The sequence below is a fragment of the Haliotis cracherodii genome, unplaced genomic scaffold, assembly GCF_022045235.1.
Source record: "Haliotis cracherodii isolate W230 unplaced genomic scaffold, xgHalCrac1.p SCAF_11, whole genome shotgun sequence".
Lineage (NCBI taxonomy): Eukaryota > Metazoa > Mollusca > Gastropoda > Lepetellida > Haliotidae > Haliotis > Haliotis cracherodii.
The window spans coordinates 9,050,944-9,195,122 of NW_027266266.1; the positions used below are offsets into that span (position 1 = coordinate 9,050,944).

General features: G+C 39.8%; 8 protein-coding genes across 8 annotated transcripts; 4 read left to right on the forward strand and 4 right to left on the reverse strand.

The window, feature by feature from the left end:
• The first annotated feature begins 3,835 nt into the window (after positions 1-3,835).
• Positions 3,836-30,846, forward strand: LOC139454803 (zinc finger protein ZFP2-like). Its single transcript, XM_071236429.1, has 6 exons — positions 3,836-4,787; positions 6,380-6,591; positions 9,732-9,864; positions 13,016-13,217; positions 22,351-22,566; positions 30,569-30,846. Exons 1-6 carry the CDS (start codon positions 3,894-3,896, stop codon positions 30,844-30,846), a joined length of 1,935 nt encoding a protein of 644 aa, XP_071092530.1. The 5' UTR covers positions 3,836-3,893.
• Positions 29,364-35,769, reverse strand: LOC139456193 (oocyte zinc finger protein XlCOF6-like). Its single transcript, XM_071237749.1, has 2 exons — positions 35,697-35,769; positions 29,364-33,305 (listed from the first exon to the last, which is right to left on the reverse strand). The coding sequence occupies exon 2, from the start codon at positions 33,227-33,229 to the stop codon at positions 31,262-31,264; it is 1,968 nt and encodes a 655-aa protein (XP_071093850.1). The 5' UTR covers positions 33,230-33,305; positions 35,697-35,769; the 3' UTR covers positions 29,364-31,261.
• A 775-nt stretch (positions 35,770-36,544) lies between these two features.
• Positions 36,545-42,009, reverse strand: LOC139456192 (toll-like receptor 3). The gene has a single exon (XM_071237748.1). The coding sequence runs from the start codon at positions 40,046-40,048 to the stop codon at positions 37,982-37,984; it is 2,067 nt and encodes a 688-aa protein (XP_071093849.1). The 5' UTR covers positions 40,049-42,009; the 3' UTR covers positions 36,545-37,981.
• Positions 42,010-47,790: 5,781 nt separating this feature from the next.
• On the forward strand, positions 47,791-58,292 carry LOC139456191 (zinc finger protein 629-like). The gene is made up of 2 exons (XM_071237747.1): positions 47,791-47,872; positions 55,110-58,292. Exon 2 carries the CDS (start codon positions 55,132-55,134, stop codon positions 57,499-57,501), a length of 2,370 nt encoding a protein of 789 aa, XP_071093848.1. The 5' UTR covers positions 47,791-47,872; positions 55,110-55,131; the 3' UTR covers positions 57,502-58,292.
• Positions 58,293-69,817: 11,525 nt separating this feature from the next.
• On the reverse strand, positions 69,818-73,647 carry LOC139456196 (zinc finger imprinted 3-like). Its single transcript, XM_071237751.1, has 2 exons — positions 73,625-73,647; positions 69,818-71,501 (listed from the first exon to the last, which is right to left on the reverse strand). Exons 1-2 carry the CDS (start codon positions 73,645-73,647, stop codon positions 69,818-69,820), a joined length of 1,707 nt encoding a protein of 568 aa, XP_071093852.1.
• A 5,273-nt stretch (positions 73,648-78,920) lies between these two features.
• On the forward strand, positions 78,921-85,366 carry LOC139454804 (uncharacterized). Its single transcript, XM_071236430.1, has 2 exons — positions 78,921-79,289; positions 83,522-85,366. The coding sequence occupies exons 1-2, from the start codon at positions 78,921-78,923 to the stop codon at positions 85,364-85,366; spliced, it is 2,214 nt and encodes a 737-aa protein (XP_071092531.1).
• An 8,075-nt stretch (positions 85,367-93,441) lies between these two features.
• Positions 93,442-106,682, forward strand: LOC139456201 (uncharacterized). Its single transcript, XM_071237754.1, has 7 exons — positions 93,442-93,505; positions 98,253-98,373; positions 98,939-99,054; positions 99,574-99,654; positions 103,447-103,558; positions 104,128-104,243; positions 106,595-106,682. Exons 1-7 carry the CDS (start codon positions 93,466-93,468, stop codon positions 106,609-106,611), a joined length of 603 nt encoding a protein of 200 aa, XP_071093855.1. The 5' UTR covers positions 93,442-93,465; the 3' UTR covers positions 106,612-106,682.
• Positions 106,683-110,555: 3,873 nt separating this feature from the next.
• Positions 110,556-118,335, reverse strand: LOC139456200 (serine/arginine repetitive matrix protein 1-like). Its single transcript, XM_071237753.1, has 5 exons — positions 118,253-118,335; positions 113,540-113,791; positions 112,573-112,726; positions 110,784-111,112; positions 110,556-110,649 (listed from the first exon to the last, which is right to left on the reverse strand). Exons 1-5 carry the CDS (start codon positions 118,284-118,286, stop codon positions 110,600-110,602), a joined length of 819 nt encoding a protein of 272 aa, XP_071093854.1. The 5' UTR covers positions 118,287-118,335; the 3' UTR covers positions 110,556-110,599.
• Between the last annotated feature and the right edge of the window lie 25,844 nt (positions 118,336-144,179).

The following is a 144,179-nucleotide window of genomic DNA, read 5'->3' on the forward strand; positions in this document are numbered from 1 at the left end:
GGGGCGGTCGGGTAGCCTAGTGGTTAAAGCGTTCGCTCGTCACGCCGCAGACCCGGGTTCGAATCCCGACATGGGTACAATGTGTGAAGCCCATTTCTGGTGTTCCCCGCCGTGATATTGCTGGAATATTGCTAAAAGCGGCGTAAAACCAAACTCACTCACTCACTCACTCCAACCCCAGAGGAGACTATTCGAAAGCACTTAACGCAATATGACGATACAAATGAATTGCATTATGTTACGTACCAACTCAAACGTTTTCTTAACCCGAAAGCTAGGCCAACAAATCCACTTCCACTTGTAGCTTCCGACAATCAAGTTACTTCGACTGAACCTCACAGATCTAATACGGATATGTATATGACAACCCAGGCGTCACAGAATGTAACCCCCACGCAGGAACAGAATCTCACCTTTGATTTACAAGAGTATGACGTTTTTCATAGTTAAAACGAATTCTTGCTAAAAAATATATTCAATTGGGTGAAATACAAGATTCACAGGGGAAAATGCCAATTTACAAAAGGTTAATTAAGAACCGAATCTAATATCCCAAAGGGTTGATTCGTTACTACATGATACAGAAGTCATTAAAATAAATAGACGCGCAAGCGTTAGACATCTCAGTCTATTTTGACTACTGTTTCATGTTAATTGTTGTATTTCGTTTCCTTTTCAGTTACAACACTGCAGATGCCGTGTTGAAGCGGATCCCTTTAATATTGACTTTTGAATGTGTTTTATTTCAGGTTGATGATTACATGATGCTATATGCATGGAGGTAGCACATGCTATGGATCATTTACCACGATGTCAGATGATTCAATCACAACGTCATAGGAAAGCACAGTCGTGCATTTATGTTGATAATGTGTATTGTGGTCAACCCTGTTGTCATGTGTTGGTTCCCATTGGAAGAAAAACAATTTATGTTCATGGGTTACTGACTAAACTCTGCTAATGATTATGTCATATTGTGTATACTACTTCTACGAGAAGGTTCTGGTCGCACAGTCCATAGGGAATGTTGTATATATATTTCAGGGGCCACAACAATGCATGTTCGCGTTGCGTGTATGTACAAGAAAACAAATGAATTACAGTCAGGCTTGTTCCTTGTTGATTGGTTTGTTTGTTGTTTTACGCCGCACTCAGCAATATTCCAGCTATATGACGGCGATCTGTAAACAATCGAGTCTGGACCAGACAATCCAGTGATTAATATCATGAGCATCGATCCACGCAATTAGGATCGATGACTACATCAACCAAGTCAGCGAGCCTGACCACCCGATCCTGTTAGTCGCCTTTTACGACAAGTATAGTCACCTTTTACGGCAAGCATGAGTTGCTAAAGAACTATTCTACCCCGGATCTTTACGGGTCGCCTTGTTCCTTAAGGGAATTACGAATATACATGTAACTTAATGTTTGTAGTTGAATGCAAAACGCTCGTATGCGAGCTCAGCACAAAATATTTAATGACCCTAATATTAGAGAAACACGAAACTGTATTTCTGCAAAACATCTACAAATACGTCCATCATTGATGTTGCACCATTTCAGTCTGACGTTGACATGGCGAATCCTATATGTTCTTTTGGTTATTTTACCACTTTTTAACAAGTTCTATTCTGATGCTATTTATGTTTGTATGTTGTTTAACGCCGCGTTCGGCAGTATTCCAGCTATATGACGGCGATCTGTAAAAAATCGAGTCTGGACCAGAAAATCCAGTGATTGACATCATGAGCATCGATCCACGTAATTGGGATCGGTGACATGCTTCAATCAAGTTAGCGAGCCTGACTACCCGATCTCGTTAGTCGCCCCTTACGACAAGCATGGTCACCTTTTACGGCAAGCATAGGTTGCTGAAAACCTATTCTACCCGGGATCTTCACGGGTCTACTATTTATATATATATATAGTATATAAGTATATAATGTAATGTATGATAATTTGGTTTGATGTTTATAGGATTAATTGAAGCGGAATACTTCTTGGTTTATATTCTGCTAATCATGAATAGTTATGTCATTAGAAACCAAGACGTTTATGATCTGTAATAATATAAATTCTAATTCTAGTTTTTTATGTGATTAATTGAATTGAAATGTTTATTGTATGACACACTTTATCTGAAATAAATCTTGGAACGTAAGCAACTCTGATGTTATCATTTATCCTCAATTAATCTATTTTATTTTAAGGACAAATTACCGTGAGACATCACGTTCTCAACAAGTTCATGCCACTGGGCGTCTTCTTGTAATACTATTCCTAAATAATTCCTAATTTCTAAGAGTTCAGTGTCAGCTTAATGTGGGAGGAAAGCCTGAAGTGATGCAGGTCTCAGGCGTTTACTACTTCGGTGAAACCCACGAACACGGGCTGACAAACCTAGAAACATAATTGGGGGGAACAGGGATTCGAACCCACAATCATAGGTTTCTGGCGTTCAACTCTGCAAATCGCAGCGCCTTAGACCACTGGGCATCCGGCTTCTGTTGAAATGAAGAGCAGGATACCAACTTATTCTAAAAATAGCTACACTAACGCCCCTACGCCACCATCGATTGTAGCCCGCAGTGCCGGTAGTGTGTACTCACTGACAAAGAACGAAATGAAGCTATTTGACACATGTCTAAAATTATCTATTTACTATAGAACGACGCGGGACGGGTGGTTTGAAAATGTTGGCATATATATTGTACCCCGCAATGTCGGTAGGATATATACTCCAATGCCACACTCGAAAGAAAGTGACAAAGAAAGAAATGGAGGTATTTTACACGTCTAAAATTTCAATTACCTCAAATAAAACTTTTTCCTCATCCTTCAAAACGGGGTTTGTAAAATGCGTCAATCGGAAGGTGTGCACTTGTTATAACAGCACGCACGGAAAATGTCAAATACGTGTACTGGTGTAATTAAGAATTAAACCTCACAGGATCAGTGAGCCACGCATTACAGGACAATGACTGGTCCCTTGTTTCTGTTTAGGCCTATGGCAAGGTAACAGTCTATTCTAAAAATAGCTACACAAGCGCCTCAATCAGAAACTATGGTTGCAATATGTATGTAGACCCGGATGGTCACACACAACGGTGACACGCGAATGAAAGTGACTGCAACAGATACAGGGTTACATCGCTAATAACTTCGAAGGTACATCATTTGATAACGACTGCTTATACAGTTGTGTCTCGTTTGTTAATGGCGGTAATTATTGACCCATTTCACTGCACTGATAAGGTTGTGGTTGTCCGGGAAGGCTGAGCTTCAGGCTGGTTCCCTGTGTATGCTGCGCTTTCGCTACTCTGACCCAGGCAATGACCCCACAATATGGCGGCCTCCTCAAGACAAAGAAACATGGGCACTATCAGCTGTTTATGTACTTACTATAGAAATACGCGATACGGGTGGTTTGAAAATGTTGGCATTTTCATGTCGCAATGTATTCGTCACGCTCGTTGTTGATTTGAGTGAAGGAACACAGTTTGTGAGCTGTTTTGAGACACGAAAGTCCACGTTACATGGGCGAAATGTAAACAGTGACACCCACCATATTTTCAATTATTTCAACTATTCAAATATTGTCAACTGAAGACACTTCTATTTGAGTTTTTAGAAAGGACTATTTCAAATCCCTATGTTGGCATGCTACCCTTTGTTTTTGGAAATGGAAATACTGTGCTAAGATATTATCAGTGTGTTGAATGTGGACAAACATTTATTTCATCGTCATCAAATGGTGTATAGTCTCAGCTCTAATTGTTATAAGTTGTTGTTTTTATGGACAAATATCCAGGAAATGCCTTAACATGATAAAGGAAAGTGAGAACTCTATTATTCTTTCAGTGAACACCATAACATCCACAGTAACGGAAATGCAAAGCCAACCACAGAATCCTGACTTTGTTACTGAAACACATGTAGTCATGGACCATGAGAGAGAATTGTTGGGGAAAGGTGGCCGCAAGAAACACTCTGAAACTGACACGCAGGAGTCAGTAGACCTCAAGACACACGCTGTTGCCGACGCGCAGGAAACAGGCGATCTCAAGAAACACTCTGTCCCCGACACGGGTGAAACAGGTGATCTCAAGAAACTATCTGTTACTGACATGCATGAAACAGGTGATCGCAAGCAGCACAAGTATTGTGATGGCCCAGCGAAGCAGTCTCAGTGTAGTGAGTGTGAAAAAACATTTGCGAAATCATGTAGCATGAAAAGGCACATGCTTTGTCACAGTGAAGTCAAGCCTTATCAGTGTGTTGAATGTGGGAAAACATTTACACAATCAGGTAGCATGGAGAAACACATGAGGATTCACAGTGGAAACAAACCTTATAAGTGTAGTGTATGTGAGAAAACATTTAAAGAATCGGGTACTCTGAAGAGACACATGAAGACTCACAGTGGTATCAAGCCTTATCAGTGTATTGAATGTGGGAAAACATACGCTGAATCATATTCTCTGCGGACACACATGAGAATACACAGTGGAATCAAACCTCATCAGTGTAGTGTATGTGAGAAAACATTTACAGAATCGGGCACTCTGAAGACACACATGAGGATTCACAGTGGGATCAAGCCTTATCAGTGTGTTGAATGTGGGGAAACTTTTATACAATCACGTTGCCTGAAGTCACACATGAGTGGTCACAGTGGAATCAAGCCTTATCAGTGCATCGTGTGTGAGAAAACATTTAAAGACTCTTATTACTTGAAGTCACACATGAGGATTCACAGTGGAATCAAGCCTTATCAGTGCATCGTTTGTGAGAAAACATTTTCTCTCTCACGTAATCTGAAGACACACATGAGGATTCACACTGGAGTCACGCCGTATCATTGTGTTGAATGTGGGAAAGGATTTGCACAGTCAGGTAGCCTGAAGAGACACATGATGATTCACAGTTAAATCCGTTAATTTCATTAGTGAATGAGTGTACATTACAATTGATATATGCTAAGCCAAGCGACGTGTTTTCGGTTAATCCTTTAATCCATGCATGGGCTTTGGACACCTGGAGGTTGGTGTATTCCATCTGCTCTGCATAACGGCAGCTGGGCCCACATCAATCCACGCGATAGAACATTTGCTACAGTGTTACAAGGTTATTGGAAAATTCAATCGCTCATATAGGTTGAGAATGTTTTCTTGTCTTCTTGTTTTGACTACTACCCCTTACTCGGATAATTTTCAGTTACTCACTCACTCACTCACTCACTCACTCACTCACTCACTAGGTATCAATATGCATGGAAACATTTCCTGCCAAATATTGATGATAGCTCATCTTTGATTTCAAGTTAATATTTACGTTTATATACGTGTTTCTTTGGCCTTAATCCAGGAGACTACTTCAACCAGCATGAGTCGTATTGTTATAAGGTTAAACTGCATCGCCACAAGCTTAGAAAATAATAACAAAGTCAAGCTTTATATTGGTGGTTATTAGATACATATCCCATGTGCGACACACCTGTTGTTACACAGCCTAGGGATATATATACTGGAGTATATAGGATTACCACAGAGACCAAGGTATACATTGATTGTCATTCTGGAGCTTTAGCATGTTATTGTAAAATGTTATGATGTGACGAAAAGAAAGGCAGGCGGGAAATAATTCCTACCTGATTTCTAAGAGTTCAGTTATATCGCCGCGTGTCAGCTTAATGTGGGAGGAAAGCCTGAAGTGATGCAGGTGTCAGGCGTTTACTACTTCGGTGAAACCCACGAACACGGGCTGACAAACCTAGAAACATAATTGGGGGGAACCGGGATTCCAACCCACAATCATAGGTTTCTGGTGTGCCCAAGGGACGCAACTCTGTAAATCGCGGCGCCTTAGACCACTGGGCATCCGGCTGCTGTTGAAATGAAGAGCAGGATATCAACTTATTCTAAAAATAGCTACACTAACGCCCCTACGCCACCATATATTGTATCCCGCAATGTCGGTAGGATTTATACTCCAATGCCACACTCGAAAGAAAGTGACAAAGAAAGAAATGGAGGTATTTTACACGTCTAAAATTTCAATTACCTCAAAGAAAACGTTTCCCTCATCCTTCAAAACGGGGTTTGTAAAATGCGTCAATCGGAAGGTGTACACTTGTTATGACAGCACGCACGGAAAATGTCAAATACGTGTACAGGTGTCATTAAGAATTAAACGTCACTGGATCAGTGAGCCAAGCATTAGAGGACAATGACTGGTCCCTTGTTTCTGTTTAGGCCAATGGCAAGGTAACAGTCTGTTCTAAAAATAGCTACACAAGCGCCTCAATCAGAAACTATGGTTGCAATATGTATGTAGACCCGGATGGTCAGTAACAGAGTATTTTTGTTACTATCAGTGTGGTGAATGTGGGAAAGCATTTACAAAATCACGTAGCCTGAAGTCTCACATGAGGATTCACAGTGGACTCAAGCCTTATCAGTGCATCGTATGTGAGAAAACATTTGCCTTCTCGGGTAATCTGAAGAAACACATGAGGATTCACACTGGAGTCACGCCGTATCAGTGTGTTGAATGTGGGAAAGGATTTGCACAGTCAGGTAGTCTGAAGTCACACATGAGGATTCACAGTTAAATCCGTTAATTTCATTAGTGAATGAGTGTACATTACAACTGATATATGCTAAGCCAAACGACGTGTTTTCGGTTAATCCTTTAATCCATGCATGGGCTTTGGACACCTGGAGGTTGGTGTATTCCATCTGCTCTGCATAACGACAGATGTTGCAGGTTCCAGATTTGACTCCCTCCATATGTATACGTTTTATTATTATTTAAAAAAATATCTTCAAGGAGATGAGACAAGTGTGTGCTAACCCCCCATTTTTCAACAACATGTTAATTATTAATACTCAAAATCGTTGATTATGTACCCATGACAAAAGGTTGTGAAAGTAAATAATTCATTTCAATATATCAGTGTATTTATGTAAAGTAATGTCCATTTTCGGCAATCATTTGGGGCCGTTGCCCTTCACTAATAGGACGACGATGTCAGTTGTAGAAACAATTCACTAATGTTGGACCAGACTTTCCGATATTCCGTTTTCGTGATTTTATTTTCATATTGAAATTTACTTATTTCTTTGTCAATTCAAGAGGTTCAGGCTTTACATTTGGCAGCTTTTTGTGATCGAGGCAATATGCAAACTATATGCAGGTTACACTCGGAAGTGAAGGCTCCTATACACTGCAATGGAGGAATGTGCATAATAAATAAGATCCATTTCTGGGTTTTGATTCTATAAACTGATTTTGCTTTTCTTATCATTGATATTACCTGATTTTTAACTTGTCTAAGCTTGCGCCAATGACTTGGTATGTTACAACATTTAGCTACCTTATGCTGGCAGGTTCTCCCTCGCACAAAGGAGCGTATTGGCTATGCACAGTTCATCCTTGATCCTATAATTACCTCATTGGTACTGGTTGGTGTCGTCATATACACAGATATAGTTTTTTCCACATATAACCGCTCACAGTGGTACATGGACATATATGCAAGAAAGTCATTTGATCAACAGAGGACTCTCGCATGAGAATGAGAATATACACTAAAAGTTAGGAAGTATACAGGAGACAAATCTGCTGAGGTTTCTGAACACTGAGACTTTAGGAGTAGAAAATAGTTGTTGAAGTTTGGGAGAACAGGTAGTTTCATCAGTTGTTGATCCAGGCGCTGCTGTCAGTGTTTTGAGTCTTGAAGTTTTCAATGACACGGGTCTGGTGAAATAAATCCCTATTTAAAAGTCAGAGGTGAGATCTCTTCAAGGAATAAGTCATAATATGATACCAGTTTTAGGACAAGTTTTACGTCCCATCACTATTGGTGATTTTCAAATGGACCAATTATGTTAATACCGCTCTAGCAAAAAATAATAGAAGCAAAAGTATATTCATCAAGTAATATTGAGACATGTTGGTTATACATATATATACATTAAAACCGAATAAGCACGGGTTGTCAACAGTTAGGTGAAGTTGACGGAAAGTTGTTCAATTTCCAAGAAAAGAAAAGAAAGTCATTAACTATTTAATATTTAGACCAAATGATAGAGCAACTAACCCACTCCCTGTCTTGCTACAGACAATCCAATTACTCAATCTCAACTTGACAAAATGGGAGACGGGCATGACAATCCCAGTGTCACAGAAATGAACCACACGCGGGAACAAAATGGTACCTTTTATTCACAGGAGGATACGTTAGCACAGTAAACTGCAGTTTTCGTATTGGAGACGTCTAATATTGATTTGTGCATATGTATTATTTCAGGTTTGTCAATGGAGAAAATATTTCAAGGTTCTCTTTGAAAACTGCACTTTTGATGAGGAATCATTATTACATGATTGTAATGTACGGAGCTGGGCCCACATCAATCCACGCGATAGAACATTTGCTACAGTGTTACAAGGTTATTGGAAAATTTAATCGCTCATATAGGTTGAGAATGTCTTCTTGTCTTCTTGTTTTGACTACTACCCCTTACTCGGATTATTTTCAGTTACTCACTCACTCACTCACTCACTCACTAGGTATCAATATGCATGGAAACATTTCCTGCCAAATATTGATGATAGCTCATCTTTGATTTCAAGTTAATATTTACGTTTATATACGTGTTTCTTTGGCCTTAATCCAGGAGACTACTTCAACCAGCATGAGTCGTATTGTTATAAGGTTAAACTGCATCGCCACAAGCTTAGAAAATAATAACAAAGTCAAGCTTTATATTGGTGGTTATTAGATACATATCCCATGTGCGACACACCTGTTGTTACACAGCCTAGGGATATATATACTGGAGTATATAGGATTACCACAGAGACCAAGGTATACATTGATTGTCATTCTGGAGCTTTAGCATGTTATTGTAAAATGTTATGATATGACGAAAAGAAAGGCAGGCGGGAAATAATTCCTACCTGATTTCTAAGAGTTCAGTTATATCGCCGCGTGTCAGCTTAATGTGGGAGGAAAGCCTGAAGTGATGCAGGTGTCAGGCGTTTACTACTTCGGTGAAACCCACGAACACGGGCTGACAAACCTAGAAACATAATTGGGGCGAACCGGGATTCCAACCCACAATCATAGGTTTCTGGTGTGCCCAAGGGACGCAACTCTGTAAATCGCGGCGCCTTAGACCACTGGGCATCCGGCTGCTGTTGAAATGAAGAGCAGGATATCAACTTATTCTAAAAATAGCTACACTAACGCCCCTACGCCACCATATATTGTATCCCGCAATGTCGGTAGGATTTATACTCCAATGCCACACTCGAAAGAAAGTGACAAAGAAAGAAATGGAGGTATTTTACACGTCTAAAATTTCAATTACCTCAAAGAAAACGTTTCCCTCATCCTTCAAAACGGGGTTTGTAAAATGCGTCAATCGGAAGGTGTACACTTGTTATGACAGCACGCACGGAAAATGTCAAATACGTGTACAGGTGTCATTAAGAATTAAACGTCACTGGATCAGTGAGCCAAGCATTAGAGGACAATGACTGGTCCCTTGTTTCTGTTTAGGCCAATGGCAAGGTAACAGTCTGTTCTAAAAATAGCTACACAAGCGCCTCAATCAGAAACTATGGTTGCAATATGTATGTAGACCCGGATGGTCAGTAACAGAGTATTTTTGTTACTATCAGTGTGGTGAATGTGGGAAAGCATTTACAAAATCACGTAGCCTGAAGTCTCACATGAGGATTCACAGTGGACTCAAGCCTTATCAGTGCATCGTATGTGAGAAAACATTTGCCTTCTCGGGTAATCTGAAGAAACACATGAGGATTCACACTGGAGTCACGCCGTATCAGTGTGTTGAATGTGGGAAAGGATTTGCACAGTCAGGTAGCCTGAAGAGAAACATGATGATTCACAGTTAAATCCGTTAATTTCATTAGTGAATGAGTGTACATTACAACTGATATATGCTAAGCCAAACGACGTGTTTTCGGTTAATCCTTTAATCCATGCATGGGCTTTGGACACCTGGAGGTTGGTGTATTCCATCTGCTCTGCATAACGACAGATGTTGCAGGTTCCAGATTTGACTCCCTCCATATGTATACGTTTTATTATTATTTAAAAAAATATCTTCAAGGAGATGAGACAAGTGTGTGCTAACCCCCCATTTTTCAACAACATGTTAATTATTAATACTCAAAATCGTTGATTATGTACCCATGACAAAAGGTTGTGAAAGTAAATAATTCATTTCAATATATCAGTGTATTTATGTAAAGTAATGTCCATTTTCGGCAATCATTTGGGGCCGTTGCCCTTCACTAATAGGACGACGATGTCAGTTGTAGAAACAATTCACTAATGTTGGACCAGACTTTCCGATATTCCGTTTTCGTGATTTTATTTTCATATTGAAATTTACTTATTTCTTTGTCAATTCAAGAGGTTCAGGCTTTACATTTGGCAGCTTTTTGTGATCGAGGCAATATGCAAACTATATGCAGGTTACACTCGGAAGTGAAGGCTCCTATACACTGCAATGGAGGAATGTGCATAATAAATAAGATCCATTTCTGGGTTTTGATTCTATAAACTGATTTTGCTTTTCTTATCATCGATATTACCTGATTTTTAACTTGTCTAAGCTTGCGCCAATGACTTGGTATGTTACAACATTTAGCTACCTTATGCTGGAAGGTTCTCCCTCGCACAAAGGAGCGTATTGGCTATGCACAGTTCATCCTTGATCCTATAATTACCTCACTGGTACTGGTTGGTGTCGTCATATACACAGATATAGTTTTTTCCACATATAACCGCTCACAGTGGTACATGGACATATATGCAAGAAAGTCATTTGATCAACAGAGGACTCTCGCATGAGAATGAGAATATACACTAAAAGTTAGGAAGTATACAGGAGACAAATCTGCTGAGGTTTCTGAACACTGAGACTTTAGGAGTAGAAAATAGTTGTTGAAGTTTGGGAGAACAGGTAGTTTCATCAGTTGTTGATCCAGGCGCTGCTGTCAGTGTTTTGAGTCTTGAAGTTTTCAATGACACGGGTCTGGTGAAATAAATCCCTATTTAAAAGTCAGAGGTGAGATCTCTTCAAGGAATAAGTCATAATATGATACCAGTTTTAGGACAAGTTTTACGTCCCATCACTATTGGTGATTTTCAAATGGACCAATTATGTTAATACCGCTCTAGCAAAAAATAATAGAAGCAAAAGTATATTCATCAAGTAATATTGAGACATGTTGGTTATACATATATATACATTAAAACCGAATAAGCACGGGTTGTCAACAGTTAGGTGAAGTTGACGGAAAGTTGTTCAATTTCCAAGAAAAGAAAAGAAAGTCATTAACTATTTAATATTTAGACCAAATGATAGAGCAACTAACCCACTCCCTGTCTTGCTACAGACAATCCAATTACTCAATCTCAACTTGACAAAATGGGAGACGGGCATGACAATCCCAGTGTCACAGAAATGAACCACACGCGGGAACAAAATGGTACCTTTTATTCACAGGAGGATACGTTAGCACAGTAAACTGCAGTTTTCGTATTGGAGACGTCTAATATTGATTTGTGCATATGTATTATTTCAGGTTTGTCAATTGAGAAAATATTTCAAGGTTCTCTTTGAAAACTGCACTTTTGATGAGGAATCATTATTACATGATTGTAATGTACGGAGCTGGGCCCACATCAATCCACGCGATAGAACATTTGCTACAGTGTTACAAGGTTATTGGAAAATTTAATCGCTCATATAGGTTGAGAATGTCTTCTTGTCTTCTTGTTTTGACTACTACCCCTTACTCGGATTATTTTCAGTTACTCACTCACTCACTCACTCACTCACTCACTCACTAGGTATCAATATGCATGGAAACATTTCCTGCCAAATATTGATGATAGCTCATCTTTGATTTCAAGTTAATATTTACGTTTATATACGTGTTTCTTTGGCCTTAATCCAGGAGACTACTTCAACCAGCATGAGTCGTATTGTTATAAGGTTAAACTGCATCGCCACAAGCTTAGAAAATAATAACAAAGTCAAGCTTTATATTGGTGGTTATTAGATACACATCCCATGTGCGACACACCTGTTGTTACACAGCCTAGGGATATATATACTGGAGTATATAGGATTACCACAGAGACCAAGGTATACATTGATTGTCATTCTGGAGCTTTAGCATGTTATCGTAAAATGTTATGATGTGACGAAAAGAAAGGCAGGCGGGAAATAATTCCTACCTGATTTCTAAGAGTTCAGTTATATCGCCGCGTGTCAGCTTAATGTGGGAGGAAAGCCTGAAGTGATGCAGGTCTCAGGCGTTTACTACTTCGGTGAAACCCACGAACACGGGCTGACAAACCTAGAAACATAATTGGGGGGAACCGGGATTCCAAACCAAAATCATAGGTTTCTGGTGTTCCCAAGGGACGCAACTCTGCAAATCGCAGCGCCTTAGACCACTGGGCATCCGGCTTCTGTTGAAATGAAGAGCAGGATATCAACTTATTCTAAAAATAGCTACACTAACGCCCCTACGCCACCATATATTGTATCCCGCAATATCGGTAGGATATATACTCCAATGCCACACTCGAAAGAAAGTGACAAAGAAAGAAATGGAGGTATTTTACACGTCTAAAATTTCAATTACCTCAAAGAAAACTTTTCCCTCATCCTTCAAAACGGGGTTTGTAAAATGCGTCAATCGGAAGGTGTGCACTTGTTATAACAGCACGCACGGAAAATGTCAAATACGTGTACTGGTGTAATTAAGAATTAAACGTCACAGGATCAGTGAGCCACGCATTACAGGACAATGACTGGTCCCCTGCTTCTGTTTAGGCCAATGGCAAGGTAACAGTCTGTTCTTAAAATAGCTACACAAGCGCCTTAATCAGAAACTATGGTTGCAATATGTATGTAGACCCGGATGGTCAATAACAGAGTATTTTTGTTACTATCAGTGTGGTGAATGTGGGAAAGCATTTACACAATCACGTAGCCTGAAGTCTCACATGAGGATTCACAGTGGACTCAAGCCTTATCAGTGCATCGTATGTGAGAAAACATTTGCCTTCTCGGGTAATCTGAAGAAACACATGAGGATTCACACTGGAGTCACGCCGTATCAGTGTGTTGAATGTGGGAAAGGATTTGCACAGTCAGGTAGTCTGAAGTCACACATGATGATTCATAGTTAAATCCGTTAATTTCATTAGTGAATGAGTGTACATTACAACTGATATATGCTAAGCCAAGCGACGTGTTTTCGGTTAATCCTTTAATCCATGCATGGGCTTTGGACACCTGGAGGTTGGTGTATTCCATCTGCTCTGCATAACGGCAGATGTCACAGGGTCCAGATTAGACTCCCTCCATATGTATACGTTTTATTATTATTTAAAAAGATATCTTCAAGGAGATGAGACAAGTGTGTGCTAACCCCCCATTTTTCAACAACATGTTACTCTATCATTACTCAAATTTGTTGATTATGTACACATGAGAAAAGGTTGTGAAAGTAAATGATTTATTTCAATATATCAGTATATTTGTGTAAAATATGGGCCATTTTCGGCAATAATTTGGGGCCGTTGCCCTTCACTAATAGGACGACGATGTCAGTTGCAGAAACAATTCACTAATGTTGGACCAGACTTTCCGATATTCCGTTTTCATGATTTTACTTTCATATTGACGTTTGCTCATATCATTGTCAATTCAAGAGATTCACGCTTTACATTTGCCAGTTTTTTTGTGATCGAGGCAATATGCAAACTATATGCAGGTTACACTCGGAAGTGAAGGCTTCTATACACTGCAATGGAGGAATGTGCATAATAAATAAGATCCATTTCTGGGTTTTGATTCTATAAACTGTTTTTGCTTTTCTTACCATCGATATTACCTGATTTCTAACTTTCTAAGCTTGCGCCAATGACTTGGTATGTTACAACATTTAGCTACCTTATGCTGGCAGGTTCTCCCTCGCACAAAGGAGCGTATTGGCTATGCACAGTTCATCCTTGATCCTATAATTACCTCATTGGTAGTGGTTGGTGTCGTCATAGACACAGACATAGTTTTTTCCACATATAACCACTCACAGTGGTACATGGACATAGATGCATAGGTGCTTATTCGGTTTTAATGTATATATATGTATAACCAACATGTCTCAATATTACTTGATGAATATACTTTTGCTTCTATTATTTTTTGCTAGAGCGGTATTAACATAATTGGTCCATTTGAAAATCACCAATAGTGATTCCCCCCGAACCACATGATTTGATGAAGATTGTTTAACCCCAAGAAAGCGTTTACATGCTAGTATCTGGATTTGCTCTAATTCTTTGTAGGTATCTACACCCCAAATCTCGGCACCGTATAAAAGAATTGGAGATATTTTAGAATCAAAAATTTTGAAAAACAAGTCATAAGGAAGAGGTTGAAGCATTTTTAGAGATTTAATGACACCAAATAGGACCTTTTTAGCTTGTAAAGCAGCACTATTAACATGCAAAGACCAGGAGAGAGTTTTTGAAAGAATGGTACCGAGATATTTATAAGAACTTACACACTGAAGTTTTTTACCTTTGAAATACCACATTTCATATTTTGATAAAATACCCCCGTTTTTAAATACCACTACCTTAGTTTTATCCAAGTTGACTGTTAGATGATAGTTACTACAAAAACTTTCCAGAGCTTTTATGCGTCTTTGAAGGACATACACAGTATCAGCAATAAGTGCAACATCATCAGCAAACAACAATAGAAAAATCTGTACAGTGTCAGGGTGTAGCTGTACACCTGGAGTGCATGTTGATTCTATATACAAAGCTAAGTCGTTTATAAAAATAGAAAATAAGAATGGACTCATTACGCAGCCTTGCCGAAGTCCTAGAGGGCAATCAAAACATTCTGTAAAACAATTTCTGATCTTAACACAGCTTTTAACACAGGAATAGATGGATTCTAATGCAATTAACATTTTTGGGGACACACCTCTGGATTTAAGAACTAGCCAAAGTTTAGATCTATTTACAAAATCGAAAGCCTTTTTAAAGTCAACAAAAAGAACATATAATTTACCACCCTTCTTAGACAGATAATGCTGGATTACAGACTGCAGAATAAATATATTATCAATAGTACTATAACCTTTCCTAAAATTTTATCATACGCATCAGACCAGAACGTAAGTCTTGAATTAAGTACAGATACATAAAGTTTACAAAAAGTGCTGAGCAAGGAGATACCACGGTAGTTATTGGGGTTTGAGTAATCGCCCTTCTTATGCAGAGGTATAATAACACCAGTACACCACGACTCGGGAAACGAACCATTTTCAAATAAAATGTTAAACAAGGTTGTTAGGTATGGTACTATTAAAACACTTGATGCTTTGAAAAATTCAGAAATAAGAGAATCATTTCCTGGCGACTTGCAGTTTTTTAATTGATTGATAGCTTGCAACACCTCGTCTTCAGTTATACGGCTGTCAAGGATAGAACATGTGACATCATCAAAAGGATAATCTACACCATCTTTCGTAATATCACGAGAGAAATCGGTATGCATATCTTGGAATAAATTTTTAAAATGCGAAAACCAGTCACTAATGGGGATAGACGATTCCCTTTCTTCAACACCAGTGTATTTTCTTAACATTTCCCAGAATGTTTTGCAATTATTGATATTGGATGAAAGTCTGTCACGAATCAAATCATTAAAAGCTCTTTTCTTACTCCTTACGATATCCATATATGTTTTACGCTGCAGTGAATAGGCTTGTAACGAAACATTATCCTTTTTCCTATTAAAAACATCTAGTAGTCGGAAGGCTTCTCTTCTGTGATAACCACATTCTTTATCAAACCACGGCTTGTCGCGTCCATGACGCTGAACAATCATACGCTTTGTAAAATCTGCTGCCTTCAACAAAGCTTCCGTAAATTTACTAATTGCTGCATTTATGTCTGTTAATGCTAACGTAATACAATCATCAAACAATTGCTTACTTTCATCACATGAGACATTTTCTCTTAACCGATCACCAAAGTTATCACGCCAAGTATACTTAATACAAACTTCGGGCTTCACATTCTCACCCGACATAGCATTGTCAATTTCAGTGTTACGTGACTGAAAGGTACAATTGATTGGCGCGTGCGGAGACTCGATCCGAGATCCGATGTTAAAATTCTTACACAATGTAAACAAATCCCTTGTTGTGATAGCATAGTCAATAACGCTTGCGCCTGTAGGGGACACAAACGTAAAATTTCCCACACTGGCATCAGATCCACATCGACCATTAAGTATAGACAAGTTAAGAGAAGCACACATATTAAGCAAAATTCGCCCAAATTTGTTCACAGTCTTATCGGATGAAAATCGCTGTGTGCAAATACCCTCACAGAGAAAATGACACTTGTCAATGTGCAGAGCTCTCATTATATCGTCCTCAAAAAATCAAAATCTGTCCCAGTGCGGGCGTTGAAGTCGCCCCCGAGGAGGATAGAGACGTCCCCCACTTGTTGTAGTACATCTATTAACGCATCCTGGAGTATAGATACGCCGCACTTGTTGGCTTTATTGACATACCAATTTGAATTCTCTGGATTGATGTATACACAACCTATAAGAGTGTCCTTAGCATTATTAAATACAGATTTCTTTAGCAAAATGAAAACACAGTTGTCACATATTTTTGACCACAAAATGGATTTTGAAAGTGTGTTTTTTATTAACAATGTAATACCACCGGATAGCCTACCTTGTTTGGAGATTTGACAAGCATCAACATTAAAGTAAACATATTCAGGGAACTCCTCTGAAAAGTCGTAAGCTTTTAGCCAGGTTTCACACAATCCTATAATTGTAAATGTACGTATGTATTTAAGAAATTCATTGTCATTGAGTTTAGATAGCAATCCGTTGACATTCCAAAATAGTAAGTTGAGATCAATAACACAGTTGTTGCTTGGGCTGTCGTCGCACCCCTATGTTTTTTTACCCTTGTTGCCTCGTGAACGGAGAGTACGTCCCTGATTACCCACTCTGTCGTTGCCAATGTCGATGCTGCTACCTGTATTATCAGAGCCCACGTTTCCCTGGTTGCTGTCGTCACGAGGGGGACGTCGGTCTGTAACGAATAGCTTGCCATACTTGTAGTAGCCGAATTTGTTGGCGTCCTTCAGCTCCTGCAGATTCTCCCGCTGGCGTTTCGTCAAGTCACTGGATATGCCAAATTTCCTTGACTTAAGTTTTTCACGGAGACCAGGCGCCCATACTTTGTCTTCTGGATATAAAAACTTAACTATCATTGGTTTGGGCGATTTTCCACTCTTGCTACCCAATCTGTGTGCAGCAATAATACTATCGGCGCCGATAGGATTAGAGTTTTCATCTTCACTCGCACAGGCATTTAACACATCACACACATAATTCTTACATGCGTTGGTAGTTTCGCGGGGTTTTTCAGACAGACCATACAAGATAACATTATTGCGTCTGCTGTATTGTTCCTGTTTATCAATTGTATCTTCTATTACACCAATTTTTTCATCGATCACAGAGACAGTCTCAATATTCTCCTTCACCGAGGCAGTAGTGTATTCCAGAGCCTCAAGTCTATCTGCAATATCTGAAGTTCAGTTATATCGCCGCGAGTCAGCTTAATGTGGGAGGAAAGCCTGAAGTGATGCAGGTCTCAGGCGTTTACTACTTCGGTGAAACCCACGAACACGGGCTGACAAACCTAGAAACATAATTGGGGCGAACCGGGATTCCAAACCAAAATCATAGGTTTCTGGTGTTCCCAAGGGACGCAACTCTGCAAATCGCGGCGCCTTAGACCACTGGGCATCCGGCTCCTGTTGAAATGAAGAGCAGGATACCAACATATTCTAAAAATAGCTACACTAACGCCCCTACGCCACCATATATTGTACCCCGCAATGTCGGTAGGATATATACTCCAATGCCACACTCGAAAGAAAGTGACAAAGAAAGAAATGGAGGTATTTTACACGTCTAAAATTTCAATTACCTCAAATAAAACTTTTCCCTCATCCTTCAAAACGGGGTTTGTGAAATGCGTCAATCGGAAGGTGTGCACTTGTTATAACAGCACGCACGGAGGATTCACACTGGAGTCACGCCGTATCAGTGTGTTGAATGTGGGAAAGGATTTGCACAGTCAGGTAGTCTGAAGTCACACATGATGATTCATAGTTAAATCCGTTAATTTCATTAGTGAATGAGTGTACATTACAACTGATATATGCTAAGCCAAGCGACGTGTTTTCGGTTAATCCTTTAATCCATGCATGGGCTTTGGACACCTGGAGGTTGGTGTATTCCATCTGCTCTGCATAACGGCAGATGTTGCAGGGTCCAGATTTGACTCCCTCCATATGTATACCTTTTATTATTATTTAAAAAAATATCTTCAAAGAGATGAGACAAGTGTATGCTAACCCCCCATTTTTCAACAACATTTTAATTTTTATTACTCAAAATCGTTGATTATGTACCCATGACAAAAGGTTGTGACAGTAAATAATTCATTTCAATATATCAGTGTATTTATGTAAAGTATTGGCCATTTTCGGCAATCATTTGGGGCCGTTGCCTTTCACTAATAGGACGACGATGTCAGTTGTAGAAACAATTCACTAATGTTGGACCAGACTTTCCGATATTCCGTTTTCGTGATTTTATTTTCATATTGAAATTTACTTATTTCATTGTCAATTCAAGAGGTTCACGCATTACATTTGTCAGCTTTTTGTGCTCGAGGCAATCTGCAAACTATATGCAGGTTACACTCGGAAGTGAAGGCTTCTATACACTGCAATGGAGGAATGTGCATAATAAATAAGATCCATTTCTGGGTATTGATTCTATAAACTGTTTTTGCTTTTCTTACCATCGATATTACCTGATTTCTAACTTTCTAAGCTTGCGCCAATGACTTGGTATGTTACAACATTTAGCTACCTTATGCTGGCAGGTTCTCCTTCGCACAAAGGAGCGTATTGGCTATGCACGGTTCATCCTTGATCCTATAATTACCTCACTGGTACTGGTTGGTGTCGTCATATACACAGATATAGTTTTTTCCACATATAACCGCTCACAGTGGTACATGGACATATATGCAAGAAAGTCATTTGATCAACAGAGGACTCTCGCATGAGAATGAGAATATACACTAAAAGTTAGGAAGTATACAGGAGACAAATCTGCTGAGGTTTCTGAACACTGAGACTTTAGGAGTAGAAAATAGTTGTTGAAGTTTGGGAGAACAGGTAGTTTCATCAACTGTGGATCCAGGCGCTGCTGTCAGTGTTTTGAGTCTTGAAGTTTTCAATGACACGGGTCTGGTGAAATAAATCCCTATTTAAAAGTCAGAGGTGAGATCTCTTCAAGGAATAAGTCATAATATAATACCAGTTTTAGGACAAGTTTTACGTCCCATCACTATTGGTGATTTTCAAATGGACCAATTATGTTAATACCGCTCTAGCAAAAAATAATAGAAGCAAAAGTATATTCATCAAGTAATATTGAGACATGTTGGTTATACATATATATACATTAAAACCGAATAAGCACGGGTTGTCAACAGTTAGGTGAAGTTGACGGAAAGTTGTTCAATTTCCAAGAAAAGAAAAGAAAGTCATTAACTATTTAATATTTAGACCAAATGATAGAGCAACTAACCCACTCCCTTTCTTGCTACAGACAATCCAATTACTCAATCTCAACTTGACAAAATGGGAGACGGGCATGACAATCCCAGTGTCACAGAAATGAACCACACGCAGGAACAAAATGCTACCTTTTATTCACAGGAGGATACGTTAGCACAGTAAACTGCAGTTTTCGTTTTGGAGACGTCTAATATTGATTTGTGCATATGTATTATTTCAGGTTTGTCAATGGAGAAAATATTTCAAGGTTCTCTTTGAAGACTGCACTGTTGATGAGGAATCATTATTACATGATTGTAATGCACGGAGCTGGGCCCACATCAATCCACGCGATAGATCATTTGCTACTCGGTTACAAGGTTATTGGAAATACAATCGTGCATATAGGTTGAGAATGTGTCTTTTTGTCTTCTTACTTCGTGTTTTGAATACTACCCCATGCTCGGATTATTTGCAGTTACTCACTCACTAGGTATCATTATGTATGGAAACCTTTCCTACAAAATATTGATGATAGCTCATCTTTGATTTCAAGTTAATATTTACGTTTATATACGTATTTCTTTATCCTTAACTCTTTCAACACCGTAGGCCGGTATACCGGCCAAGGAGCATCGAGTCCCCGGACACCTTTGGCCAGTTTACTGGCCAAGCCGTAGTCACGTCAAAGTAGTATATATTATGGACCTACCTGTAATATCATTCATTTGTTAAATCTATCACATTTCACAATGTCTGAAATACGTATTCCATTTCAATTTATCATTTTCTATCCATAAATTAAAAAAAATATTCACTATTTCCCGCGATGTTATTGAAAATTGAAATTGAAATTATTGAAAAACACACATAATAAATAATGTGAAAAACATAACTTTCATATTTATAAACCATAGGATCAGACCTTTCAAATGGTGTATAACATTTAAAATATCGGGTGGTCAGGCTCGCTGACTTGGTTGATGCATGTCATCGATCCAATTGCGTGGATCGATGCTCATGATGTCAATCACTGGATTGGAGTGCAGCGTTAAACAACAAAATAACAAAAAACAAACACAAACACAAACAAAAAGTAAAAAAAAGAGTAAAAATAACGTAAGTTGGTGATAAAAGAAAAAGTGACTTTTGAAATTTCATATTAAATTTATTTTACATTTCAAATGTTCAGTGTTTGGATTTTAAATGAGTTCATAAAGGCTGCAACTGCCCGATATATATGTTGCCAAAGTGGTACAATGGACAATTCCCGATCATACCCATTTGTCAGACACTTCATGAGAATATAAGGCATTCAGTTTGTTTCATAGGCTTTAATAGTCAACATGTATAATTCAGCAAGGTATAACATCTACATCAAGTGGGGGCGGTCGGGTAGCCTAGTGGTTAAAGCGTTCGCTCGTCACATCGAAGACCCGGTTTCGATTCCCGACATGGGTACAATGTGTTAAGCCCATTTCTGGTGTTCCCCGCTGGATATTGCTGGAATATTGCTGTGTGTAACCACGAAAATATGAAAATGAAAATCCAGTCAACAATTCGTCACGTTTAAATATATAATGCGACTCCGAATTTTCATGCAGGACAAATGTATCTTTGGTGCATGTTTTGACACAAATCCAAACGATATTGTCAGTTTCTATGATCCTAACAGCTGTGACCTCATGACTCAAAGGACAATGAACAGTGTTTGAAATTGCCAATTTACTTGCTATCAAGAAAGCTGTCCATTGCCCTTTGTGTAAGTACTTTCAAATAGAACGGTGTATGCAGAAGGGATTTCTAAAGAATTTGTTTGAAAAAAAATGAAAATTAATTATTGAAACGATACCTGGTGAGGAACATTTTTTACCCAATTACTGACTGAGTTACCCATTGATATGTCTGAATGTTTTCAGCATGAAACACAGTGATTAAAATATATATTTTATTTTCATCGATATTGTTACGTCGTGATGTCAATTACTTCCAACACTCGCTCACTCACTCACTTTGTGAAACCTTATGTAAAACCCATCAGCGCTAGATATTGACTGTGTAGAGTAGATGCCAGTTAGTTACCAGTGTGGCTGATGACACTGGCTGTCAATTACTTCCAATACTCGCTCACTTTGTGAAACCTTATGTAAAACCTATCAGCGCTAGATACTGACTGTGTAGAGTAGATGCCAGTTAGTTACCAGTGTGGCTGATGACACTGGCTGTTAATTACTTCCAATACTCGCTCACTTTGTGAAACCTTATGTAAAACCTATCAGCGCTAGATACTGACTGTGTAGAGTAGATGCCAGTTAGTTACCAGTGTGGCTGATGACACTGGCTGTTAATTACTTCCAACACTCACTCACTCACTCATGCAAAATATGCCAACCTATATTATCTCTGATTGTGGCCAAGGGCTGGAAGTCTTCAGGTCACCAGTGAGTCAACATACTAACTGAGGCTTGGATCCAAATCAGAGTCTACTTCTACAATTCCGACAGTTTGCCTGCTGTCGACTTATCTGATTCGTGCTGAAGCGTAGTAGGGCCACGGTGAGATTATTTTTTGTCGAAGTATCTTCTACGTAGGATTTATTATCTCCTACGTAAGACTTATCATCTCCTACGTAGTAGATAGGAAGTCCTACGTAGGAGATACTAAGTCCTACGTAGGAGATAGTAAGTACTACGTAGGAGATATTAAGTCCTACGTAGGAGATTACAAGCCCTACGTAGGAGATATTAAGTCCAACGTAGGAGATGCTAAGTCCTACGTAGGAGATAGTAAGTCCTACGTAGGAGATAGTAAGTCCAACATAGGAGATACCAAGTCCTACATAGGAGATACCAAGTCCTACATAGGAGATACTTAGACAAAAAAAATTCACTGTAGATTTGCAGCTATCATTTGACTACAAACCAGAATACTCTTTCTCGGAGTTATTTGAGGAACTATGTTATCTCTAATCTCGGGGCTCAAGCTACCTTCTGAGGAGGCCGTTGTACCGCAGATGTTAGAGTATGGTTGGTGCCGTGGGCCCATCGCCACCAGATGGAAGCACCTGACTCTCCCATGGCCGATTTACAGGACACTGGTTGTCAACCAGGCTAACAATCGGATCGCGAAACCAGGGAGTGAGAATCTGCCCAAGTCCTCTTCAATAGTCTTTTTTTTAAAAAACAACAACAACCAACAAAGAAATCAATAAGCACAAAAATATAATGTATACCAACTTGCCTAAATGACATATATAATATGTATATACAGTAATCACAAGTCGAACACAAAAAGAGTCTACAGTGCAACTTTCCAATAACGAAACTGACAATAGAAACCAGACACCTACACAACTCCACTAAATCTCCTTGAAGGTGTGAAACATGACTTGGTCAAGTCTTCTTCAACATGTTAAACACAACTAGACCAAGTTGCCTTTAACATGTGAACTGACTTGACCAATTCTACCTCAACATTTTAAACAAACTTTGTTAAATCTCCTGCAACATGGGACACAAGACTGTTCCAAATTGTGAAACATAAAGAATGTATGTGAAACATGGATGGACCAAGTGTCCTGTCACATGTGAAACATGGCTTGACCAAGTGTCCTGTAACATGTGAAACATGATGGGTCAAAGTCTCCTTCAACATGTGAAACATAATTGAACCAAGTCGCCTTTGACACATGAAACATTATTATTTGTTTGTTTGTTGTTTAATGCCGCACTCAGCAATATTCCAGCTATATGACAGGGGTCTGTAAGTAATCGAGTCTGGACCAGACAATCCAGTGATTGACATCATGAGCATCGATCCATGCAAATGGGATCAATGACATGCGTCGGGAAGCCTGACCGCACGATCTCGTTAGTTGCCTCTTACGACAAGTGAAACTTGATTAGACCAAGTCGCCTTCGACATGTGAAACATGATTGGACCAAGTGTCCTTCAACATGTACGAACAGTGTTATTAGAATTTTAATATTTAGTGATCACAACAGTGTGACAATATTAAAATATGAATTTTTAAAAATTATTTTGATGTAATTGAGATTCATTTCATCAGATCCTATTTGAAGAATGAAAGAGAAGGACAAATCATAATAATCATTATCTAACTTATTTATCCCATGCATCACCAGCAATTTACAAAAAGATGTCATAATATTGGAAAGGGTTGCATTTGACACTGCTCACAACAGTATTTCATGGTATAAGAGTATTGAAAAGGTTCTCCAGTATAATACACATGCAAGACATGCTTAGCTCCAAACCTGTTAAAGATTTTGCTTAAATTTAGGATAAACAGTATAAAGGCTTTGCTTGTCTTATCTGAACACATTTAGGATCTGAACACAGTAAAGAGTAAAGGGGTTGGGATCGAACTACATCCCCACAATGATGTGCTTAGAGTCCTGATATGTTTAGAATGTTAAAACATTCTGATCATAAAGCGATAACTTTTTCATGTCTTCCAGTTACCAATCACATAATCATATTCTAAATCTTTTAAGAAAATCTTCCAGTCCAAATGGTAATACATTAAATACTGGATTCTCTAAATATTGTGAGTTTCTTCAAAATATTCCTGTGTTCACCCAGCAGTGTATGGGACCTGGTAGAATGAGTGAGTGAGTTGGGTTTGACGCAGCTTTAAACAGTATTCCAATTAATTCACGGTATGTCAGCTTAATGTGGAAGGAAAACCCATGCAGGTCTTAGATGTTTGACACTTTAGGGAAACCCACGAGCAACCGGGTATGGTGCTGACAAACCCAGCAACATAAACGGGCCCACAATCACAGGTGTCTGCCGTGCCCAAGGGAGGCAACTCTGCACTAAGAATTGCAGCACCTGGTTCCCAGATGGAGATGGTTATGTGACTGTTAACCTTCTCATGAGTGAGTGAGTATGGTTTTACGCCGCTTTTAGCAATATTCCAGCAATATCACGACAGGGGGATACCAGAAATGGGCTTCACACATTGAACCCTTGCGGGAATCAAACCCGGGGTCTTCGGCGTGATGAGCGAAGGCTTTAACCACTAGGCGACCACCAGTTATATCACGGCGTGTCAGCTTAATGTGGGCGGAAAGCCCCAAGTGATGCAGGTCTCAGACATTTACCACTTCGGTGAAGCCCATGAGAATGGGTATGGTGCTGACAAACCTAGAAACTTCATTGGGGCGAACCAGGATTCAAACCCATAATCAGAGGTTCCTGGCGTGCTGAAGGGACACAACTCTGCACAGTGAATTGCAGCGCCTTAGACGAGTGGGCCACCCATGACCCCTTAGGATAATGGGACAAGTAATGTGTTTAGGTTTGTGTTGAGAATCGAGATACATTATATACACCGCAGTGATGGAGGTTTTAAATGTTTTACTCGATCAATGATACAGTTCTGACAAAAAATGGATAATTATTAGCAGGAATCTGGGATCTGAAGCCTAAACATGTAAAAGATAACCCTCATATTCTTAATGTCACTCTCAGATAAAACATTTTGATTTTCAAAAAAAACGATGAATAGAACTTTCATTAAACAATACAAATTGATATATATATATTAGATATAGATGTAGATATAGATATATAAATCATTTGTACAAATTTGACAAAAACAAACATCTGCTCTAACAACCCTGTAGCTTCAGCTTGAAACATTAATCAGACCAAGCATAATAATTAACTTTCATCATACAAATTTCAGTGACCACTGACTTACATTCTAACAGATCTACAGGTGTTTTCTTTAACATCATAACACATATGATCTTGATGATATCACCAGGTGTTTATGAACATCAACAGTCCAAATATAATGATTCTTACTAGGAAATTCAGCCCTTGGCAACTGATAAATAATGATGTTCACAAACAGTCACAATACAGTTGTTTCATAGTTTTTACAAATAAACTGGTAAAAATCACTTTTCATGCACAAAGTGTATTAATGTATATTAATGAAGGATTTGGATGCAAAACAACAATTGGACATTCAAGGATGTAAAGCTAAAAATAATGGTCTTGGTTCTCAGGCATCACCCACAGCATCATAAAGTCTGCCCCACGTTTTGTTTTTATTTCCATTTTCAAAAAAATATGAAAATCCTAATACTTGAACACAATGTACAACAAAAAATTGAAAATGGAAACAAAAACAAAATGTGCAATGAACTTTATGATGATGTGGGCAGTGCCTGAGAACCAAGACTATTATTTTAGTCACCAAAGAAGGGACACAACTCTGTACAGCAAAATAATGCACCTACATGTAAGATGACAGGCCACTCATACCCTCCCTCCATCCCCCAATTGTATCATATAATGTTTCACAGGCTACTGGACCATTAAATAATAAGTTGATATTTGAATCATAAATAAAAAATGTTTCATATCATTGGCAGCCAAACATTTAATGGAGACATTGTCACCGATTTTCTACTCAATTATCAAACAATAACAACAAAAATTGTCAGATAAATGACTATTCTACCCTGAATTTGGGAAATAGTTGATTCTGATTGGTCACACAGTGGTATCAAATCACAATAATCCCCCTCTGACTGAAACATCCAATTTCATGTCCATATCACTGCTGAAGCTTATATTTTGAGAATAGCACATCTTTTACAGTCATTTTCGGATGGTAAATTATGGGCTACAAAATGTAAAGTTGTGGTTCCTGCAATATTCAAAGGATGGGTGACAAAACACATCGTGCAGAAAACATGATACAATCTACAAAAAGAATGTATTTCAAGGTTCAAGGAAAACAGAGAGCTTGCCATTTGGCGCTTTTCTACATACGACTGTGACGTCCTTTCTTTTACATCACAATGAGTGATGTGACATGATAATATTGATGTGTAGTATAGGATGAAAACTTGATTAGTTTTCTTTTTAAGTTGCCGAGCTACTTTTTTCAGCGCCGGTCATAAGTTCGAGTGAAGAATTACGGTGTAAACAAACTGCTTGAGCATATTTGGTTGAAAGCCTGTCGTCGGTGATTCCATAAATTCTCATCAGCAACCCACTCAGAACACCAGACTCAACCAATGCCGTTTCACTCAATATACCAACTGAGTTCGCATTTTATTTGGTCATTGAAGAATGGAGATAAACATACTGTGTTTTCAATGTAGAGCTAGGTTACTGGTAGATTTAACCGCTTTAAGTTGAACATATGAAAAACTGGCGCTGCATGTTCAGTACCAAATTCAACATGGTTAAGTCTACAGTTAACCTAGCTCTACATTGTAAACACTGTATGATTATTTCCTAAGCATGCATTGTGTACAATGTCATGAACACCATGAGTGAGTGAGTTTGGTTCAACACCGCTTTGAACAGCATTTCAGTTATATGAACATGATGAAGGGCATCTGATTAATTTGGAAGAATGGACTGATGTAATGCAGGTCTAAGTGAGTGAGTTGGGTTTTACGCCGCCGCTTTTAACAGTCTTCCAGTTATATCACGGTGTGTCAGCTTAATGTGGGAGGAAAGCCTGAAGTGATGCAGGTCTCAGATGTTTACCACTTCGGTGAAACCCACGAGCACATGTATGGTGCTGACAAACCTAGAAACATAATCAGGGCGAACCGGGATTCGAACCCACAATCATAGGTTTCTGGCGTGCTCAAGGGACGCAACTCTGCACAGAGAATCGCGGCGCCTTAGACGACAGGGCCACCCGTGCCCCTAATGCAGGTCTAAAGACATTTACCCCTTTGTGAAACCCATGAACAAACCTGAAAATATAATCAGCTCAAATCTGGCATTCAAACCCATGATCATATGTTTCTGGCATGCCAAACATTTGCCTAAGGGACGCAACTCTGCACAACAAATTACAGTAGCTTATATGGTTTGACCATGAACATGAGTTTACTTTGTGGATATAAATGACCTATGAAAAACATGGCATGTCAATTGTTTTAAACAGCAATCTCATTAAAATCAGATCTATGTTCTTTGTTGCCGCTAAACAAAGATCTGAGGACATCCCATTACGGGTCACGTCAGAACGACCTTTCACGAACTTTGACCGACCACTGAAATGACAAAGAAGAAGTTGACATCAGCCAATTAAAAGCAGCTTTCTCGAGCTTTACGGCACTCGGTTCAACCTAGCGACTTCCATTTCAAAAATATGTTTGAACAGTTCTCGATTAAAATTTTGAAAACTGAACTAATGAACATTCCGGAATTTTTAATATATGGTTGCGATTGTATGGCAGTGCTAGCATGTACTGTGCAACGCCTCCTCCGTTCAAATGTTTATCCAACGAAAGCGAGAGATAGACGATAATTTTGACGGAATCAGTCGTACTGGCCGTAACTGTCGTTCGGAATACCCCATGTTAACGTTTTCGAGGTTGCATGATTAGAAAACACATTCTGACTGCCACTTTCATGATCTGGTAAGCGATGCTTTGATTGGTTGGATGAACGTGTCCTTCTGACGTGACCCATAATGGGATGACCTCAGATCTTTGTTTAGCGACAGCAAGAACTAAGATCTGATTATAATGAGATTGTTTAAACAGAGGCGCCTATCTCTAACATGTTGAGGAGAAAGGTTTTCATAACTTCACAACCAGTTGCAACCAAACCATGAGAATCACAGCAAATTTAGAAAACTGAACCCACACTCAAAAATACTCCTGCTACGTAATGGCAGTCAGTAAATATCCAATTCTTGACCAGACAATCCAGTGAATGACATCATTAGCATTGATGTAAGCAATGGGAATACAATGACTTACATCAACCAAGTCAGAGAGCCTGATCACCCAATCATGTTAGTCGCATCCTACAACAAGCATGGGTTGTTGAAGACCAATTCTAACCTGGATCTTCACGGGGGACAAGCATGGGTTGGTGAAGACCAATTCTAATATTTTGTCTAACCTGGATCTTCACAGGGGACAAGCATGGGTTGGTGAAGACCAATTCTAACCTGGATCTTCACAAGGGTAATGTTCAGCTAATCATGTATGCCAAGGTGAGCACTGTCAGACCAACATACATTTTGTTCACAGATATTTTCATAAAGGTGCTATTTGTTTGAAATACTGTAAATGGTGTAATTCTTGTCCCAACTGTCGAGACAAAAGCCACATCTACAACACTGCAGGATACATCTCAAGTCACCATGGCTACACTCATCAACTATGACAAACAACACATTGAACATGGTTTTCAATAAAATATAACATGTAAGAAAAACTCACATTTGATTTTCTGCTTAACAAACAAAACCCTCACAAACAAACCATCCTATCAATAATGAAAACTTGATTGACAACTGCACCACATTCATCATGTTAGGGCCTGACCGTTTTATAACCCAGGGGGGTGGTGGAGGGATCTGGGATTTTGTATGGAGACTAGATATGTTTTCAGCTACAGACGCAAAATCAGATATTTTTCACATAATAACTAGGAGCCTAAATATATATAGTTTTTTAAATCTTTTGCAACAATGTATTTTTAGTGGCAGACAACAATCTGAAGCACAAATTTTATCAAAGGATTTTTTGGGACAATTTATTTTTTCGCTAAAATCACAGCCCAATCACAAATTACCAACATTGCCCAAATGAGCATGATGATATTATTGTTATAATATGATCATAACCAACTTGTTTTGTTTTTTCAAATGTGACTAGTATTTCACCGGCAACAGACCTGATAAATATGAGAAATGGCTGTTTACTTCACCATGATTAACAAGGTTACTGAATGATCACAAAACTGTGGACAAAATAATGCATTTTCCCAATTTAAGTCTTAGCTTATCAACTGACGTTAGAGACCAACTCAATTGACTGAGTGAGTGAGTGAGGTATAACGCCGCTTTTAACAGTATTCCAGTTATATCACGGCATGTCAGCTTAGACGTTTATCACATTAGTGAAACCCACAAGCACGGGTATGATGCTGAAAATATTGAAACATAATCGAACTTAACCGGGATTCCAATCCTAAATCCTAGGTTACTGGCATGCCCAAGGGACACAACTCTGCAGTGACACATGTACACTGTAATACACTGGGTAAGCAAGGGCATTATATTCAGCTTTCTAGATCAAACAGAACATGATTAGGCTTGCGCTAGTGGCGGAATCACAGACTGGATTTGGCTGTAGTTGGTTTTATTATTTTATTCTTATTAAAAATTGTTAAGGACATTCTAAAAGAAAAAAAAACTCTTTCAAACAAAAAAGTTTCATTCTGCTCTTCTTCAATATTTTTAGGCAGATCAGTGAATACCAAATATTATAAAAATGTCTACATTTAGTGGACAATGTTTGGATGGCGTTTAAACCTGTCTGAAATTCTTTGGCATTTCTTCATATTTACAAAACAAAGGAATGCCCAGCACTGAAATAGGAATACCCTTCCTTAACCTTCCTAACATCCTGTTCCACAGGGAGACCCGCTCTGCAACAGGAATGCCCTACCCTAACCTTGCTAACAGTCTGTTCCACAGGGAGACTCGCTCTGCAACAGGAATGCCCTACCCTAACCTTCCTAACATACTGTTCCACAGGGAGACATGGCTCTGCAACAGGAATGCCCTACCATAACCTTCCTAACATACTGTTCCACAGGGAGACCCACTCTGCAACAGGAATGCCCTACCATAACCTTCCTAACATACTGTTCAACAGGGAGACATGGCTCTGCAACAGGAATGCCCTACCCTAACCTTGCTAACAGTCTGTTCCACAGGGAGACCCACTCTGCAACAGGAATGCCCTACCCTAACCTTGCTAACAGTCTGTTCCACAGGGAGACATGGCTCTGCAACAGGAATGCCCTACCATAACCTTGCTAACAGTCTGTTCCACAGGGAGACCCACTCTTCAACAGGAATGCCCTACCCTAACCTTGCTAACAGTCTGTTCCACAGGGAGACCCACTCTGCAACAGGAATGCCCTACCCTAACCTTCCTAACATCCTGTTCCACAGGGAGACCAGCTCTGCAACAGGAATGCCCTACCCTAACCTTGCTAACATCCTGTTCCAAAGGGAGACATCACTCTGCAACAGGAATGCCCTACCCTAAACTTGCTAACAGTCTGTTCCACAGGGAGACCCGCTCTGCAACAGGAATGCCCTACCCTAACCTTGCTAAGATCCTGTTCCACAGGGAGACAGGGCTCTGCAACAGGAATGCCCTACCCTAACAGTTTGTTCGACAGGGTGACATGGCTCTGCAACAGGAATGGCCTACCCTAACCTTGCTAACAGTCTGTTCCACAGGGAGACATGGCTCTGCAACATGAATGGCCTACCCTAACCTTGCTAACATCCTGTTCCACAGGCAGACATGGTTCTGCAACATGAATGACCTATCCTCTCCCTTCCTAACAGTCTGTTCAACAGGGAGACCATCTCTGCAACAGGAATGCCCATTCCTTTCCTTTGCTAACAGTCTGTTCCCAAGACAGACCAAACACTGCAACAGAAATGCTGCACCCCTACACAGCCTGTTCTTCATCATCGTCTTGATCATCGTCTAGGACAGATGTTTCAGGTTCTAATGCCCAAGCTGGAGGAGCGCTGTCTGGATCGTAACCCTCATCTTCCTCTGTTTGGAAGTTTGCCTCTGATGGATCTGTTTCCAGGGATGCTGCAGCTGCATGTATCTCCTGGACATGCTGTAGGAGATTCAGACTGCCCAAACACCTCAACCCACAGATGTCACACTTCAACACCACATTAGTCCCATCTTTAGAGCTCCTGTTAACCTCAGTGTGGGTGTCAGGGGTCGGATCCTCATCCATCTCAGCTATTTTCACCTTCAGTCTTTCCGTTTGTTCTTCAATCTGTTTTTGGTACTCTTCCTTGTGGACAGTCCGCATGTGTCGCTTCAGGCCGTGAGACCCCTTGAACTCCCTCTGACAAAGGGCACAGCTGAACACCTGATCTGTGTGGAGGATCATGTGCTTCTGTAGGTTTGACTTGTCAGAACAACCCTTCCCACACACTCCACATTTAAATGGTGTATTCCCGGTATGGATTATCATATGGCGATTTAGACGAGCTGGTTCAGTAAAACAACGCCCACACACGTCACACTTGAATGGGATAAAGCCTGTATGGGCAATCATATGATTTTTCAATGAAACCGCTGCTGCATATTCTTTTCCACAGAGGTCACACTTAAACTGCTTTGAGCCGTAATGTGCGTCTACATGTTTTTTGAGAGCTTGTGCTCCAGACATAACTTTACCACAAAGATCACAGGAATAATCTTTTCCACCCGAATGTACTTTATTTGTGTGATAATTCAAATCCGATCTGTCAATGAACTCCTTTCCACATTGCACACATTTAAAATCACGTTTCCCCGTGTGTGTGACCATGTGTCTTTGAAGATGGTCCGATCTTGTGAACTGCCGGCCACACTCGGAACATGTATGGGTCTTCTCCCCAGTGTGGTTCTTCACATGCCTTTGCAGGTGTGACGGACAGACGAATGCACGACCACAGTACTGGCACTTGTGCGAGCGCTCCCCAGAGTGTATAAGCTGATGGGTTTTCAGGTGGGTTGGTGTCCGAAACCATTTTTCACAAACGTTGCACTGGAAAGGTCGTTCATCAGTGTGGATTTTCAGATGCATCTTCAAGGCATGATCTCGACTGAAATACTTCCCACAAAGTTCGCACTGATGATCTGTCTTATCTGCATGAACACACATATGCCGCTTCAACTCTGTCTTGTCGACAAAGCCCTTACCACAGATTCCACAGATGAATTCCTTCTCGGCCATATGGATCTTCTTGTGAACCTTGAGGCGCCAACTGAGAGCGAAATGTTTTCCGCATACATCACATTCCAAGTTGTCTCCCCCTGTGTGGCTCTTCCGATGAGCTTTTAGGTTTGATCGGTGACCAAATGTACGATCACAGATCTCACACGTGAAGGGTTTTTCACCTGTGTGGACCCTTAGATGAATCTTTAGATACTGAGCAGAATGCAGGACTTTTGCACATATACCACATTTATATACGCGCTCTTTCTTGGGATGAATGTTCATGTGCTTCTGCAAGGCTCTGAAACCTGGGAAGGATATATTGCAGTCACCACACATAAAAAGCACACGCTCAATCTGTTGAGTACTTGATCGAGACGTACCTTTACGTCTTTGGCTAGTTTTTGATTCAACGCTTGGCTCATCTTCAGCAGGTACTGTTGATGGTTTTGAGACGCAATCATTAACTTTCTCAGTCTTAATCTCAGAATCCGAAGAGTCGGATTCATTTCTTGTCACCACAATATTGTCATCATTGGCCATAATGGCAGTAAAGTTAGCTCCGTTGTCAGGAAAATCCAAATTGATACGAGCCCCATCTGTTTCGTCAGTTTCATTCATGTTGACAGAAGTGCCTTCTATACTGTTAGAATCAGTGTTGTCAGAGGTGTCATTCTGGTTATCCTCCATATTGCCAGCCTACCTCCTTACCATAGACACGCCCATGCCATGAACAGAGTTGAACTCAGCAGGAAGCGCCCTCATCCTAAAACACAAAGTATTCAACATAAACGCTCGGTTTGAGATGAACTCATTTTCTAGGACACTGGCAATCTCATTAAAATCAGATCTTAGTTCTCGTTACAGCTAAACAAAGATCTGAAGACATCCCATTAGGGTTCACGTCAGAAAGACCTTTCATCCGACCAATCAGAGCGTCACTTACCAGATCATGAAAGTGACAGTCGGAATGTGATTTCAATCATACAACCTCGAAAACATTAACATGGGATATTCCAGATAGTTACGGGTTTAACGACTGAATCTGTACAATCTAGACCATCTTTTAGCCATTCCAGAATGTTCTTTTGTTCTGGTTTCAAATTTGTAATCGAGAATTTCTCAAAATATGTTTCAAAGCGTAGTCGCCAATTTGAAATTAGTGCCGTAAAGCACGAGAAAGCTGCCTTCTGATTGGTCATTCCATTGGTCGGTAAAAGTTCGCGCAAGGTCGGTCTGACGTGACCTGTAATTGGATGTCCTCAGATCTTTGTTTAGTGGTAGCGCGAACTAAGGTCTGATTTTATTGAGATTGGGACACTGGCTGATTAACGGAAGATTTTGTCTCAAATTTGGTATTTAAATGAGTGAGTACAGTTATATGCTGCTTTCAGCAATCTTCCAGCAATATCACGGCAAGGGTCAGCAGAAATGGGCTTCACACATTGTACAAATGTGGGGAATCGAACACAGTCTTCAGTGTGGTGAGCGAACACTTCAACCACTAGACTACCCCATCATCCCTAAATAGAAGAATGTCTTATAAAATTTTTATAATATCAGTGTAAATGAACAGGTAATATGGGTAACCACTGGTAACAACAGCTACGATTACCTCATCCTCTCATTCATCATGAGTTGTTCTCCCAAACAAACACTTCCGTCTTTTTTATTCGAGCTGGACTACTTATTTAAAGTTCACTTTAAAGGGATGCTGTGCAATGAAAGAAATATGGTGACAATGATAGACTTCAGTCGTGCTGTCACTGCTGTGACAATGACAGAAATATGGTGACAATGATAGACTTCAGTCATGCTGTCACTGCTGTGACAATGACAGAAATATGGTGACAATGATAGACTTCAGTCGTGCTGTCACTGCTGTGACAATGATAGAAATATGGTGACAATGATTGAGGCATATACTGCAACATATCCTATCATTATTGCCAACATAAGGTGCCCTTTTTGCATGACCAGATGAAACGATGCTCTTTTCACCAGATAACATCGGTGACGCTTTGGTGAGGTGTTATTTTAGCCTTAGCCTAGTCAGTCAGGGTTGTAGAAGTATGTCTGTTTCTTGGTTTGTTAATGCCCACTCAGCAATATTCCAGCTATATGATGGTGGTTTGTAAATAATTGAGTCTGGAACAGACAATCCAGTGACTGACATGATGAGCATTGACCTACGTAATTGGGATACGATAACATGCATCAACCAAGTCAGCAAGCCTGATCACCTGATCCCTTAGGTGCCTTTTACCACAAACAGAGTCGCCTCTTACCACAAGTAATTCTAACTCGGATCTTCAGGGGTGTATAGAAGTGTGATGAAACTTGGAACATTTTTCTAAAGGTGTATCTCTCCAAGGTTGTATAAGTCTCGGATCTATTTCTAAGGGGTAAGTGACCCATGAAGATTCCAGGGTAGAATAGGTCTTCAGCAACCCATGCTTGACGTAAAAGGCAACTATGCTTGTCGTAAGAGGCGACTAACGGGATCGGGTGGTCAGGTTCGCTGACTTGGTTGATACATGTCATCGGTCCCAATTGCGTGGATCGATGCTTATGGTATTAATCACTGGATTGTCTGGTCCAGACTCGATTATTTACAGACCGCCGTCATATAGCTGGAATATTGCTGAGTGCGGCGTTAAACAAAAACCAACCAACCAATTTAAGGGGTTAGTGGTTGCCCTGAGTAGCCCACCTGCATGTGGATATTATGTGTGGTTTACTTCCTGGGTTAATTACACAAGTAATTAGCAACCACTGCGATTATCGTGTCAACATGAGCAAGTGTTGCCAGCTTGTTAGAGCGTCTATATATTCGACTGGGTATTGTTTTTCATTGGAAACTATTTTAAATTACCAAATAGTCAGCGTATTTACCTCAAAATGCTTCCTGAAATGGTTGAGATATAATATACATATATACATTGAGATATATCAACGATACTGCGTGATCTTAATGCCCCCACCACTAACATCAACTAATATCAATATCGTAGCTATCACCATCATTGGCCTAATCATAACAAGGTTTGAACGGCCAGACAATGCATCGTATCTTTAACTACGTTATAAACAAAAGTATAAGCAGTGCATAACAGCAAAGCAACAACTAAAGTACCACGATCTAAATATATCATACCTCCAAAATGTTATGCATCCTGTTCAATAAATAGCTTTTATTGTGCGAGAAGATCGAGACTTTTATGGACGATTTCAGCAATCGGAGTTACTTCCCTTTACTGGTGGAAGTGTATAAAACTGTAACTCTTTTATTGTTCCCGTAAACGAATAATGATTAAGATTGATTGATTTTAGGTCTTTCTTGTCTTCCATTTAACGTAAGCATGCTAATTTAATTTACAATTATGTATAGAGTTCTGTCAGAGAAGGCCTCGCTACCTCTATTGAGTGAGTGTGTATGGATTTACAATGCTTTTAACAATATCCCAGCAATATCACGGCGGGGATCACCAGAATTTGGTTTTTCACATTGTAACCGTATAGGGAATCGAACCCGGGTCCTCGAAGTGACGAGCCAACACTTTAACCACAAGACTACCCCACAGCCCTTGTTAAATGTGCTGTGGCATGAGACTATGTACACAGAATCTGATCTAATATCATTCTAAACGCTTAATATTATGTCTCACCATACAAAATAAAGCGTAACGGGACCACTTAAAATAAGTTGACAACGGTCGTTCGAATCTGTAAAGGGGAAAATAATGAAGTGTCGCTTCCGTTCATTATAGATGAATCTCTCTCTCTCTCTCTCTCTCTCTCTCTCTCTCTCTCTCTCTCTCTCTCTCTCTCTCTCTCTCTCTCTCTCTCTCTCTCTCTCTCTCTCTGGCCTCACAGATTGGAGTACGCTTTAACTACAGGCTAGATACAGGAAACAACACTGTCTAATTTGCAACAATATATTTACTTATAAACCACCTATGTTACACAAACATCCAACCAAACTCAACAACGATGTCTGGTCTACAACAATACATTTAGTTTTTAACAACAGATGTTTTGCAAACATCCAACTCAACTCAACAACAATGTCCTATCTGCAACAATACATTTAGTTTTTAACAACACATGTCAAGCAAAAATCCAACCAATCTCAACAACGATGTCTTATTAAGAACAGTACATTTATTTTTTAACTAACATATGTCATGCAAAAATCGAACCAAATCAACAACAATGTCCTATCTACAACAATACATTTAGTTTTTAACAACATATGTCATGCAAACATCCAACCAAATCAATAACATTGTCCTATCTACAACAATAGATTAAGTTTTTAACAACATATGTCATGCAAACATCCAACCAAACTCTACAAAAATGTCATACTTATAAACAACATGTATTATGCAGACAAGGAAAAACTCAACAAGGAAAGAACGAGACGCAGTATATCGATTGCAGTATATTGTTCCCCTTAATGACCATCGCCAGGCAGGTGGTAACAAGAAGTGTCATCTTTTATCGTCTATGGTAAGACGCGGCTGGGGATCGAACCACCGACCGACCGCTCTCCGGGCAGACTTTCTATACTCTAGACCAGCAAGCGGTCACATAAATCGCAGTGATTCCTTTTGGTTCTTTTAACGGCTCTGACTTGTTCATCCAAATATCTTATCCTTACTTGATGTTGTTAATATTTTACTCTTATCAACCAGCTTTATAAAAATAATTTTCATACAAATGGTGACATATATATTGGTCAAGATAAATGACACAATGGCATATATGCAGAAAAATATGTTTGACTCGAAAGAGAGGGGGCACGGGTGGCCCAGTCGTCTAAGGCGCCGCGATTCGCTGTGCAGAGTTGCGTCCCTTGGGCACGCCAGAAACCTATGATTTCTAGGTTTGTCAGCACCATGAGACCTGCATCACTTCGGGCTTTCCTCCCACATTAAGCTGACACGCCGTGATATAATTGGAATACTGTTAAAAGCGGCGTTAAACCCAACTCACTCACTCATTCGAAAGAGAACATTTACAATGACCAATATCTAAAACTACGATAACAAGTGAAGGGATTCAATGAGGATGAATGTTCTTTCGGGTAACAAACAATTTTTATACTTTACTACTAGTAAGTAAGTGAATGAGTGATGATGGGTTTACGCCGCTTTTAGCAATATGCGGGGAACACCGGAAAATGGGCTTCACACATTGTACCCATGTGGGTATCGAACCCGGGTCTTCGACGTGACGAGCCGACGCTTAAACCACTAGGCTACCCCACCGCACCACTTTACAAGTCTTGATCACAATGTACATTTACATTGATATAATGAACCATGGCTTCAGTGATGTTTTAAAGACTCTTATTTTGGACCAAATTAGAAACTGGTCGAGAACAGTCTCTGATAACAGCCATTGCCTGTCAGGGTATAAGCAACATCTGAAGAGTCAATCTCGAAGACCAGCGAGAAGGTTCGCCCAGAACGCGTCTATGTTGACTAAGTCTGCAGACCACGTGAACACAGTCGTGCTCTGAAGGAAGGAGGACATTGTCGGGGACATGTACCTGTCTTCGATGTCCTCGAGGAGGACCACAACCAGAGAGTGAGGTTGGTCCTCGAAACGTTTCTGAACCAAGGACAGCTCAAACCGACAACCTCGGTTCTTACAGAAGCTGTTGGATATAACCACGAGGACTTTCTTACACCCATTGAGACTGTCCACAATGCCGTTGACAACGTGGTTCTTCTGAAAGAAGTCTCGTTGCCTGATAATGAGCCGGAGGGAGCCGTACTCCTCCATGTTTGGCATCACTTCATATCTAACCCAGGCATAATCCTCATCACAGTACACAACGTAAGCGTCGGTGATAAGCAAAGGCGTGCGTTCGCCTAAAGAGGAAGACATTCTTGTTTGTCTTTTCATGTAGTTGTAACGGATAGTCCATCTCCATTTGTACAACAAAGCCAAAATGATTAAGAAGCCGAACACGGAACATACTATACAGACAACGGCAATGAATGGAGAGTGTTTAAAGAGACATTCCTTATCAGTTAAATCACTCGTATCAACTATCCTCTTCCCTCTGTATTTATCCGGACTGCTACATGTGTAGTTCACCTCCTGGCCACTGAAAATCTTTTTGTCATCAAGGATCCAGTACTTCAGCCAGAGTAATTCACAACTACAATCAAAAGGGTTCTCTGCCAAGTTGACGAATGTCAGGTCATATCTTATTGAGCGACTGATGCTGTTACTGCTAATGCTTCTAAGCCTATTCCTGTACAGAGAAAGGTTTCTTAAGTTTATGCTTTGGTCAAATGTATGATCAGGGATGTCATCAATTTCATTTTTCCCAAGATCCAGACTGACAAGACTTGTCATCATGGATATAAAAGTTGGCATGGTTGTGAATCCACACATATTACAACGGAAGCTTTTTAATGTTAAGCCATGCACTAAAGAATTTAGATATTTCATGTATGATTCTTTCTGGGTGGTATGGGAGAGATCAAGATGTTTTAATGACGCACAGTTTTTAAATGATTTTGTGTCGACAAATGACAATTCGGAGGACGAAAGATTCAAATACATGAGTGTCGGGTTTTTGAATGTATGTCCATGGAGACTTAAATTACGCGCATTTCTTGAAATGTCTAAACTTTTTAAGTTGCTCAGGGTAGAAAAGGTTTCACCCCAAATATCAGAAAAAATGTTTCCTGAAAGATGCAGATATCTGAGTTCTGTGAGACAGTTGAAATTACTGGAATTCAGAGAAGTAATTTTATTGTCCTGCAAACCAAGGGTCCATAATTGGGGGAACATGGCCTTGTTTCGGGGACACAAGTTGGGGAAACTTGTCAAATTATTGGATGTTAACCTCAGAACTCCGAGTTGACCCAGAGGAACAACTTCCAAACTACGGATATCATTAAATTTTAATGTGATAGTGGAGATATGTTTCAGCTGCTTGAACGGTGCCATGCTGACCTCTGTCAGTCTGTTGGAGGACAAGTGTATGCCCGTGACCCTGGTTAACTTAAGACCACTGAACAGAGTCGATGAGATGTTATACAGGTTCATGTGGTTTAAATACAAGTAGCTGAACTGACCTGGCAGACGCTGTAAGGCAGTCTCGAGTGTCTTTGGAGGGATTGTGTTGTAACTGAGGTGAAGGGTCTCCATTCGTTTCAATGGAGAGAATCCGTTTTTGGCGATTGACCGAATCTCATTACCGCTTAAATCTAGTAATTTGATGTTAAACTTCTTGACGGGTACAAATGTTTTTACGGTAATGCGAGGCAGGTAGTTACGGGTGAAGTAGAACTTGTAGATGTCTTTTGTGGTTATGCGCGGTATTATTTTAAGTAACCTTCCATTATCGCTACAGTTAGCGATCAAGTCTTGGCACCAACACATCTTTTCAAAGCATGGCCTGTATCTGTGTTCACACTGTGCATATAAACACGTGGAACTGATCACCGTTAGAAGAAGCAAACGCTCAAGGGGTGACATGTTGAATTAAGTCTACTGTCAATCTCACTATGATTGGTGCAGGGGAAGGCGGTACGCGCTTCTCTTAATGGACGTATCCTAACCACTGTGGTACGGACAGTGTTAAAAGCTGTATCTTAAAGCCAGCGTTGTTGATATTTGTAAACATATACGGGTGCATGCGATATGAAACAATCCTTCTTTAACTTCTCTCCACATGTAAGCACTCACAGTGTCCACTACTGAACTAGCAGTTAATGCTGTGCCGTTGCGGTTTGGCCGAGGCGATAGCAACTGTATACATTTTCAAAAACGATAAGATACAGAAAGGCATGCATTTGTCAAAGGTGAAAAGATCCACTATGTTACTGATGCTCTGCCCCTAGGTCCAAGGGTGTCTACTTTTCAAATGGATTAATTGTCATGCAAATGTTCAAAGCTTACTTAAAAGTAGGCCTTTTCTGTTACCGTTTTCTGTTACGTGTCCACGGCGATCCGTTGTCTTATACACGCGAAACAAACACAAACACAAACTTGTATGTAATCTGTCAATCGGGTGACAAGGCACAGCATGGGGTTACAAATATGGTGTTGTGGTCTAGCATCATCTAGGAGTCAACAGTTGTATTTCCCATAACACCAACAAGTCAATCCACCTTTTACAGCAAGAGGAGAACACGAATGACTCAGTCGTGTAAGGCGCCGGAATTCGCTGTGATGAGTTGCGTCTCCTAGTTGTACCAGGATCCTATGAACGGCGGTTTATTTTATGATACCTAGTTTGAGGACTAACACCTATTCATGTTTTGTTCACATGGTAACAGGAAAGAAGCGGCGTTCAGGTGACGAGAACCCTTGAAAGTGTTTGTTGGCGGCGTTCAGGTGATGAGAATCCTTGAACGTGTTTGTTGGCGGCGTTCAGGTGATGAGAATCCTTGAACGTGTTTGTTGGCGGCGTTCAGGTGAGGAGAATCCTTGAACGTGTTTGTTGGCGGCGTTCAGGTGATGAGAATCCTTGAACGTGTTTGTTGGTGGCGTTCAGGTGATGAGAATCCTTGAACGTGTTTGTTGGCGGCGTTCAGGTGATGAGAATCCTTGAACGTGTTTGTTGGCGGCGTTCAGGTGATGAGAATCCTTGAACGTGTTTGGCAGAAAACCTTACAAATCCATGAAGTCCAAAGAGTAGCTGGCACACAGACGCTGACTGCCAATATGGACTAGAACGGCCAGTGAAGCACCTCAGGTAATTACAACGAATAATACAGAACATCGGTTGGATGATGCAGAACAGTGTAGGGGAATAACGCGGAACAGTTCACAGGTATAACGTTGAACAGTTCACAGGTATAAAGTTGAACAGTTCACAGGTATAAAGTTGAACAGTTCACATGTATAAAGTTGAACAGTTCACAGATATAACGTTGAACAATTCACAGGTATAAAGTAGAACAGTTCACAGGTATAATGTTGAACAGTTCACAGGTATAGAGTTGAACCGTTCACATGTATAAAGTTGAACAGTTCACAGATATAACGTTGAACAATTCACAGGTATAAAGTAGAACAGTTCACAGGTATAACGTTGACCAGTTCACAGGTATAAAGTTGAACAGTTCACAGGTATAAAGTTGAACAGTTCATAGATATAAAGTTGAACAGTTCACAGGAATGAAACTGTTTAGGTCATGCGACTAATTCACAACTTTCCACAGGATTAACGCTGAACATCTCACAGGAATAACACTGAACAGTTCACAGAAATAACGCTGAGTAGTTCACGGGAATAATCCTGAAAAGCATACACAGGAATAACGCTGAACATCTCACAGGAATAACACTGAACAGTTCACAGAAATGACGCTGAGTGGTTCACGGGAATAGTGCTGAATAGACCACGTAAATAACACTAAACAGTTGCCAGGTTAACACTTGAAGGCAGACCGAGTATGAAACGAACTATTATCCAGGCTCGGCTGACCAGACATGGCAGTGCTGGGATGTGAGTAACAGAGTCGGGTATTAAAGTTCATGGTCACGCTAGGACGAGTCACGAGCGTGGGACACTTTGACATGTGCGCCAGTGTAAGGAGTTGAAATACTTCCTCCTACTTATCATCTTCCTCCTTGCGTGACACCCCACTATCACCGCTTTAGCGCTGTCTGGGCGGTCACGTTATCACAGAGGATGTTTCGTTTGCCTGACTAATCAATTCAATATCCATCCATTTTATTCTTGTTATATGGGCCATCGGGTCGCGTTACTTTGAGTTGCCTGTGGGGGAATGTCCAACAACGTACAACAGTATCTAACATGGTTATCATTCAAATATCACAAATAATGGGTATTTCGTAAGTTCTCCATGGACCACATGGTTCCACGTTGATAATTTAACACCTCCGAAAAACGTTTACAAGCATAGACAGGAACAACCTCTTTCACATCCGACCCGTGAAGATCCGGGGTAGGACAGGTCTTCAGCAACCCGTGCTTGCATTAAAGGGCGACCATGCCTGTAGTAAGAGGAGTTTAACGGGATCGGGAGGTCAGGCTCACTGACTTGTTTGATAAATTTCATTGTATCGTGGATCGATGATCATGATGTCAATCACTGGATTGTCTGGTCCAGACTGGATTATTTACAGACCGCCGTCATATGGCTGGAATATTGCTGAGTGCGGCGTTAAATAACAAACAAGCAAACAATCTGTATTAAAATGATCTATGACCCGTAAAACCACTCTCTAGATTTCTAGAGTTGATGTCAATAACAAAACATACGATAATTATGCACCAGTGAAGAAAACGATGATTCTGAATTTATTAATTACTTTTGTCAGCTGAAGAAACATTGCACGGAATTGGAAAGGGAAATGGGCTGGGAGCGTTTCTGTAAATCATTAAGCAGGAAATAATAATGTGTGACTGCGAAGTGACAGTTCCGGTATTTAACCATAACACGTGTTGTATTTAAAATATAAGGCCACAAAATGTTATTAACGATTTACGTGACTTCAAAATAACATCTCACAGTAAAATGTAACAAAAAAGTAGCGGCTACAGTTTTAATCATTTTACAGAACACCCAAACTTCTAATCATCAAGGGGCGGTCGGGTAGCCTAGTGGTTAAAGCGTTTGCTCGTCACGCCGAAGACCCGGGTTCGATTCCCGACATGGGTACAATGTGTGAAGCCCATTTCTGGTGTCCCCCGCCGTGATATTGCTGGAATATTGCTAAAAAGCGGCCTAAAACCATACTCACTCACACTCTAATCATCAGGTTCATATCATTTCCATCTCACTTCGACGCCAGAGACGTTTCAATATTTAAATGACAGACAGACAGACAGACAGACACGCATATTGTTTTCAATATTTTTAGGTCACCGGCCTATAATACATATTAAAGTAGCTAAGTGTTCATGCTAAGTAATGAAACAGCTATTATGGATTCGGTTTTATTTTTTACAAATTACAATCATGATAGTAATAATAGACGTTTGAATAAACATGCCATTTACAGAGATAAAGGGAAAATTTGTATCTTTTGTACCTAAAAAAAGGGAACGCCCAAGACGTGGCACCATGTCAATATCAGTCCAGCACTTTATTTGAATAAATGTTTTTTAATGTACGATATTACATACATAATACGGGAAGCAATCATGTGGTGCAGTTTTATGTAGCATACATGCCATTAAAACACGGAAGTTATCCTCCTCGTGACATATGACACCAGCCGCGGCAGTTTATCAGTCATCCACAGAACGTCATTCGTCACCACTCGACCGTTTCCGTAACCTGCAAGAAGACTCGTCCCCCTATCGATGAATGTCATGTGCGAAAATTCGACAAACCAATCATAATGCGCGTATGATTTCAAGTTCTTCGTCAAAGAATCCCTCAGAAATAACTTTTGATTTTATATATGTCTTGCATCTTAAAATATACCCATGAAATGTGTTCAAACATACTGTATAATTCCGCATGTCCCGATGTGCTGTAACTTGCATCTGAAATATATATAATATATGGGGAAATATATGTGAACCATCACGCACTGAGTTGACAATTGTTTTAGGTATGCCCGTTTGCGCTAAGACGGAACCCGGACGCAAAAATGGCCATGAGAGGGGCACGAGTCGCTTTTCGGCTTGAATAACACGAGTTGGTCACGAATGGTGACGTCTTAGTGGTTATCTCCCCTGGTAGTTCTAATCCGGGTACAATTCATGCCCCGTGTATTTTTCTTTATATATTTTATTGTCCAAAAAGACAAAGGTATTTGGCACAAGTGCAAACTTATTGCACGTATGCCCTGTGTTAGAAATAAGACCATCCAATGGCTATGAGAATGATGGCAAATCCCGTATCGCGAGGAAGAAAACTTACGCATTTTGGATAGTATACAGGTTTGAGTAACCAAGATGAATCCTTAACGGGTTGACTTATTTTTTTGTTTTTTAGTTAATTTGTGCATATAAACATAACCATTCTCAATAATTTCTTTCAAGTTCACAAGCGGCTCCGCAAACATATAATTCGTGAAAAGTGGCCTACAAGGGAAAGTTACTGTCATAACATCCAGGCAGTGGCAGACACAATCAATAACCAGTTTTGCACACGATACTCCTAATATTTTTCAACAACTTGACAAGCATGACAGTTATCAAAAGGCATTCATGCGTGAACCACGCCGACACCTGAATTCTATTTAGATAAAGCAGCTTTTTTGAAATGCTTGAACATTATAATCAGTAAATAAAAGTGTCTTGATATCACTCATCTACAGGAAGTTTCCTCTTGGCCGATACATGGCAAGGTACTGATCAATGATTCAATGACACAATGATATCAATTCGCTCAATGTTTTCCTCCAGTCTGGTATCTACCGTAAGCTTAAGGTTCCGAGTGAGAATAGGTCTTCAGCAACCCATGCTTGTATAAGAGGCGACTAGCGGGATTGGTTGATCAGGCTCGCTAACTTAATTGATACAGGTCATTGTATCCCAATTGCGGAGATCAATGGGCATGGTATAAATCACTGAATTGTCTGGTCCAGATTTGATTTTTTACAGAACGCCGCCATACAGCAGGGATATTGTTAAATGCGGAGTTAAACAACAAACAAACAATAAAACAATTGTACCATTGTCTCTTTTTTATAATAATTTGGTTTTATTAGAAACATAGGGTGGGTTGATAAAAAGTATTAAGAAATATTATTGTTTGTAAACTGAGCCCTTATAAATATTGTCGGTCACGTTTTGTTTGTTTGGTTGTTATTTATAACGCGAGGGACCCGCTCTTAGCAATATTCCAGCTATAAAGACGGCGGTCTGTATATAATCGAGTCTGGACCTGACAACCTAGTGTTTGAGATCTTGAGCATCGACGGAAGTATTTGTCACTACCATAAACTCGTCACTGTATTAAATTATATTGTGTTAGGTTCCTGACAACCTCGGCTAAATCAAGATGGGAAGTATATCAGGCGTCGGTTTTGAAATGGGTCACGTCTACACCTGCTTAGAGGTTTTACATTTCAATAGTAATATCAAGGTTTTACAACTGACGTTTTTTCAACTGGCATTTTGGTGTGAATATAATTATTTTTGATTGGTTAAATGTCACATTTTATACATGAAACTTCCACGTGAATCGAACCTGCAATACCCACACATATCGTTAGTAGATTTGTAACCCATTATTATCCCCACTGAGCCACGGGGTAGATGGTTAAAGGTTGTTCAGATTTACATGTCATGACTCCAGTTGGTCCATGCTGCACGTGGTTTTTTTTCTCTCTCGCATGGTTTATCGAATTCTCTCATACCGCGATACACCACATGTATTGTTCACTATGAGCTATCTCGATGTTTTCTTATTTTTTTATGGTATTTCTTGCATTTAGACGGTTCATAAGTTGGATAAAACATTCTTGTGTTTTGGTTGAAAATGCAAAATCTAACTTGCGGTTTTACATTTTCAACCAAAACCTCAGAGTCATGTTTAATCCTTAACATATAAAATTACACCCGATGGGCAGAAAAATAACGATATTAATGTTATTCCACATTTTCTTAAAGTTTGTGGTCGGCAGATCCCTAAATCAAGTTATTGAAAATATGACGGTTACAAAATGATCAGAAAGATATAATATTTTCGGCTGATTTATATTTGCTGCAAACGAAATTAATATTTAATTCAGTTTCGTGCTTTTACCTTTCCAATAGTCCAATAATTATCTATGCACCAATAAACAACACAATAATTAAACAATCTTCAAAATATGTACACGAAAAAGCAAAAAAACAATTGTCAAGCTTGGTGCCATTTTCAATGCCTAAGTATTACTTCCGGGTTTTTTAGTTTTAGGTACTCAAGGCATTATACGATACTTGGTCATAAAAATATCTTTCTGTTTGGTTCGAGTAACCTGGGGTTACGACGAGACTCGTGTATCGCATCAAGCCTCCGTTCACACACAATGACGACGGTATACCTACAGGCCAACCACCATCTAAGGGTATGGGCTAGCAATTTAGAGCGGTGATAGCAGCGGCGAGCCAAAGCCTCTCCCCGAACCTCCACACCACACTGGGGAACGCGCACAGCTTATGCAAGGGCGGTAACTCCTACAGCGCTAACCCAGCACAAAGCAACGGATTTTGCTATCGATTCCATATCCAGGCCACAATCAAAGCCCGGGGGTTGTCTCAGACGGTTCAACTGTGCATATATTTCGGAGCGCTGGGTCATCTGATACCCGCTACAGATAGTAATATTCATGCTCTGACTATTAATATTATGTTAATATTAATTTATCATATCAACCAAGTAAAACTCTATATTCAGAAAAAGCATTTATGAAAAAAACCAACTAGTGCGGTGATCTAGGCTCAAGTGTGTGAAAATATCAGAACAGCGGTCCGCGCAGACTGATATAGATTACCTTTGTAGGTGTGGGCCTTCGATTTTCGATTGTCGATTGTTTGAAAATCAATTAGTTTATGGATACTTAAATTAGCAGTCATCGTTGTCTTGCGTACAAGACAAGCATGAAGTCTACATAATCTTTTTCACACAGTAGATTTCGCTCTTCTAATTGTTTTTCTTCTAACGCCGATTTCATTTATGTGAAATACACCTTACTAGACTTGCCCTTTTTTATAAGAAAATATGGTTTTGATGAATATAAATACTGATACTCTAGAGACACGATGCAGGATTATTAATACACAATTCACATTATATAAATATTTAGTTGATATGGACCATGTTGAAACGGTATTATCTGCATGTATAAGTGTATATTCTAAATATTACCCTGGCGTACTACTTGTGAAGCAGTACGGTAGAGAACAGTCTTGCTTCTCTGGTGTTTTTTAATTCTAAAAAGTAGTTACTAATTAACTTTTTATTGTTGAAACTGGCCGACTTTGTTTATCCACACGCATAGTTTGAAGGATATGCCTGGCAGAGCGAACTTCTTTGTTAAAGAAATAAAAAAAAGAATTTTATTAAGAAATCACTAACACATTAGATAATGTCGTCTACTGTTTCAAATGAATGATTCTAATCATCCGGAAGAAGACATTAACATTCGAGATACAAGATGCAATGTTTATTTGTTGAACTGTTCAATGGCATGTCCCGAAGTAAGACATCATGTTGACCTCATTGTTCGATCTGATTAATCAATATTGGAAATGTTGAGACGATCCCTGGAGTCATCAAGGGAGGTAACTCTCATACTCGTAGGTTACCGCCATGACGTTCTGAAACAGGTTCTGTAACTCGCTACTATCAATCACCGAATAGAAGCCTGATTGTGTATTGTGTGGTATGTATGAACCCCTATCTCAGCCAAAGATTATAGGTATTCATTAGGAATGTGTCGTTGTTAACGCCGTTTCTTAAAAAACATATGCGAAGCGAAGTAAACATCACCAAAACGAATCATTCATGGCGGAAGCAAAATGAAACCGAGGCTGTAGACGCTCTAACATGTGTGTTGTGATGTTGGGTCCAAATCACAAGTTGTAGGCCTACATGTGTTTAGGTTTTCTTATTAACCATTAAGGGACACCAGTTGAGTTAAAACCTTGTCAGGAATATTTTAATATATTTGTGCTCCCATTTGTGAACAAAATGAATAATCTTTAGCTCATGACATTAAAAATTATTTGTTTATCAGTGGATCATATTGCTCTTGTTCACTGAAATTGTACCATTTCTAATATTTATGATTGATGCTCATAAATATAGTGATTGTAACTCAGTGATCATGAGATTTTTTTTACATTTCAATGGACATTTATAAGTACAGTCAACTACGTTTATAACGAACCGGCTTGAAACGAACTGACAGATATAACAAACTTTTTGTGTCCTGGCTATTTGCTGTAGATCTATATATGCTTATACAGCGGTTGAAACTAACAGTTTTAGTCCACTAGTCCTTATAATGTTAACATATAGCAAAACCCTTAAAAAGGGGAAATTTCTACTACCGGTAGTCCTTATGATACCTTAGCTATTGGCCAGTTTGGCAAGGACTACAGGACTAGTACCAATTTCTAACCCTGGCTTATAATGAACTTCGGTTATAACGTACTAAAGTAAGCAGTCCCTTTGAGTTCATTATAACCATAGTATACTATATATATGGTACAGCATATTGAAACAAATATGGTCATTTATTTGGCAACAGGACACGCAACACTATAAACAGAAACTGAATTTTAAGTTCATGGGGTCGTTGTCGCCACACTCCTTTGTACCCGTCTCAAAACTTAACTGTACATGGCAATAACTTCTCACGAGATGTTTAAAGGGGCACTGATCTAAAGCAATTCCCCGGGACTGGTTGTTGCCTTTGTTATTGTTTTTTCCCCCGTGAGTACCCGGATGATATAGCAAAAATGTAGACTAGTTCGTGACCTGTGCTGTGCCATTCGTCACTTTTATTGATAGTATAAGGGCATATGGTCACATTGATCATCAAAATGAAATACAGTTTTGGAAATAATAAGGGAATGAAGGTATCTTTGTGGGTAGCATCAGTAATAGTGACAAAGTTTTAATAAGTCACTTGCTTGGTATTTGTGCAGTTTTTGGTTTACACTATTTTGACTTGCAACACAAAGTAAATATTTCACCTGAGCATTGCTTATTTTATCGTGTGTATATTTTTACAGTCAAAATGTGTAAAAAAAAATTCAGTAAGAAATTTATTAAACACCTAATTATTGTGACTGAAAATGTTAGGATTAAAAGTACATTTCTATATTGTTTGGCTTCTAATCCTAATATATTTAATCTATTGTCATGTTTTTAAGCCCTTTTGAACGTCTTAATCAATGGTGCTACAACTAATTATACCTGTAATAAATTCAGTAACTGAGCATCAAGTGAATGACGACAAATACACAAGTGTAGGGGTTACACCAGAAAACGTGGATGACAACAAGGGAGTAGTAATGGTATTATCCACGCAATCCGAAAATGCTTTCACTGCAGGGATGCTTTTTTTTAATTATTAAACTATAACCACCAGGGGTATTTCCAAATTGTTTAGGCTGAAGAAATTAATTAACATGTGCCCTCAGCGGAATCTTCATAGATCACGGGTAACCAATCAGTGTTCAAAAATGCGTAAAGCAAATATTGCCTCCAAGTTTATGAAGCTGTCCTTGCAGACGGTATCCCAGTCTCTTGTCACGCTCAGTTGTGTTAGCGAGCTAATCGACTCAGGCAGCTAGTGAGCCCTAGCCCGCAGTGTTAGACAGCCGAGAAGAAGCCAGAGAATAGTGCCCCTTTTAGACTCCCCTTTTAGGGAGTACAGTTAAAGGGGCACTGATCTCCAGCAGAGCTACAGATAAGCTTTTGGTGTTGTGGGTATTTTACCCATGCATTATAAAATCATTGGGTATCAGTAATTCTATCTGGGTATTCAAATTTCTGTTACCCACTAGTTTTTACACATGTGGGTATTTAAGTTAAATATTTAAAAACACTATTCATCTAGTCCCTGCAAACTGGTGTCGTGTGGGTTCGAGAGCTTTAAAGGACTCAAAAATACCACATACTTCCACAAGAAAGTGTGATGGCAAATGATCATGATGTAACTGTCATCGTGGAGTTTGGCAAGGTTGACGGAATGCCCGTTTATAATTTCAAAATAAGTTGCTGATTTGCTAATCGAATACGCAGGGTTACTTCACAATATTTTGATGATACGCACAAGTTTTATTTTTGCAGCGTATCTGTAATGTTCGTTGCGTATTTAATACGCTTGGATTTTATTTTACTGTATATTTCTGCATTTCTGATGCGTATTTTACGCAGATACGCAGCTAATCTGGAGCTCTGTCTACAGGAATCCCCCGTGACTGGGGTGTTGCCCTTGTTATTTTTTTTTTCCTGTGAGAACCCAGATGATATCCCAGGTATCTCAACTAGTTTGCGACCTGTGCTGCACAAACAGTAAGCGAATTTGTCGCTTTTATTGACAGTATAAGGGTGTATCTTTAAATTGATCCACAAAATGTAATACTGTTTTGTCTTGGAAATACCAAGGAAATGTAAGTATCTTTTGGGGTAGCATCAGTAATGGTGATGAAGTTTTAATAAGTTACTTGCTTGGTATTGTGAGATTTCCGTTTACACTATCTTGACTTACATTTTTCACCTGAGCATTGTTTATGCTGTTGTGTGTATACATGTTATTGTCAATGTGTAAAATGACTAAAATTTTCACTTAGGCAATTTATTAAAATTCCTAAATATTCAGTTACTTTACAAATTGACTGAAAAATCTGTCCATTTATTTTATTATGATAACAAATTCCAAACATTTTGATTTCGAATTTCATCACCCTCCGACTGAAAATGAATGAATGCGAAAGTGAAAATTATCCAAGCATAATAAGTCTATTGTGATGTACCGTTTTGAATGTCTTAAAAATGTTTAGTCAATCTGTAAAATGAATGGACAGATTTGTCTGTCATTTTATTAAATGACTGAAATATTTCGACATTTTATAAATTGCCTGGGTGAATCACATTTTACTCATTAACTGTGCCTACCACGAAAATCCTTGTGAAAACAACAACTTAATGTTGTCTGTCTCGCATTGAAGAACTTCCTAACGAAAACGTAGAGGAACAAGACTTATTCTGTTCAATGCTACAGCAAATGAAGGAAAACAAAATGCAAATATCTGAATTACAAGTGACCAAAGCTATATGTTTAATATTAGGCAATTACCTTGTTCGAGGAATGCATCAAGGAATATCCACATAAACATGATAAAGGGAAATATCCCATACATTTGCTTCTGTACAAAGAAACTTGTTCGATATCACATATAAACCTGGATTTAGATTGAATAATTACCACAGACACAAGAAATGCCAAATGGGAACCTTTATCAGGTAATCTGAGTGGTTCTACCACTAATTATACCTATATTAAATTCATTAACGGAGCAAGTGAATGACAACAAATATACAGGTGTAGGGTTATACCAAAAAACATGGATGACAAGAAGGGAGTATTAATCATATTACCCACGCAATTCTAAATCCGAAAATGTTTTCACTGCAGGGATACTTTTTTATATTTGACAATAACCATCAGGGGTATTTCCAAATAACAACATCCGATGAACTTCCACTGCTTTTTTTTGTCTGTTTAGGTTGAAGAAAATAATTACCCTGTGCCCTTTCTAATATCAAAATCATCATAGATTTAGGGTAACCAATCAGTGTTCAGAAATGCATATAAATATTGCCTTAAAGTTTATTTAAGCTGTCCTTAGACATGGTAACCTAGTCTCTTGTCACGCTCAGTGAGGAAATCGGCTCACGGCAGCTAGTGAGCCCTTGACAACTGAGAAGAAGCCTGAGATTAGTGCCCCTTTAAGTGTGAAGGGATAGTTTTGAGACTGTGGGTACGTTTGAGTATACTCCAAAACCCAGGTACATAGTAGAATCAGGTCTGCCGAAATTTACAAGACCAAGCAGGGTTTCGGGTCCTTTAAATTGTTTTAAGGAAATTAATTGCAAAAGAAAATTCCTGAAGATATTTTTCAGTTATAAGGTATAGAAGAACTTCACATCCAAATTTGCAAAATTCCTAAAAATGTCCTTGGACATTTTCTCTAGCAAAATCACTTACCGCAGGCCTTAAGGCCCCACACATCTTTGAAACTACGGGCCAGGGTAGAAAAGGTCTTCAGCAACCCATGCTTGCTGTAAAAGGCGACTATGCTTGTCGTAAGAGGCCCCTAACAGGATCAGGTGGTCAGACTCGCTGACTTGGTTGATGCATGTCATCCTATCCCAATTGTGTGGATCGATGCTAATGACATCAATCACTGGAGTGTCTGGTCCAGACTCCATTATTTACAGACCGTCATCATATAACTATATAACTGGAATACTGCTGAGTGAGGCGTTAAACAACAAACAAAGACAAAAATGAAACTACGGGTCAAACACAAGATCTACCTGCCACGTGCCTACAGGCAGATGCTTATCTCGAACACTCTCCGTGTTGCATCTACTAACCCAAACATAGCCCTTCGCATCATTTTCAGTAGGTTTAAGGGGGCACGGGTGGCCCAGTCGTCTAATGCGCCGCGATTCGCTGTGCAGAGTTGTGTCCCTTGGGCATGCCAGAAAACTATGATTGTAGGTTCGAATCCCTGTTCGCCCCAATTATGTTTCGAGGTTTGTCAGCACCATACCTGTGCTCGTGGGTTTCACCGAATTGGTAAACGTCTGAGACCTGCATCACTTCGGGCTTTCGTCTCACATTAAGCTGACACGCCGCGATATAACTGGAATATTGTTAAAAGCGGCGTTAAACCAAATTCACCCACTCACTCACTCACTCAGTAGGTTTTAGTCTTATTATGTGGATTATTATTAGCTGATTTTGCTAGGCCTGCTATCTAAACAGATCATAGAGATCGATCATCTTTAACTTTATATTGATCAATTATCAATAAATATCATGGAAGTAACTTTGAGCGAATGCGAAAATAATATCCTAAAGAAAGCAACATATTTCACTCCACTGGTGAGTGGCGACACATTTATGCAGGGATTACTTTGTGGACATTCAAGATATAAAAAAACAGTTGCTATCCATCTTCAGCAGTTGACATTATTGACAATTACAAGTCTGTTCTAATTCTAAACTTTATTTCATCACAATTGTTTATGTAAGATATTATTGATGACACAATTTTTATAGTGATAATCGTTAATATTTTTTCTCATTGACGATAAATCCTATTATCAATATTTTTTTGCCAGCCCTAGAACTTGCAAAACAGAACAGAATTTTTGTAGACACTGACTTTGCTCGCACTAGTTGTTGAAGTTGCAGACTGAGGTCCCGAGCACATTATTGCTTGTCGTAGGAGGGGGCGATGTTGGATTTGGGTGGTCATGGTGTATGAGTGAGTTTGGTTTTACGCCGCTTTTAGCAATATTCCAGCAATATCACGGCGGGGAACACCAGAAATGGGCTTCTTCGGCGTGACGAGCAAACGCTTTAACCACTAGGCTCCCTGACAGCCCCCATGGTGTATGACTCAAGTGATCATGTTGGCTGTGTGCAGGGATTTACCTTGGTCTGTCCATGTGTGAGTCACAGCAATACATTTTAGGGGTCCGAAGGGAACAGGGCGTCCCAGGCAGGCAACATGAGGAATGCTTCTCTTGATGTGAATGGATTTTCAGGCCTCAAAGTTTAAGGCTTTTCAGGCTAACCTGATGTTATTAAAACAATCACTGGTTTGTCTGGTCCAGATTCGATTAGTTACAGCCTGCCGCCATTAACATCGCTGGAAATTGGCACTAGTCCTGTAGTTCTTGCCAAACTGCCCAATGGTTAAGGTATTATAAGGACTAGTAGAAATTTGCCATTTTGAAGGGTTTTTCTATATGTTATCATTATAAGGTCTTGTGGACTGGACCGCCTCCGTGGTCTAATGGTAGAACGTCCGCCTGGAGAGCGGAAGGTCTGGGGTTCGATCCCCAGCCGCGTCATACCTAAAGACGTTAAAAGATGGTACTTGTTGTTACCCTGTCTGGTGCTCGGCATTAAGGGGCTAAAACAAGGACTGGTCGGCTCGGAGTCAGTATACTGTGTCTGAGTGGGGTATTCATGTTAAAACTGCGGCATGGTATCTCAGTGGGCTAGCACTATAAATCGGCATCAGTCTGGACTAGTACAAGCAGCCACACACACGTGCATGCACGTCGCTATATAAGTGCAATAATCTTGGACGCGACGTTAAACCCCATTTCACCTCACCTCTTGTGGACTGAAACTTCGTTTCTACCACTGATTAAGCGTCAATAGTGTCGAGTGCATCATTAAACAACAAACATTGCTGCAGGATAAGATACCAATAATCATGATTAGCTCTCTGATACTTTGTCGAATCATTACAGCACTTATTTAATCTGTGACCGCCTCTGTGGTCTTGTGGATAGAGTGTTTGCTCGGAGTGGCAGGTCAGTGGTTCGAACCCCAAGGCCTTGTCATACCAAATAATGTGAAAAGTTGGTACGTGTCAGTACTGTTTCTGGGCTGGGGTACTGAGTGGGGTATTAATGTTAAGCTGTGGCATGGTGTCTCAGAGGGCTAACACTATATAACTGGCATTAGTCATGCACTTGGTCATATAAATGCAATATTCTTGAATGCAACATGTCACCTCACCCCACCTCATTAAATGAGCAGACCCGTGAAGATTCCGGGGTAGAATAGGTCTTCAGCAACCCATGCCTTCTGTAAAAGGTGACTCTGCTTGTCGTAAAAGGCGACTATCGGGAACGGGTGGTCAGGCTCGCTGACTTGGTTGATGCATGTCATCCATCCCAATTGCGTGGATCGATGCTCATGATATTAATCACTGGATTGTCTGGTCCACACTCGATTATTTACAGACCGCCGTCATATAGCTGGAATATTGCTGAGTGCGGTGTTAAACAACAAACAAACAAACAAACATTAAATGAGCCAAACTTTTCACTCATATTATTGTTTGTTCTAGGTGTCAAACTGAGGCATTTGAGATGGAAAAAGTAAAGATAAAGCTAGAACCAGGATTGACGGACACCGGTCAAGATGCCAGCCAGTCAGGTGGGCCTTACGCCATGAAGCTGGAGACTGAAGAAGGGGAGGTAATTATTGTTAAGCAGGAAGAAGAAGATGACGAACTTGATGACGTAAGCGAATCTCGGACAAGCTCATTAAACAAATCTGGCTTTGGCGGAAGTCGGGTCAAAATCAAGTCGGAAAAAGATGCAGGATCTTTACTCAGGTCCGCTTTGATTGGACTGTGTGATGAGGATGAGGATCCCGAGACTTCTGAAAAATGTCCCAGTTCCAAAGCTGTACCCCAAAAATTCTCTCTAAAGGTTAAGATTAAGGAGGAGAAAATTGCAGAAGGTGACAGTAGACCTACAACAGTAAGTGCTGGAGAAAGCACTAACAATGATTCTGGACAGATCCCTATCAAGGTAGAGAAACCAAGCAATTCTGATGAACCTGTTTCCAATGCCTCTGATAGGGTTGTCAGTAAAACTACGAACGGAAATGCGGATGAGGATCGTGAGAAGGCAAAGAACTTGGTGGTGTCTTCTGATGCTGCTAAAGCTTTATTCAAAGCTGCAGCAGATATTGGCACCAAAGCAAAGGCAGAGAAATCAAGTACCATCAAAATAGTCTTCGATGTGGCGGGGAAACTGAAAGAGTGGAGGGTTGAATCCAAGTCAGCTGAAGGTGCCTTGCCAGCCTCAAATCTTGGTAAAATATTAATGTTTGCAAATATGATGAAAAATGGAGAGAGTTCGTCAGAGCAAGTGGCTAAAACTGTGGAAGGGAAAAAAGATCAGGTTGAAAAAGTGGGAAAAGAAGTTGTAAAACCAAAAGAAAAGGTAGTTTCGGGTAAATCACAGCCTTCACTACCAAAAAACAGTGCACAGTCTGAGAGTGCTGAGCCCCCTGCAAAAAAGATCCGAATTTGTGAAGATGGCACATCAGGTATTGTTGATGCCGATTTTGAAGGCTTCAAGTGCAAGATGTGTGGCAAGGAGTATCTCCACAAGCATGCTCTGACAACTCACCTGAAGCTCCATCACCTGTCCCTCAGTGGGCTTCCTGGTAGCAGTGCTGATTATTCTTCACCCCAGGCTTCAGTAGTTAAAGTCAAACTCCCAGCTTCAGCCTTTGTTGCCACACCATCACGAACAAAATCAGCTAAGCCTGCAGCACCTTCAACGTCATCAGCTAAATCCCCATCATCTTCTACATCATCATCATCTACATCAACATTAACTGCATCAACAAAGTCTACATTTTCCTCATCAGCAGCCACTCCACCATCCTCCAGAACTCGTTCCTCCAGTGAGAAAAATATTAAGTATGACACGACCTCTCCACCAAGACCTGTCACAATGGTGTCTGCCTCAACAATGTCAAAACTTGGCCCTGCAGTCCCCGAGTCCAAAACAATTCAGATCAAGCAGTTTGTTGCAGTGAACAAACCAGTCTTCACTGACAAACCAACAACTGCTCTGACTCTAGTTCCTGCTCCAGAGAAGACTGGTCAGGCATCTGAAGCTGCTTCTCAAACCAGTGTGAAGGTGGAAAGATCATCCTCCAAGTCCTCATCTACTCTCAGTCCCCCCAACGATGGACCCTACAGGTGTGACTTATGCCATGAGGAGTTTTCTCGCCAAGCTAGTTTACAGGGTCATGTGAAGTCCCACCACAAAGAGAAGCCTTTCATGTGTGGAATCTGTGACAACTCGTATCTTCGGTACACAGATTTGGAGTGCCACCTGCTCAACCACTCCGATCCAAATCCAAAGACCCAGGTGCTCTTCACTTGTAGCTTCTGTGAGGAAGAGTTTAAGGATGACAAAGGTCTAAAAGAACATCTCAAAACACATGGCGACATTGAGGCGGACACGGTGTTTGAATGCGGAATGTGTGGCGAAGAACTCAAAAGTCAAATTGAACTCGGACACCACATGAAAAGACATATGGGTGATCCCTTTGAGCCGTGCAAGTGTGGCATCTGTTTGTGTTCATTTTCTAAAGTTGCTGAGCTGAAGGTTCACCTTGCAGATAAGCATTTCACTAATGCCCAGTTTGTCTGTGACTTCTGTAAATGTCGTTTCCTGACAGCGCAAGCACTGAAAGCTCACATGCCTGTCCATGACAAACTGAAAGAGGCAAAGATCAAGATCGTCCATAGATGGAAGTGTAGGCAGTGTGCCAAAAGATATGAATACAAAGTAGATCTGGTCAATCACATGAAATATGAACACAAAGAGAAAGCCTCATTTGACTGTAGTTTCTGCGAGTCATCCTTCATAACAAAGGACGATCTCCTAGCCCATGTCAAAACACACAGTGTTGTGGCACATTTCTTGTAGATATACAGGGGCACGGGTGGCCCAGTCATCTAAGGCGCCGCGATTCGCTGTGCAGAGTTGCGTCCCTTGGGCATGCCAGTAAGCTATGATTGTGGGTTCGAATCCCGTTTCGCCCCGATCATGTTTCTAGGTTTGTCAGCACCATACCCGTGCTCGTGGGTTTAACCGAAGTGGTAAATGTCTGAGACCTGCATCACTTCGGGCTTTCCTCCCATATCAAGCTGACATGCTGCGATATAACTGGAATACTGTTAAAAGCGGCGTTAAACCCAACTCACTCACTCTTGTAGATATACAGAGAGACACATTTCATAAATGCTTTACAAATCATAGGACTGTTATGATCCCTTTATAAGAACTTACTTCTATATTTTTTGCATTTATTGAGGCCTAAAAGTAACAATTGGGGTGCACACTGTAAATATGCATAGCAGATTCACTCAAAATGTGCACTGAGAAAGAACTTTTGAAATTGACATTCATTCTTTCTTCAGAGGGGCATAAGTACACGAGTGCATATAATACACAAATAAATAAGTCGTGTGTACATTGATCAATCGGAAGGGGTGCTAATTAGGATTGTTCACTAGCCAATATATTAGCAAATATCGCCGTGGGCACTTATTATGTCGAGTACGGTAGGTGCAGTATATAGAAAATCTTACCCAAGTGTTATTTGATATCAAATATATCAACGAGTGTTGATATATTTGATATCAAAAGACATGAGGGTGAGATTTTATTTATCATCCAACATTATCCTTCAAACCTTTACAGGGTGCAGCATTAGAAATTGGCACTAGTCCTGTAGTCCTTGCCAAACTGCCCAATAGTTAAGCTATCATAAGGACTAGAGGTAATTGGCCATTTTTAAGTTTCTTGAAAGATGTCATCATCATAAAAACTAGTGGACTAAAAATGTTAGTTTGTACCGCTTGGGTAGTCGGGTAGTATAGTGGTTAAAGCGTTCGCTTCGCCGAAGACCCGGGTTCGATTCCCGACATGGGTACAATGTGTGAAGCCCATGTCTGGTGTCCCCCGCCCTGATATTGCTGGAGTATTGCTAAAAGCGGTGTAAAACCATACTCACTCACTCACTCACTCACTCACTCTTCAGATGAAACTGTTGTGGTCTGTGCTGATGTAATATCATACCTACCAAAGAAAACAAGCAGAGAGTTACCAAACTATGGTATATGTGCCCACTTTTAAAAGAAATAGCTGCACAAGTTGCAAAGACACAATTCCCGTAAAGATCTGATCCAGAACTTGCTGGATGTCAATAAACTTCTAGAAGGAACGAATACAGTGAGGGTCATTTATGACATTATTTTATAAGGTATGTTGAACTTGTGATAAATGACTGGGGAAAAAAAACCATCCACTGCATTTTTTTCTTCCAGATGCTTGTTGACAGCCAGCAAGTTCTGTAGCAGGTCTAGGCATGAGTGGGGCCGTCGGGTAGCCTAGTGGTTAAAGCGTTCGCTCGTCATGCCGAAGACCCGGGTTCGATTCCCGATATGGGTACAATGTGTGATGCCCATTTCTGGTGTCCCCCGCCGTAAAATTGCTGGAATATTGCTAAAAGCGGCGTAAAACCACACTCACTCACTCACTCACTCACTCACTCACTCACTCACTCACTCACTGCATGAGTAAGCAGCTTGTTGTGCTGGGTTCTGATCGTTACGATGCAAACTATGTTGGGGATAATTTGTAATTGTGTGGCTATTTATTTTAAAAGTGTGTACACATTCTACAGTTGGTTAGTGCTCTGCTGGTTTTCATGGGTGGGCCTGATGTTGAGAGTTTGTTTTCAAGCATTTATGGTATGATGCCCATTTTGACATATGTCAATTATCAGGAGACATTAGAGTTTGAAACCAATCGTTATTAATAGGACATACGCTGTATTGCTTTAATATCAACTGTACATACTGTCTTAGTGAGACTTTTTTCATGAGTTCTAGCTCATTTCATTTTTGGTACAGCCGACTGGGTCCACATGTACGGAACCATCTTCATGCTAACACTGTTGTAACTCCTACTTAAGAAGATAAGGGGTAGAATAGGTCTTCAGCAACCCATGCTTGCCGTAAAAGGCGACTATGCTTGTCGTAAGAGGCGACTAACGGGTTTGGGTAGTCAGGTTCGCTGACTTGGTTGATGCATGTCATCGTACCCCAATCGTATGGATCGATGCTCATGATATCAATCACTGGATTGTCTGGTCTAGACTTGATTATTTACAGACCACCATCATATAGCTGGAATATTGCTAAGCGAGGCGTTAAACAAACAAACAAACAAAACAAAACAAATCAGACTTGCAATAGCTGTAGCACTAAGATCACTTTGTGCAAGTGGGCCCTGGTATTAAACAATTTGCTGTGGAAGATGCTGGTATTTTCCCTCACCCCATTTTAGTCAGAAATCATATACACATTTATTTTAAGTTTATTTTGATAGTGTTCTCATTTCACGCCAGGATGATGGAAAATTGTACATACTTATACTGTAATTTTGGGATGATATTTGATCTTTGAGATTTGATATCTAATTTGTTCAAGCAGACAGTTAATGGATGCATATGGTTATATTTTGTAAGATCATAAACATGTTATATTTGTATTACAACTTGTTTGAAGGCTGTTTTTGTGCTGGACAAGAAGTGGTTCTAAGACTATGTAAAACGTATGGGTGTTAGGATCACCCTAGGGCTAAGATCACTTTGTGGAATGGGACTTTGAACCATATCTTCACACGTTAAGCTCACAACAAATAATAATATACATATGCATGATATTACTTATATTTCATAATATTGGGGACCAACCATTCGATATCCTCGAGTTGGCATGGGGGAGGGGGGGTGTATGGCTTTTGTATAAATGTTAACTTTAAAAAAGTATGTCTTTCTTAAAGAATGTCTATGTGTCAGCTAATAATATTCCACTTGATTCTACATTATGTTTTTTTCTATTTATGAGTGTATTTAAGATTGGTTGACAAGGGAAAAAAATAAATTCACTTGTTCATCAAACATTCTTTATCTAAAAGGGTTTCACAAGAGTTGAATATTCAGCCATTGTGTACTGACGACCCATGTTTATTGTCAAGTATATGTTTTAAGTCTATCTGCTTCAATTTCAGTAAGGTGTTATGCTTGTATTCAGGCAGTAAAATATTTTCCATATTATTGGAAATTATTCTTCCAGTGTTTACTAGACAAGGTTCTACTGGTCCGTTTATGGTAAATTATATTTCTTGAAAGGCCTGGAGCCAATATTCTGTATTGAATTGTTGTGTTAACTGTTTATCTCACGTTGACATTTTTCATTGTATATACCATAGTTTTGTCTTTTGTATATGTAGTTATTATACCCCTGTTGATGTAAGTATAACTTTCAGGTTTGGCTGATATGTCTTTTTTCACATTTTGACATATACTGATGGTAAAAAAATAAGCAACATATTAATTCTTAAGGTCAATATGATTGCTTTGGCATATTATAGCTAAAGTGGATAACTGCATGTTATCAGAAATGAGCGGGCCACGGTAACTTGATAATGCCCTGATACTGTTTGATGACGGGCTATTATCACGCCCGTTGTTAGGTGACGTCATAGGATAGGGATAGGTGACGTCACGTTCAATAGTGACATCATCTGGTTTCTTCTGAGACGTTTCCTTCCTTGTGAAAGTGGGTCAGTGACATTCATGTTGATTGCAATAAATGTTTCAAAACCGACATTGTTGTTTCTTTTTATTTGATAACAAATTACATCCATTTTAGCTATAATAACGGTAATGCTATTTTTCAGGGCATTATCATTTGCAGAAGCACTCGGTCTTTTCAACTGCCCTGCTTCGTCGGGCAGTTAATGGAAGACCTCAGGCTTCTGCAAATGATAATGCCCTGAAAAAATAGTGTTACCCTTATAATATCAGTAAAAGTTCAATATGAATTCTAAGATCTATAAATGAATATGATATCAAAATAAGATCATTTTGAAATCAGTGTAAAATCAATATGAGTGACGTGACATAGATAAATATGACATCAAGATCAGGTCAGAATGAGCACTATGGCATAAGCTCACATGAACCTTGGATTATCTATATTAAAAATGAAACAAAAATTGTAAAAAGCAGTGCAATGTTGATGAAAAAGTAGTATATGATACAAAATGGCAAGTTGAAGCTTGATGGATGCATTAAACTCATTTTCTCCAGATATCCACAACACTGCCTGAAAATCCGATCCCACAGAAGGGTTCACATACATCATAATTTCACCAGTAGTTAGTACTAAAACTTTTGACCGCCTCCGTGGTCTTGTGGTAGAGCGTCCACTCGGAGAGCGGAAGGTTCGGGGTTCGATCCCCTGCCGCGTCATACCAAAAGACATTAAAAGATGGTACTTGTTGTTACCCTGTCTAGCGCTCGGCATTAAGGGGCTAAAACAAGAACTGGTCGGCTCGGAGTCAGTATACTGTGTCTGAGTGGGGTATTTATGTTAAACAGCGGCATGGTATCTGAGTGAGCTAGCACTATAAATCGGCATCAGTCCGGACTAGTACAAGCAGCCACACACACACACACACACACACACACACACACATGTGCATGCACGTCGCTCTATAAGTGCAATAATCTTGGACGCGACCTTAAACCCAATTTCACCTCACCTCACCTCACCTCTCCTCACCTCACCCCAAACTATCAGGAGGTCATCATAACTTTGTGAATGATTACTGTGATCTAAGAGTTGCGTCCCTTGGGCACGCCAGAAACCAATGGTTGTGGGTTCGAATCCCGGTTCACCCCGATTATGTTTCTAGGTTTGTCAGCACCATACCCGTGCTCGTTGGTTTCACCGAAGTGGTAAACGCCTGAGACCAGCATCACTTCGGGCTTTCCTCCCACATTAAGCTGACACGCCATGATATAACTGCAATACTGTTAAAAGCGGCATTAAACACAACTAACTCACTCACTCACTCTGACTTTGTAGTTGGTGATTATGTTATATGGTTGTTGAGCTTTTGAACACCAGTATCTATATTTCTTGTCAGAATAAACCTAATCGTGAACATTCATAAAGTTGTTGGTTGTTATTAGGAGGTAAGAAAGTATTTTTCATCAAGTTTCAGGTTAAATAAGTTTTGTTTGTTTTGTTGTTTATTGCCACACTCAGCAATATTCCAGCTACGTGACGGCGATCTGTATATTATTGAGTCTGGACCAGACAATCCAGTGATTGACGTCATGAGCATCGATCCACACAATTGGAACACGATGACATGCTTCAACCAAGTCTGTGAGGCTGACCACCCAATCCCGTTAGTCGCCTCTTACGACAAGCACAGTTGCCTTTTAATGCAAGCATGGGTTGCTGAAGACCTATTCTACCCCGGATCTTTACGGGGCGGTTAGATAAGTCCCCAGCAACCTGAGCTAGAATTGACTCACTGTGCTCATTGTGCCGAACTATACACCTCACATATACTGTGGGATTCTGGGTAAGAACAGAGGTCCCAAGTTACCTAAGCTGTAAGAGGCACCAAAATGATTGGGTGTCAGGCTCCTTGACTTGGTTGATGAATGTCATCATATCCCAATTCCGTGGATCATGATGTCAATCACTGGTTTGTCTGGTCCAGATTTAATTGTTTAAAGACCGGAGTTTAACTGTGGCGTTGAACAAAAACAAATGTGTGAATCCCATTGTATCCACCACTCGATAGTGTCAAACTCACTCACTCACTCTAAAATGACATTTGTTGGTTTGTTTGTTGTTTAATGCCGCACTCAGTGATGTTTCTGCTCTATGATGATAGTCTGTAAATAATTGAGTCTGGACCAGATGATCCAGTGATTGATATCATGATCATTGATCTACGTTAAAGGGATACAATGACATGCATGAACCAAGTCAGCAAGCCTGACCACCCGATCCCGTCACTCGCCTCTTACGTACGACAAGCATAATCGCCTTCTACAGCGCACCTTACTTGTTCTTGTGGGTTTCACGACAGTAAACATCTTTGACCTTTTATCACTTCACAGGAGTCCCACCAGGACTCCACGGTATTACCGGTGTACTGCAATACGCTTGTCAAATTATATGTATGGCAATATTTTATCTCCAGTATATATGGTTAAAAAATAAAACAACTTTTGTTATTTGTATCATTTAACCTAAAATATTCACAGAAATCCATTCACTAATAATGTTTCCCTTCCAAATTGATTGACAAGATGGTGGAAGAGCAGAAGTGATTTTTCTCTCACATGGTTATCTCCCCTTTATCCATGACTACAAAATGGCAGATTTACCATTCTGAGTACCGTAATAGTAGACTAACATTTAGTCTCTGAAATCATATTTTACACAATATCCTTCTTGACTCTAAAAATAAAAAAATTCCCTATGCTGATTTGTGGAATAGAGCTAGCTTGAGCTGGCTAGACTTGCTTTTGTATGCATTTCTAGATTATTATTTTTTCATAAAATAAATATATTCCACGGTCATGGTGCAGGACTACCGTAATAGTTACTTTAATATGTAGAAAATAGAATCTGTACAATATTCCCAATATATCCCAGTTATTGCAGGGAAAGTTTTTTGCCAGTGCACAGCCCCAGTAGACACCATGGGTCAAGCCCACTGGTCTGCATCTCAGTTGGGACTAGTGGTTCAAGTAAAGTTACTGGATTTGGGGGGAAAACAACCAGTCACTCGAGATTTTCACTTATCTCAGATTCACAGACCAGTGGCTGTGTCGATCCCTGATCCCGATTCTGCCAACTCAAGGTCACACTGATAGGACTGAAATAACCAAACTTGGACACTGCCTGCTATATGTAGGAGTATCAGAATCTGTGCCCTCACATACCAAGACTGACCTGTCATCAGTAATATCAGGATATTTCTTTTTCGCTCCCGAGGTGTCCCTTACCATTGTAAACATCCCAACAGAACTTTGGATTTGTTTGTGAAAATAATGCAATTTGTATCTCCAAAAATTACTTATAGTAATACTTTCCAAATTAAGCATCTGAAAAACACATACAAGATTTAAGAACATCAATGAACACTTTTATTGAACAAATAACATTTCAAATGTCAAGAAACACATAATATTTTAATTACAATAAAAACGATAATAAAAACCTTGAAATATGAAAATAAAATGACCAATATAGGTCCATCCTCGCCCGTTTTTTAAAAAAAACTACCATTTTCAGCAGATATGAAGCTTACCTCCCGCAACAAACTGACACAATGTGATATAACTGCAATACTGTTCAAAGAGGTATAAACCAAACTCACTCAATATGTTTAACATGGGGGGGCGCTCATAATAGAGAAAATACGGTACTTTGAAACATGCCATGACTGTCTCGCCTCCGTAGTCAAGTGGAAGGAGCATATGCCTTGACAGCGAAAGGTCGTTGGTTTGACTTCCAGCCATGTCAAACCAAAATATGTATAACGACTGTACTTGATGTTGCCGTGCGCCAGGCGAGAAAACCGGAGAAAAACTATGGACGGGTTGGCTTGAAGTCAGTATACTCCCTGTAAAACTGCGGCATGCTATCTTAGTGGGAAAGCACAATTATAACTGGCAATAGTCCAGACACATACGTGTGCATGAACATCGCTATATATACCGTATTCGATGTAATAGGCGCCCAGGGCACTCTCAAAATTAGAAATAGGGGGCTCTTATTAGAATATTATTTTGGTGGAAAAAACAAACAGTTGAAAGATGAAAGACCGTAAATTTCATGGTTTATGCTGACAGCCTGAAATGTTTATATACAACAGATATATTTTTCCAGGATTTAATTGGCCAAAATTAAGAGACTTATAATACACGAATAAATGAGTCGTGTGTACATTGATCAGTCGGAAGGGGTGCTAATTAGAATTGTTCACTAGCCAATATATTAGCATATATAGCCGTGGGCGCTTATTACGTCGAGTACGGTAGGTGCAATATATAGAAAATCTCACCCAAGTGTCATTTGATATCAAATATATCAACGAGTGTATATATTTCATATCAAAAGACACGAGGGTGAGATTTTATTTATCATCCAACATTATTCTTCAAACCTTTACAGGGTGCAGCATTAGAAATTGGCACTAGTCCTTGCCAAACTGCCCAATAGTTAAGGTATCATAAGGACTAGAGGTAATTGTCATCATAAAAACTAGTGGACTAAACATGTTAGTTTGTACCACTGGGGTGGTCGGGTAGCCTAGTGGTTAAAACGTTCGCTCATAACCGCCAAAGACCCAATTTCGATTCCCGACATGTAACAATATGTGAAGCCCCTTTCTGGTGTCCCCTGCCATGATATTGCTGGAATATTGCTAAAAGCAGCGTAAAACCATACTCACTCCAACCTTTACCTTTACAGTAATAAGCAGTGTCTTAAGTGTAAAAAGTACTGCTAACAGCTTCAGCAGCAGTCATTAGTGATGCCATTTGATTGTGATGTCATGGTAACCAATGACGTCACAATGGTCTGCAAAGCATTGTGATGCAATTTCATTGCAGCGATACCTACAATGTAGATATTGATTGATCTCACCCAAGGATACCTCCTGTAGCGGCCAGTTTTGGATGATAAACCCCATTTAAACTCATATTACTTACAGTTTACATAATGGCTGAATCGATGAAAAGCACAAGTGCTGGTTCTGCTTTGTTAAAAGAAATTGATTTAAGGAAGGACTTTGCTTTGAAATAGGAAGCTAAAACATAGAAACCAAGTATTCAACAAATACAAGTTAGTCTTTGACATCATGAAACCTTCGAATGTTTTAATGTCAGACTGTTGTGAAATATTTTGAGGACCATTGTCAGTGTAACAAAAGTTGGAGAACAAACATGTCTTCTCCCCAGATCCTTATGGGAAAAAAAACCCACAACTATGATTTGTAATGCAAAGAAATACTATGGCTGCACTTTCATGTGAACAAATATGCTGCGTTTCCTCTATCAGAGGCTGGACCTCCAATACATGCCGAACTCTAATTGACGCTGGGTCCAGTCTGTCATTCAGACCCTGAAACAAACATATCTTGAAACAAACATATCCAATACAGCCCATGCAAGTCTATCATATTTAGCAAGTCTAGATTACTGCAGCATCAGTAACAAACCTGCACAGCTATAAATGCTTGAAATTTAAAACACATGTACAGATTGCTATCACCCAACATTGACATGATACGGAGAGTGGGACTTGAGTTTGTTTTTTTTTGGTTTTTAATTGTTTTTATTCATTGGGGACTTGAGTTGCCATTCAACAGAACAGATGGCCGGTCTCAAACAGATGCTGGGTTAGATCCTTGCACGAAATCAATAGACACACAGACGCATCTAACAGAGGAAATATGGTAAAATTATTTTACCCTAGAAACCATAGTATTTAGTGATCACTAACGAGTGAAAACAACATGATTAAAACCTAACAGGTTTCTTGAACAGAAACAATAAGAATGCTAACACATCAACAGTAACAAATTTCACACATCAATGTAGTTTGGCACTGAAAAGTCATCTAACCCCATTCGTTGCATGCATGCATGTATATACACATGGTCCAATAACATTCCTGACCCGTGAAGATTCCGGGGTAGAATAGGTCTTCAGCAACCCATGCTTGCCGTAAAAGACGACTATGCTTGTCGTAAAAGGCGACTAACGGGATCGGGTGGTCAGGCTCGCTGACTTGGTTGATGCATGTCATCGATACCAATTGTGTGGATTGATGCTCATGATGTCGATCACTGGATTGTCTGGTCCAGACTCGATTATTTACAGACCGCCGTCATATAGCTGGAATATTGCTGAGTGCGGCGTTAAACAACAAACAAACAACAATAACATTCCTGCTGATCTCATCACAATGTAGTATAAAGTTTACATGTGTTACCTGTTACAACAGTGTTGTTTGTTGTTTGTTGTTTAACACAGCACTCAGCAATATTTCAAATATCTGAGATGTTTACAGATGACTATGATGCCTCTTCCCATGGATGCCAGACAAACAGGCCGAAACAGGTGACCAAAATCTCTGTTTACACAAAAATTATTAAGTCTTGCCATAAGATTGGTTGGTTGGTTGGTTGTTTGGTTTGTTGTTTAACGCCACACTCAGCAATATTCTAGCTATATGACGGCGGTCTGTAAATAATCGAGTCTGGACCAGACAATCCAGTGATTAATATCATGAGCATCGATCCACGCAATTGGGATTGATGACATGGATCAACCAAGTCAGCGAGCCTGACCCCCCCGATCCCGTTAGTCGCCTCTTACGACATAATCAATCATAAAAGCGATTGACTAGGGATCATTTCAAAACACAATTATTTTGTAAACCTTAATTAACAAGATTAAGTCAATTAAAACAACAACAACTTGAAACCTTCTGTACCCTGGTCCCACTAATGATTGAGATAGTACTAGTACTTCAAAACTCCTTTTCATACTGCAATATGTCCGCTTTCTAATAGAAATATCTTGCTTTTTGATTTGAAACTTCCATACTTGTACTGTAACGGTGACACAAAAGGTGAGCCTTAAAGCATCTTAATTCCTTGCAAAAACACCTATCAATGTGGCATCATAGGCAAGATATTTAAGCAACAAAATAATAAAAAAAAATTTTTGACAATAACTTTACTCATGCTGAGTTAAATCCATCGTGCTCTTAACAAATATTTTCAGAATTGTCCGGTACATTATCATTTTGGGAGAAAGTGGTAATAAAACAAAAATATTTGAATAATCTTAGACTAGTGTTTGGAATCCTGTATGTTTGAGCGCTCTTTGTAGCTAGTTAAGGTACTACTGGAGTCAAAACTAAATTTCCTTTCTAACTTAAACAGAAATAAAATCAAATCTGCCTTACAGAAATGGGCACCTAGAATATTATTAACAGTCCCAGTGAAAACAAATTACTGTATTCGACGTAATAAGCACCCCGCTCTAATAAGCGTCCACAGCGATATTTGCTAATATATTGGCAAGTGAACAATCCCAATTAGCACCCCTTCCTATTGATCAATGTACACAAGACTTAAATTTATTCGTGTATAATCATACTCGTGTGTTATATGCACCCTTACTTATGGGCAATAAAATTCTGGAAAAATATATTTGTCGTATAAAAACATTTCAGGCTGTCAGCATAACCACGATAATAACAACCTTTCAACTCTGTTTTTTGCACCAAAATAATATTCTAATAATAGCCCCCTATTTCTAATTTTGAGAGCGCCCTGGGGGCTTATTATGTAGAATACGGTATTTACTTTACAGTATTTGCTGTAATAAGCACCATGGATGCTTAGAAAAAAGGGTGCTTATTAAAAACCATTAATGAGTTAAAATAATTGTCAGAGATGGAGGGATAGCACACAAACTTAGTTCCAGTGTTATAGAATGTTATAAAATGTTATAGAATTTATTACTCGTAGTTCCAGTGTTATAGAAACAAAATGTTTTTGATTACAGTCACAAAGCAATTGTATTCCCCTTCTACCCTGCTGTTTTCTGTACATAATCTGCAATATACACAAGAAATATGAGCTGTTGTGTAAATAGTCGGTCTCAGTAGGGAATGATTATAAATATTACTCGCAGATTGGTCTAGAAGTTGGTCCGTAGGCACTTCATACAGTAAATATGAGATGCAAAATATATTGTCTGTAGTAGTAGGGCTATCATTGAAACAACTTGACATTGGAATATCAGAGTCCTGTGTTTTGCTGTGAAAAGAGAACCTGTTATTCTGGTATTCAAATGATAAAATGCACACACTACACAAGTCCATTAACCTGTCTTGTATTAGGACAGCCTTTTTTAAAAATTTAAAAAACGAATCTGCTGACTCCCAAAAGTTGTATGTGAAAAATTATTTTAAAAATTAAAAGTAGTATTTTTTTTAATTCTAACCAGAAATAAGTAACATGTTAAAAGAAAATATGTCATTTACAGGTTTCACAGGTTTTAAACATAGTATTTTAAATAATTTATTTATATTTATTTAAAATAAATTATTTAAAATATTATAATTAAAACCTGTTCAAAATGTATATTAATAACTTCAAAATTTAACAAATTAGGATTGGAAAAAATATATATTTTTGAAATTGGAATCATGATTGTCATTTCCCCATTGGGCCATAAATCTATAAACAAAAAACAACAAAAAACGACAAAAACGTCGGGCCTAAATAGATGGGCCCAAGTTTTTCTTGTCCAAGTTCTGCTGCATCTCCTTCACAGGTACTGAACCATCACCACATGCGTTTTCATATGTGTTTTTAAATGTTCATCTCTGTGATAGACATTTCCACAAAAATGACATTCATACTTTTTGTGAACCATCATGTGGTTTTTCAGCTGCTGCAACCTATAAAATACACGGTCACACGTCTCACATATGTGCAGACAGGATTCCCTGTGTGTGCTGGCCATGTGTCCTTGTAGGTCACCCTTAGTTCGGAATCGGCACTCACACTGCTCGCAAGGAAAGGGATTTACCCCAAAATGAAGCTTTGCATGTTTCGAAATCTCCACTGCAGTCTTAAAAGTTTTGTTACATTTGGTGCACATGTACTGTCCTTGCTCAAAGTGCAGTTTCAGATGAGATTCCAGTTTGGTGCATTCTGTGTACACCTTCAAGCAGACACCACACCTCACCGACGCCTTGTTTGCATGGATTTGTAAATGTTTCAAAAGATTGTCATCACTGTCATGCTTGAGACCACAGATACCACAAGCAAGCAGCTCAGTTGGGTGATGATTTGTCAAATGGGTAGCAAGTGTTTGCTCTGATCGGAAATATTCCTTGCAAACGCTACACGAATACTGCACTCGTTTCCAGTGGCTCTGGCTGAAGTGGTCGTCAAGATCTTTAAGGAAGTAGTAATCATGATCACACATTCCACATAGAAATGGTTTTCGTTCACAATGGGTTTTCATATGATGTCGGAGTCGAACAATCTGAGCAAATTTGCTCCCACAAAAGACACATCTTAGTATACCATGTGTTGGTTTCAAGCTCTCGATAATGATAACCTTTGAATCGTCAGATGACTTTCGTTTGATTTTCTTTAATAACGGCTCATCTGATTGGTCAGTCTGTGAAGTGATTATTTGTGAAAACATCTGCCTGGCTGTGCTCACGTTTATTTCTGGGTCTATTGTTTCTGGTGTGATTACGACAACATCGGTAGAGGACAGCTTCTTTTCCTGAAGCTGGAAAGACAGCTGACCAGACTTTATTTCTCTAAGTGACGGTTTCCCTTTGTTAATCAGCTCTGTGAAGGGAGTTACTTCCATTGAAGGTAATACAACTACAAAACTTCCCTCCCTAGCATTCTCACCTTGATTGGTTTTCACGTCATGGAGACTGTCTGGAAAACATTTCATTGTTGTCTCCGATTGAAATGCCGAATCAGAACTAACTAAAACATCACCTGAACTCAGTCTGTCAGTTTTGTCATACAAACAGGCTTGTTCAGCTGTAATGGGTTCAGAATTTGCATTGTTTAAATATTCAGATTTTATCGTAATTTCCTTCTCGGCCATCAATGAATTTTGTGGCAATCTGGCACAATCTGTGGGACTTCTTGAGATGGTTTTCTCCTCTGAAAGACTGCTCCCCATCACAGATGATTGTTGGAAACTGACCGTGATCTGATTTGTTCTGTTCACCATGAATATTTGTCTGGTGGAGGGTGTATCCTTACCCTGTGCTTGACAATCTTGGAGAGGGCTTCTGGCTATACCAATCTTCGTCTGGCCAATAGTTCCTGCATCTTTCATTGAATCATTTGATGAGCTGCTGCGGCCTGTTCCATCTGTTGTTTGTGTTTGTGTGCTTGCCATGTTGTCATGCACATGTTGCACTTCCTGTTTCATCTCCAGCTTAAAGTCGACACTGTCCACCATGTCGTATCTGGAACAGGAAGCCATAGCAAATGACTAAATCCAGTCTGTGCCAAAAACTTTTGAGACTACTAATCTGAACATGGCTCTTAGCATCATTTTCAGTAGAATTTAGTGTTATTATGGGGAATATTATTAGATGACTTTACAACAGAACTTTACTAGACTCTGTTTTGGGGCTAGTAGTTAAATCTGTTGTTAAATGAAAGTAACACAGGGATTTATCTAGGAATCCAAACTAAGTGAGCTTGTCAGGCAAATTGTAATTTTTTTAGTTAGTTCAATATTGGTGTAGCAGCCATAAAATTTTTGAGTCCTGTGATGGGATTCGAACCACGGACCTTCTGATCAGAAGTCGGACGTCTTGTCCATATGACCAAAGAGGTTAACCCCGTCAGCAAGCTGACAAGGTAAGGATGTCATCTGTGGGATGACTCCACGCCCTGCTACATTGGGATTAATTTTTAAGTTTTTATTTTCTCAAATTCAGAGGTATTTTTACATTGTATTCAATGCCATAGAGTAAACCTATGCATTGAAGCCTCTGCCTCGTTATTGAAAGTCAAGTCATCTCTACAGATTTATAACACTAGTTGTAACCATATGAACATGAATTGTGGAATTCTATATTCTATATATGTTTAGAGTTATCTGCCATGCTGTGAAAATCTGGAGAAAATTACCTAACATCAGAGCTACAGATAGGCTGTGTATGTGCGTAAAATCCCCCCCACAAAAAAAATAAATATTCAAAACCAAATTACTTTCAATTAACTTGATTACAGAAATGCATGCATTAAATGAAAAACTCAAATGTATAAAACAGCACGTGTAAATACCCAATGAAGCTTTTTCAGCATGCGTACAACGGAGCTAATTTCCGAAAGACAATTACGAGCTAATTTACTTTCCAAGTCAAGCCTATATATTTACAACAGTTATCTTGGTTTCGTACATCCAAAACATTATTTCATTTTTTTAAAATCTTAAAATGTTCACTCTTTTGGGGAAATACCCAATATAATGATGAATGGATGAATGAAAAAATATTGGTTACCCAATGAAATATGTTATAAACCAATTAAAATAGAAACCTAGAGTAAATACACAATTGCTCAAGGAGTTACCTGGAGCTCTGTAACATACATTCACTTAAGATCGGACCGCCTCACGCTAGGCGAACCCATTACAATATGTTAAATTGGTCTGCCACACTGAAATAAAAACCACCACCTGACAATCACAAGTTATCTCCCTTGGCACATTTCTCTTGCAGTGTTCTTCGGACTCTATGATAATGACAATATAATTCTCTATTGAATTGTGCCATATAACTTGATAAGATTTGAATATTTTCTCACTACATCTTTCACAAGAATACTATGATGAGACAGTACAATAATAAGAAGACACATTTTGTCAAAGGTATATTCTGATGAATTGTCAATAACCGGTAGGGGAATGCTTTTCCTTGACACTTAAAGAAAATGACATAATTTTGAATATTCTAGTGAAGGAAAATCTCAATTAAGTAAAAATATATTGAAGTCCTAATAAGAAAATTGTGTGTACATTATATTGAAATTAACTTGTTCAATGTTGAATATCAGAAGTCTATACAAGGGATCTGCTTGATTTAATTTTATTAATCAATGTATTCGTTGAAAGAAATTAACTAGATCTAGATCTATTTGAATTGGAGTATATGTAGCCAATATTTATAAATAAATGTGATAATTCTATTTCTGTTTATGTGAGATAAAATGCCACACTCAAAGAAAACACAAACTCGTGAATATTCTAATCTGCACCGTGTTGTGGATGTCAGACAACAGCTAAGCCATATTAGTATAATAGTAATTACCTCCCTTCATTAGACCACGATATGAACATTAAACATCCGCTATCGTTTGATCGAAAGATTGCTATTAAAACTGCATGTGTCACTAAAATACAAAACGATTGACCTGTTACCTTCTTACCTCTCGTCAAAGAAATAAGACCTGCATAGTTAGACAGTTACCAGTAGACTGGCCATGTATTAGACACTATGTTCTGGGCATGCAGACAGTGACACTGACAAAACAAGGGGCTGAACTTGATCGTGTCAACAACGATAAAAAACATTTCTACCTTTGACACTCGAGTACTGTCATCGAACATATTCGCTAATATATTTGTTGCTCTATCAAATGCATTATTGAAAGAATAACTGTTCATAAAATGGAATCAGCAAATGAACCAAATAAGCAGGTTAATAATTTTAGCAGACATATAACCCATAAGGATTGTCTCCCCTTCGCCATCTATCGACAAAATACTTGTTTCAAGGGAGGTAACACATAAACAACATTGGCGGGGTCATCTCAAAAGTAGATTATATTTATTTTTAAAAAAAGAGTCGAACTGATCATCGCCTTTTAGGTCAAGAAAGGTTGGCGAAGAAGAGCTTTTCATGTGAATGAACACTGCGCGCGTTTCTTCTCTCGCACGCTTAAATCGAATTCCTTTTATACCGCTACACACTGTATTGTTTCACTATAAGGTATATCTTATCTTTTCTGGCATTTCTTGATTTAGACGATTCATAACTTGGATAAAACACTCCTCCTCGGGTTTGGTTGAAAATGTAAAATTTTCGAGCTGGTGGTCCCTCGGGCTTGGCTCTCCATCGCGGTTTTACATGTTCAACCAGAACGAGAAGGAGGGTTTTATCTTTAACATTAAAGAAACAGGCAAAATACATTAAAAAATATAAAGTAGACCAAGTAACATGGGAGATTTAGAACCTGAGGGAAATCTAAAGTTGCTTCATTTATATCTATAGCATTACAGTAAGGCCATGGCGGAAGAGAAAATACCATGGTTCATTGACTGTGCGACAGACTAAGAATGGATTACAACCACGAGGAATTACGGGTTCACGGTGAGCCGACAATCCATGATATAACTGGAATACTGTTAAAAGCGGCGTTCAAGCCCTCACTCGTGGCATTTATCAACAGGAGGTGTTTCATTCCGATACAAATTCATTTTCATTATTTTAATCTGAGCTTCAGATTCCTGTTGTCATTGTACTCTACCCCTGCTCTATGGCAACTTCCCGATGCAAGGGAGTTAAGTGACTGTATAAGTCAGGTCCAGTTAACGCCCTTGCGACCCGTGAAGATTCGGGGTAGAATATGTTTCAGCAACCCATGCTTGCCATAAAAGGCGACTGTGCTTGCGGTACTTAAGAGGCGACTAACGGGATCGGGTGTCATCGTATCCCAATTGCGTGGATTGATGCTCACGATGTCAACCACTGGATTGTTTGTTCCAGACTCGATTATTTACAGACTCCATCATATAGCTGGAATATTGCTGAGTGCGGCGTTAAACAACAAACAAACAAATACCCTTGCATTCGGAAGATGGCGTTGTTGGGATAAAAGGCTTGGCACTCAACTCTGGGAGTTCTGTATCAATGGACTTGATGGATAGGATAGGCTGTGTGATTAAAGCGTTCGCCCGTCACGCCGAAGACCCAGGTTCGATTCTTCACATCGGTACAGTGTGTGAAGCTCATTTCTAGTGTCTCCTGCTGTGCTATTGCTGGAGTATTGCTAAAAGCGGCGAAAAACCATACTCATTCATTCTTGTCAAGGAGGTCAACTCCTATAGCAATGACCCCAATTGTTTGACAGGTATTACTTAGAAGTTGACGGATGACAAGGTAGACACAATTTTATGGATACCAACTTCTTTAATACTGTAAAAAGCGACGTTTCGGTATAGATCCTTATGTGTTATCCACCTAACACCTATCCATCTCCTCTGTACTTTATCCCACACCCAGATCTGCGACCCTTAAACCCGAATCAGTGAACACTTGCAATAAAATAACCTTTACTCAGGTTGTTTTAAAAGTTATGATGAGAAATTAGTATATGAATTGTCTTGAGCATATATATGCAAAGATTATCATAACTATTGGGGGCTCATGATTGTTCAAATTCATTCAAATAAAAAATACTCTCTCTCTCTCTCTCTCTCTCTCTCTCTCTCTCTCTCTCTCTCTCTCTCTCTCTCTCTCTCTCTCTCTCTCTCTCTCTCTCTCTCTCTCTCTCTCTCTCTCTCTCTCTCTCTCTCTCTCTCTCTCTCTCACCTTGACTGGGCTCCTGTCTACAAACAGTGGAGCCAGTTATGGATCCGGAAATGCGAATTAAAATGGCGGGACCTTCGAGTCACTTTCACTGTTGTGTCCCTCAATGTTCAAGCGATTCGCGCTACGAAGCAAATATCAGCTTCCACGCTTTCCCCAAGGCAGAAGAACGGCGGGGGAAATGGATTTTTGCCATCCGAAGGGAAGAGGGTCCGTTATTCAAGGTACACGAGTACCACCTGACCCAGCTACGAACTGAATTTTGATAAATGATTTCATAAATATTTAATGTAAAATATTTCTTCATGATAAAAATTTCCGCTAACCTTTGATTTTTGACCGTTTGAGTGTATGTATTTCCAGTGGCTAAATTGTCTTGCACTAAGAAACGTGGTTGAAGTGCATGTTTCCCTCTTGCAGATATCAAAATCCACTGTCATTTGTGGCAAACATTTCAGACGGGAGGAGAAAAGGAAAACAATCTGTAAAACTCTCTTGAGACCAGGTAGTTATTTAAAATATTAATCTTAATGATCATGATTATCATGTGTTGTGATTGTGTTGTACCAATAGCTACTAGTAAGCATGGTATTTATAATTACCAGTGTTATTGTTGTGTTATTTGTGTCTGTGAACAAAATATATATTTCAATTATTGAATATCAAAAATATTTTTGTGGGAGAAAGTAATGTTTTCTGTCCATGTCATGTACAAATGAATTTGTTTTACAATGTAAACATGTTTTTACTGTTGCTGTTTAGGTGTTGTGCCTTCTTTATTTGCGTGGCACAACCCACCTCCACAACGGAAACCACCTATGAGAAGGTCACGCCTGCAGACCAGGAAAATTTTGGAAGATGTACTTATTGATAGGTAATTACAATACAATTGGTAAAATTGGTTTAAAAGGCTACATTGGGTAATTATGCACAGTGTTCTTATACTGTTGGGTTTTGAAAGTTGTCATGTGTTTTTGTATGCAAACAACTTAAAATTCATGGCATATTTTACACAAATACGCAGCTTACCTAGAGTTCTGACAACTGTTTAGTCGCAGCATATTTATTGTTTTAATAGTCTAATAAGCATACAAACAATCACCAGCAATTTCAGGGATGGTGTAAATCCTGCTGGGGCATTGTGCAGCATATACCAAGTTAGCAGAGGCACTATAAGTTCCCTTGAACCCAAGTAAGGTGGCTTTAATTTTGGGGGGCACGGGTGGCCCAGTCGTCTAAGGAGCCGCGCTTCACTGTGCAGAGTTGCATCCCTTTTGCACGCCAGGCTTGTGGGCTCCCGGTTCGCGCCGATTATGTTTCTAGGTTTGTCAGCACAGTACCCGTGCTCGTGGGTTTCAGCGAAGTGGTAAACGTCTGAAACCTGCATCACTTTGGGCTTTCTTCGCACATTAAGCTGACACGCCGTGATGTAACTGGAATACTGTTAAAAGTGGCGTTAAACCAAACTCGCTTTAATTTGGTTGCTGATGATCTATAGCCTGTTTTTTTCTATTAAATTTTAACATCCTCTCAATCAGAGGATTAAAGTAACCGTCACAATGCACATGATAAATATTCTCAGTTTGTTTGAAAATGTTTGATAAAGAAATCAGACATCCATTACTTGACATGGATGTAAAAATAGTAGATTAAACAGTTGGGTTTCTTGCTTAAGACTTACGCAAATAGTGTCGGTTGTAAACCCAGTAACTAACAAAATCCCAACAAATGCCTATTATTAGATAAAATGATGACTTATCTATGGTAAAACAAGTGAACTAATTCTTTCACAAGGAGACTCTTTTCAAAGCACATTGGACCCCCGTGGTACAGCGGATAGAGTGAATGCACGCAGAGAGTAAGGCCAGTGGTTCAATCCCCGGCCGTGTCATACCAAAAGATATTAAAAGGTGGTACTTGTTGTTACCCTGCCTGGTACTAGGCATTCAGGGGATAAAACAAGGACTGGTTGGCTTGGAGTCAGTATGCTGTGTCCGAGTGGGGTACCCTTGTTATGCTGTGGTATGGTACTTCAGTGGGCTAGTTCTATGAAACCCGCACGAGTCCGGTCAAGTACAAGCAGTCATACTCACGCATGTCATTGTATAAGTGACATAATCTTGAACGCGATGTTAAACCCCATTTAACCTCACCTATTTCTTCGTGAAACTTGGTATACACATCAGGCATATGCTGAACTGGTGCCCTTTGTTAATTATGATTATTTGTATTTTATATTTGTTGCGTTAGCAATGGCAACATGTTGAACTTCAGTTCAAATGAAGATTTCATTTGTCTGAGCATGACATCATTAACTGATAAACCATTCGATACTTCTTGACACACGCACTGCATACACATCATTTTGCAAGTGCAATAATGTTGTTTTCAATTTCTACATTCATATTACACTTATTTTTGCAATTTCAATAAAAAAAAATTTTATTTTTTTTAAATTCCTTGATATTTTAACGTTTTTCAAGTACCATCAGTTCATAAATGGATTTCATGGCATTTTTTTCAGTTTATCAGAATATAAGAATTTTTTTTCTAGTTACATTTCATTTCATTTATTTAAGTATTTGTTCACAATAGATGTATGGATTAGCTAGGTATTAACAAAAATATGAAAGACTTTTCCAGTGGCATTTTCTTGTCATTGTCTCCTCAGATACATGGAACCACTAGTACAACATTGCCCTTCAAATCAGGCATTTTGGATTTGCAATGAAAATCCAGGGTACTTTAAACACTGGTTTCGCAATTTTTCGAAGGTTTAGGGACATGTTGCTGACTAGCACCAAAATTAATGAGCATAGGTCAACATTTTCACGTTTTAAAACCTATTAATATTAAACCTTATTTTGTTATTTTATCAATTTCCCCAATTTTATAAAATGTCAATTGAGATAGACATAAATTTAGTGCATCCTGGACCGCCAATATAAAACCACAAGTATATGTTGAACTTGAATATGCAGTCGTTCACGTCTGAATTTACAAAAAAAGGATTGCTAGATAGCTGTTTGTAAAAAGTCACACAAAGGTACTTTTCCGAATAAAATAAAATAAAATAAAATAAAATAAAATAGTATTAGCATAAGCCAGTCCTGTCGTCTAAAGAATCGTGTGATGAGATCCAATTACACACAGTTCGAGGTTTGGTGTAAGGGAGGTAACTACGGAAATCCCAATTCCGAATTTGTCGGGCAACTCCGACTGAAGCGATGTCGTTGTGTACCAGTGAATGCAATGCGAAGGGCGTTCCGATTGAATTGATTCAAAATGGCGGAGAAGTTATCTTCTCAAACCAGGAAACCGCAAAAGATTAGAGTTTGCACCGTCTGTAAAGAACATGTCAAAGATAAAATGTATCGGTCATTGGTCTCCGAACCTTCCGAACCATATAGAAAGTATATTACTGAGATTGGAATTCCCGCAACAGGGCATTTATGTTATCCCTGTGTTAGTAAACTAAATCGCCTAGTGAAAATAGACAGGGACCTATCAACCTTGTTGGACAAGCTCAAACAAAAAAGGGTTCATCTGATGTGTGAACTGAAGATGCTGTCAACTGGGATGGATCACGTGGATGCAAACTTTACTTCTAATATTCTTGGAATGACGCCGAAACTGGAGTCGCCTCCCCCTAAGGCATGACATAATCCATAGTACTATTAGTAGTTTACTGTATCTGCATGGGGGATAACCGAGAGCCTTGAGGATTCAGAATTTCAGTTAGCGTGACCTTCGACATAATATTAATTTAGTGTAGGAAAAATAATGGTGACAGGTCAATATTTTTCATTTTAACAATAATTTGTGAAATTTGTCATGTGCTGTTAAATATACTGTCTACTAAACATTATTTTAGTAACATTAGTATACCCCTGCTTACGAAGTAAATCAGGGGTATATAGCGTTCCGTTCGTCCGTCCGTCCTTCTGTCCGTCAGCTTTTGTACGGCCCATAACTTTTTAACCATGCACCCTAGCTTCACCAAACTTGCTGCACACATTTACTACAATGAGTACTTGTGCCTTTTGCTAGTTTGAAGATTCTGAACTTTTTAATTTTTGCCGTTTCCATGGAAACATTAGAAACTTAAACTTTAAGGGTGGGTGTTTTGTACGGCCCATAACTTTTTAACCATGCACCCTAGCCTCACCAAACTTGCTACACCCATTTACTACAATGAGTACTTGTGCCTTTTGCTAGTTTGAAGATTCTGATTTTTTTATTTTTGCCCTTTCCATGGACACATGATGGAATCATGGTGAAACATAAATTTTGGGTAGAGTTTTTGAACGATCCATGTTTACAATATTATGTATCCTAGCTTCAGCAAACTTGTGACATTAACCACTTTGATTGTTTTTTATCTGTTATAAGATTCTGAAAGTTTTCTCTTTTGCTTTGCTGTTTTCATGGAAACATGATGGAATTTAGAAATTTTGATGACTGCATTGTTTTGTATAGCTAATATATTTTCATAAACTGTTTCCACACATGTAGATCATCATAAGTATCTGTGCTTTGTGTTAGTATGAATTTATGAATTCTTTACCATATCTGTTAAACCGCCACTTCTTCCTCCAGGAGGGAACGGAAGGCCTGTCAACTTTGAGACACAGCACAAGTCACTCATTTGACCTCTTAGGAGCAATTACACTCTTTATGTAAACAAAACACAATCACTTGTCTGATAAGGATACTGTATTGCCATAGTAAGCTATATGATGCCAAGAGTTTCATTACTGTGTTATGCTTTACAAAATTTTAATTTTCCAGGAAGAAATTAATTGCAGTTTTAGAAAGAATATAAATGATCATATATATATATATATATATATATATATATATATATATATATATATATATATATATATATATATATATATATATATATACACAAAGAGAAAAATAACAAAGTCAGTTCGCCACCACTTGTGTCCCATATATGGCTCATTTATCCTATTTGGGTATTTTGTTCGCACAAGTGTCCACACACATTCCGGCATTATTTGTCTGTGATGGGAGACAACATCCTCCCCATCACCCAGTCTGATCTTCTTTTGAACAAATGCTGGTATTTTCCACCCGTTACAGTTGTCAATTATTTTCAAGAATTTATTGTAGAGGTGCAGTTATTAGGGCTTGGAGGGAGCGCATGTCCCATTCATCTGGCTGTTCCGTTGTGGGTGGCTACACAGGGTTTGATAAAACAGTAGGGGCATGTGCCCTCCTCCATTCGATTGTCACCCTCGGGATCTGGCTGATTTGCAATGTACTCTTCCTCGGGAATGGGGGAGTCCACTTGAATTTGAATACCTTACGTTTTGTAAATACATTTTTTGTTATTGTATATATAGTGAATGTAACTATTCTATAAACGGACATGGTTACAAGGAACATTATTTCGTGATTAATGTATATAAGTCATTGATTAGGATATGCACTTTGACTGGATATATTCTTATTATGCAGTAACTGTTTCATTATTATCAAATTTGTAGCCCACAGACCTGTTGTCCTGCGATGTTCCGTAGCAGCCATATGTAAAATATGCATCAATAACACATATTCACCACTAATGAACTGCGATATGGTACACAAGTTGTATGTAGTCAGCTTCTAAATGTATTTGTAAATGTATTTGTATATTTTGTGATACCTGACATGAGATCATGCCACTATAGCCATCATATATATATATATATATATATATATATATATATATATACATACAAAAATGAGGTAAATGTTCACTCGGTGTACATGTAATATATAATAAAATAATAAAGTCCACGTTAGTCCATCATCTTCTTTATATCAGTTTCATACATAGTACTTTCACTGTCTCATGACAGCTCTTCAGTGTAACTGACATTGACATATAATGATGTCATACTTATGATTACGTCATAAATTACAACTGTGACGTCATAATGTATTTACACACTCCAGCGACGACACCAAGTAATTTAACAATTGTAGGGAGACATTTGAATTAAATATACAGTATTTGTAAAGTAATACTGTATATTTAATTCAAATGTCTCCCTACAAGGACTATGTATGAAACTGATATAAAGAAGATGATGGACTAACGTGGACTTTATTATTTTATTATATATATATATATATATATATAAGTGGGATCTGTATTTCAGTTGTTTTAATATGTTATGCTGCCTTGGACCTGAGAATTGTCCGCAGTCTCAAGCTGAGAGGCCGAGGGCCATATGACCCCTTATCCATAATTGTATGTGGCAGAGGAATGTAATGTTTAGAACATAAAGTGGGAAGCCGATTTGGGTGCTGAAAGGCTGTAACTGGCGGTTTAAGGCTAGATGGAAATTATGAATTTATTGATTTTCTTATATGATATTGTTCCATTTTTTATGTGTTTTTATATCAATAATTTTGGGTCCTTTTGATAATTCTTCTTATGTAACTCCTCAATCAAATTTTTATTCAAAGGTGTTCATCACCTTGTTCATGGTGATCTACTTCCTCGTAGTGAACACTGGTAACATGGGAGATTTGGGGGGTGGGTCAATTGTCACTGGAACTCAATCTTAGTTTTTAAAGCATTGAAGTTAAAATCAGTTCGAAATATGTAATATTTCATTAATTAACAAACTATTTACTATTTGTTGTTGACCTGCGGGGATAACGGGAGTATGTGAACTTTGCTCACTTCTTTCTTGTTTTTCATGTTGTGATGCAAACGAAAATATTCGGATGACATTTTCTAAAAGCACTGTGTAGGGAGAGAGGATTTTTGTCTTTGTTTTATTTCTTAAAAGGTTACAAATCTAGGAATGTGAGGTGAGGTAAAACTGGGTTTGTGTAGCTGCTTGTTCTAGTCCGGACTGATGCCAATTTATAGTGCTAGCTCACTGAGATACCCCACTCAGACACAGTATAATGACACCGAGCGTACCAGTATAATGACACCTTGTTTTAGCCCCACTGGATTGTCTGGCCAAGACTTGATTATTTACAGACAGCCATTATATAGCTGGAATATTGCGGTGTTAAGCAACAAACTCACTCACTCACTCACTCACTCACTCACTCTCTCGTACGAGGCGACTAACTTGATCGGGTGGTCAGACTTGCTGACTTGGTTGATCTATGTCATTGTATACCAGTGGTGTGGATCGATTCTCATAATAATTAAATTAATCACTCGATTGTCTGGTCTCGAGTCGATTATGTACAAACTGCTATCATGTAGCTGGAATATTGCTGAGTTCGACGTCCTGGACCAGACAATTCAGTGATTGACATCATGAGCATTGATCCATGCAATTGGGATACGATGACGAAGATGGCGAAGACCTAATCTACCACAGATGTTCACGGGTCACTTGTCTAACGGACTAACAAAGCCCATGGAACCTCTTTACTGTCATAACCTCTTAAATGCCTTATCAAGAGTGGCTTATATATTAGACCAATTAATAGTGCACCAATAGTAGTAATTACCCTGATTACTATTAGATAACGGATATGGGTGGCCCAGTCGTCTAAGGCAGTTGCCCAGTTGCGTCCCCTGGGCACACCGGAAACCTATGTTTGTGGGTTCGAATCCCGGTTCACCCTGATTCTGTTTCTAGGTTTGTCGGCACCATACCCGTGCTTGTGGGTTCACCGAAGTGGTAAATGTCTAAGACCTGCATCACTTGGGGCTTTCCTCCCACATTAAGCTGACACGCCGTGATATGACTGGAAAACTAATTAAAGCGGCGTTAAACCCGACTCACTCACTCACTACTATTAGTTAATAGTAAATTTTTAATCTTCAGTTTCGTATCTGTTGATACATGAATATTTGTACCCAACAGTGATGGTAATGTCAGTTTCTTTATTTTCAGAAAAAGAAAGATGAGGATGAAATATCAACAGCACATTTTTCACGAATTCTTCCCAAAAAGCAGCCAGTATTGGTCATCCAGAATCCCGTGCCTAAATTACCACAAACTGTGGCACTTGGCAACGCACCCGTTATAGTACAGGCAGTGCCTGGACCTGACTCTGGTTGTGTTCCACGCATGGGAAAAGCAAAGACTCAACAGGTTTCTCATCTACCATTACAACCAACAAAACCTGGTGTTGGTTTGGTGTCACTTCTAGGAAAACAAAAAACTAGGCCGGTTACTCATTCACCGACAAAGCCATCAAAGCCAGGTGTTAGTTCGGTGTTGCATACTGGAAAGCCTGACACTCATCAGGTTTCCCATCAACCATTACAACCGATCACCTCAATGATAAGGGAACTACCGAAAATCTTACCTCGACCTTTCCAGGCCACTTTTGACTCGGGAAGCTCAGAGTCCAGAAGTGGTGAGAATGGTGTCTCTCTGCCATTAACAGCAGTGAGTAATGTGATTGTTCAGACAGGGGTTCCGGTTTCCTTCCACATGTCAACAGTACCAAGTGGTGCGATTGTTGATCCTGGGACACAGGGTGCAGAGACAGCTGTGAGGGGAGCTTTGGTGGCAAGACTTGTTCATGGAGGATGCTCAGATGTTGTGAAAGTCTTGAGTACGGATGACAAGAGCGATCAGCAAGGTCTTCCTCTCATTAAAAACGAACCAGGTGACCATTCTTTTGAAAATATGAACAGTTCACAAGAATACAACATGAGGGAGGAGGTTTGTTTAAAGAACGGGTTGGAGAGAATTGTTACAGAGTCGGGTGATGAATATAGCATTGTGAAACAGGAATTTTCAGATTCTGAGTCATCTGATACTGATGTACCAATGTCTGGAATTGAGAGCTCTGGAGGAACTGATGGTGATAAGTCGTTACCCCAGAGCATAGTCATCAAGCCAGAGCCACAAGGTGGGCTTCACATGTTGGAGGAACACGTCTCCACACACGATGTGGCAAGTCATCAAGAAGATGTGAAACATGGTTTTGTTACACCTCTAAGTGGTGTGTCAATATCCCACAGTGTTACAATCAAGCAGGAACCAAATTCAGTTTTTGACACAACCGAGGAACATGTTCCTGTAGGTTGTCTGGATAATTGTGAAAAACATGGTAGTGTTACAAGTGATAGTGGTATGTCAATATCCCACAGTGTTACAATCAAGCAGGAACCAAGTTCAGGTTTTGACACACCCGAGGAACATGTTCCTGTAGGCTGTCTGGATAATAGTGAAAAACATGTGAATCATGTTACAAGTGATAGTGGTGTGTCAATATCCCACAGTGTTACAATCAAGCAGGAATTAAATTCTAGTTTTGACACACCCGAGGAACATGATCCTGTAGGCTGTCTGGATAATAGTGAAAAACATGTGAATCATGTTACAAGTGATAGTGGTATGTCAATATCCCAGGGTGTTACAATCAAGCAGGAATTAAATTCTAGTTTTGACACACCTGGGGAACATGATCCTGTAGGTTGTCTGGATAATTGTGAAAAACATGTGAAACATGGTAGTGTTACAAGTGATAATAGTGTGTCAATATCCCACAGTGTTGTCATCAAGCAAGAACCACACTCTGATTTTGACCCACCCAATGGACATATTTCCTCTGGTTATTTGGGTAATTGTAATGAACGAGTAAAACGAGATAGTGATGAAGTAGACACTGATCTGTCGTCATCTCAGTGTGAGGTCAATATCAAGAAAGAGCCACCAGACCACACTGACTCTTTGAAAAATGTTACATGTGCTAATGATGTTGCTGACATTTCTCCGAAATAAGTTTCAGAACACTTTGTCAAATACGAGGTGACATGACCACCAATGTCAAGGCTGTGAGATAAACATCAGGGATATAATCTTCGCTAACGATATAGGAAGCAAGCATATGTAGGGATATGTCGAGACCGGATCTGATACCGATACTCAGCTCCTATAGAGAGAGGCTTTGATGCTTCGTTTTACATCATTGTATTGAGTGTGTTAAAATACATAACTAAAATCTCTCTGAATTTTGGAAAATATTATTTGTTTTAGATTCTAACATCTCCAAAATTAAAAAATATCTCCAAAATTGTCTGCCAAATTAGTTTGGAATGCCAGAAAAATCCCTGATGTGCCTGTGAATATCAACCTGTATTTGCCCAGGCCAGGTAACACTAGGTCCCAGCTCAGTGTTTAAAATAATAGTAAGACCCAACAAGACAGTCGGACAGGGGACCCATAAGTGTTGCCTGCCCATCTTCAAAGTTAGTTCAGAGGCATTCGGGTAGCCTAGTGGTTAAAGTGTTTGCTCGTCACGTCGAAGACCCGGGTTCGATTCCTGACATGGGTATAATGTGTGAAGCCCATTTCTGGTGTCCCCCGCTGTGATATTGCTGGAATATTGCTAAAAGCGGCGTAAAACCATACTCACTCACTCACTCACTCCTTCTTCAAAGTTACCTGCCTGCACTCAGACATTATAAATCACATCTTGATACAGTTGAAATAATGTTAACAATTACTTGAGAATCCGTGAAGAGTTATGATAAAACTGAATACGTAAGTTGGCTTTAAAGCATCTGACAGACAGTTGGGCAGTTAGAGGAAAATTTCACGCACTCAGCAATATTCCAGGTATATTACGGCGGTCTGTAAATAGTTAAGTTTGGACCAGACAATCCAGTGATTGACATCATGAGCATCAATCCCCGCAATTAGGGTACAATGACATGCATCAACCAAGTCAGTGAGCTTGACCACCCAATCCCGATAGTCGCCTCTTACAAGCATGAGTTGCTGGACAATTTTTGATTTTGATGACTTAGTTGATGCATGTCATCGTATCCCAATTTCATAGATAGATACTCATGATATCAATCATTTGATTGTCTGGTCCAGACTCATTATTTACAGTTTGCTGACATATACATGATATAGCTTGAATATTTCTGAGTGCGGGTTAAAACAACAAACAAACATAAGAGGCATCTTAATGAATGTCTGGCTCCGTGACTTGGTGGATGGCCGATTGATACTCAATATCAATCACTGAACTTTCTGGTCCTGTTTCGATTATTCACTGGCTGCTGTTCTTTAGCCGAAATAACACTGAGTGTGGCGTTAAACAACAAACACACACATAAACTTTAGGATGATCCTTTTTGCATACTTTTTTCGATTTTATGCACCTACATAAACAGGGATGGGGATATCAATGACTTTTCTTCTGGTTCTTTCTAGCTATGTACCAAAATATTAATATTTGTCATAATTTATTACAGTTTGTTAACTGATGCATTCATTGTTATGGTTATTAAAAAAGGTTATCCATGTATTGCAGTTTAACTAGGCTTTTGCTTTCTTATTTGTTATTATGCAGTCATTGTCCGCTTCTAAAGCACTTATCTCATCAGATATTTACTTGATCAACCTGATCTTTGAATGTATTTTAGCAAGTTGTATTTTATTAGATGTCTCTGAAATGTGAAGGCCATGATTTAGATTTTTTTAAAGCGTTAACAGATCTTTATGAAAGAAGTTATATAATGGGAGATAACTCCCTACTAGATTTGCACTTAAATCTGGTGAAACAACGTGAACATGTTGAAGCATTATAAAATATCCATGTTGTGTCGCCAATCGCTTGCAAGCGATGTACAGCAATTCGCCTTACAAGAGCGCTAACTTTCAGCCGCTTGCAAGCGAATCGCTGGCTGAGGCTCTTCATTTTCAAACCAAAATGGCGGCTGACTTTGACTGGATCAACGAGGAAATGAACAAAGGCAGCTAACACCCCATCATCCTCAGTCTGCTCCGCATCTTCAAAGTAGTCATAAACTTCATCAGCTCGTCATCGTCATTACGTGCTTCGTTACGTCAAGCCAGCCAAGCGGTAGTTGCGCCGCCATTTTGGATTTAAGTTTCTCCACAGACGTGGGCGAATTCGACTTAAGCACGAGAAACGTAGTCCATTTTCCGGTTAACTATTTGATTGGCATTCTTGAAGTTGGTAAGTACGAAAACGTACAAGTTTACGGAGAACAACTTCTGGTTTATTGCATATAGCGACGTTTCTATGTAGATTCTTACACCGTTTTCAAGCTGGAGTGATGACAACCAAGTGATGAGAAGTATATCTATGGGTGACATGTTGTGATAAGCAGCACATAAACATTGACAATAACAGGTAAAAGAAAACAAGTAGCACACAGATAATTGGACGAAGCCAAATGTACACCATCAATACGAAATAGACACAGGTAATGAAGCAGACGGGTAATGAAGCCAGATGTACAGTCAGGATAATGGTTGGTTGGTTTGGTTTGTTGTTTTACGCCGCACTCAGCAATATTCCAGCTATATGACGGCAGTCTGTAAATAATCGAGTCTGGACCAAACAATCCAGTGATTGACATCATCAATTTCGATCCACGCAATTTGGATCGATGACATGTATCAACCAAGTCAGCGAGCCTGACCACCCGATCCCGTTAGTCACCTTTTACGACAAGCATACTCGCCTTATACGGCAAGCATGGGTTGCTGAAGACCTATTCTACCCCGGAATCTTCACGGGCCCTTGAGTTGAGTATAATAATAATGATAATAATAATAATAGGAAGAAGAAGAATCATGTCAGATAATAGATCCCACCATCCTCGCTCTTCCCTCAATCGCTTATATTTATCAATCATAATTGGAGGGCATGGTTTGATGGATTTGGGCTCAGTTTTTCAAGGAGAGGCTATCTGAACGGCCACTGCATCGGATTAATGTTCAGTGTGTTGAGAGGATCAGCAATCCTGCAGAGTCCTTCGCTTGGATGAAGTCGGCTGGCCTGAAACTAGAAACAGAAGGCTTTCTGTTTGCTGCTCAGGACAAAATGTAAATATGCAATGGAGATTATGAAGTGAATTTCATGAGACTGTCCAACACATTGTCAGTGGATGCCCCGGTTTGGCACAAACACACAATCTTAAACGACGTGATGGTGTAGCTCGATCATTTTATTAACGTCTTCGCCATGCTTGTGGTTTTGACACAGAGGTCCACCCATGATTCGACCCAGAATATGTCGAGGGAGTCATGGAAAATGATAAATTCAAAATTCAGCCTCAGACATATCCAGGCCAACAAACCTGATCCTGCCCTTTTTGACAAATCCAATGAAATTATTGATATTATTGAATTTTCTGTCCCTTTTGACGCCAATGTGATTGACAAGACTGAGGAAAAACATGGCAAATATGCGGACCTCGCTTTCGAAATGTCACGCTTGCATCCGAAGTACCAAGTTGTCCGACTCCCCATTGTTCTCGGTGCCTTAGGTTTGGCACATCCCAATCTGTTGACTGACATTGTGAGAGTACCCGTTTTTGCTAACCGGAACACAGTCCTTCTGACAATGTGGGTGATGCAGAAGGCTGCAGTGTTGGAGAGTCTTTACATTCTCGGAAAAGTTCCGGTAGGGTTTGACTAGGCAGCGCTGTCTGGGCTGCGTGTAGAGGGGGCAAGGGCCCTGAGCTGATGATGAGCCTAACCAGCCTGACTGTGCCAGGATTACCCAAACCCTCCCAAACGCATTTTTAATTTTAATCTGTATATAATGATAATGATAAAGGTCATTTGTATTGCGCATATTTCCACACGACACAGGCATGCCCCGGTGAATGGATCAGGGTGTACTCAACAATCATTCTCAGCTCCTTGGGGAATATACAACCTAAGCTGCCTACGAGGTGCCAGAAGGTTATCAACCACATTGCCATCTCATCCTACCCGGTACTCATACACTCCTGGATGAACAGAGGCACATTTCGAACAAAGTCACTTGCTCAAGGCGAAACCACACGTGTTACATATGCCTCTTATTACCCTTGTCTCAATCATAGACCGCCTCGTGGTATAGTGGATGGAGGTCTACTCGGAGAGCTGGAGGTCAATGGTTCGATCCCCGGCCGCGTCTTACAAAAAGATGTTAAAATATGGTACTTGTTGTTACCTTGCCTGGCGTTCGGTATTAAGGGGATATTCATCTTGGAGTTGTACATGTATTGCGTAAGAGGGGGATATCTATGTTAAACTGCGGCATTTTATCTCAGTGTGCTAGAACTATATAACCGGCAATACACACATGTTAGTGCAATAATCTTGAATCATTAAGGGGCTAAAACAAGTACTGTTCGGCTCGGAATCAGTATACTGTGTCTGAGTGGGGTATTCATGTTAAACTGCGGCATGGTATCTCACTGTCAATGATCGATTAGCAAAAGGCTGTCGTCATATAGCTTGAACAGTGCGGCGTTAAACAACAAATAAACAAATAATGTGGTATATGATTCTATTATTGAGGAATGTAGTGCCCAGATGTGATGATGGAGTTACATCCGTTCCCCCTCTCTCACAAAGGGATTGCATTAGTCAGATGACGATAAGTAATAAAAATCGAGCCCTAAAGAAGGCGTTTCACTTTTTTTTCCTGCACTTTTTACGATTTATTTTCAGAAACTTCGCCCGATTTGCTGTCCAAATCAACTGTGCAGTTGCTGCAAGGGGGCAGACAGTGAACTTGTGTCATGATTATAGAAATAAAGATAGCCATCTCCCTTGTACCAGTGTTTATAGTAGAACTTATTGTAAAGATAATTTTCGTTTTAGATATATAATAGTTCGTTGGAATTGTCGATCCTTTTCAATACTCCTCCGGACCGCCTCCGTGGTGTAGTGGAGAGCTGCCCAGAGAGCGGAAGGTCATGGGTTCGTCCTACCAAAAGACGTTAAAAGATGGTACTTGTTGTTACCCTGCCTGGTGCTCGGTATGAAGGGACAACACAAGGAATTGTCGGCTCGGAGTCAGTATACTGTGTCTGAGTGGTGTATGTATTTTATATTGCGGCATGGTATCTCATTGGGCTAGCACTATAAAATCGGCATTAGTCCGGACAACTACACGCCCGCCCGCATGCACGCACCCATGTACACGCACGTTGCTATATAAGTGCAATAATCTTGTACGCTACGTTCAGCCCAGTTTGACCTCACCTCATCTACATGTAAGAATGTAGAAGGGTGCTCCGTAGACCTGCATGAGAATACCGCAGAGTGTTCTCTATTCCTGCATGTGAGAATATAGTGTGCATGTAGCGGTCCATCTTTCCGAAGCAGGTGAGTGAACTGACTATAAAAGTCCAGTTTCCAACCTTTCCGAACTAGGCTGGTATTATGGACTTACATTTTGGCTGGACTAACGAGTCTATGCATAGTCCAATCAAAATCGCGCTCCGAAATCGAAATCTGTTTCGTAAAGTGTCATGCAGAATTCGGTCGATTACAAGATTTGCAAAGCATGTGCACCACCAACTCGTTGTCACGAGATATTTTCTAAATCTTTTCATGTTTTTAATCAAGGTGCTCACGTGATCTGATGCACTTCGCGATGTAAGACTCGTTTTATCACAAGTTATGGATCTTGATTATCGATCAAATCGTCTTGACTGGGCGCCACCGTTTTGTTTGAAGCAAACTTTTATGCAAGTGATACGAGAGGTGGAATCTGATTGGTCTATAGGACAGGCATAGAAGGGACATAACTCGTAACAGCCAATGGTGGCGCTACGACAGAGCCAAGGAAATACAAGCATAGTTCGGCAGGGGTGGAAACTGGACTTTTTAAGTCATTTAAGCATCTTGCCTCGGGAAGACCTCTGTGAATACTTAACAATTCTCACAGACCAATGTATAGGCTTTTTAATAGTCAACAGAATAAGAACGCAATGGGTGTGAATAACACCTTCTTTTTTTATATCTGTCTCAGCGTCGATTTGTTAAACGTATCGGTGAAAGTATAGTGAGTGACTGAGTTGGGTTTAACGCCGCTTTTCAGTATTAACAGTATTCCAGTTATATCGCAGCGTGTCAGCTTAATGTGGGAGGAAAGTCCGAAGTGATGCAGGTCTCAGACGTTTACCACTTCGGGGAAACCCACGAGCACGGGTATTGTGCTGACAAACCTAGAAACATAATCAGGGTGAACCGGAATTTGAACCCACAATCATATTTTATCTGGCGTGCCCAAGGGACGCAACTCTGCATAGTGAATCGCGGCGCCTTAGACGACAGGGCCACCCGTGCCCCGAGGGATAGTATAGACGTTGATCAGGGGGACGCACATATTGCTTTTTTAAAATGTTGCTCCACGCCACCCATCAATAATCCAGCTATATGCGTCGGCCTGGAAATAATCGAGTCTGAACAAGACAACCAAGGGAGTGACATCCTGAGCATCGATCCACGCAATTGGGATATCAACCAAGTCAACGCGTCTGATCACCCAATCCATTTATTTGCCTCTTACGACAAGCATAGGTTGTTGGGGCCTGCAGATATTCGTACCCGGAGTTCCCACAGAAAGAGACCCGTGAAGATTCCGTAAAAGGCGACTATGCTTGTCGTAAAAGGCGACTAACGGGATTCGGGTGGTCAGGCTCGCTGACTTGGTTGATGCATGTCATCGATCCCAATTGCGTGGATCGATGCTCATGAGGTCAATCACTGGATTGTCTGGTCCAGACTCGATTATTTTACAGAGGGCCGTCATATAACTGGAATATTGCTGAGTGCGGCGTTAAACAACAAACCAACCAACCACCAGAAAGAAACATCAAGATGCGGCAGAATCCACTGGGGCAGGTGAATGATGAAGGCCGGAGAAACAAACGTTTATATATAGCCATTGTGTTCAAGGCATTAGAAGTTTAGAGTGAGTGAGTGAGTTGGGGTTTATTCCGCTTCTCCTAGTGTATCCATGTTGGGAACGGAAACCGGGCGTGACGTGCGAACGCTTTAACCACAAAGCTACCCTACTGACCTTTAAAGGTTTAGAGGTGTACTGGCAATCGGTAATTACTTTGGCAATAACTCTTGTAGCGTAAGCTATTGCACAGACTTACAATATTTTCAAATTATTTTGAATCATCAGTGGTACAATTGATGATGCCGCCTTCCGTTGAAAACAGTTCATTCATTTCCTCATGTGTGAAACCCGTCCATCCATCTTCCGCTTTTAAATGGTTAAACGTAACAATAAATCTTCTTGGAACATCAATGGTTGGTTGGTTTGTTTGTTTGTTTGTTTGTTGTTTAACGCCGCACTCAGCAATATTCCAGCTATATGACGGCGGTCTGTAAATAATCGAGTCTGGACCAGACAATCCAGTGATTAATATCATGAGCATCGATCCACACAATTGGGATCGATGACATGCATCAACCAAGTCAGCCAGCCTGACCACCCGATCCCGTTAGTCGCCTTTTACGACAAACATAGTCGCCTTTTACGGCAAGCATGGGTTGCTGAAGTCCTATTCTACCCCGGAATCTTCACGGGTCGATTGAATGAAAGAGTGAGGTTCTGGGGAAGCGTATTTCGTATTATGTACGTTTTAGAATAAACTAAGAATTTTTTAGTGTTGTAGATATCCTACTTAATATGCGGACAGTCTCTGGCAATATTTAGCAATGCACTGCCTATGAGCGTGTATGTATATATAAGGCTCATAGAGATTCTGAAGCGATAATATATAGGCATTGAAACAATTTCAGCCAGATGTTTCTACGCAGCAAAATACAACAATTATAAACATAATAAATATAGTTTCAGATGCGGTAATTCCGAAGAATCATTTGGCCATTCTATGATATTGGAAATAACGTGTACTTGACGTAATATAGCATTATAACCTTCATTAAATTGGCTTTAAGTGTAAATTATATAAGTTAACAAATCATAATGTCAACCATGACAGCAATAGCCGGCTATGCGTTTGACCTTTCAGGTCGGTAATGGAGGTATAAAGACCGCTAAACACTGGGAACGTGAATAGGGACGCGCCACAACAATGTTGCCAAACATTTTCCTGCTCGCCATTTCTGCATTGGGTGAGTTCAAGATTTATATTATTTTTAGACATTTTTTATTAGACATATCGCATTGGTATGGGGCCTCATGCATCCCCAGGGGTGGTCGGGTAGCCTAATGGTTAAGGCGTTCGCTCGTCACGCCGAAGACCCGGGTTCGATTCCCGACATGGGTACAATGTGTGAAGCCCCTTTCTGGTGTCCCCCGCCGTGATATTGCTGGAATATTGCTAAAAGCGGCGTAAAACCCTACTCACTCACTCACTGATGCATCCCCAAATAACAATTTGAGAGAACTATACCGAGTTTGCCTTTAACGGCAAGCATTTGTTGCTGCAGACCTATTCTAGCCCGGATCTTCACGGGTCTCCAAGTTTGTACAGATTATTTAGACATTCTAAGTCATTGGGCGTTATACAACATCAAAGTACAAATTGGATGGATTATATTTTTGTAAGTTTGTACACGTGATTAGGTCATTCCAATTCGGCCTGGGTCGTTACCCATCATAAAACATACTCTGAGTGCAATGTGACCGCCTCCGTGGTCTAGTGGTAGAGCGTCCGCCCTGAGAGCGGAAGGTCCGGGGTTCGATTCCCGCCAACGTTAAAAGATGGTACCTATTGTTACCCTGTCTGGTGCTAAGCATTAAGGGGCTAAAACAAGGACTGGTCGGCTCGGAGTCAGTATACTGTGTCTGGGTGGGATATTCATGTTAAACTGCGGCATGGTATCTCAGTGAGCTAGCACTATAAATCGGGATCAGTCCGGACTAGTACAAACAGCCACACAAACACACACATATAAGTGCAATAATCTTGGACGCGACGTTAAATCCCATTTCACCTCACCTCACCTGAGTGTAATGTTCCAAGTTTGTTCACGTGATTTAATCAACAGCATTGAGCGTTTTCATTATCACATTACATATTTAGTGTGATTTTACAGGTTTGTACAGGTGAAATAGTTATAATTGGTCGCTATGGAACGCTACATATAATCAAATACCACATGCATTCCAAGGTATCTGTCGCTCACTACTAGAACCCTGTCATGTGCAATAAATAAATTAACTCAATCTCAAGAAAGCCTGCCACTAATTCATTCAATCACATGACTGATTTCACTACAGTTCCAAAACAATGTGAAGTCTGTCCAACAACTGATTTCGTTTTCAGTACAGTTCCAGAACAAAGTGAAGTATTGTGCAACAACTAATTTCGTTATCAGTACAGTTCCAAAACAAAGTGAAGTATTGTGCAACAACTAATTTCGTTATCAGTTCAGTTCCAAAACAAAGTGAAGCATTGTGCAACAACTAATTTCGTTTTCAGTACAGTTCCAAAACAAAGTGAAGCATTGTGCAAAAACTGATTTCGTTTTCAGTACAGTTCCAAAACAAAGTGAAGTATTGTGCAAAAACTGATTTCGTTTTCAGTACAGTTCCAAAACAAAGTGAAGTATTGTGCAAAAACTGATTTCGTTATCAGTACAGTTCCAAAACAAAGTGAAGTATTGTGCAAAAACTGATTTCGTTATCAGTAGAGTTCCAAAATAAAGTGAAGTATTGTGCAAAAACTGATTTCGTTTTCAGTACAGTTCCAAAACAAAGTGAAGTATTGTGCAAAAACTGATTTCGTTATCAGTACAGTTCCAAAGAAAAGTGAAGTATTGTGCAAAAACTGATTTCGTTTTCAGTACAGTTCCAAAGAAAAGTGAAGTATTGTGCAACAACTAGTTTAATTTTCACTGCAGTTTTAACATTACATGAGGTACTTTACAACATCAAGTTCAGTTAGCATGGCAGCTAGATCATAAGTAATTCACTAGCTCATAAGGTCACACCAAGAAGGTTAACAACAGGAAGGGTGTGATTTTGTCGAAGTAATTACCTTGCTTAATTGTTTAGTATTTCATAAATCCTGCATCAGATCCAGATCCAGATAGTTTATTGTATTCAAGGCCTCCGGACAATAGACAAGATATTATATGCATGCATATGTCAAATTGTACATATATGTGTGTCAATTTGAGGTCAACAATTATTTTCTCAATAGTAAATTGGTGCAAAGAAGTTTCCATTGTAAGTAAATAGCAGGGATGTAATTTGTTCCTCAAATCATTAAAGAATCCACACAGAATCTTCTTTACCATACCTCCATGTCAGAATGATGAGATCGGATTGGTCCACGTGATCGTGATAAATACTTTGTATGCCGCCACGAGTAAAACAGGCTGTACGTGGATTTCTGAGAGGCAGAATGAATCCTTTATATCCAGCTTCGAAGCAAAACCTGCAGGCTTGTTCTGAGTCAATGGAAGTCACTAATATAGCAAAAGCCGCTCAATCGCACTGCTGTTTTCTAGCAATTTTGACATTGTTATTTTACAATGTCACATTAAACATGTCGGTAAGATAAATTGGTTGTCGCAGGATCACTCGGGGTACATGGGGCTTTATGCGCCCCGCGTTAGGTTTTTTACCACGAGCCGGAGCCCGGACACGTTTAACCACGTGTACCCCAAGTGCCTTATGATATAGGACATACAGAATGGAAAAAGTTTCAATGGTTCGGCAGTGATATTTTTTCTGTTAAATCTAGTCTGAACCTATGTCCAGTGCTCGGAGAATGTGGTCGATATGTTATTTATATTGATTCTTACAGAAGATGTTTAAGAAACTGGTTTAAGCTTTTTAATATGTCTCCAGAGAGATTTCCAAAACGGGTTTACGATATGTTATGTTTCATGCCGTTAGTAGGAATACATGGGTTTCGGCTATTAAGAATATGTTATATTCTCATGGCTTCGGACATGTGCGGGAATTTCAAGGTGCTTGTGATCCTGAATATTTAATAAGTGAGTTTATACTGAGGGTTATGCATTGTACAAACATGGTATTCTGAAGTGTCTGGATCCTCGAAATTAGAACTGTATTCGTTATTTAAGACATCGTTATCATTGAACCGTATCTATTAAATGCATTATCAAAAGAAAAGCGGCGTATCCTTACCCTTTTACGTACTGGAGAACTGTGAATTATACAGAACACAGGAAGGAGGGATGGCATCGATAAGACACTCCGGTTTTGTCCATTGTGCAAGTTAAGGGCAGTTGAAATTGATTTCATTCTTGTTTGCCCTATTTATGAAGATATTCGCTCAAAATATTTCCAACATTTAGACTATATTACTGACTGTAATAATCGTAAAGACATACTGCTTAGAATGATAACTTAGCCAATTATGTTAAAGATACCATCTGTCTTCGTTCTTCTTACCTGTAAATATTATTTCATGCAGCACTTGAGGCCTTATTACCGAATATACTGACTGATTGATTAACTTTCCTGTGATAACTCCTTGATGAAAAGACAAACAGATTGGTTTTTACAATGCATAGCTGCTTCACAACGTTGGTGAAGTACACATACACCGTTAGTTCGCCATGTCAGCGTACACGTGATGACACACAAACATATATTGTTTGTACCATTGTCAACATGTTCACATTTAAGCCGACTCGCTGTAAACAGTGCCACATTTTTGGACGATTAACGGACTCGAACGCTCTCTGAAGTCGGCAAAGGCTGCAGAGATTTTACATTTTCTTCGGAAACAATATTTTTGAATATAGGCCAAGGTATGATCATCAGTGGAGTAACCCCTTCTAATCATTTAAAACAGGGGATATCAACGAGAGAGATAGCCCCGTCATTGTCACGTGGATTGACGCGACGCTTCTCAAGCAGATGGACTATAACTGATTGCGAAATTACTGTTTTGATATTATTTAATGCATGAGACAATGGTAGCAGTAAGTCTGTAGATGACTCCATTCATCTCAACTAAGATGTGGTCTGGATAGTTTTCGTACTATACGAGTACAATCGGTATAATTGTACAATTGCCAATTTATGTCCAATCATTGTTAAGAATCAAACCCCAAAGCCTGAATCATTCATTATTACACATAGACACCCAAGCAATTGCTTTATTGTCAGCTTAAGACGACTGTAACTCTCAGTATAACCAATATGATATTCACGTGATTACAATTGGTATACACCGTAAGCTATTTGCGTTATTACAATTTGTATACACCACCAGTTATTTGCGTTGTTACAATTAGATATAATACAAACATGGTGTCAGACAAGGCGGACATCCATGCCCAGTCCTCTTGACCTTGCTTTCTGTGTAATCTGGAGGAGATATGTTTAGGTGATCAGTTAAAACAATGAATATTTGTCACCACATCGAATGTAGTTTTACTTCGGGTTTATAGCCGATGTTACTCTTCCTTGGGTCAGGAAGCTGGTGATGGGGAAGTTGAGAGTATACTCATTACGTCTATAACTGTTATATTTCTGGTGTCCCCGCCGTGATATTGCTGGAATATTGCTAAGAGCGGCGTAACACCAAACTCAAACACTATAACTCTTATGCGTTTATAATTCCATATTATTTCTGCCCATTTTAATTCATCCGTGATATTTTCTATCGATTCATACATATGTTGTGGTTATTGACAGAATAACCCTGTTTACCATGTGATTCGGACATTCAAGAAACATGCCGCGTCACATTAATAGTTTCAGGTGTACACGTAGAAAGAGGTCGCAACGAGAACTTAATGATACATTTTCAATATTGTCGATAATCAATATCTACTGGTGTTTTCGATGTAAATTTAACATTCAATATGGCATTGCATATTCATTAACACACGACAGACATACAACATGTAATACTTCGAGGTTATTCAGGTTCGGGCGTGAAGAGAGACGTTTCAAGATCTGGATCATGTTCCCCTGGTGATATCCAAAAAGTAGAGGGATGCTTTCAAGTAGTGTACTCCTTTTTGGACGAATCGACTATAATATGCGGGTAAGTATCTAGACAATCTTCAAAAGCAAGATATTGTCACCAATACCTATGGTTCATTCTGACGTCATTGTACCTTTAATGACGTCATCAAACAATGGAGGAGACTTGAGTGGTGCGTATCAAAATATTACCCCCAACCCCATGGTATCTAAAGTATATGTTTCAATACAACTAGGAAAGCAACCCCTCTGTTTGTATTATTAACTTCAAGACAGATCATAAAATTTATTATTTCATTTGTTTTCATTTAAAAGAGCCTTTTGATTTATACTGTGAGTGCACCTATTTATGCCCGTTATATATATGAAAATAAAAATTTGTTGTTTGACAAATTATCCTAAATATTGTAGGAAACAATAAGCTGCACGCATATTTTCACATTTTCCTGATAAAACTCTTGGGTGTTAATGGGGAACTCGTGACAATTCTACATGGGGATATAGAGGAATAGTTTCCAATAGTTATAACGGGACTCTGCTTTGCCTCCTTTGTTTTCACAGTTGTAACTTCATATCCTGATAAAATACTGTGACTCATCCTCTGTCTATTACTTCAATGTTGACAGGGACGTGACACGTGCCATAAATTGTGTGACTTCGACCTTCGAGCGATGTTCTAACATAGACGGAGGCACGTTTCTTGCAGACCTTGATTTAATACGCTCTCACTTGATGGGACTCTGTAAGTTGAAAGAATGTTTGTTTGTTTGTTTGTTTGCTTGTCGCAGCACTCAGTAATATTTCAGCTATATAACGGTTGTCTGTAAGTAATCGAGTCTAGACCAGATAATCCAATTATTGACATCGTGAACATCGATCCACGCAATTGGGATGTGATGAGATGCATCAACCAATTTCAGCGTGTCTGACCACCCTATCCCATTAGTCGCCTCGTTTGACAAGAATGGGTTGCTGAAGACCAATTCTAACTCGGATCTTCACGGGTCGCATCAGAGACCATCTCCGTGGTCTAGTGGTAAAGCGGCTTTACCTGTTTACCCTATTCAAACGAGAGAAAAACGATGATTTTGACGGTACAGTCCGTAACTGTCATGATCATTATGAAGGAAAACAGCTCGTGTATACTTACTAGTGAAGCTTTTGCCTCACGATACATTTTTTAACATACGGGATACGTGAAAGAGAATATGACATCAAAGTGACATGTGCTGTAATACAAAATGTCGGCTTCTACTTGCAGGTGTTGAGACCACTCCGGTGCCTGGCGATGGAGAAACTCCGGATGAGCCACAGGATAGAGGGTCTCCTCAGAGAGTGGAAGGTTGGTGGTTCTAACCCCTGGATGCGTCACACCAGAATACGTTAAAATCTGATACTTATCATTACCCTGCCTGATGCACGGCATTAAGTGGATGAAACAAGCATTCGCCGACTCGGAGTCAGTGTAATATGTCTGGTTGAGGTGTCCATTTTAAACTGTGGCATATGTCAGTGGGCTGGCACAACCGGCAACAGGCAGGACTAGTACATGCAGCCACACACACACATACATGCACGTAGCTAGATAAGTGAAATAATCTTGAATGCAACGTTAAACCCCATTAAAACACCTGAAGCTCTATAATGTGTTGATGAAGCAATGATATGTTTGTATTCTAGAGCAGATTTAGGGCAACTGAATGTTAGGTAATCTGGATCGATATGCCCTGAAATCAGAACAACTGTCATATTTGATGTTATAAGTGAATTGGTCCGTTGGGTTCTACGACGCTTTGAACAATATTTTTATTTATTATGTGTGTACAGCTTAATGGGTTGTATACAGTTGTGTATCACTACAGCTTAATGGATTGTTTACAGTTATGTATCAATACAGGTAAATGGGTTGTATACAGCTGTGTATCAATACAGGTAAATAGGTTGTTTACAGTTGTGAATCACTACAGCTTAATTGGTTGTATACAGTTGGGTATCAATACAGGTAAATGGGTTGTATACAGATGTGTATCAATACAGCTTAATGAGTTGTATATATATGTGTTTCAATAAAGCTTAATGGGTTGAAAACAGCTGACCACACTACAGCTTAATGGGTTGTATACAGTTGTGTATCAATACAGGTAATTGGGTTGTATACAGTTGTGTATCAATACAGGTAAAGGGGTTGTATACAGATGTGTATCAATCCAGTTTAATGGGTTGAATACAGTTGTGTATCATTACAGCTTTTTGGGTTGTATACAGTTGTGTATCACTACAGCTTTTTGGGTTGTATACAGTTGTGTATCACTACAGCTTAATGGGTTGTATACAGTTGTGTATCACTGCAGCTTTTTGGGTTGTATACAGTTGTGTATCACTACAGCTTAATGGGTTGTATACAGTTGTGTATCAATACAGGTAAATGGGTTGTATACAGTTGTGTATCACTACAGCTTAATGGGTTGTATACAGTTGTGTATCACTACAGGTAAATGGGTTGTATACAATCGTGTATCACTATAGTTTAATGGATTGTATACAGTTGTGTATCACTACAGCTTAATGGGTTGTATACAGTTGTGTATCAATACAGGTAAATGGGTTGTATACAGTTGTGTATCACTACAGCTTAATGGGTTGTATACAGTTGTGTATCACTACAGGTAAATGGGTTGTATACAATCGTGTATCACTACAGTTTAATGGATTGTATACAGTTGTGTATCATTACAGCTTCCAACACTGATCAGCTCTTCGTGCACGTATATACGTTACTGGGTTCCAGCACTGACCAGCTCTTCGTGCACGTATATACGTGACTGGGTTTCAACACTGATCAGCTCTTCGTGCACGTATATACGTGACTGGGCTCCAACACTGACCAGCTCCTCGTGCACGTATATACGTGACTGTGTTTCAACACTGACCAGCTCTTCGTGCACGTATATACGTGACTGTGTTTCAACACTGACCAGCTGTTCGTGCATGTATATACGTGACTGGGTTCTAACACTGGCCAGCTGTTCGTGCATGAATATTCGTGACTGTGTTTCAACACTGGCCAGCTGTTCGTGCACGTATATACGTTATTGGGTTCCAACACTGACCAGCTGTTCGTGCATGTATATACGTGACTGTGTTTCAACACTGACCAGCTGTTCGTTCATGTATATACGTGACTGGGTTTCAACACTGGCCAGCTCTCCGTGCATGTATCCACGTGACTGGGTTCCAACTCTGACCAGATGTTCGTGCACGTATATACGTGACTGGGTTCCAACACTGGCCAGCTCTCCGTGCATGTATATACGTGACTGGGTTCTAACACTGGCCAGCTGTTCGAGCACGTATCCACGTGACTGGGTTCCAACACTGGCCAGCAGTTCGTGCATGTATATACGTGACTGGGTTCCAACACTGGCCAGCTCTCCGTGCATGTATATACGTGACTGGGTTCCAACACTGGCCAGCAGTTCGTGCACGTATAAAGGTGACTGGGTTCCAACACTGGCCAGCAGTTCGTGCATGTATATACGTGACTGGGTTCCAACACTGGCCAGATGTTCGTGCACGTATATACGTGACTGGGTTCCAACACTGGCCAGCAGTTCGTGCACGTATATACGTGACTGGGTTCCAACACTGGCCAGCTGTTCGTGCACGTATATACGTGACTGGGTTCCAACACTGGCCAGATGTTCGTGCACGTATATACGTGACTGGGTTCCAACACTGGCCAGATGTTCGTGCATGTATATACGTGACTGGGTTCTAACACTGGCCAGCTGTTCGTGCACGTATCCACGTGACTGGGTTCCAACTATGGCCAGATGTTCGTGCACGTATATACGTGACTGGGTTTCAACACTGGCCAGCTGTTCGTGCACGTATCCATGTGACTGGGTTCCAACTATGGCCAGATGTTCGTGCACGTATATACGTGACTGGGTTCCAACACTGGCCAGCTGTTCGTGCACGTATATACGTGACTGGGTTCCAACACTGGCCAGCTCTCCGTGCATGTATATACGTGACTGAGTTCTAACACTGGCCAGCTATTCGAGCACGTATCCACGTGACTGGGTTCCAACACTGGCCAGCTGTTCGTGCACGTATATACGTGACTGGGTTCCAACACTGGCCAGCTGTTCGTGCACGTATATACGTGACTGGGTTCTAACACTGGCCAGCTCTCCGTGCATGTATCCACGTGCCTGGGTTCCAACACAGGCCAGATGTTCGTGCACGTATATACGTGACTGGGTTCCAACACTGGCCAGATGTTCGTGCACGTATATACGTGACTGGGTTCTAACACTGGCCAGATGTTCGTGCACGTATATACGTGACTGGGTTCTAACACTGGCAAGCTGTTCGTGCATGTATCCACGTGACTGGATTCCAACACTGACCAGCTGTTCGTGCATGTTTTCACCTGTTTGTACACGAATAGTCTGATAGATTTAGTTATTGAATCTGATGAGTTTTAAATAACGTTCTCTTCTGGTTTTGTCTGTTTTATAGCATTTGATTCTGTCCAACAGACTTGGCACCAAATTTTGAAAAACATAAAACAAAGAGGGTACAAGACAAGGTGGACCTTCATGCCCAGTCCTCTTTCCCTTGCTTTCTGTGTAATCTGGAGACGATATGCTAAGGTGTACAGTTAAAAGATCAATATTTGTCACCGCATCGAATGTAGTTTTACTTCGTGTGAATAGCCGATGTTACTCTACCTTGGGTCAGGAAGCTGATAATGGGGAAGTTGAGAGTATACTCATTACGTATATAACTGTTATGCTTTTAACATTTCATATTATTTCTACCCGTTCTAATTCCTCAGTGATGTTTCCTATCGATGAATTCATATGTTTAAACATGTTGTGGTTATTGACAGAATAACCCTGTTTACCATGTGATTCGGACATTCAAGAAACATGCCGCGTCACATTAATAGTTTCAGGTGTACACGTAGAAAGAGATCGCAATGAGAACTTAATGATACATTTTCAATATTGTCGATAATCAATATCTACTGGTGTTTTCGATGTAAATTTAACATTCAATATGGCATTGCATATTCATTAACACACGACAGACATACAACATGTAATACTTCGAGGTTATTCAGGTTCGGGCGTTAAAAGAGAAGTTTCCAGATCTGGACGATGTTCCTCAAATGATACCAAGAGATGCTTACACAGAATGCACACCTTTTTCGACGCAATGACTATAATGTGCGGGTAAGTATCCAGACAATCTTGAAAAGCACGATATTGTCACAAATACCTATGGTTCATTCTGACGTCACTGTACCTTTAATGACGTCATCAAACAATGGAGGAGACATGAGTGGTGCGTATTAAAATATTACCCCCCAATCCCATGGTATCTAAAGTACATGTTTCAATACAACTGGGAAAGCAACCCATTCGGTGTATTAATAACTTCAAGACAGATCCTAAAATTTATTATTTCATTTGATTTCATTTAAAAGAGCCTTTTGATTTATACTGTGAGTGCACCTATTTATGCCCGTTATATATATGAAAATAAAAATTTGTTATTTGACAAATTATCCTTAATATTGTAGGAAACAATAAGCTGCACACATCTTTTCACATTTTCCTGATAAAACTCTTGGGTGTTAATGGGGAACTCGAGACAGTTCTACATCGGGATATAAAGGAATAGTTTCCAATGGTTAGGAATAACGGGACTCTGCTTTGCCTCCTTTGTTTTCACAGTTGTAACTTCATATCCTGATAAAATACTGTCACTCATCCTCTATTTCTTATTTCAATGTTGACAGGGACGTGAAACGTGCCATAAATTGTGTGACTTCGATCATCGAGCGATGTTCTTACATAGACGGAGGCACGTCTCTTGCAGACCTTAACATAATACGCCTTTACCTAATGGGACTCTGTAAGTTGAAAGAATGTTTGTTTGTTTGTTTGTTTGTTTGTTTGCTTGTCGCAACACTCACCAGTATTTCAGCTATATGACGGTTGTCTGTAAATAATCGAGTCTAGACCAGACAATCCAATTATTGACATCGTGAACATCGATCCTCGCAATTGGGATGTGATGAGATGCATCAAACAATTTCAGCGTAATGTTCGCGAAAAAGAAAGCGTATCCTACCCCGTCAGTGGCATCTGTCACAAAGGATGCTACCCCCGAATGTGAAAATCGACAGTTTCACGCTTTATTGTTTGAACGCACGTTCCGTTTAACTTTTGGCTTAAGGGAAGGGATCTCTACCTGCTACCGTAAGAGCAAGACAGGCTAAATATTTCGTGAACACCTCATTTTTCAGTTCTCTTTTCATAGCAATTTTGCCTTTTTACACAATCTCATTAAAATCATCTCTAAGTTTTCACTTAAGTAGATGATGCAAGGACTCTGAGTCGCCATGATATTTGTTTTGGTAGGTTTTGTTAGGTTGTATTAGTTGTGTATCAGTACGGTTAGGTGGGTTGTATGAGTTGTGTATCAGTACGGCTAGGCGGGTTGTGTTAGTTGTGTATCAGCACGGCTAGGTGGGTTGTATTAGTTGTGTATCAGCACGGCTAGGCGGGTTGTATTAGCTGTGTATCAGTACGGTTAGGCGGGTTGTATTAGTTGTGTATCAGTACGGCTAGGCAGGTTGTATTTGTTGTGAATCAGTACGGCTAGACGGGTTGTATTAGCTGTGTATCAGCATGGCTAGGCGGGTTGTATTAGTTGTGAATCAGTACGGCTAGGCGGGTTGTATTAGTTGTGTATCAGTACGGCTAGGCGGGTTGTATTAGTTGTGAATCAGTACGGCTAGACGGGTTGTATTATTTGTGTATCAATACGGCTAGGCAGGTTGTATTTGTTGTGTATCAGTACGGCTAGGCGGGTTGTATTAGTTGTCTATCAGTACGGTTAGGCGGGTTGTGTTAGCTGTGTATCAGTACGGCTAGGCGGGTTGTATTAGTTGTGTATCAGTACGGCTAGGCAGGTTGTATTGGTTGTGTATCAGTACAGGTAAATGGGTTGCATACAGTTTGTTTATCACTACAGCTAATGGTTTTTATACAGTTTATGTATTAATACTGCTTAATGTTTTTTATACATTTTGTGTATAAATACAGCTAAATAGTTTTTATACAGTTTGTGCATTAATATAGCTAAGTGGGTTGCATACAGGTGTGTATCAGAACAGCTAAATGATTTTTAGACAGTTTGTGTAATAATACAGCTAAATAGGTTTTATACAGTTTGTGTATCAATACAGCTAAGTGGGTTACATACAGTTGTGTATGAGTGTAGCTAAGTGGGTTACATACAGTTGTGTATGACTGAAGCTAAGTGGGTTACATACAGTTGTGTATGACTGAAACTAAGTGGGTTGCATACATTTGTATATGACAGAAGCTAAGTTGGTTACATACAGTTGTGTATGACTGAAGCTAAGTTGGTTACATACAGTTGTGTATGACTGTAGCTAAGTGGGTTGCATACAGTTGTATATGACTGAAACTAAGTGGGTTGTATACATTTGTATATGACAGAAGCTAAGTTGGTTGCATACCGTTGTGTATGACTGAAGCTAAGGGGGTTGCATACAGTTGTGTATGACTGAAACTAAGTGGGTTACATACAGTTGTGTATGACTGAAACTAAGTGGGTTACATACAGTTGTGTATGACTGAAACTAAGTGGGTTGCATACATTTGTATATGACAGAAGCTAAGTTGGTTACATACAGTTGTGTATGACTGTAGCTAAGTGGGTTACATACAGTTGTGTATGACTGAAACTAAGTGGGTTACATACAGTTGTGTATGACTGAAACTAAGTGGGTTACATACAGTTGTTTATGACTGAAACTAAGTGGGTTACATACAGTTGTGTATGACTGTAGCTAAGTGGGTTGCATACATTTGTATATGACAGAAGCTAAGTTGGTTACATACAGTTGTGTATGACTGTAGCTAAGTGGGTTACATACAGTTGTGTATGACTGTAGCTAAGTTGGTTACATACAGTTGTGTATGACTGAAACTAAGTTGGTTGCATACAGTTGTGTATGACTGTAGCTAAGTGGGTTGCATACAGTTGTGTATGACTGTAGCTAAGTGGGTTGCATACAGTTGTGTATGACTGAAACTAAGTGGGTTGCATACGTTTGTATATGACAGAAGCTAAGTTGGTTGCATACAGTTGTGTATGACTGTAGCTAAGTGGGTTGCATACAGTTGTGTATGACTGTAGCTAAGTGGGTTGCATATGTTGATATCCCACAGGCCCAAGGAGCAAGTGATGGACTTTCATGAAGAGGTTCAAGGAAACGTTCAAGGACATGTTCAAGGAACTTAAATAAATGATTTAAGTAAATGATCCCTTCATGTTTGTTGTCAGTATATGTATATTTAGTCGCTCCAAAACCTTCTACGTCCAAGCGACAAAAACATTTCCATAATCAAAAGGAATCTCTGATAAAGGTCCATTGTACGATTCCGGCTATACCATGGACACGTTTTTTTTTGAGTGAGTGAGTGGGTGAGTATGGTTTTACGCCGATTTTAGCAATATTCCAGCAGTATCACGGCGGGTGACACCAGAAATGGGCTTCACACATTGTACCCATGTCGGGAATCGAACCCGGGTCTTCGGCGTGACGAGCGAACGCTTTAACCACTAGGCTACCCGACCGCCCCCGTTTTTTATGAAACACTATCAAATAGTGATGACACGAAGTGTTTGCTAGAGGGTAAGCGTATCCTGCCCCAAAGGTGGCACCAATGGTAAACATATTCAAACGTTAGTCAGTTGTCCACCTGAAGACCCGGGTTCGAATACCAACATGGTTACAATGTGTGAAGCCCATTTCTAGTGTCCCCTGTCGTGATATTGCTGGAATATTGCTAAATCGGCGTAAAAACATACTCACTCACTCCACCTGAAAAAAACCCAGGAAATAATGCTACAAGTCAAAATAGGCGTTCTCGCCCAAACCCAAGGTTCGACTCCTAAAACCATTAGTGTGTGTAGCCAACTACCCTGTAGTTGTGTGTATCACGGTATGATAAGAGCCATTTGTGGCCTACAGGATCTGTATACTGCATGTAAGAATTTAGCAATCCTTTTAGAAATGTTATGAAGACATGTAAATGAGAACAAGACTTTGTTCATTTAAGACATACGTTATTTGGAAGTATTAAAACGTAGATCGCTTCATTCCTACTTCAACACCACGCGTGCACGCGCACACTCACAGGGAATTAACAAACTGATCATTATTGAACGAGATCAAATCATCAAATCCTCGATAAACTCGAAGCTTAAGTGAGATATTATCAACGAGTAAGTGAGTGAGTTAAAATTTAACGTCGCATCGGCATTATCTCAGCCATATAGCGACTGTTATCAACGAGGAAGTCGAACATTTTGCATGGTATTCTCAGTAAACTTTACTTTTTGGACAAATGTTCCTGAAGCTCTGAAGATAAAAGGTGTTACCACGTTTAAGTAACAATCGAGTACAAGGTTGAAATTTTGTTAATTCCAGAAATTCTAATGGTGAAAAACGGAAACCGATACAGGTTTTCGAAACCCAAGATGTGACTCCTCCGAAACCGAAACCGTTTTTTATTCTGGAACAAGGACGGGTCATCTCGGAGTCAGTATACTGAGTCTAAATGGGGTATTCATTTTAAACTGCGGCGTGGTATCTCAGTGTGCTAGCACTATGAATCGGCATCAGTCCGGACTAGTACAAGCAGCCACACACACAAACACACGGGTATGCACGTCGCTATATAAGTGCAATAATCTTGCAGGCGACGTTAAACCCCATTCCGCCTCACCTCATCAGCAGGGACGTCATTAGCACAGCTGTACACCTCGACGTATCCACTCTGTGTTCAAACGTTAGAATAATGTATAGCCTATACTGTAGACGTGAGTGTCCTCACTGTACCATATTCTAGACTTCCAGAATGTTCATTGTCACATGGGACTAAGTCGGTGTTTGTTTGTTTGCTGACATCATGAGCATCGATCCACGCAATTGGGATATGATGACATGCATCAACCAGGTCAGCGAGCCTGACCACCCGATCCCGTCAACACAGTCGCCTTTAACGGCAAACATGGGTTGCTGAAGACCTGTTCTAACACGGGTCTTCTCAGGGCCTATGTCAGTGAATTGGAATTCTGCTATCAGGGTATTGATCACTTCGTAACCTGTGTCCTGTGACAAACCTTAAATCTTCATTGCAGATTATGGAAATATGATAACCATCATAATATATCAAGATTGAAAATCCAAACTCAGGAAAACCTTGTTTGTGTGCGTACGTGTATGCGTGCGTCCGTGTGTGCGTATGTGCTAGTGTGCGTGTGCGTGCTTCGTGCGTTTCCATGATGTCGGAATCCGATCAACCAGTTTTCGTCATCGAGCTCATTTTATCACCCATTGGTTTGTCTTTCCCAAGGTGGCTACTGAGAATAACAGGAATATTTGTTTTGCACACATTCTGTCGATTCTTGAAGTTTAAGAGTAAAAGTCAATGCTAAACACTTTCTAACAACGCATTGTGTATTCAATGCTAAACAGGACTGGTTTGAATGCACATTACGTTAAACCTCATTTCATCTCACTTCAAGCATGTAAAAAAGTAGGTGGGTTGTATGTGAAAACCTGCCTCAGTCGCTCGTGTGTTTCGTCTATCTAATATACATGTACAGTGGACTACGGTTATAACGAACTCGAGGGGACCACTAATTTTAGTTCGTAATAACCGTAGTTCGCTATATGCATACATATAGCATATATACAACAAATGGTCGGGACTAAAAATAAGTTCGTTATATCCGTCATATATGCGTGTTCGTTATAAACGTAGTTTACTGTATGTGTAATTCGAAGTGTGCATTGGTGCAATATTTATTTTAAAAGAACAACTGTTCAAGGTGAGGTGATATGGGGTTTAACTTCGCGTTCAAGATTCCTCTTCTTATATAGCGACGTGCATGCACGTGTGTGTGTGTGTGGCTGCTTGTACTAGTCCGGACTGATGCGGATTTATAGTGCTAGCTCACTGAGATACCATGCCGCAGTTTAACATGAATACCACACTCAGACACAGTATACTGACTCCGAGCCGACCAGTCCTTGTGTTAGCCCTTTCTGCTGAGCGCCAAGCAGGATAAGTAACTCAGGTCTTTGAATGGCATTTAGAAGTGTTACGCATGAGGAGGATGTTTACTTTCTTTATAACGCAACGTTTCGGAGTGCTTACTCTTTCACCAGGGCCCACTTACACAAAGCTATCTTAGCGCTAAGATAATTGTAACTCCCATACTCTAACATAGGCTTACGATAGTCTTAGCGCTAAGATCGCTTTGTGCAAGTGGCCCCTGGTCATCAGGTGATAAAGGAGTAAGCACATACTAGTACTTCAAAACGTTGTGTTCCTGATAATATAGAAGTTAACGTCCATGAATTCTCTTCCTCAACAAGTACCATATTTTAGCGTCATTTGGTATGACGCGAACGGAGATCGAACCCACGATCTTCCGCTCTCCGGGAAGACGCTTTATACTCTAGACCACTGAGGCAACTGTTCAAGAAACACAGACAAGATATGTTTGGGTGAAGTAATTCTTGAGTGAGAATATACTCAGCTACACTGCATATATTTTAGCTCTCTTGGAGCAACCACATGTCGGCAGCAACCTTTGCACGTTGTATATGATGGGGTGGTCAGGCTCGGTGTCTTCACTGCACACCGCCTCCATGGTCTAGTTGATAGAGTGTCTGCCCGGACAGCGGGAGATTAAGGTTTCGAAGCCCGGTCGCGTCATACCACACAACGTTAAAAGATGGTATTTGTTGTAACCTTGCCTGACGTTCGGAATTGAGGAGATTACACAAGGACTGGTAGGCTTGGAGTCAGGATAGTGTGTCTGAATGGGGTATTCGTGTTAAAACAGGAACATGGTATCTCAATGGGCATAAACCGGCATTAGTCCGGACTAGTACAAGCATGCACAAGCACGCACGCACGCGCGCGCAAGCACATCGCTATATATGCATGAATGCGAAGGTAAAGCCCATTTCTATGGGTTCAATTCATTTATTGCGTGATCCACAAGCACTGAAACGCTGGAGACTTACCCAATCCTGCGTCCACATGGGATAAAGAGAAGGAAGATGTTGGTACTATTAAGTCAGATTTATTGAATGCACATTATCATCATATTAAGCAAGTCACACAACGCTGAGTGAGGCTATTTTGAATCTTCTACTCATCATCAGAGTAATCGTCGCCCGAATCATGGCCACGTTTCGCATCTATAAAATGGAAGATACAACTTTATGTTAAACATGAAAATATATGAAACTATATTATTAGAACATTGACACATATATGAGGCGCCTTCGACCCTGACTTGGCCACCCGTACGAGCCTTCTATATTCTACTTACTATATCGCTTCTCATCTTCCTTACTGGCATAGGCTACAGCTGGTTTATTCTTTGAATCAGCTACGAATGTATTGTCCCTGTTGCCGGACACATCTCTCTTAGATCTTGCCACGTTTCCTTTTGTTGAAGTGGTATTATATGGTTTGCCATTCTGTGAATAATGAGAATGATACTTGTCGCCTGATGACCTCGAGGATTCAGGATCATGGGGAGATAATTCTGTAGATGACTTCCTGGTGGTATCGATATTGGGCAAGACTCGGTACGGGTTGAGTGGTTCATTGTTGGGTCCTTCTGTTGTATTCGTCCTCGCTGGCCGGGACGTTGATCTGAAAGGATTTTCAGATCAGTTGTCAATTGTTATCGTACACGAGGAAATTGTACTTTATGTTGATGAACATTAAAATAATAGTACACACTCAGCGAATACATGGCATGACCCCCGTAGTGATTCTAGGTTAGAATTGATCCCAATCATCCTCTGTTCGTTGTAACAGGCAACGTAATGGATCGATGACTTAAAAGCTGTTTCCTGACTGCGTTGATGTTGCTCATAATATTATGACTGGAGTCATGAATAGAGGCCGCCGTGATGCGGTGACATATTGCGGTGTTAAATAAAACAAACCAAAGCAAAACACAACATACCCTTCGACATAAAAGACACAAACGAACATGAAAAAATGTAATTATTAACAGGTCATTTTTCCAGTTTCACATTTTCAGTCAGCTTTTGCTCCGGGGACAACATTGGAAGGAACAGTTACCTGCTATCTTATGAAGACGGATGTAAATCTTTTTAATCTTCCTATTTTAGATATATAAGTATTTAATATGTATCATATAAAGGCATGTGTAATAGATGCCATAACCAATTCGATGCACATGATATCACGATCCCATTAATATGCAAGTGTTTGTTTCGTTTTGTTGTTTAACGCGGCACTCAGCAATACTCCAGCTACATGACTGCGGTCTGTAAATAATCGAATCTGGACCAGACAATCCAGTTATTGACAACATGAGCATCGATCTACGTAATTGGAATATGATGACATGCATCAACCTAACCACCCGATCCATTTAGTCGCCTCTGACGGCAAGCATGTGTTGCTCAAGACCTATTCTCTACAACAACAAAACATCTTCAAATTGAGGTTTAAAGTAGTGGACATGCAACCAGGCCTGTTTAGCATTGAATACACAATGCCTTATCGCATATACCAATGCGATCCCCTAGAAGGAACTACCTTCATGTTCCATACATCAATGCGATGCCTTTTTCTCTATAAACTACTAACGTTTTTATCATACTTAGAAACACGTGTCACGGAAACATGATGACAAGCACGAATGTAAGTCATTTGGCATTATATGGTAAACTGGGCGGTTTTTAAGGTACTTCATTGAGTGAGATTACGTCTGATACATTCAGTAGTTTAAGAATGCTGTTATATGATAAATAATTTTTACTCCTGTTTCCACCAAGTATAATACATTTGTAATCTAAGGAAATTACAATACGGAAGCACACTCGGCTAATAATATTTATTACCCTGAAGCACGTGAGTTTAAATCAATATGACAGATATTAATAATAGACAAACCAGGGTTCATACTCATTTGCGTAATGACGTTCAAGAAAAGGCTTCAAGTCTTATAAAATATAAATCAGTGACAAATATTAACCCGTTTTTTGAAACCCTAACAAAGTTTATCTTGTCTATAGCTAACTTTAGGAAGTTTATGGGAGACCTTAATTTCTTATAAGAGGTGAAATTATGCATACCTGTTCGGTGATTGATGCCTCCTTGGTGATGGTTGTCTCCTTGGTGATGGTTGTCTCCTTGGTGATGGTTGTCTCCTTGGTGAAGACGACTCGTATCCCTCCAGTGGTATCAGTTTAGCCTCCCTGCGCTTTGCTCTTCTCCGCGAGGTTACGTCTGAAAATACGAAACCGAGCCACAAGGCTCTGTAGCTCACTTGAATTTTTCTGGAATATTATATAAGACCAGAAAGGGTAAAGAAGGAAATCCAAAGAACTAACAGCAATACCTGACGACCTTCATCACCACAACATGTCCGCATAGAGAAACTGCCGGCAAAAAGAGAGAGTCTAAACTTAAAAACTGACAAACCGACAAACGTTATCAAAATGTCACTAGACTGAAAAGAGTCGTCGAAAGACTGCAAAAGTAAGCCCCAAAACACCTTCAAATAACCATTTCTTCTCTGTTTAATTTTAGCCACCATCAAACATGGGTATATACCTGGCAGCTTACATGTATAACTGGTATGTTGTGAGAGGGACACATTTACGCATTCATCATGATTGCACTGAAACCTTTGGCAGCCAACACAGCATCACAACACACAGTAAAATACACAGTAAATTATGACATTGGGCACAGCTCAAAACAATTGTGTTTAAAATCGAACAGAAAACTTTTCCAAGAAGATACTTTGTTGAAACTAATTACATGTGGAGTTGAGTGAGTGAGTGAGTGAGTGAGTATGATTTTACGCCGCTTTTAGCAATATTCCAGCCATATCGGGGCGGGGAACACCAGAAATGGGCTTCACACAATGTACCCATGTCGGGAATCGAACCCGGGTCTTTGGCGTGACGAGCGAATGCTTTAACCACTAGGCTACCCGGCCGCCCCTATGGGGATTTGAACCCGGGTTTTCGACGCAACGAGCGAACGCTGTAACCACTAAAATACCATAACGCCACACAAGAAATGGCAACGCACCTTCAATTCTCTTATCGAGCCTTTTCCGAGTAGCCATCTTGTTATATGAGTTACAGTAGACTCTCGCTGTCTGGCAGAGAAGCAGAACATTCTCCTTCGATATCTTGCAGTCCTTGACCTTAACAACGTCACGTGCTGACGCGGGGACCGTGAAGGGATCCGGGGTATGCTTTGGGAGGTCAAGGGTCAATTCAGTTGCTTCACTTCCGGCAAGACAGGAAGTGTGGTGTTTCCGGTTAACGAAGGAGAAATCTGGCTCAAATAAAGAACAAAACGGTCTTTTGATGAATAGAACATACATTTGAAACCCAACTTTGTTAACAGGTAGTTGGTTGTAACATGATCATGCCCATCGTTTGAGAAGGAAATAGCATTGTTCCTCCTTCAGTGAGTGAATTTGGAGATTGAGTTACTGCATGCAGTATGGAAGATCGCTGATTTGATATTTCAGGGTTAAATTTAAATGAAAAGAAACAGCAAGTTTGCAGAATATGGGATACCCTACTCTAGCGAAATGGGACTGGATATCTTTTTCAAAATTATATTTCTCTAAAGGACTTCCGTAGGTATTGTGGTGTCTGATGTTTGCGATGGTTGGATGGTCAGCAATATTCCAGCTATATGACGGCGGTCTGTATAATAATCGAGTCTGGACCAGACAATCCAGTGATTGACATCATGAGCATCGATCCACGCAACTGGGATCGATGACATGTAGCAACCAAGTCAGTGAGCCTGACCACTCGATCCCGCTAGTCGCCTCTTTCGACAAGCATAGTCGCCTTTTACGGCAAGCATGGGTTGCTGAAGAACTATTCTACCCCGGATCTTCACGGGTCTGTTTCGATGGACGAGTGACACACAGGCCATGTCACAAGGGACCGCACCCGTGGAGATTCGGGTAAGAATCGGTCGTAAGAGGCGACTAAATGGTGATCAGGCTTGATACATGTCATCCTGTCCAAATTCCGTATATCGATGCTCATGCTGGCAATCACTGGATTGTCTGGTCAAGACATGCGGGATTGTTTTTCACGCCGCTATATGACGGGAGTCTGTAAATAATCGAGTCTGGGCCAAACAATCCAGAGATTGACATCATGAGCATCGATCTACGCAATTGGGATACGATGATGGGCATCAACCAAGTGTGTGTGTGTGTGTGTGTGTGTGAGAGAGAGAGAGTGAAAGAGAGAGAGAGAGAGAGAGAGAGAGAGAGAGAGAGAGAGAGAGAGAGAGAGAGAGAGAGAATGTATGTATACTCGTAAGATATTTCAAATGTAATTGTTGTGTATAATATTTTTGTAAACAAAATAATTGTGATCTGCCCCAACTATTAGGACTGTTAACCGTCTAGCGCTTCACAGGCTTCTTGGGATGTATGATCCCCAAGGAGCTGAGAATGAAAATCAAATGCACACTGATCCGTTAAATATCATAATCCATAAGGTGCAAGTACATACCATTATGTCTGTGCGGTAAATCCATGTTGACTACAAAGCTGGAAGGAACGCTGTCACATTTTCCAAGATGAACACAGTTAAGGAGTTATCCTAAATCTACTCACTGCGGTTCTACTTCCTCATACTAAAATACAACATAGAGACCTTAAGTACACAGATAAACGAGTCAGCCCCGTCTCTAAGGCACGGGCGAGGGACAGCGGTGTCTAGGTCGCGCATTTATTGCAGTTTATCTTTAATGTCAAGGGCATTGATAAAGGAGAACAGAGGTCGACGTGATGTTATTTTAAATGTTCAATTTAACGGCAGGACATCAACGTTGGCGTTCAGACGTCTACAGATTGTGATCCTTTGGAGGAGGCTCTGTTGCGTTACCGGGCAGAATACAAAGAACATTCATTTGTCGGGTGATTGTGTCATGAGCTTTGTTCAACATCTGTGTCAAGAAGAATGACATTTTCAGACATTGATATGCTGGGTCAACAAATATGTGTTTTTTACCACCGGTGGGACAGGATGCGATCACCTTTCAGCGATCCCCTGATATCATATTGCTGTGTGCGGCGGTTAAACAACAAACAAACAAACAAAAGAAACAATTACATACATAATCAGTAAGAATCTTGAATTCGAACCCACCGTCAAGGGCCTGAGCGCACCCAAAGAACGCAAGCCCGCATAGCGAATTGCGGCGCCTTAAACGACAGGGCCTCCGTGCCCACAACTAACTATGGTATTGGATATTTCATTTTGTAATGAGAATCTAGAATTGTTTGTTCAAATTACAGCGTATCATATGGCAACGTATACGGTATTGACCAGGGTAATCCACCCTAACGGCTGACTGAATATGCTACATGCGATCGATCAGACTGGGTGTGATTTGTTTATTACCATACGGGTACAATGTAACTGTTTCTTGCTGAATGACATTCCGAATAATTGCAATCATTGTGGTAGCGATGTGAAGTTCCTATGTGAATGGCGGAGGTAGCCATGGTAACAAGAGCAGTCACAGATATGTACGTCATGATGATAATATTCTTTTCCTGAATATATAACCGCCTCTTATGTATTTTAAAAATATTCCTCACCTTACATTATATGGGCGGAGGGGGCACGGGTGGCCCAGTCGTCTAAGGCGCCGCGATTCGCTGTGCAGGGTTGCGGCCCTTGTGTACGCCACAAACCTATGATTGTGGGTTCGAATCCCGATTCACCCCAATTATGTTTCTAGGTTTGTCAGCACCATACCCGTGCTCGTGGGTTTCACCGAAGTGGTTAAAGGTCTGAGACCTGCATGACTTCGGGCTTTCCTCCCACATTAAGCTGACACGCCGTGATATAACTGGAATGCTGTTAAAAGCGGCGTTAAACCCAACTAACTCACTCACTCGTGGGCGGAATATATGGCGCGATGTACCCTGTGTGTGAGGCCTATGTACTCCGGCCCGACAGGTGTAGGGAACATAAACCCAGGCAAGGGTATAACGCATCTTATGCCCCGAGGAACCGATTGACAAAGAATTTATCTCACCGACGTTCATTCATACAGGTCCGGAATATAAGTTTGTCCGCAGATTGTCCGAGTTTGCAAAACTAGTAGCAGACGACGTAAACGGAACGAGTTACTTCTTTCTAATGCATTCGGATAAACATCGGTACATCTGAACTTAACGATACTGATACGAGATATGCAAGTTACCAAGGATGTGTTCCGATTGATTTCTCAGCGGGCTACACGAGCGGGCTACATGGAGAACAATTGCCCACTCCTTAAGCAATCTTAAGGCAGTATTTTAATATAAGGTGAGATAAGTAGCGGTGTGTAAATCATGAAGACGTCAAGAATGTAAATTACTGCTCTTTTAGTGACCACGAGGACTGGTTCCATTTAAGAAAGGTTACATTATAACGAAAGTTAAGGTATTCATCTTGGAGTTGATGCTGCTCCATATTAAAGAAATGCCCCATGGTAACGAAAGTTAAGGTACTCATCTTGGAGTTGATACTGCTCCATATTAAAAAAATGTTCCATGGTAACGAGGGCGGTCGGGTAGCCTTGTTGTTAAAGCGTTCGCTCGTCACGCCGAAGACCCGGGTTCGATTCCCGACATGGGTACAATGTGTGAAGCCCATTTCGGGTGTCCCCGCCCTGATATTGCTTGAATATTGCTAAAAGCAGCGTAAAACCATACTCACTCACTCACTCATAAAAAACGTGTCCATGGTAAAGCCGGAATCGTACAATGGACCTTTATCAGAGATTCCTCACTAACACTCCATGGTAACGAAAATTAAGGCTCTTATCCTTGTGTTAATACTGCTCCATCAATAATTAAAATAGAAGCGACAGAATCCTTTCCATATTCATGCGAAGTCTCTGCCAAAAGCAGAGTCGATTGTACAGTTCCGACTTTATCATAAGCATGTGTTTATAAATCAAATGGTTATGATACCAGGTGTTCGCGAAAAGGTGAGCGCAAGAAATGACCCATGGTAACGAGTGAGTGAGTATGGTTTTACGCCGCTTTTAGCAATATTCCAGCAATATCACGGCGGGGGACACTAGAAATGGGCTTCACACATTGTACCCATGTTGGGAATCGAACCCGGGTCTTCGGCGTGACGAGCGAACGCTTTAACCACTAGGCTACCCGACCGCCCCCCATGGTAGAGAAAGTTAAGGTACCTATCTTTGTGTTCATACGGATCCACAACTGTGTCAGATTTAAACATATGACTGAAATTGGCAGATATAAAATGCACCATGCTATTTAAGGCTGTGTCATTGAAGATGAACTTCATGTTGTGTTTCTTTGTGAGGCCTACACGGCTGTTAGAAGTAATTACTTGATTAAGGTCCTTAAACAAGGAATCCTACGGCACATCACACTTTTACAAACCTAACGAAGTCAGAGAATTTTGAATTATTCATCATATAAGCTTGTTTAAACAGCGTTAAACTAAGAAATTGTGGCATTTTTCTCTTTGAGAGTTAACATATTGTTATATTCTCAAGCAGGTAAAGTTTTTCATGATTGTATTTTGGACCAGTGGCCATATACTGAATAAATTGTCCGTCTATCTCTCAGAAATTGAAGGTGGATTAAATACAAGTAACCGAAAGGATCATAATTCGTTGTCAGATCGTATCAATGATACCTGATTCATTTAAAACCTCCTGCAAACAGATATTAGAAATGTAATTACAGCAGATAAACAACCAGGAGACGAAAAGGAAGGTTACCTCTATGTACAGGGATACCCTTCTGTGACGTCATGGCCCTTTGTGGTACCTAGGGCAAGTCGCAAACCGAGCCAGAGTCTGGAACCAACACGTCCTGTCGTCTCAGGAAGCCAAACTCTCACATCTCTAAATGTCTCCCGCGTCAGCCTACACAACATGAAGCGTGTCAGGGGAATTGATGTCGTATTCTATTACACTCATAGATATGAAGCAGACTACAAAATCCAATAGCAAAAGATCAATATCATATTTAATTCACATAGAATCGAAGTCAGCCCGAACCAAGTCAACCATATACACGTGAGTTCAATAGCTACAGAATCCTCGTGTTTGTATTAAACAACAGACACATATTCCGTGAATAGATTCCTAGAGGGGAAGGGCTTGGCACTGGTGGCTGCAACAATCTAATATCCAATATAGGCTGAAATACTAATGGGTTTCAAATTCAATTGAAAAATAAATTCTGTGAATTGTAAATCAATTCAATAGGTCCGGAGCCAAGAATGGTTATACAATTTATATAACCGTTATTTTATATTTTACGCTAAGAAAAATCGTTTCTTAGATAATCGAATCAGATTAGTTTCTGGCGTTGAGGTTTTACATGAGCATTATAGATTAAATAAAAAACGAAACCCAATCAACCAATTTACCTCATCCCTTGCAACGAGTGAGTGAGTGAATTAATTTACCTCATCCCTAGCAACGAAAGTGTATGTTAATGGTGTTTAAGGCCGCGGTCAGCAATATTTGAGGTATATCATGGCGACATTTATATAATCATAATCAGATTAAACCCGGTAACAGAAAGCATGTACGAATTACAGGGCGGTGGGGTTTCCTAGTGATTAAAGCGTTCGCTCGTCACGCCTTAGACCCGTGTTCGATTCCCCACATGGGTACAATGTGTAAAGCCCATCCCAGGTGAAGACCGCAGAAATAGTGCTCACTCACAAAAACAACGGTGCAAATTGTCTGGGTACGATGACATACAATCAGCTAGATCATACATTGTGACTTTTCAGTCGGGCCGCCTCCGTGGTCTAGTGGTACAGCGTCCGCCCGGATAGCGGAAGGTACGGGGTTCGATCCCCTGCCCATATCAAAAGATGGTACTTGTTTTTACCTTGTCTGGCGCACGGCATTGAGGAGATAAAACAAGGACTGGTCGGCTCGGGGTCAGTATACTGTGTATGAGTGGGGTATTCATGTTAAACTGCGGCATGGTATCTCAGTGGGCTAGCACTATAAAATCGGCATCAGTCTGGACTAGTACAAGCAGCTACACACACACACACTATGATCTTTAACGTGACGTTAAACCTAATTTCACCTCGCCTCACCTCAGATGTTTCAATTGTTTTGTCTTGTGCTTAGTCTCTGACTGTCAGAGATTTAGTCATGGTTACAACTCGCGGGGCCTGCTTCAAAGCGACGTAAACTCTCACGAGAGAAGAGGAACCTGGATAGTTTCTGAACAGGAGTCAGAAGCCGTGAAACCCAGCGTGGTGTAACGCGTGTCATGCCCAGCTGATTCCACAAAATCTTCTCTTTTGAGACATGCCAACTGTATTGCACATCCGACACCTGGCGAGTCATGCGTAACCAGTGTATTTTACCAACATTTACCTTAGTGATGGCAGTTGAAGGTCTGATCTTGAAACTTCACCTATTGAACTCCGGGGCGGTCGGGTAGCCTAGTGGTTAAAACGTTCGCTCGTCACGCCAAAGACCAGGGTTCGATTCCCGACATGGGTACAATGTGTGAAGCCCATTTCTGGTGTTTCCCTCCGTGATATTGCTGGAATATTGCTAAAAAGCGGCGTTAAACCATACTCACTCACTCCTCTGCCCACCTCTCCACAGTGACAAAGGAAGGACCTTCATCCCCTTAAGATGTCACCATGTCTGCAAGCTGTTACAGTTAACCCTTTCAATAAAATACTTTGGGTACAATGTGTGAAGCCCATTTCTGGTGTCCCCCGCCGTGATATTGCTGGAATATTGCTAAAAGCGGCGTAAAACCATACTCACTCACTCACTCACTCACTCAATAAGATACTTGATGAAATCGTTGTAGCCAATTTTGTTCATTGTCCTTATCTGGGAATACCTAGTCACGTTGATGCCTGCAGGAATGTGCTTCCTGGTTCTGTACTTGGTCTAACTCAGTCTGTAAGCATGGGCAGAGCTGTGCTGACTGAAGTGGTAAACATTTAAGGGCGTACTATACATCGTACGTACGTTTCGGTCAGCTCTCGTATCCCCAGGGTCGGTGGAGTGGTCTTGTGGTTAAAGCGTTAGCCCGTCACGCCGAAGGGTTCGATTCTCCGCATAGGTACAATGTGTGAAACCCAATGAAGACATAACCTTCAAATCGAATTTGTATCACGAGCAAGAAAATATCTTTGCTGAGCTAGAGATACAAAAGATGGCGATAGTTGCGTCGCTTTTGAAACGGGTCTATGTTGGCGAGTGAGTGAATGAGTGAGTTGGGTTTAACGCCACTTTAAACAGTTTTACAGTTTTATCGCGGCGGGTCAGCTTAATGTGGGAGGAAAGCCCGAAGTGATGCTGGTCTCAGATTTACCACTTCAGTGAAACCCACGAGCACGAGTATGGTGCTGACAAACCTACAAACATTATGGGGGCGAACCGGGATTCGAACCAACAATCATAGGTTTCTGGCGAGCCCAAGGGACGCAACTCTGCACAGCGAATCGCATCGCCTTAGACGACTGGGCCACCCGTGCCCCCCTATGTTGGCGAATAAGTCCAGGGTATTTATCAAAATAGAATGGACATACCCTGGATAAATCGAGGATGTTCTTGACGGGGTTAAAATACCGTGCCTATCCTACCAACAACAACCTTAAGCATATTGGACACAATAACCATGACGTAGAAGGATCAAATCCTTGGAGACATATCTCAGAAGACGGCATCAGAGTGCATTGCTATGCCTGAAGTAACACGGAGCACATGGCACACAGGTGGTGTAATGCCGACAACAATAGTGGGTCTTCTCCTCAGGGGAATCCATTCTCGGTAACCCCATGTGTATGTCCGTTCTATTATGATAAATACCGTTTACAACCATAGCGTCGTTTCGGGGGTGACGTCACTGTCGCCACCTCACTGATCACTAACTTATCTGTTTACTGGATGTCACACAGTACGATTATCAGATTACAATGAATGACTGTTAATCATCAGGATTAATCATGAGTTACGAGTAGCACATGTCAGTCAGTGTGTTTCTATCTAACTATACACAATCCATCCATCAACCCATCCATCCACCACCCCATCCATCCATTCACCAATCCATCCATCCATTCACCAATCCATCCATCCATCAACCCATCCATCTACCCCATCCATCCATTCACCAATCCATCCATCAATCCATCCACCAACCCTTCCATCCATCATCCAACCATTCACCAATCCATTCATCCATCCAACTCTCGCCCTGGGGAACCAGTCTCAACTGTCATGACTAAACACATAAACACATTATATATCTGTTTAGTATTTCTTCTTTAACATGCACCATTGAGTAAAGAAAATCATTCCACACAGTTGATTACTTTATACCTCGATGTTTCTTGAAGTCCACATTCTTTCCACAACCCTGCAGCCCTCTGCGCAAGAACCTAACCTACTGGACCATTCAGATGACTCCTTATACGTCGTATACACATGGTAAACCGTTCAATAACCATTATCAAGTACGTCGCAGACAATATTTATTGAGCAGTTCTCATGAACTGAGGTGATTCTTGAGGCATGACACGTTATGGTTCAATAGTATTGATTTAAGTACGTAAGAGGCTAAACTCTATAGGTCGTGTGTAACATGATGACTACGAGTGCATCGATTAATGGGGCGCTTGTTTTAGCTCCTTTTTAACTGTTATATAAGTAAGTCGACCAAGCCTTCCACCAGTCCCTTTTTGTGACCCTATGCGACAATACAAGATTTTGGGCGCCATTTCACAAAGCGATCGTAGAGCAACGACTATCATAACTCCCATGATTTAACATAGACGTATTACAACGAAATCTAAGCAGCCAGAACATGGGAATATTCTGAGATTCATTAGCGAAATGTTGGTTTGTACAAGATGTCGTAAACGCGGACATGGTATTCCATAACCACAAACCAGGGTAACCTACATACTTGTACTTGTCGGTAAACCAGGCGTATAGCGTGCACGTGAACATTGGTTCGTTGTGTCTATATGTGTTTGTTTGTTTAGGGGACAAGCGTGGGTTGATGAAAACCACTTTTAACCTGGATCTTTACTGGGGACAAGCATTTGGTTGCTGAAGACAGCTTTTGATCTGGATTTTCACTGGGGACAAACATGGGTGACAAGCGTGGGTTGCCGAAGGCAGCTTTTAACCCGGTTCTTCACTGGTGACAAGTATGGGTTGCTGAAGACCACTTTTAACCTGGATCTTCACTGGGGACAAACATGGGGGACAAGCATGGATTGCTGAAGACCACTTTTAACCTGGATCTTCACTTGGGACAAGCATGGGTTGCTGAAGATCAATTATAACTCGGATCTTTCACACACAAAATATGAAAATGGATTGGTAAACAAGCGAAGCCCTTATGTTAATACCGCTCCATTACCCATAATACATAATGCAATTTATACATCAGTGAAAGTTAAATATAACAAATAATTATACATGCCAAGCTAGATGTGTATGTATAATAAACATATTTGCAGTTTATATTAAACCATTCATTTACTTGAAAATCTGTCAGTTTTTAATATGAAATTTGCATACAATCTAATGTTTGGATTTGAACTTCCTTTCTTAAATACGAATTTCCGCATAGCACTGATTGTAAAGAGTAACCATGTTGGTAAAAATATACTTCATTTCGAAGAACATTGTAATTTGTACACACAAAAAGAGAAATGTAAAGCTTATACAGTGATATGCACAGGAACAAATTATAGTGTTCACAATATGTCTAGTATATTCCAAAGTTGTATTGTAGCTGGTATAAATGAATCTGCACGAGTTTTTGTTTTACACTTCACTGTTTGAGGATTAGCTTTCACACGAAAATAAACCTATTTTTCTTGTACTTTTTCATCATGAACAGAATTTACTTAGCAGTTTCAGAGGGAAAACAATAAAATATCACAAGTATCTAATTTATTTTATTCATTAAATCGGTTTTTTTTTTGACGTTTACCAAGAGTTCTATTCCCATAAAAAACACACCATGGCTTATGCCCCTTACAATATGATGTCATTCGTGCCAGTTGATAAAGGAATGACGTCATAAGACTTTTTTAGACCCGTTTCTCGTGGTGTGTGATTCTTTCTTCTCAGATGTGCAGGCTATTGTTTTGTTCGTTGCCGTGCTGTTCAAAATACAACACTAAGCACAATTACTCTAAAATTATTTTTAGTTTTCAAAAATCGCAACTGAGAAGACAACAATGCATGGATAACTAATTGTAAGATTCGCGATGATGGTTTGAAGGGTCTGTTGTCTGAATTGTGCTTATTCGTTCATTGTGTTGCACATAATGACTCTTGACTGATCTGAAATGGATGGTGTACGATATATGGAAACGGTCTAAAGGGATAGCACTCTCATGATGATCCCGCTGACTGTGCTGTTTTTGTGATCGAACGAAGCCCTTCATGGCACAGTTTTCATCAGCTGATGAACGTCAACAAATACAACTTTAAGACAGATTGACAGATATTTAAACCGTAACAAACCAATCCATCAAACATCAAACTTTAATTATTTAAAGCGAACTATATCAACGCGGAGATTCGTGACGTCATCCGTCCAAACATTCCATTTGGAAATCTAATACACAAACACAAACACAGATATCCAAAAATATCCGTAAAATGCGACTGTGCTTGTCGTAAGGGGCGACTAACGGGATCGGGTGGTCAGGCTTGCTGACTTGGTCATTGGATTGTCTGGTTCATACGCGATTATTTACAGACCGCCGTCATAGAGCTTGAATATTGTTGAGTGCGGCGTTATACAACAAACAAGCAAGCTTATAATCAAAGTTAAAGTATGTACGGCTACCCGCCCGTCCCTTAAAGTATGTGAGATGCCATAACCTTAGCCCTACGATAATTTTGTGGGACGGACGCCTGAATTCTAAAGGTGGACCGTTGTATGGTATTAAATTCATTCATTTCCTATTTGACGTGTTTGAAGTATTATTCTGTTAAACTCAATTGGATCATGCCGTGGATCGTGAAGGTGTCAGCCTATTCACACTCAACAGTATAATTTTAAAAACGTTATAAATGGCAAGTAATAAATAAAATACTAAGCTCGCTCCCGTGTAGAACCAATTTTATGAAACTCGTGAATATCTCGTGACATTCATGTTAATTGTACGACCCGATAATGAAAACGTTAAAATCAAGTCTGCTTGCATGTCAGAAAAGACAGCTGTGATCTACTCACAACGTTTTACGCTAGGGAATGTTATTGTTCGCATTTGGGATGTTCTTGGCCACAAAATCAGAAGTTTAGCACACTTCCACGGGTTTTTTAAATGATTTGTATCGGAATATTATGTTCACTTAGAGTGATCTGGTCGTGCAGTCGTGAATGTTTATTCATGAACAAACACCGATCACGAAACGATGCCACAAAATACGCTCCGAAGGGGACACTGGTGGCACAACCAGAGCATTCAACGTAAGTCCAGATATATATCCAGATAGTTAAAACTGACTTCATTTCACCTAGCTTATCCTTTAATGTTAAATCAAATTGAAAGTCTAGAAAGTGGTTGGGTACGTCACACTCATAGGAACCCTCGATCTATCGATCGGTATTAGTACATTGCACATGGATATAGCTAGATTATATCATGCCTGTAGTAGCTCTGTGCATAACTAATACGAATGCAAAGCGAAGTTGATGCGTGTGACTATCTTCTTTGGTTTAGTAAAGTGTGAGTAAATGTCTCTCGCTTTCATGAGATTGCTTCAGTTCTGCATTATAGTTGTAAATAGAATGACGTATCGCGTGACGTACGGATTTAGTATCTTACCACCTGTATCTTCACCACGATGGTAATAATTTTAATTCTTTTTGTTTATATTTCAAAACCTCTCCGAGGTCAGCAAAGTACATCAATTTCGCGAGCATATGTTGGTAATCATGTCGCTAAGGTTACGCACTATGCTATATTTGATCCCCTTCATAGTAAACATTTCGAATTCTGAACCGCCTGTTTCATTTACCCTCATGGTGCCTGGACGTCAGTCAGCCTGTATACCGTTCAGTGCCGCACTGTGCTGACGTCGCGGTTACAAACACGTATAAAAATATTGTCACAACGTTCTTATTTCTTCACACACCGTTACAAAAATTACAAATAAATCTTTGTATTGTCTTTCGGAATGTCTAAAAGTTGTTACAAAATGAATTTGTTACATTCTGATGCCATTGTTGAAAGTGTGAGTGGTCTTATTTTTCGTGCTTTTCTTTCCTGTATAAATTTTGTGAAGTAAGTTCATGTCAACTTGTCAAGTTTAGTCTTGTTTGTGTGTTTTCATTTTCAGCTGCAGTTAAGATTCTTATCGAAGTCATCGTCATCCACAAAGGCAAACCTATCTGTACTAAGTCCGGTTTTTGGATTCGGGTGGTCGAAAAATTCGCTAAACAGCTAGTCCTCTAACACAGACGCAAACCCGGACTTGGTGATGTTGATCTCGCAATGAATCTTGGAACTTCTATCTGACCATATGCAGTTTTGACAACGAAGGCATTAAATGTGTTCAGAGGTTGAATACGAAAAACTCTTCATGTCTGTCAGATCTCCGTCCGCTTTAACGAGGTCATTTACTTTGACAGGTGTCAAATGGTCATCGATGTTTGTTAACGAACGACGCAGACGTAGTTTTGGGTTTTACTGTAAAAGGAAAATCATGTGAAATAAATGAAAAAATTAATGTGAAGTCATGTTGTTGATATGAAACTGTTTCTTGTTTAAAAAATCTCGAATCAGTGAGATTGTAGCACGTAAAACATTTGAATAAATGGCACGGAGTTGAATGAATGGAATGAGAGAAATGAAAATTTATCTTTGTTTAACTGACCTTCGAGCTTCGAAAATCAGTAATTGCACACTGCAAATATAAAAAAAAGATATCAAACTGCATATTTCCGCCCATATGGGGTTTGTTTGTTTGTTGTTTAATGCCGCACTCAGCAATATTCCAGATATATGACGGTGGTCTGTAAATAATCGAGACTGAACCAGACAATCCAGTGATGGGCATGAGCATCGATCCACACAATTGGGAATGATAATATGCATCTACCAAGTCAGCGAGCCTGACCGCCCGATCCCGTTAGTCACCACTTACGACAAGCATAGTCACCTTTTACGGCAAGCATGAGTTGCTGAAGATTTATTCTACACCCGGATCTTCAGGGGTGTTACGGAGTGGTGCGTCACAACTGGAGCTGAAACATTAGAAACCAACTCAATAAATGAAGTGGTACTTCACAACAGGACCTGAAACATTAGAGACCAGCTAATATGAAGTGGCGCGTCACAACTGGACCTGAAACATTAGAGAACAACTCATTATATGAAGTGGCGAATCACAACTGGAGCTGAAACATGAGCGACCAACTCATTACATGAATAGGCGCGTCACACATGGAGCTACAACACTAGAGACCAGCTCATTATACCAGGAAGTGGCGCTTTTCAAATGGCTCTGCAACACTGTAAGACCAACTTATTAAAATAGGATTTTGCACGCCTGAGCTGGATCTAAAACATTAAAAGACTAAATCTTGGTTACCGGAGGTGGCACATTTCAGTTTTGACTGTAGTCTTGATTTTGTTTTCGAAATGATCCTTTGGTAGTGATACACAAATCGTTATAAAGTTGCTTGCCGGAATGGGCATACATCACAGGGATCCATAACTCCAAATCGTTGCACTAACTATTGTGCTACTTTAATGATCAAACGGTTGGTCTTCATTTTAACCTGAAGCTTAGAGATTTTTTTATATCTATCAGTATATGTGCTCTGGAGATCAGACATCCAGACGACCTCGGCTGACACTACAACTGCCTTTCTACGGTAACTGGGGTATCATTGGGTGTGGACAGCACCTGCAACTCATTCTTACACTTCACCATGAATGCGGAAGGTTATACTTTCCCCACTACTCGGAACATTCGGACCAGCAAAATACACCCCTACACTAATATGAAGTGGTGCTCACAACTGGAGCTGAAACATTGTAGGCCAACTAATATGAAGTGGGGCATCACATTTGGACCTGAAACATTGGAGACCAACAAATATGAACTGGTGCATCACAACTGGAGCTGAAACATAAGAGAACAACTCATTGTATGAAGTGGCACATCACAACTGTAGCTGAAACATAAGAGACCAACACATTTAACGACGCACTCAGCAATATTCCATCTAAATGACAGTGGTCTGTAAATAATCGAGTCTGGACCAGACAATCCAGTGATTGGCATAATGAGACCAACTCATTATATGAAGTAGTGCATCACACCTGGAGCTGACACATATTTGAAAAACTCATTATATGAAGTGGCACGTTACAACTGGAGCTGAAACGTAGAGATGAACTCATCATATGAAGTGGCGCGTCACAAACGGAGCTGAAATACTGGAGACCGACTTATATGATGTGGCGCGTTTTATTGTAAAAGTGATTATGTCTGGAAAAATAACCTGCTTCGTCTAAGTGATGCGTCTCAACTGGACATAAATCATAAAAAAACCAGCTCATATTAGTAGGAAGTGGCGTGTTACAACTGCAGCTGAAACATTAGAGAACAACTCATTATATGAAGTGGTGCTCACAACTGAAGCTGAAACACATGAGACCAACTAATATGAAGTGGTGCTCACAACTGGACCTGAAACATTGTAGGCCAACTAATATGAAGTGGGGCATCACATTTGGACCTGAAACATTGGAGACCAACAAATATGAACTGGTGCACCACAACAGGACCTGAAACATTGGGGACCAGCTAATATGAGGTGGTGCATCACAACTGGACCTGAAACATTAGAGACCAACTCATTATGTGAAGTGGCGCGTCACAACTGAAACATTAGAGACCAAATCATTATGTGAAGTGGCGCGTCATTATATGAAGGGGTTGCATCGCAACTGGAGATGAAACATAAGCGCACAACTCATTATATGAAGTGGCACATCACAACAGCAGTTGAAACACTAGACACCAACTCATTATATGAAGTGGCGCATCACACCTGGAGCTGAAACATGAGAGACCAACTCATTGTATGAAGTGGCGCGTCACACCTGGAGCTGAAACATGAGAGCCCAACTCATTGTATGAAGTGGCGCGTCACAACTAAGGCTGAAACATGAGAGACCAACTCATTATATGAAGTGGCGAATCACAACTGGAGCTGAAACATGAGAGCCCAATTCATTGTATGAAGTGGCGCATCACAACTGGAGCTGAAACATGAGAGCCCAATTCATTGTATGAAGTGGCGCATCACAACTGGAGCTTAAACATGAGAGCCCAACTCATCATATGAAGTGGCGCATCACAACTGGAGCTGAAACATGAGAGACCAACTCATTACATGAAGAGGAGCCAATAGGATTTTGCACGTCTGAGCTGGGTCTAAAACATTAAAAGACTAAATCATCGTTACTGGAGGTGGTACATTTCAGTTTTGACTGTAGTCTTGATTTTGTTTTCGACATGGTCCTTTGGTAGTGATACACAAATCGTTATAAAACTCTACAAAAAGTTGCTTGCCGGAACGGGCATGCATCACAGGGATCCATAACTCCAAATCGTTGCACTAAATATTGTGCTACTTTAATGATCAAACGGTTGGTCTTCATTTTAACCTGAAGCTTAGAGATTTTTAATATCTATCAGTATATGTGCTCAGACATCCAGACGACCTCGGCTGACACTACAACTGCCTTTCTACGGTAACTGGGGTATCATTGGGTGTGGACAGCACCCGCAACTCATTCTTACACTTCACCATGAATGCGGAAGGTTATACTTTCCCTACTACTCGGAACATTCGGACCAGCAAAATACACCCCTATGTCTACTGACCACATTCTTCACAGAGAAAGTCCAGCATAACATGGCTTTCTCAGAATGGAGCCCACATGACCACGGACAGTTGCAATGTGTAACCCATGTCCAGGCACCTTGGTCGTCTAGGTATAACGTACAATTGTAGAAGGACATACCTACATTTAGTCAAAGTCAACGTGATTATAGAAACTATATGGAGTTAAAGTAGCACCGAGTTTACACCATAATATCGTAAAAGTGATTATGTCTGGAAAAATTACCTGCTTCGTCTAAGTGATGCGTCTCAACTGGACATAAATCATAAAAAACCCAGCTCATATTAGTAGGAAGTGGCGTGTCACAACTGCAGCTGAAACATTAGAGACCAACTCATTACATGAAGTGTTGCAACACAACTGGAGCTGAAACATTAGAGACCGACCCATTATATAAAGTGGTGCTCACAACTGGAGCTGAAACATTGGAGACCAAATAATATGAAGCGGTGCGTCACAACTGGACCTGAAACATTAGAGACCAACTCATTATTTGAAGTGGTGCGTCACAACTGGAGCTGAAACATTCGAGACCAACTCATTATTTGAAGTGGCGCATCACAACTGGAGCTGAAACATAAGAGAACAACTCATTGTATGAAGTGGCACATCACAACTGGAGCTGAAACATAAGAGAACAACACATTTAACGACGCACTCAGCAATATTCCATCTAAATGACAGTGGTCTGTAAATAATCGAGTCTGGACCAGACAATCCAGTGATTGGCATAATGAGACCAACTCATTATATGAAGTAGTGCATCACACCTGGAGCTGACACATATGAGAAAAACTCATTATATGAAGTGGCACGTTACAACTGGAGCTGAAACGTAGAGATGAACTCATCATATGAAGTGGCGCGTCACAAACGGAGCTGAAATACTGGAGACCGACTTTTATGATGTGGCGCGTTTTATTGTAAAAGTGATTATGTCTGGAAAAATAACCTGCTTCGTCCAAGTGATGCGTCTCAACTGGACATAAATCATAAAAAACAGCTCATATTAGTAGGAAGTGGCGCGTCACAACTGGATCTGAAACATGACACCAACTCATTATATGAAGTGGTGCATCACAACTGGAATTGAAACATTAGAGAATACCTCATTACATGAAGTGTTGCATCACAACTGGAGCTGAAACATTAGATACCGACCCATTATATAAAGTGGTGCTCACAACTCGACCTGAAACATTGGAGACCAAATAATATGAAGCGGTGCGTCACAACTGGAGCTGAAACATTCTAGACCAACTCATTATTTGAAGTACTGCATCACAACTGTAGCTGGAACATAAGAGACCAACTCTTATGAAGTGGTGCGTCACAACTGTAGCTGGAACATAAGAGACCAACTCTTATGAAGTGGCGCGTCACAACTGTAGCTGGAACATAAGAGACCAACTCTTATGAAGTGGCGCGTCACAACTGTAGCTGGAACATAAGAGACCAACTCTTATGAAGTGGTGCGTCACAACTGAAGCTGAACCTGGACTGGACTGGATTTGGGGTGTTTAATGTTTACTTCACAGTTAATATATTTCGTAGACGGGGTGGGTGGGGAATGATAAATATGAATAATATTATAAATATAGATAAATGACCATACCCAAAAAATATAACTGAAGGGAAAAACGTATCTAATAACACCTATGTCTAATGTTTTCATATAATGTATTTTAAATTATGCATTATGTCTTAAGCTATTATTACAAGAGAAGGTATAGATGGTTTAATGAATTTGGAAGAGCTGTTAATAATCTAAAACGCGAAATTATAATTTGATAATATAATGTCAACTAAAACAGCTCCTACTACCGTAATATAGTATTAACGATGCATATATATATATACACAACTCCATTATCAATTTCATTCTTAATGATATATATATAATCAGTTAAGCATTAAGAATGAAATTGATAATGGAGTTGTATTCTGCTGGAGGGTTGAATGGGCTGAATAGTAAGGAAATACTGTGCTGATCGTGAGATGGGACAGATTGATAAACTTGAGAGTGGAGTGAGTGAGTTCAGTGTAACGCCGCTTTTAACAGTTATATCGCGGAGTGTCAGCTTAATGTGGGAGGAAAGCCCGAAGTGATGCAGGTCTCAGACGTTTACCACTTCGGTGAAACCAACGAGCACGGGTATGGTGCTGACAAACCTAGAAAGATAATCGGGGCGAACCGGGATTTGAATCCACAATCATAGGTTTCTGGCGTGCCCAAGGGACGCTACTCTGCACAGCGAATCGCGGCGCCTTAGACGACTGGGCCACCCGTTGGTAACCCTGACTTGTAGTAGACGAAATAAAAGATACAATTAACGTTTCGCGGACTGCACTAACTATTGCTTTCCAAGAGATGAGGTTTCGATACACTGTGCGTGGCGATGACCGAGCAGTTTTCAGGGGAACATATTCCATCCTGACTATGAGGTCACATTATCTCCGGGCCATTCATAACTATAACAGTCAGGGCATCCAGATAATTTACCTTGATGAATCATTCCACTGACTACATGTGGCTATCGGTAGATGGACAAAAAAGCACCCATGGTACCATCAGGTAAAGGTAATCGTGTCATTGTTTTGCACACCGCAACCCATGATATGGGGCCTATTGTGGATATGTGCTAGTTTCGAGGCGAAAATGAAAACTGGTGATTTTCATAAGGAAATTATAGGAGGTGATGTGTTCATAGATTGGTTGGAACTTCAGCTATTGCCCATTTCAAACAGCGTCAGTGTCATTGCCATGGATAACGCCAGTTTATATTACCTCCGGGAATCTGAAAGCGACCTTACAGGAATATATGACATTGCCGACTTCTGACCATATGAAACGAAAGTTCAACCCATAGAGAAAATAAGAATAAGAACCAGTAAAGACATTGTGACCTCAACCTGTTGTACCTGTCTTGGCTAAGTGTAGCGGGTTCGTGGCAAGACATAACACAACATTCAAAAGTAGAGATTCATATACGTCATCAGCGGAGATAAATGCTACGGCAAGAAACCATCTGTAGAACAATAATTCTTGATTCCCAAACCTCAACCTTCCAATACTCATCCCGTTTCATAGCTTTTAACTACTCCATCATGTTTCCAAGCAAATACAATGTAGTACATGTCCTAAATATCACCCCATCAACGCACATGCCAATCAAGTACAATAATAGCAATATTTTGAGACCAACCCCAACTCGGGAGACCAACTCGGATGACATTTGCACCTGTGAGAATGCACAGGACGGTGCGAGGTCATCACCTCGGACAGCTCTATGGAAATTACCTCAGGTTATAGGCCGTTTCATACATGCATGACAACACACGAATATTTTCTAAGTTTATCATCATTTTACCTGTAAATGTGTATTTAAGGGTAATCACAATGTCAGCTAGGACAGGCTAGATTGGGTCAATTCGCGTTATTTTGATGTATGTTCGTATTTATTAAATGAAGCCAGAAAAGCATTTTTCTAGCATTTCCGACAGTACTTTAGACTAACACTGACGGCCGTTTTCTGATTTTGGTATTTTGACGAATGTGCTTTTCATATCGGTTTAAAGGTTTGATATTCCTAGAAAATATAGTGCATTTAGTTGAGTAAGGGAATGGAATGTTTTACAGTGAGAAAGCTGTCAAAATGGACCCAATATTAAACCTTTATAATTTTTTTATAGCCTCATGTATTAGAATCTCGCATGATTCAATTTATAACAAAAACAGTAAATAAAATTAGATCTACACGCGATACATAAGTAAATTCACAATCGATTTCTGAATGACAAAATGATTTCAGTGTGGAATAACTGTGATTTCGTTTTGACGTTTTAAATAGTTTTCATTTTGTTTTTTTCGCTGTGCATTATATTATTAATCAAATACTTCGATCAGTGACGTACGTATTTAGTAATAATTACTTTGTTTTGCATCCTTAGTAAGAAATAGAATTTTTAAAAGAAACATCTTGTCTTAGAGCAAAATGAATGCGTTCTTGTGGGTTTTTTTTCACGATTTTAAATTGTGTTTGTTCCCAACAAGCTGTAGTTTAGCTAGACCAAAAGAAAAAAGGAAAGCCATAATAACAGAAAACCATTAATATTAAAGCTTGTGTCAGTTATATTTTCGAAGTTCAATACCAAGAATATATGACAAATAATTCCATTACTTTCATTCACCAACGATCATTATCTATTTCAAACTTTTCCTTTTGTAGAATGGGATAAAATGGAAAACTGTACTGGAAATAAACTATCACGAATGTCTTTGAATGTGCATGTACATACCTAGTGGTAAAATACACTTATAAAGTCGTATTTATATAACAATATGAAAGAAAAGGTTGTATTTCAAGGACTGACCATACAAGTATATTTTGAGCCAAGGTCTAAGTGAGGCAGCCAAGTTCGAAATACTAGTACATACTGAGATGAGGATGTATATTTTCTAGTGGCCATTGTAAAACACATTTGTTCAGGATTTTGAGCACATGAACTGTATATACATTGAACACGACTTCAATCGAAGTAATTCATATTTTCGTAATTTTTCTTTCACTTGATTTAGATATTACTTATAATTGTACGGCAAAAACAATAATGTTGCCTTCTTTCACACCTACTCTATGCTTCTTGAGCTTTCAAATTCAAGTATTAAAATTGTCCATTTATATCTCGTTTCAAGTTTTTTTGTAAGCTAGATTTAAACTATTAAGAACACATCCTAACACCCGCATTATAATTAAGCGGTCTGTGTGATTGCACAATGAAGCAATATCCTTTATGACATACGGCGCCTAAGTTACGAGTGATCGAAAATAGGTTCGTAGATTTCAATCCATGGAAATGTTTCAACGATTTGGATGGGATCTACATGTACTTACTCTTGGGTGGTAGTATGTTATAATTTTGTTAATTATTAAGAAATAATAATTATGTCAGATATTGAGCGATGTCAATTTGAGTATTATAAGGGCTGTTTAGCGATCTTTCACATTTTGTCCTTTGAAAATGTCCGATGTCAATTACCTCGAAGTTGTTTTTATCACTAATGAAAGAGCACGGACACTGAAAAAACAAAACAATAAATTTTATCGGGATTTTATATGGGTATTGACCAGTTATCGCTGAGGGCCAATTATCGCCAGCTCCCTGTTATAGCGCGCATGTGATCGCATCTCATTTTACTTTTGCTCGTATTCATAATAAGAGAGAAATATTTATCCGAAAATGATGAATAAAATGGACTCTTGTGAGCATGTAATTAGAAAAAAACACCACAATCACCTTGCTGAAATACAACTTTAGAACAGACGCATGGGCTGTGTCACGTGAGTATTTCATGCGAAAATATAAATCAAACAACACGATGATGCATTTTCAGTTCTGTCATTGCTTTCAATCTGTCTGTCATTTCTTCCCCAAAATAGAGTTCTGAAACCTTTTTGGATACACATGCATTATACGGGACACCAATCAGCCAACTGTTTGATGCTACTAATACAGTAGATCGGATTTGGGGAATATTATCTTATTCATTTTGATGAAAAAGAAATTGAGTGCGATACCCGAGATACTAAAAAAAGCAATTTCAAAAACTGAAGCGGTGCGCGTGATCACGTGGCACGTGTTGTTAAGACGATGGCGATAACTGGTACAGTCAGTCGACGGGAAAGTTCTATTTCCACTGTTTTGATTCCCTATCGTAGGTTTATAACAGAAATCAACTGAATGTTATTCCATCGACAGAAATGAGCGCATTTGCTCATAGTTTTAAAAAAATAAAGCTTATTGGTACAGTCAACTTTATCCACGGAATATGTCAGAAACAACATGAAAATAATAACCGGTCGATGACCAGTAAACATCAACCACTGTAAATTCTCAAAGAACGTGTACTTCGACATAAATGTCATATGTCTATCGCCGTCAGGAAATGTACTTTCCAATTATATGAATTATTGGACAATTAGATATCAAACAAGAGCGCTTACTTGGCTTTACTTGCCACATTCGGGTGCTTCCATATTACGATTAATGTTGAAAAGTAGGAACCTTACAACACCGGCACTTTTATCGATGACAAGGCAGCGCAAATGGGCCAGTAGAAATATTGTAACACCTAAACATTTTTGATAACAGACAAATTTTATGTTAAAATGAATCACATACATATTCTGTCACGCCATACCAAACCTAACCAAAATCAACCTCAGGTAAATATATTTTTAATAATTTTATTTATCGGGACAAATATAGTAGTAAAAGGATGAATGATTTCTTCATGGAGGCTTTAATCAGGATGTCTTTAAACAGGTAATGGTGATCATTTGCCATATTGTGTAAACAAATACAGATTATGGTGGACATAGGATACTTTGATATGCTTGGAATTAAAATTAAGATTATAAGTTCAGGTAGGTTTATCAGGTGTGCCAATAACACTATTTTTGGCGAATTACATTATATGAAGTGGGACGTCAGAACTGCAGCTAAAACATTAAAAGTACAAAGTCGTGACCGGGTCTTCGGTGTGACGAGCGAACGCTGTGCTATGCAAAGGAATTATTCAAACCCAATAAATGTTATAATCAATAAGTGTAGTGTTACTACATTATAGTTATTAGAATTGAAATAATGCGAAAAAAAGATACTTCAAATAGATATTTTCCCTTCTAATGATCCTCTCGCGAGAGAGCAGAGCTTTATGTAAACACATCACGTACAAAGTCAAGGACGAAAGTAATTGAGGGACGTTATTCTAAATGACAATGACGAGACCTGATGTTACTTGATGTATACTGGGTCATTTTTACAATACTGCTTATTTTTGGGTTTATGTCAAAAGTCAAGTTTTTAGATAAATCACTAACATTATACCTGGAAACACTCAAAACCAAAATTGTTCACGAAGCAGCGCACCCACGAGCGAGTTACAAAGGCAATGTAAGTTTCTTTTGTTATTTACTTATCCAATATATTTCACGAATATACAAAGGACTCAAATACAATTATATCAAGCTATTTGTATTTAGATTATGTAATTTTTTAAACCTATACTAGAATCTAGATTCATAATTCTTATCAAAGACAATGTAAGTTTCTTTTGTTATTTACTTATCAAATATATTTCACGAATATACAAAGGACTCAAATTCAATATCAAGCTATTTGTATTTAGATTATGTAATTTTTTTAAACCTATACTAGTATCTAGATTCATAATTCTTATCAAAGACAATGTAAGTTTCTTTTGTTATTTACTTATCAAATATATTTCACGAATATACAAAGGACTCAAATACAATATCAAGCTATTTGTATTTAGATTATGTAATTTTTTTAAGCCTATACTAGTATCTAGATTCATAATTCTTATCAAAATTTGAAAGTGACACTTTCATTCACAAAGGGAGATAATTTAGGAATTGTCAAGTTATTTTGTCTCATGGAACAGGTAAACATACATATAATGTAGTCCTTTTCTATTCTTTTGAATTAAGTAGAGCTAATAAACTGATTTGTCTGATTTGATTTAAATCTGGCTGAGCAGCGAAATGTCTACATTCCAGAACGTAGTTCGATGACACCTGGCTTGTCTAAAAGCATTGCTGAGGGTCAATTAATAGTATTTGTCCAGTGACCCTGTCCTTTACAATGATATTATTGTTTGAATCGTCTCAAGTATCCATATTTTGTGATTATTAAACGGGCAAATGTACACTTGTATTTTAAAATCGGTCCATTAAATGCAAAGTTCAAAGATTATGGTGGTGAAAATGTTGAGTTTATATTCATCAGTAACCTTCATTCAATAAACATTTTCTGCGAAAATATATTTGAAAGTGAATTTTGGACAATGTTCAAAATATGTTTTTTCTTTACGACATTTTAAACCCAAATGAGCATGGGAACCGATGTTTTACTTGATTTTTCAAATCGCCATTCTCGAAAATACGATACGAAAATATGTGCTTAACCTTTGCTCTCAAAATATCAATAAATTGCTATATTTGATAGAATACATTTATGTCGTTAATCACCTGGCTATAAAGAATGCAATTATTCAATAGACAATATTTAATCACTTGTCAAATATTTATCTTTCAGCAGTAAAGATACCTAAGGTTTTGTTATGAAAACGAAACCAAACACAATTATCTTTGCTAGAAAAAAAATAATTTGATATATTCCTTATACAAATATACGATACGCATATTTGATCACATGTATTTCCTTGTTAAATCAATAAGATTAGCTGCCCCTGAGTTATCAATAAGGTCACTGTCATTACTATAGAGCCTGCCGAAACCTTCCGTTTTGATCCTTCCCATATTATCGAAAAGATGTGTTGTTTCACACTTCTTCAGCATGGACTCGAATAGAAATATATTGTAAGCAATCGACTCACTGTTGTGATTAAGAACATTTCTAACGTGATATCTTCGATGCTTTCTTCGTTTTTTTCGAAGTGTCAATTTGAATCACACAGTTTAACAAAATGAAATGTCAATCTTGGAACGTAAAACATTATTTGTTTGAATATTATCTATGGCAAAATATGCCGCCATCATGGATTAAGATAACATAAACTTACGACAGATATGGGGCTATCTTAGATTTATGACAATCTTACGATATCTTAGGACTGCGATAGTTTCGAAAAAAAGGCTAGAACTGGAACCTTCCTCAACACATTACTTATATTATCTGACCTATTATCTACCCCCGGCCAACTCTGAAACTCTTAAACTTAGCAAGAGGATCAAAACATAAATATAAAATAGCAACTTATTTCAAAATTTCAAAATTTATATTCCAAATTGTAAATCTTTATGAACATAAATCCCTTCACAATAAAAGGATTACTTAATGGCACTTTTTTTTCTAACTCGACCCTTTTAGACAAAAAAGTTCAAGAATTCACAGAGCTATTGCAGACCTAAACTATGCAACTAAACACCACAGTGATCAATGCACAAACTGAAAAACAACCGATGACCTCGACAACTGATCCCGATATCACGTTCAGTAACAAAACTTTAATCGAGCTCTATACATCAAAATATAAAATCAATGTAGCTTTACTATTCAGGCCATATCATACATCGACAGTTTTCTCGTCAATTTCAAATTTTATTATAATATACAGCAAATATTTTAGATTAATCTTTGACAAAACAAAATGCCAAACAAACCAATTGCCATATATATTGAATCTAAATTCGATTTTTTAATTAAAAAAGTAATCTTTGTGTGCATGTAGATGTCGGTCAATGGGTGCAGGGGTTTAGCAAAGTCACACCTTGTGAAGATTTATTGATACAAATTCCGAAGGAAAAAGTGACACCTAACCTCACTCCTCCCTATTTAGGCACTGGTGCTAAGTTTGCGGTTGCTTACAGCAAACCAAACAACTAACCTTGTCGGAGTAAGACTGCTGAATCGACGAGGCTAAACTCGTTTTTAATGCAATTAATGCCAAGTTTTATTGATATTAAACCAACAGTTTACAGGTTTCACGAAGAAAACAGCATGTATTGATGTTACTACACCTTTCATAACAGAGCTGGATAAGATAGAGCTAAATGAATGGTTAAAACGGTCATTTCGCAGCATATACTCTGAATGTAAACATATGTTGTTGGCCATTGTGTGGAGGCGTTGGAAACAATAACATTAACAAAACATAAACAGAATTTAGAAACAATATGTTTTATGTACATACTGTATTCTTACATTAAATAATATCCCTCATTCATTGACGACATGGGACAATCTCCCCCCCCCCCTCCACACACACACGCACACGCACGCACGCGCACGCACGCGCACGCACACACGGGCACACACAGATACACACACTTTCGTGTGCGTCGTTATATAAGTGGTATAAAATCTTAAACATTACGCGAAGGCCTATTTCAGTTCACCTACACACACAGTGACAGAGAAACGCTCTTACCGGCCTGGTGCCCTGGCGCTGTTTTGTATCGAATATAACATCACATCATCTGTGAATCGTTACAGCCACAGCGATTATTCGTTTACATATTAATTATATGTTCACCAACAGATTGTTTGATTACATATTGCTGCACTTACCATGTCGGTTTGGTCAACGTCCTCTCCAGAGTGAAAACATACGGCAGGGCACGAAATCAAGCTGAAAAATGTTTCTTCGTGAAAGTCTTCATAATGCACATGACATACCAAAGTTTTAAACGCAGCGTTCAAAAGAGCGCGTGAATATTATAAACATGCGAAATAGGGTCTAAGCCCATTGTAATCTCGAATTTAAATGAATTGTTGAAATTAATTTAACATGCACCGGTGCATTGATAAAGTAAGCGTCGTCTGCTTCGATCCATAGAGTCTGGATTAGCGCAGGAAAAACACGTGCAACGGAAGTGTTTCCCGATTGGCTAAACTCGTAACCATGACATCACGCGACTATTCTGGTGAACACCTGCATGAAATATACAACACTTCTAACCTGATTTGACATTTGTTTATATAAATAATCTTAACCGACAAAGCCATTGGCGGTGGAGTTTGTAAAGCGTTGACTCGTCATACCAATTCACCACATGGGTACACCATGTTGAGCCGATTTTGACGCCCCCCTCCGTAATATGGCTTGGATTTTGTTCCAAATTTCGCAAATGATTTTGAAATAATAAATGGTAAATTTTAGCAGTATTCATCATAATAGAATGGAGATGTAATACACTGGATGGTCAACCATGAGTTGCCAAGCGCGTTAACATTTTAATACAATTTAATCATACTGATGCTTATGCAAGAAAAATTATCCAAGAATTATGAACAATATGTATAAATTACGAGGAAAAACGTATTAATTGAGGGTCAAAGGAGAGTATACCGAGTTTGTTATTTATGTAATGGAAAATTATTGAAAGAACCGTTGTTAAATTTGATTATGTCTATTTAACCATCACTCATTCCTGAAACAGTTTGTGAAAGGTAATCTGTGTCTGAATAATAGCCTTTTAGTGGTTAAAGCCCTAGTTAAAGGTTCGATCCCAAACATGGGTACAACCCTTGATTTGCCGTAAAGGCCGACTATGCTTGCTGTAAGAGGCAACTAACGGAATCGGGTGGTCAGGCTCGCTGACTTGGTTGATGCATGTCATCGTATCCCAATATGGTGGACCCTTGAAGATCCGGGGTAGAATTGGTCTTCAGCAACCCATGCTTGCCGTAAAATGTGACTATGCTTGTCGTATAGGCGACTAACGGGATCGGGTGGTCAGGCTCGCTGACTTGGTCGGTGCATGTCATTGATCCCAATTGAGTGGATCGATGCTCATGATATCTATCGCTGGATTGTCTGGTCCAGACTCGATTACTTACAAACCGCCGTCATATAGCTGGAATATTGCTGAGTGCGGCGTTAAACAACAAACAAACAAACACACATTGGTATAATGTGTGAAAACCATTTCTGCTGTCGGGCGCCGTGATATTGCTGGAATATTGCTAAAAGCGGCGTAAAACCGAACTCACTCAGAAGGTATGGCGAAAAGGGGAACCATGTTGGAGTTACGGAAAGGAGCCAGGTTTAATAATCAGTTTTATAATAATATATTGAAATATACTGCGACATGCACAAAGTTCTGTAGCTCATCTGTTTTTTCTGGAATATTTTCACAATAATAAAACTATTTAAAAACAATATTACCACGAAAATGTCAAACCTTTTAACAGAAGTTTCAATACAACAAAACAACATGCATATTCCAGTGAAACCCATACTGGTATTATATGCCAAAACTCTGAGGTCATGATGATGCATTAAAATATGAGTAATAAAAAAACTTAATTAAGTAATAGTAAATAATGTCATGTTCTGTATGGTTTACATGGCAACGATGTTTAGAATCGGATCAGAATTTTGGTATCTAAATTTGTAGAGACACCAGGGTTTTACCGGGGGGAAATATTGCACCCTGTACACATAACAGTTATGAATGGACGTAAATAATATCAGTTGGACACAAAGGGATATGGATGCTGGGATGATTAAATTGAAACTATAAGTTTGATTAGTATGATATTTCTGTATCAATGTTCGGACATTCCATGTCAGATTTCCGTTTCAAACTAGAAAATCCCTTTCCGAAAGAAGCGAAAGGCCTCACACATAATTTGCATATTTCTTTGCTGTTTATACAGTGGTCACTAAGCTGGTCCCCGAATATATTCCCGGGATCCCCACAATTCATTACCGAGTCCCCAGGACTCGCAATTACACAGGCTTCGGTAAATCTCTGCGACACCATTGCTGGGATGATCGATCAAAATCACTGTCTTCATGCAGTAAACGTTCATCACGTAAAAGTATTGCTTCATATGGATGTCCGTTCCCGTGTTTTTCCAGGTGAACAATTAACTTGCCTTTGCGTGTGTTTGTAACGGGTGCTACCGGTGGGGCAGGATTCTATCACCTTTTTCACGAACATCTAGTATCATTACTAGTTGATAGTGATTCATGAACACATGATCATGATATAGTCGGAATCGTACATCTGCTTTTAGCAGAGTTATTATGAACATGGAAAGAGTTTTGTCGCTTCTATCTATTATAGATACGTAAAGGCTAAAAGACGGATACAGATAGATTGTTAGGTGATGATGGCCTTCCGTTGTGACTTTATTGATTGCTGACTGATTGTGTGTCGTTTAACGCCACACTCGGCAATATTCAAGCTGTATGACGGCGGCCTGTACATAATCGAGTCTGAACCAGACAATCTAGCGATTGACATCATGAGCATCGGTCCATGCAAGACAATCCAGTGATCGATTTTGTGATCACGCCGTAGGAGTACGATGACACGCAATGAACCAAGTATTCGAGTCGGACCACCCGATCCACTAAGTCGACTGTACGACTACCCCATTGAACTCTACTGTGTTGTCCGTCTTACAAAACATATATTTGCAAGAAACAGAAGCTTGCAATTATATTTGAAATGGGAGTTAACCTTGAACCCTCCTGTGTTGTAAGAGGGGCATGGGTGGCCCAGTCGTCTGAGACGCCGCGATTCGCTGTGCAGAGTTGCGTCCCTTGGACACGCCAGAAACCTATGGTTGTGGGTTTAAATCCCGGTTCGCCATGATTATGTTTCTAGGTTTGTCAGCACCATACCCGTGCTCGTGGGTTTCACCGAAGTGGTAAACGTCTGAGACCTGCATCACTTCGGGCTTTCCTCCTACATGAAGCTGACACGCCGTAATATAACTGGAATACTGTTAAATGCGGCGTTAAACCCAACTCACTCACTCACTGTGTTGTAAGAATATACTGATCTGCAGACAGAGTTCGGTAAAAAAAATGGTGGCCTAAAAATCCTCTCGTTTCGACCATAAAGAACGAACTGCACAAGCGTGGACCGTTTTTCATCGACAACTTAAAAATAACAATAATAAAAACAATAATAATCCTTTTTTATGGCGACGTACTCCGTGCATAAGCATGTTCTAAGTGCTTAGACGTTTATTACCCCGGTCAATGGATCAGTGTGCACTAAACAATTATTCTCAGCTCCTTCGGGTGCTATCGGACTTCCATTTTGTGGAAGCCTCGGTGGCTGAGTGGGTTAGATTGCTGATGTTGTGTGCTAGCGATTAGGCGCCCAACTCTGGCAGCGTGGGTTCGAATCCCGGACTCAACCCCAAAAAGAGAATCTGTACTTTACAAAGAAAGTGTTGTCCCAAATATAACATTTGATATATTTTTCGTGTACCTTTTCACCTTTTAATCTTGAAAAATATTTACTTATATTGCTGAGTGTGGCGTTAAACTACAAACCAACAAACCATTTCCACAGCTATTTTGCCAATTCGCACAGTGGAATCGGCTTCGACGGAGAGTCGACACTGCTTAATTCCCGGCGTTGATATTTCACCAATGTCACGGTGTGTCAGATTGATGTGTGAGGAAAGCCTGAAGTGTAGCAGACCTAAAACGTTTTCCACTTAGGGCGAACTTGGATTCGAACCCAGGATCATAGGTTGATGGCACGCCTGAATGATGCTACTCCACATAGTCGTGGCGTCTCACGCAGCCCGTCTTGCTCCCTCGGTAAAATGAAGTCAATGTAAGCGCTCGTAAAATATATGCTTCTTCTCCACGACGAATCTGTTTAAGACACACTGTTCATATTGATACATCGAAGACATAGAGAAACAAGCCATAATGAGTGAGCGAGATTGGTTTATTGTCGTTTTGAATAACATTTAGTTATATTACAGTGTGCCAGACTTACGTGGAAGAAAAGATCGAAGTGATAGTGGTCTTTAACGCTTACCACTTTGGTGAAAGACGTGTTGGGCTGACTGACTGACTCGGGCACACGATCTTAGATTTCTAGCACTACTAAGAGAGGCACCTATAACTTTTTGCACCATAGACGGTCTATTTGTATGCTGATGCTGAATTCAACCTTAGGGTATAGTTCTTAATCAAATGTACGGCCATTTGGTACCCTGTTATAATGTTTGTAACTTGATGTATTGAAGGTCAAAATATTTTTTCCGGGTTATATTCTTAACAATCTAGGTATGTTTCCTGGGGAGAACTGTCCGAACTATCAAGGTTCAACTACACGTGTTTCCTGAGTAATGCTCCCAAAGCTATCAAGGTTGATATGCACGTGTTTCCGGCGTAAAGCTCTCCAAACTATCAAGGTTCGACAACACGTGTTTCC

Excerpts from the sequence above, each read along its gene's own strand:
- LOC139454803 (XM_071236429.1), top strand. The coding sequence starts at position 3,894 with ATGCAAAGCCAACCACAGAATCCTGACTTTGTTACTGAAACACATGTA. Across the intron at positions 6,592-9,731 it reads GCACAGTCAGGTAGTCTGAA|CCTGAAGTCTCACATGAGGA; the intron begins GTCACACATGAG and ends AAAATCACGTAG. Across the intron at positions 13,218-22,350 it reads GAAAGGATTTGCACAGTCAG|GATTTATTATCTCCTACGTA; the intron begins GTAGTCTGAAGT and ends TCTTCTACGTAG.
- LOC139456193 (XM_071237749.1), bottom strand. The coding sequence starts at position 33,229 with ATGGAGGATAACCAGAATGACACCTCTGACAACACTGATTCTAACAGT.
- LOC139456192 (XM_071237748.1), bottom strand. The coding sequence starts at position 40,048 with ATGTCACCCCTTGAGCGTTTGCTTCTTCTAACGGTGATCAGTTCCACG.
- LOC139456191 (XM_071237747.1), top strand. The coding sequence starts at position 55,132 with ATGGAAAAAGTAAAGATAAAGCTAGAACCAGGATTGACGGACACCGGT.
- LOC139456196 (XM_071237751.1), bottom strand. The coding sequence starts at position 73,647 with ATGACAGTACTCGAGTGTCAAAG. Across the intron at positions 71,502-73,624 it reads ACAGTACTCGAGTGTCAAAG|ATACGACATGGTGGACAGTG; the intron begins GTAGAAATGTTT and ends TTCCTGTTCCAG.
- LOC139454804 (XM_071236430.1), top strand. The coding sequence starts at position 78,921 with ATGGCGGAGAAGTTATCTTCTCAAACCAGGAAACCGCAAAAGATTAGA. Across the intron at positions 79,290-83,521 it reads TGGAGTCGCCTCCCCCTAAG|AAAAAGAAAGATGAGGATGA; the intron begins GCATGACATAAT and ends CTTTATTTTCAG.
- LOC139456201 (XM_071237754.1), top strand. The coding sequence starts at position 93,466 with ATGTTGCCAAACATTTTCCTGCTCGCCATTTCTGCATTGG. Across the intron at positions 98,374-98,938 it reads GAATCGACTATAATATGCGG|GGACGTGACACGTGCCATAA; the intron begins GTAAGTATCTAG and ends CAATGTTGACAG. Across the intron at positions 99,655-103,446 it reads GTCTCCTCAGAGAGTGGAAG|GTTCGGGCGTTAAAAGAGAA; the intron begins GTTGGTGGTTCT and ends GAGGTTATTCAG.
- LOC139456200 (XM_071237753.1), bottom strand. The coding sequence starts at position 118,286 with ATGACGTCACAGAAGGGTATCCCTGTACATAGAG. Across the intron at positions 112,727-113,539 it reads GCTCGATAAGAGAATTGAAG|ACGTAACCTCGCGGAGAAGA; the intron begins GTGCGTTGCCAT and ends TCGTATTTTCAG. Across the intron at positions 110,650-110,783 it reads GGAAGATGAGAAGCGATATA|ATGCGAAACGTGGCCATGAT; the intron begins GTAAGTAGAATA and ends TCCATTTTATAG.